We start from the raw sequence: 144,179 nt of genomic DNA, 5'->3' as shown, positions 1-144,179 counted from the left end.
TGAGCAGCTTGCAGCTCACTTTTTTCTGGGACTTCAGTCTCTGCCAAGAAGCTCGTTTCTGCACTGGGGAAGCGTGAAGGACTCGGCAAAGACCAGGCTGACATTATGGATGTCGTTGGAAAGCAGAATTGTGCCAGGGAAGAGGAGATGGATTTTCCTCATTGCCACTTGTGCTGCTGATTTAGATTTTCTACGTGGGTTTGGATTTTCGAAAGCAACAATCATTCATTATAAAGAGGAAATTTTTAGGGCATTTTGCTGATGTTTGAGAACAATTACATTCTCTTACTGAGGATGCAGCAATATGAGGCAAGAACTGATAGAAACAGCCAGCTACCTACAAATGAGAGTCCCCCTTGTTGAACACTTCTTTTCAGAGGTGGCCAGGTGAGAACACCAATGCCATGCTCGCCCAGCACAGCTCTGTGCCCACTTTGCGAGGCTGCAACCTGCTGATAACAGCACTACATCTTTTGAGATCTAAAGGAGCCACACCAGAAAGGCAACCAGCAGAAATTAGAAGAGCTTTCTTCTGGCCTGAGTTTTGGACGCCCTTGCCCCCCATGAGCGCACGGCTCCGGTGCGGACATTTCGATGCAGGGAGCCCAGCTGTGTTGGTTTAACGGGGCCGCTGCCTTCAGAGAATTATTTTGACAACTGAATATTCCTCTCGCATCTCATCAGCGTGTTTCACATTCCTCCTAAATCTCTCTGCTCACAGTGTAATATTTTTGTGCCATTCATATCTCTTCCTGTGGAAGCTCGCGATAAGCTTTTGACACAGCTTAGACACACACACTCCTCTCGGATTGCACTACCCTCTTGCAACTCTCATAGTCAAAATCTTAGCATTAAGATCACAATAAAACCATGTATTAGGAACACTTTCGACATTTGTAATCCTTAGCTTGTGCCGAACCCCAGCACTTAAATTACCCTGACCTGGTAAAGAGTTATCTCCCTCTGTGGAGATCTTCAAAAACCGCCTGGAGTTGGACCCTGCGACCTCAACCATTTGGAGATTTTGCAGTTTTGGCGAAATCTGTTTTATTACCTTTAAGCTCACAGGCTTCTGAGCATGGATGACATTGGTCAGTACCAGAGAGGTGGTATTTGCACCAGGTATCTGCACAGCCCAGCGCCCGCTCACCTCTTCGGACTTTACACCACTGTAGCAACCTGTAAATGCAATCTAACACAGCCCTGCATCCATGCACTCCATACCAGACACTCTCCTTAGCCTATATTTTGGTTCCAACCAAGACTTTCTTCCTTCTTCCAACCTCATTACAATGATATTAAGTTCTCACAGGTTGCTGGTGGAAACACATTTGGTACCAGGGGGCTGGTGAGCATGTGAACCGCAGGTGTGGGAAGGTGGCTCAGCAAACCCTGACTTTCTTTTCTTTTCTTTTGCAGGGCCCCAGACATTCCCCCAGCTGTAGCCACAGAGGGGAGCAGAGGCTCAGCCGCCCCGATGCTATTTCAATTGTTCTTCTCACAGGCCTGATGATGGGTCAAAGGTGGAGAAGTAAGGAAAAGAAGATCAAGAACACCACAGGACGGACACTGAGGGCTGCTCACCATGAGACCATCACCTCTGTAGTGCCTTATTTCCAGCTCATCTCAACAAAAAAAAGTTTTAAAGACACTGTGTAACTCAAAACCACAAAGCTAGATACTTTTAGGAGCACATAAACAGGATGAAGTTTTTCCACAATGGAGAGATTAACAAGGATCTAACTTGAAACAACAGCACCAACAGCAGCAGTTGTTATGGCCAGCTACTGGCACATGCAATTAGACCCCTGAATGCTGCTACTCAGGGTGGAAAGTGAGCTGGTTTGTGACCTGCCAGTTCTGGGGTTTCCATGCTCTGGCTTGACTACTACACTTATACTATGGTTTGAAATAGTGTATTAGTTTCAGAGCCAAGCTTACCACTCACTGCCAAAAGAGTTGCAGACACGGGATTTCACAGTGAAATATCAGCACACAAACAGTGCTCCCTGGGTAGCACTTACCAGTGCTAGGCACATGGATCATACGAAAGCCCTGGAAGTAGTAGTACAACATTGCTCCAGTGAAAACATAAAGGAGTTTTTCATGGATAGCGCTGTCATTTTTCCATTTTGTTGGAAAAGGAACTTTTGGATGGGTCTGGAGGGGTGTCTGCAGGTAGCGTGGCCATCGGGGTGCTCCTGCAAGGAGCAGCTCCCTGCTGCCCACAGCCACCCATGATCCCCCATCACATCCTCTGGGCTCCTCCCTGCCACATCCCAAGTAATTGCCATTCCTGCAGCAGTGCCCTCACCTTTTCGCTTGCCCTCCTTATCTACCACAATGTTTCTGCTCTCTGCTCCCTTTCTACCCTGGAGGCTTGCAACTGTTTCTTGTAATAATTTTTTTTTATATACCGTTTCTATCTCTCGCCTCCATCCAGCCGGTGCCATTGTAGGCAGTTTCCATGTGTCACTGCTTCTTTCAAGCATCATATTCTCACGCAAGATAGCGAAACATCCGTCTCAGCCTGGCCACTCTCCCCTTTGTGCCGGCTTTATATTGCAAGTTATTTAAACTCCCAGCTATTTTCCTGATTAAATAAAACCAGGACCTGTTACTTTAAAGGTATCAGGGCTTTATTAGAAAGCTACATTGCCACCTTGTTATTTTGATCCCCATTCACCTCTCATCTTCCCACAGACAAAGGCCCCTGAGTTTCTTTATATATGTGTGTATTCACTCTTTTATTGGGCTGGAATCCTTTTTGTGATCTCTGCTAAGAAATGATACTGCTCGGCAGGTCATATTCAATGTTTTACTTGGGTTTTGATTTTGTCTCTGCTCTGACAAACACATGGTGAGGTTAATGGTGAGTAAAGGAGGAGTACGTAAAGGACTTTGGGATTTGGTGCCAGTTTTAGTGTCAGGAGCTCACCTCCATGTCAGGCTACAGCCGCTTGCTTCTCCCCTGTAGCCATGTCCAGGCTCTGGGGGACATATTTCAGAATAGCATACACAAGGATGGGTATGAGACATGAAAATGTGGAGAGAATGGAAACCTGTGGGAGTGTAGTAGTTATACCAGAGACAGTGGAAGAAATGCAGCACCTTGCTCTGGTTAATAGACTCAAAGTGTGCAGGGTAGAGCCAGAAGTGACAGACTTGCGGTGCTTCTCCCTTGCCCTGAGTTGGAAAACTTGTTCTCCTCCTCTTCAGCAGAAACAAATCAAACAGAAGGGCCTGAACATGCATTGAAGGAAGAACACCTCATAACAGAGCCAACGAAATATATCCACAATCCCCTCTGTTCACGTTGCTGCTGAAAGCAGCCCCGTGAACGCCACGGTGCTGAAGCCCTGGGGTGCAGGCTCACTGCAGGCCGCAGCACAACAGCCTCCTCCAACATCAGTGACCTTTAGGCTAGCCAGAAAACAAGAATTTCATTTTGTGAAACATTCGGGTTTGTTCCTCTGGGATTTAATTGCCTTTTGTTTTGCTTTTGTGCAAAAATGAAAGCGCTCAGCAGAAAGAAATGCGCTGCAGATAAGTGTATAAACCAGGGACTGAGACGCTCACTGGGGAGGCGAGAACCTTGGCATCAAATATTTGATTTATTCCAGGAACTGGGCTTCTGTTAATCATCTATTTTTTGGTTCATTGGCCTACTCATATTTTGGGATGAATGTACCTCTTTGTCATGTCAGAAATGGAACGTTAATAGGAATGTGCTGTTAATTTGGAGGATGCTTGTACCCGCTGAAAAGAAATAAATGATGCTGTAATTAATGTTGAAAAATAAGTCACTCAAAAACCTTGGAACATTTGCAGAATGCAGAAATGCAATGCAAATTTTTCTTGCTTGATATAGTCCTAGACTGTCTGGTGAGTCATCACAGCTACCTGTAGGCAGAGACGGAGCAGATTTGGAGAAACCTGCAGCCCCTTCTCATGGGCCGCAGCACCAGCGGGGCTCACCCACTGAACCTCCTGGCTGCCAGCTAATCCTCAACAGGATGAAGAGCCGACCTGGTGTTAGTTTGGGCCCCCCAAAATACAAACACCAAGCCCTTCCCCAAAAGTTCTTTAAAAGCTGTATCCACAGTACACAGAGGCTTTAAAAACAGCTGAATATAAAACTTTGGAGCCACCTTTTTCCAGATGGAGGTTTTGCAACACAGGAGCAGGGAAAAAAAAATGTCCAGAAGATAATAATTTTTTTCTTTTATTTTAACTCGATGTCATTTATTGTGGGTTGCCTCAAGGATTTTCTTGCTCCAGAGCTAGGGAGAGCGATCTTTGGCAATCCTTCAAATCCAGGGGCTCACCTCTGTTTCAGGGCCCTGCAGCTGAGGTCAGTGCCATGAGGCCAGAGCAGCCCTCTGGCATGCAGAGAGATGCAGCTGTGCTCTTTGAGCGCATGCGGAGCTGCTGGCCGTAGCAGGAGCATGATAATGCCATGAAACCCCTTGATAAAATCACGCCTTTATCCTCCCTTCGACTGCCTGTATTTAAGCTGGATGCTCCAGGTTTACTGAGGGAGGTAGCTTGTCAGATGCTCGAATAGTGACTGCTTAATTTTGCTAAAGTTAATGGAGAGTGCCATAAGTGCACATGGCCTTCTGCGACTTTCCAGCTTTCGTGATGAAGTAGGAGACTGCGGCGCGACACTTAGGGGTATTGATTATTTAAACTAATGGACTGAGACCGATCAAAGCTATTACCACAGCCAGGGGATCCTGCCTTGTTTGTTCTTTTATGACCTCGATGGAAAATGTTTCACAAAGTGCAGGGAGAGGGCATGGGGGGGCAGTGAGCACAGGCCCCAGGGTGCTCCCCATCCAAACGCCTTGAGAGCAAAGCTGCTCTGCTCAGCCTCCGGCTGCTGGCTTAAAGTGGTCTGATGCAGGTGTTTCGGGGTAATTTCACATTCAGCTGCAAGTGGATAGTTAATGCAGAAGGCCAAGCTGATTGGACTTACTGTGATACCTTTTTTTTTTTTTTTTTTGGTCATTACTGGGATACACCAAGTCCAGCCTTCAAACTGCTTGCTTTCCTTAGGCATTTTTACCCTGCCATTACAATAAATAACATGAATCAGAAATATGGCAAAGAAAAATATTCAGGCAGAATTCAGCTTCTTCTGTACCTCCTGGAGGGCAATGGGAAAGGCGTGAAGCTCTGAAGTTCTGTCTCCCTCAACCCAGGCCAAAGACAGGCCAATTCCTTGGCCAGCTGTGTGCAGCCAGCAAGAGCCATAAAAGCTTTGTTGCTCACAGAGTTGACAATGCTGTCCCCACGGGCCATTCAGGCTCCCAGGAGGAGCTTTGTGCTCTTCCATCTCCCTGTTTCGAGAGGACACATTCAGTGAGTGCCAGCCAGCATGTGCTAGGAACACAGCTCCTGTCAAGAGCCTCTTGGGTTTATTGTGAAATTAGGGTTTGGGTTGATGAAGGCAACAGTGCTGAGGCAACCAACTTGACTTGTATAGCCACTGACTTGGTGATGTGTGACCTTTTGATTGTGCACGGAGAATGATGTAGCATTAGCATGGTGCAGAATACCTGGATTTAAAGCTGCCCAGCTCAAAGCATAGGTGCAAAAAAACAGAAGCTTCAAAATAAAGACCCTGTGAAAGAAAGATTAGTTTTATGGAAGGAAGGAAGGAAGGAAGGAAGGAAGGAAGGAAGGAAGGAAGGAAGGAAGGAAGGAAGGAAGGAAGGAAGGAAGGAAGGAAGGAAGGAAGGAAGGAAGGAAGGAAGGAAGGAAGGAAGGAAGGAAGGAAGGAAAGGAAGGAAGATTAGGCACTTTAAGTAGCAAACTGAACTGGCTGCCTGGTGCCAAGCTGGTGGCTCTGGAAGATGTGTTTTGTGTTCAAGTACTTCTGCAACGCTACATTGGGTTCCTGAGAGCAAGGGAGAAATCCCCTACAGGCTGGAGCTGCAGAGCAGGCAGAGGCAGGCAGCAGAAAGGGCCAGCTAGGCAGCCTGGAGTTTATACAGGCAGAACATTAGCCCTCATCTGCCAGAGAAGCCCTGTGCTAAAGGCACGGGTTACTGAAGAAAATGTGTCAGAATTTTTGAATCTGGAAAAAAAATATATAATTTAAGTAAGCAGTTGCAATTTACAGCCTGTATGGGTGTCTTGTAAATGGTATGAATCTTTGTGTTTTCTTGAACAGATACTTTTAATGACCACCAAGCATGAACACCGATTTTCTGTGTTCAAAGACCCAAATGACTCATGTGTTTCAAAGCTTGTTTAGAAATCACACATTTAAAACCAGGTATCTCCATCACTGATTGCATCACTTACCTGCCTTATGGTGGCTTGATGCACAAAGCATATTTTTAGGACCAGAGGCATGAACACATCTGGCCACTTTGTCCCCAACACCAGCAGCATCAGGAGAGGCCCAGGCAGTCCTGTCACATCCCTGGGGCCATGCAGTTTTGCTGCTACCTCTCCCCCATGCTCAGCCCACCACAAGGGCATTCCCCATGGGATACCCAGAGGGGATCCTCATTTAAATGTGGTCTGACATGAACAGGACAGGGGAAGTCACCAGCACAGCCCAGAGGGCTCCATCCCCAGCCCATGCCTGCCATCATGTGTGGTGCTGAGGGTACCAACCTCTGCTGCTGCCCTTCTAGAGGGACACAGGCATCCCATAGGGCTCATGACAGCACCCTGAGGACACTCAGCTGTCCTTAGGCACCTTAAACAGCCCATGACAGGGGTGAGGCCACCTCACAGCCTTCCTTGCCATCTCCCTGGTAGGCACAGAAGATGTGACGTGTCCCCGGAGGAGATGCTGTAGTGAAAAGCCACAGCTGAAGCTCACTTCACTTCAATAAAACGGGGACTGATCAAAAAATGATCTTTGCAATATTTTGTCCACGCTTGCAGGTGGGCAGTGCGGTTTCCCATTAGCAGGGCAATGCTGACCTCTGCTGCCTGCAAGTAAAATGACGAAAAACCACCTGCAAAAACACCAGCTTGGCCAGGTGGCTCTGTATGAGCTCAGGTGCAGGACAAATTCCCTGTCTGCTGTCCTGTGTGAGCACAGGCTGTGTCCCTAACCTCAGAGCTACAAGCCAGGCCTTTGGGAGACACTAGAAAAGCCCACAGGGTTGCAGGTCTGCGCCAAACCCTGTCCCTCTGGTGATGGCAGGGCCAGGCACCTCCATAGCTGGCCCCAGCGAGCCCCACAGCAGCTGGTGCCTGCGTGGGCCTTACAGGGGCACAGCAAGTCACCAGCTTGGTGTCTGAAAGGGCCACCAGGCCTGGAGTCATTTCTGAGGTGCTTCTTCAAGGGCTGGTCACGTTGTTTAATGCTTCCATTAGTGATCTCGGCAGGAAACGAAGTGTGTGGTGATAAAACCATGCTGATCACACCAACCCTGGGGACACCTCCAGTATAGAAGCAGATTGGGATATGAAAGAATTGGTCATTTTTTGAGAGCTGAAGACAATTTGAGACAGTGCAAGGTGACAAGCAAGGGATTGCTCGCCTGCAGGCAAGAGCTGGGTCTGTGGTGCCAAAGGAAGATAGGCAGGTAGAAAAGGCAAACGCAATCCTAAATGGCATCAGTTAGTAGGTGTATGTCCACAGAGACAGGGAAGCAATGCAGTCAGTTTGATGCCACTGGGGGCCTGCGTTTAACTGAGTTACATTATTTTCCTGCAGATGCTTGGACAGTGATGTGCTGCTCCAGTTAGGGTCAGGTTTGCTGCCCCAAGCACCATGTGGGTGTCCAGGGCCAAATCACCCCCAGAAACCATTCCCAGAACCTCTCCATAAGGTTTCTCATACAAATTATTTCTGCTGCAGCCAGGAGCAGCTCTTCAGCCTCCCAGATACTCATCTTCCTCAGAGATCCAAAAACCCATCCCACAGCCTCTCTCTGTGGACACTTTCAACAGTTAGAGAGTAAGAGAGCGAGATGGGGTAGAAGCTCCTCCTACTTCTGTCCAAATTCAGAGCCACCACTTTTGGAGGAGAAAGAGAGACGCAAATGGTTCAGTGGAGGTAAATCTGGAGCAACTGCTTTACGGACTGAAGTCCTTTCAAGCTCTTTTCTGCATCTACCACATGCCAATTACAGCTGCAATGAGGACATTTTCCTAGGAAAACTTCTTGCATTCATATGCCACACAGGAAATCTTCTACCTGCTACCAGCTGGTGTACAGGCAATACCAAAGAGGAGCAAGGTGCTTGTCGTTCCCAAGCCAGGCAGCAAGTAGAAAGCTGTTGCCACTGGATCGTGCTTGGGAGGCTTGGGCCATCAGTTGTGACTTTTGGTGTCTCCATAACGTGTATTAGTCCTGCTGCTAACCTACAGCTCAGCAAGCAGAGACACAGAGGAGTGACGTGACCAACACCTATCAGGGAAAGGGGACAGTCAGAGACACAAGTGGCTGCTGACTCCTCAGCACACACACAAACCCACAAAGCCCTCCAGCCTGAGTAAATTCTGCCTGAAGGATACGCCGTGTAACCCTCTGCCACTCCTAATGAGAGGGAGAAATATGTCTGTTTGTGGTCAAGGTGGTCTATCCTGGGATGTGTATTTCTTAGTCATTGTCACAAGGGCTAATTTATCTTTGGTAATTAGTTTCTGTGCCTTGGAGCAGTGAAGCGCAAATAAGCATTTAACATTGATCTATTGCAGCACTTCCCTGGGTAAATAGATGGCTCTGATGCTGATGCATCAGTGTCTTTTATGATCTGAGGACTCACTCAGGCATTAGCCCTGCCACAAGCCAAGAAGCATGTTTAAGCTTTTATAGCCAAGCTCATCTTCTCCATCTTACTCGTGCTCTGGAAGCAACAGCAGCGTTTCCCTCCTGTTCCAAGACAGAAGCCCAAAGCACTCCCCGAGGGGAGATCATATTGACAAGAAATATAAAAGCTGAGGGGCTAGGGCAAGCAGAAATGCCATTTGCACTTTCAGACTTCACAGTTGCTTAGGTTCAGGTTTCAGAGTTGCCACACAATCTGCATGGCCAGCTCAGGACAACAGTTTGCCCTAGTCAACCTGTTGCCAGTTTTCTAGAAAGTATGTGTGACTATATCTGTTCTCAGATGCAAAAATATGATGCTTCAGATCTATGAGGAAAGATCCGTAACAAATCTAAGTCAGGAGTATGGCTTTGGGACTGTGGACTGAAAAAGTTGAACCTGGATCCAACAGGCTAGCCTTGGAAACCCTAAATGAAGAGGTATAGCAACAAGGGATAGGGACCCCACTGAGAAAGAAATCAGCTGATTTTGAGGATTTTGGTAGCAGATTGCATTGCCAATTCATTGCAGCTGCAGCAATGGCCCCCTAATGGAGACTCTGCTCCAAACCAAGCTTGTTGATGTGACCACCAGGGACAGAAAGATGGGGTACACTGCTGTGCCCCAGCATCCACAACAGATGCAGACATACAAGGTCTGGCAAAAATGAGCAAGGAGAATATACTTCTATTAGAAACAAAGCTGTGTTAAGATATTTGTTGAAAAGAATAGATGCTAACCTATATGGAACAGAAGCAGAAATAAGAAAAAATAAAATTATTATACATTAAGTGGGGTGAGCTATAAAATACCCTTTAATATAGAAATAAGTTACAGACACTAAAATCTGTTATAGCTAGTATAGCTTTTTACTTAATTAAATATGCCATTATTATTTGGTAGGAAGGTGCTTTATTCTACAGTACCCAATTATTTCCTTGAAAAAGCTGCATGTTCGTCTTTATAACTGCGAAATTAAAAACAGGCCATAAAGTCTCACTTTGATTGAGAGGTTCTTCCAGAATACGGTAAGAAATAGGAGTTCAGTGCCTATCACCTGGACACACCGGCTCTTCTGCAACCATATTTAACGAAGTGCAATTTAGAAACTATTCTTTCCTGCCACAGGGGCTGAGAAGTATTATCTGCTTGCGGTGCTCAAAAATGATCCCAATTCACAGTTTGAGGTATGAAACCAGGCTGCACAGACACAAAGTGACTAATTTTATCGTGACTCCAGAAATGAGTAGTAGCTGGAAAGTAATTTCTCCCCAGCCATTAACTTTATTGTCCTCATTAATTATTTTTTCTTTTTCTGGTTAGATTGGAGATGGAGAAGACTGATAGTTGCCTTTCATGATTATATTACTGAATTGTTTTTAGCAGAAGACAAGTTGCAGTGGCCAACATTTAAAATTTGAGTATTTTAGCTTACATGTATAAACTTCAGTCTTAATTTTTGGGCACATTTTCTTTTCCAAGACTGCAAAATACCAACATCTGTGAAAATCTGATCACTAGTACAAGTCCATAAAATAGCAGTAGGAATTAGGTAGCTCATTTGAGAGCCCTCATCTGGAGATGTTCTCCCAGTTTTAGCTACCAGTTCTAATGGCAGTGACCAGTAGCTTGCAGTTTTATAAAGAAATTGATGCATCATAAAGATATAATTTTAAAAATCTTCTCATCAATTCTTCTGGCTTTCTTCCTCCCTCTGGATTTGTTTTAGCCTGACACTGCTGCATTTGAATTTTCACACTTTTCTTCTGTCTCTCTGGCACTTTCTTTCTTAGGATCACCAAAGCACAGCAAAAAAATAGTAAAAAAAACTTTGCTGTTGGACTTCCAAGTTTATGTGATAGCAAGACAGACAATTAAACAAACCAATTGAGAGTCTGGTAACTAATGAATAAAACATGCTTCAATAAAAGAATCTGCCTAAGTGCAAAGTATCATTAGAATACATCTTGGCTGGAAAAGGGCTTCTTTCCTGTCAAAATCTCTCAGAGCCAGAAGAGTACTTGCAGGCCGCTATTACTGAAATAACCATCAAGGTGTTCAGAAAGCAGCTATCCACCTCAAAAATACAGGTTATCAAATGAAAGTCTATTTCCAAGTGCTTCAAACATGGAATTTTCTCAGCTGTAAATTCAAAAGGAAACACATGTCTAGGAGCCTTATTATCATTTGAGGAGTTATTAGAGAACAGAAATCATCAAGAGATGGCACAATAGCATGTCTGGTTGAAAAGTACAAACTTTTTTTTTTTTTTTTTTGACAAGTAAAATATCAAAATAAATCCACTTCAGGCACATTCACATCCGTTTTCATCAGCATTCTCACAGGACTTTTATTGGCACAAATGATCACAGGAAGCAAACTTCACGCTGAAAGTGCTCTACCCACCTCTAAAGAGTAAGTTCATTAGGAAAGATTAATTGGGTGAAGGCATTATCTCCTCTGAGAGGTCTCTTTCATGTTGGCACTTAATAGTGTTCACTTTATTCAAGCTGACTCTGGAGTGCAACTTTCCACTGTCGTTCTGAATAGGTAAAATACCACACTTCTGTGTCAACTATTTTTATTTCCATTGTAAAGAAATAACCATCCCTTACTCAAAGAAAGAGACATGCCACAGCAGAGGACAGAGAATGAGGTGCCAGAGGTTCAAAGGACACATTATATCTACTGACATGACCTGCTCAGGGAACTTATCTACGAGCATCTCAACTCAGATGCACAGGCTGGGCTTCTGAGGCCACCTTCTGCCATTAACAAAGAGCCTCAGTCACTTTTTGGGCATCACAAAGGCCCTCTGCACATTCATCACTGAATAATAGCCTGTAAGAGAGATGCACGAAATCACGTTTTTTATAAGCATCTAAAAGCATTGTCTCCTGTTGACTTCATCTGACACCATCTGCACTTAGGGCTGAGAAGATTTAGAGCTTTTGCATTTCTTGTTAAAGGAAAAAGAAAAGAAACTTTGCAACTCTTTAGAAAAGGATGACTTTGATGCTGGTGCTGTGTTTCTGAGCCTGGTCTTATGAAACTCAGACTTTGCTGGGATTTTACTCGTTTCTAAATGACATTGCCAAGTGCTAATTTTATATTTGTCCAAGCACTTTAAGCAGGACAGTTCTCTACTGCGATCACAGCATCACCTAAGATTCTGTAGATATTGCAATTTCCTTCTGTTTCAGGTAATATTTAACTGACATGAGAAATGTTGCAGGAATAAAATAAAAATTTAAAGAACTCAGGATTTTCTATTGCTCCTTAGCAGGCTGCACTTTATAAGGCTTTTTTAATTTATATGATTATAACAGGAGAAATGTCCATCATTAAGGTTTTTAAACTGTTTGGATTCTAAATCTCCTTTTTCTATGTTTAAGAACTTGCCCCAAATTTTCATTGCTCGAGCTGAAATTTCTCAACCTTTCTTTCATCATGACTGTATATTTCTCTGGAATGCTTGAAAATAAAGGGCATAAACGGGATGGCTTTACGCTTATTCTTTTACCTGCAAAGAAAACACAAATACTTGGAAAAATTTTACTCTGATGGAAAAAAAAAAATCACAAGAAGCAATGGTTCTCACTGACGGAAAGGACTTTTCCTTGTTCTGCAAGAAGTTGAAGTTGAGTAACAAGGTTGTAGAAATCATTGCAGATGAAGCAAATGCAAAATTCATCTTTGTTTTGTTTTGTTTTGTTTTTACCCTGGATGAGGAAGGCAGTGACCATGGAGAGGCACTTGAAATGGGCTTATCTCTTGCCCATCTTTGCAAAATATGTGAAGACAAATTAGGCAAATTAATGGGGAAAGGCAGTACAGAAGTATGATTGCCTGGAGGCAACCTCTTGTGCAGGAGGTCCCCAGGCAGTGCATTGCATATAGGCAGGGGAGAAAGGGGGCAGATGGAGAAAGATGTCATAAAGAAAAGTCTGTTTTCTATATTCCCTATTTATTTCTTTCTATCCCTGTCCCAGACAGGATGCTGGTCAAGGTGGGATTTTTCTCTGAGCCTTAGTGAATTCCATATATTCTTAAACTTTCAGGGACCATGGCGATATATACATGTGAACATGACTTCAGTACTGGTATGAATGCTAACAATGTTCAAAAACAACTAATTGCTGGGTGATGGAGGTGGCAGGTTTATTTAAATTCCCACAAGTGTGGGGAATGTACAATTTGCTGAGGGGTAGCTGCTCCTCTACATATGCTGGGACCTGAAATACTGCTCACCCATACAGAGGAGGAAGCAAGAGGTTTGCTCTCCTATTAATACCCTGACACGGCTTTGTATTATAGGTTATATTAATGTCCTTACTTAACATTTCAGAAGCATCAGTGATATTAATAAACATTAAGCACTGGCTCAGGAATAATTTATACAAAGTGCAGTGAAGTCACGCTCTGGCAGTGCTTGTTGTTTTAAGGCATTTGTAATGGGGTGACACGTTCCTCGTAAAGTACCCAGACAAGCGCAGGTCATTTGTTTTGTGTCACCTTATGCTCCGAAGCAAAAAATCTGCATTAACTTTTGGCAGGAGCGGGTAGTGAGTCGTGCTGGGAGGCTGGCCACGACCCCGCGTCCCCTGAGCGCAGGAGGGATGGTTGCCTTCATTTGGATGCCTTGAGACAAAGCTGTGGAGGGGAGGATGCTCTGCTGAAGAAGGGATTTTGGAAGGATGAGACCTTGGAGGGAAACCTTAAGAACTGAGAAAGTTCAGGAAGGACATCTAGGCTGAAATCTATATTCGTGTCATTGTTGTTTTTTAATCATGTACAAAAACAAGTCCCATCACATAGGGGAAAGTTTGGGTGAATAAGTTTTAGACTGAAGGTTATTGGCAGTTGAGTTGTTAGATTCTGCTGTGTTAACTATTTCTGCCTTGAATCACAGGGATTTCTTTCCCTCCCAAAATTCATAACCAGTATCTAAAATCAGAGAACAACCTGTAGTTGGTACTGAATAATGAAGAAGGTTTATCTGTTAAATGTATTAAATCTGTAGAAGTTTTCTGAGTTTCCTCAAATGCCTTCCCCTTTTCCCAAGTAACAAGTGACATGATTTGCACAAGCACAACAAACCAAAGTCAACATTTATCTGTGTGAAAACATCTACAAATCAAGTTCTCTCAGATTGTTTGTTCAGCACTAAAAGTGTATTAGCCCTTTTCCCAGAAATAATGAAATCAAAACATTTACCCTCTGGATGATTTAGGTACCTTATAAAGTAAAACCACTCTGAGCTAGGAAAGCATTGCAAAGTGTTCATTAAAGCAAAGGGCTTGGTCTTGTCCAAGTGAAGTCCATGGCATAGTGCCCATCGAGTTAAAGCCTAAAGAAAACAGCCATGGGAGCAATGAGCTCTAATCTTTAGTCCATAGTATCAGCTGTTTACAGACACATACGGAGTGATTAATACAATGCTAGAAAATGTTGACAAAGCAGTGGGGAGTTAGAGATAGCTCTGAAAATTTCCTTATCATATTTCTAAATGACCAGAGTTACCGTTCTTAAAATGTATGACAAAACACGTTTTCTCTCCAAACTTGCTGGCAGGTCTAACCAAAAGTGTCATCAGAGTATTGGGAATTGACTGGTGGAAATGAAGCTCCTGTTCTGTTCTTCCTGGCTCCTTCTCAGGGATGGGAGCCCCAGTAGGGTCCGGCCATCTCACATGTTCTACAGACCCAAGATCTTCCCAGTTGTAGCTTGTGCTTTCTTGCGCTCTTCTTTTTTTTTTTTTTTTTTCTTTCTTTTTTTTTTTTCTTTTTCCTCTCCTCTCCTCTCCTCTCCTCTCCTCTCCTCTCCTCTCCTCTCCTCTCCTCTCCTCCTACCAAGAGCTCTCCCAGCTTAGTATTTTTGAGGAAGCAATAACAAATCCTGCTTGATTTCAGGACTGCTGATGGGCTAATTACTGGGCATAAGCATCCCTTAGTGTCCCTGGGGTTTCCCATGTACAACCTGGTGGAATCTGCTCTACCACATCTAGATCCTGCCTCAGCTTTCTTCTCCCAGGGGGCTCCAGATCTAGCTACCTGAGCCTGAAATTTGCAGGGCTAAGCCTGGTGTCTCACTAAGCACTGCTAACACAGACACTGTGTGGTTTGTGGCAATTGTACATCCTACCTTACAGCCATTCATTTTTGTGATGTATTTATTCATGAAGAATTCATGGAGTGCCCAAATATTTTCTTCTTTCCTGATACAAACCTCAGTGAATTTTTCTAGCCAAATATTGAAGGAAAAAGAATTTCAGCATCTGTACTTTTATATTTTGCTCCCTGGTTGAAGCTAGCTTTAATCTTTTCAATACATGCTCCAGTATTTTACTGAGCTTGTCAGTTCATTGGTGAGCTGCTATTACATTTTCCAGTTCCTACACTATTTTCATCCCCAGTAACATTCATGAGTAGAGAAGCCTTAATGTGCCTTACAAAGGCAAAAGTTTAGCCCCCAAGACTGAATACAGGCCAAGTAAAAAGCCAGTTAACCTTCATTGGTAGTATAAAATAACTGCTTTCTCTCTTATTCCTGTACCATGCAAGGCGAGTAATGCTAGTCTATTGAAATATATATTCTACTAACTTGAAATAAGGATAAAATCCGCAACTGTTCTATTTAGAAATAACGCAGTCTGGGCTTTGTAGGCATTCCTTCCACCCCAGAGCACTCACGGCAGCTTACTACGTGGTTATCCACAAGCTTGCTCCATCCACAGCTGGGCCAAGCTGTGCAGCTGAGGGAGCAGGCACTGACCTGAGGATGCACTGATCCAGCAAGGCGAGCGGAGCTAAGGCAGAGCAGTGTTATCCTGCCTGCCTGCTTGGCTCTCTTCCTCCAGCTCAGCATCTCAAACGTTTTCAGAGCCAGATCCGATCCGCCAGCTGCTGCAGCCCTCTCGTGGTCACCTCCAAGACCGACCTTCTGCCTGGGAAAACAGCATGTCTTATACAGCACAAAAAATAGTTAATAAATAACGTATTAAAGCGAGAATAAATATATAAATAAATGGAATAGGCACTTAGGATAGTATTTCCTCCAGGTGTACATGCAGGGATGCTGTTAAATGACTTGCTGTTCAAGAATCAAAAGAAAAATTACAGCTAAAGCATTAGGCAGCAGTGTTTTAATGGGGTGCCCTGTTTTATCTCCCTGGGCTGGCACTGAACAGCCTGCTTTGAAGTGCTCATTTTCTTTGAGCATTTGTGCATTGATTTACAAAGACACGAGTAAATTTTCATCTCACTGATTTTTTCTGAGCATCTGCTTACTGGAAATGCACCTATCTGCTCGGGAAACTGCATGGAGGAGTGAAAGCCTAAGTGCTGTTGGGCTGGGGAAAATCTGGGGGAACTTAGCAAGTCGGTGGTTCTTTGGAGCTTGAAAAGCCAGCCTGATGTTTGGTATATATATATTTCTTTTAATTTACTAGAGAGAGACAGAGACATTACTAACACCTGGAAATAAAGCATGGGAATTAACAGTGGAAGGAGGACACAGGAGCATCGCTGAGAGCCTGTCCACCAGGCCAGCCATCTACTCCCTGCCCAGTGCTGTAAGCAAGCAAAGGAGGCAACTGTAGAATAAGAATGTTATGGATCAAAATGGAAAGTTTGTGCATAGGTACAGGGTACTCCAGAGGAGGCTGTCCAGTTGGGATTGGTATTTCTTAAGCTGACAACAAAGAAAGAGCCAAATCAGTAGTACTTACAGATGAGGATGCCATGGTCCTTCCAGAGATTATGTTATGCTACCATTTTCATACTGCTTTCCACTTTGATCCTTTTTTCCTTTTTCCCTCCATACAGTAGTTTCAGAGGAAATGTCTCTGAAAATCATGGGCCCACACTTTCCGGCTTAAACATGAAAAATCAGCTTATGGATATGAGCTCTGCACCTGCAGCTATTTCCCATCTGAGGTGGTGCTTCCTGCCCTGACACCTATTTGCAATGGGGCTGTGAGCCCCTTCTGCACATGTGCTCAGCCCACAGTCTGCCCAGCACCATGGCCCAAAATGCAGGGTGAGGTCTCCCTTTCCATCCAGCTGCCCTGGCAGCACCTCCTTCAGCCCTCTGAAAGGCTCAGAACCGTGCAGAAGTAGTCTCAACTTACCTGTGTGACCATCTTAAGCCCATGCGTTGTATTTAAGTAATGTAGGTGCTGTGCTGCAGTCACCTATATGGGTAAGTGCAGGGCAAGAGCCAGGTGGCTGCAGCTCAGCTCGGCTCTTCCACATCCTCAGGGTCACCCTTCTCACTTACGGAAGCACTTAGTGTTTCCATAAAAAATAGAAAAATGCAAAGTACCATTTTAACTAAACAGCCTCTTTGCTCTTCATTTTCTCTAAGCCCACATATACAGAGCAAGATGTGACATTCTTTGGTTTAAAGAGGCTTTTATTTTACATGGAGAAAAACAGTAGTAAGAAAGTAACAAAATTAATACCTGCCTGAAAGGGCACAGGGCAAGTATTATCCTGTAATTCAGAAATTCTCCAAACAAAAAGGTGGAAAACTTTTTAAGACATGTCTATATGGCGAGATGCTGAGATGTTCAGGGTAGTAAATAGCTATGCTGATTTAAAAAATAACAATTTTGTAATAGCCTAGTGCAGTGCAGTGAGCAGCTCCAGTCAGGGTGCACTGAGGCACATGTTTGGGGCAAAGCAGCAGGGACATCTTGGTGGTTTTGTCCAGGTGCAGTTGGAAGAAACGGGTGCATATGCAGCTGGCATGGGGGCTGCAGCCTTCTCCTGGCACCTAGTCACATGGACATGCCTTTAGGTATGTAAACATGCTGTCTGTATGGAAAACTGGAGATCCAGTTGAGAGAGGATGCATACCATTAAAGAAAACACCTTCCATGCAGGCTTTTAGTGAGATGCAGCTCTTTACTTTCTGGAACATGTTCTCCTAAGGTTGGACTAGATTTCCAGGGGGAAATCTTGGCCCTGTTGACCTCAATGGGACAAAGAGCTCATCCTTGATGTTGCAGGCTGCTCCAGACTGGGAGCAAGAGGCTGAGCCCTGCTTTCCTGCACACCCCCCTACAACCACCTCACCCAAACACCACCCTGACTTGGCCTCTGCAGTTGGTCCAGACTCTAGGATTCAACTACGATCATACTCAGGTTGTTGCAGAAAATGACCCTCCCGTCCTTCTTGCTGCTGCATTCGGGCTGGCAGAGAGCCTCTTGCAGACGCCTCCGCAGAGCTGGCGGGGCCGTGCCCAGGAAGTTTTTCGTCCCCGTCAGGAAATCCATCATTTGGCCTCCGGCTGGGTCCCCCTCGACAAAGCACTCGGTGATATCCCAGCCCGACGGGAACTCATGGACGCGATACTGGATGCCAAGCCTCCTCAAAACAGCCGTGATGCCGTCAGAGGTGATGTAGTGGCCGCTGTCGGTTGAAGGCAAGCAGTGCCTGTACTTCTTCCACAAGCTGGCCCACCCGCTGCTGTCTGCAGAGCGGGAGGAGAGGTCAGTCCTACAACGCCAAGGCAGCTCAACACCAGCCAGTGCAAAGACTGAATGGGGCTGAAATGCTCGCTGCTGGCACGGACCTTGCCAGGAGCAGTGGAAAGGCTTTCCCCTCACTTGAGTCCACTCATAAAGATGGGTAAAAACATGACCACCTGCAGCCCTCCCTCCAAAACTCTCCTGTTTCAGAGAAATTCCCAAGAGACCATCACCAGCATTGGGTTTGTAAGGACCAAGGAGTGCACACAACTATATCAGGGCACAGAGCCTGCACATGCACATTACTCCCTAAGTGCCCCTTTGATAGCACAGGCATTTTTATGCACTGAACCTCATTTTTAAGTGCACATCCAAAAGCATATACCTGAAAAAGTCTGTCCCAGCTAGCAAGAGAAACCAGCGTTCCAGCAGTGCTGGAGGGAGGTTTAACGTTGAACATGGGGAAGTGTGTTTTGTCCACTATTCCATGAGCTGGGAACTCATGAATGGCACAGTGGAAAAAACACTTTAAAAAAAAAAAATAAGTATGATGAGTTTATGAGTGCCTCTTTTTCAAACCCCACAGTTCTGGGCAGCTCCCCTTGCTTGGCCTGCTGGGTTTTTAGCCATTGCTGTGCAAAGTGCCCCAGAGCTCAGGCTGTCTTTGCATGGTGTTCATTTCACCATAAACAAGAACTGGCTTTCCTCCAGGAGTAGCCACACTTCTCTCTAGCCAGTAATTTCACAACAGGAGGCTTCCACAAGGTACGTAGTCATTCATCTACTTTTCATGCAGGGAAGCAAGAGCACACAGGTTATGTCTATAATCTCATCAGACATTGGGGTCCAAGAGACTAAGACCATGGTTGCATGCTCCCTATATGATATGTTTGTTTTGTTTAAATGTGATGGAATTACTGCTACTGAAATCCTGAGGCAATTACTAGTAGCTCTCATACTTCACAGCCCTTCAAAATACCAGCAATGATGCCAAAAAATGAGACACCCCTCTTACCTGACAAAATTATGATCAGGAGTTTACCCTGGTGGTCGAGGCAGCTGTGGAAAAACTTGATGGTATTAGGAATGTCTTCCACACGGTACAGCATCTGGAAGGGAGAGTTGCATGCAGCCATTACTCCTCCTGTGTGGTGCAAGAGCCCTGCAAGGGTTTAGGCCCTCTCTATAGAGCTGGTGCTTTACACGACTTCCCCGTCGCTTCCCGCCCAGCGCTGCCCTTCAGGCCCAGCAGTGTTGTGGCTGCAAGATGTGTGCATCCCTTTAATCACTTTTTAGGCAAGTTCTTCACTATCTTTGCTGACTTCCCACGGCCGAGGCCCCTGTGTGAGAGTGCAGATACAGATAGAGATGTTCACTAATATTTCCATTCAATGCCATCCAAATTATTCTGATTAGGTCAAAAAACTCTCCAGCTTTTTGAAGTGGCAAAGCATAATTGTTGGTCTCTGCGTGATGTTTTAAGTGTCTGTCCAACAGTCCTGTTTTACTACCCACCATACAGTTAAACCAGAGACCAAAACCTGGGTGGATCAGGAATGAGGTTTAATATTTGTACAGCTGCTGCAGAAGCTGTTGTTTGCTGGAGAACTGTGCTCATCCCCAGTCCCCCCAACATCCAGCAGAAGGTAGTGCTGAAATGTAATACTTCTATATTAAAAAAATACTTCCTTACCTGAATCATATGTATGAAGTCAAATTTCTTGTTTATGCATTTCTCTTTCACCTGTTGTTCATACTCTGAGGAAGTGAGCTGGTGCCAAATAAAGGAGACACCCTGTAGATCTGGAGCTTGATTAACTAGCTCTGTTTAAAAAGTAGAAGAAAAAAAAAATCACAGAACAGCAGAATAAATCATCATACAAATCAACGGTTCTGGCTGTACCCCAGGCTGTGGAGGTGACCCAAAGAGCCTCACCTTTGTAAGCAGCCACGTGCTGTGGGTTGGGCTCTACGATTTCGTTGTTAATAAGGACCCCTGGATGTGCAGCCTGCAGGATCCTGAGCATTTTCAAATCCTGTTCACCTATTCAATAAACACAAATTCATTATTTAAAAACAACACCTGAATGGTGATGAAAGGATGCCAGTGCACCTACTGCTCGGAAATCCCCAAAGCAGAAGTGAGGCACTTTCTACCTTGCATGGTGGCATCTCAGACAGTAACAGCCTTATCACGATGTCTAACTGCTCGAGTTAACATACACTTAGAGATAAGACTAAGAACGAGGAAGAGATAAGCAACTGAGCAGAAACCTACTAATGGCAATACTCCGGGTTATGGGAGAAACAGGTTGAAATAATCAAAGATCAATGTTTAAAAAATAACAGGAATCATTCGTTTTCAAGAAAAACACAAAGTTAGCATGGGGACAGGGAGAGATTTGGCACTGCATATTTAGCTGTTGGTGCTCCTCTGTCAGAGTCTGAGCTCAGGAGGAGCAAGCTTCAGTCTGTCTTTCTGTCCTAGAAAATACCCAGCCCCTTTCAAGGTGATGCAGGTCACCCTTGCTCTCTATCAGAAAGGCTGTGATGCACCAAGTGTACAAAGCCCATCTGGTTTGTGTGGGACTATGGAAATAAACAACAGAGGTGACAGCCTTCAGTGGATCTCTGCGAGGATCCTCTCTGTAGCTGATGGTGGAGCCTAAAAATAGTCCTGCCCACGAAAATGTCACACACAGAGGGCTTGACACGAGATACTGCATCTTCTCTAGCCTTTTAGTGGATGGACATGTTATGAGAAAAGCTGTCATCTTTGACAGGTGTTACATTAAACAGAACTCAAGGAGGGAAATACCAGTCATGCTGGCACTGCGCTGACATCCAAGGAAGGACTTGTCTTTTGAAATTGGAGAAAGGTACCCAGCACCCCTGAGACACATGGCAGGGGCAGTGAAGGGCTGGCCAGAGGAGCAAGGAAAGAGGCTGAGGCTGCATCCATTGAAGGCAGTTTCGTTGCTGGCACTGGTGTTACGGGTGAGCTGGGGCAGAGGAGTTCCTACTCTGAAACTCTGTTTTACTGTGTGTTTTTGCTGATGTACTGCCAAGGGCATTATCACCTGCTAATTCAAAGACTGGATTACAGAACTTTACAGAGTTAAAAACAAAACAAAACAAAACAAAAACATTTTTAAAAAATCACTTTTAAAATACCCCTTTGCTGCTGAAATGCACTTCTGCCACCATCAGAGGCTCCAGGGCATGGGGCAGCAATGCTCTGTGTGGGGAGCTCACATTTGGGAACCGCTAATTGCTGATGCTCCCCAGCCCAAGGCACTACCAGCTGGCCTTTAGGACCGTAAATTGATTCAACCACTTGCTGCAAGGATCTTCCTTGAATTAATGGTTACATAAAAATCTTTTTTTTTCTTTGCATGGTCACCACCTTCCTACAGGTTGGATGTTTTTGTTGGTGGAGGCAGGTGGGAGCTGCTGGCTTGAATTTGAAGCAAAGATGCTGATACTTTGAAAGTCTGTGGTAAGACAACAATTTCACATGCTCTGTGAGGTCAAACAGGACATTCCCAAGATCTCCCCACAAAAAAAAGAAAAAAGAAAAGACAGGGCTCAGAAGGTGCAATAAAATGCAAAGATGTTCCCTGGGGATTCACCATTTGACGCTACTCAGGTTTCCCCATCCCCAGGCTCACGTGCCTCCTGCAGAAAACCAGGGAAGCTGAGAGCAACAACCCTTCAGCACAAACCACATCGGGGCACTGCTGAAATGGGGGTGCAGCCCCACAGCAGCCACGTCCCACCCGGTCACTCACCGGGAGCTGACAGCCGAGGGAAGAAGGGCTGAATGAGCAAGCGTGGCCAGGATCAAGCAGCAGCCTTTTAGGATGCAGAGCGGGTCACAATCCCCACTAATAGTTCAGTCAACTAAACTGATTTTGGCCGTGTGAAACCAGAGTCCAAGCCCGAGAAGGTCAGGGATCACACATGACCTTTCGCTCGGTGCCACGCTGGCTCACTCCCGTGCAGCACGCACGAGTTCAGCTCAGGCAGCCTCGGCACGCTGCGGGGTGCAAGCCTGTGCCCCTGCCAGCCTGCCTTAGGGCTTTTCTTTCCCATTGAAACTTCTTCTGAAGAGGAAATAAGGAAAAATGAGGGCAGTGTAAAGGGTTCCCCTTTCCCTTGTGCTTTCTTGGAGTCAAACAGAGTATCGGTTTTACATTACTTAATGAGAACGGAGTGTAATTGAGAACTGAACGATTCCTTCCTCCTCACTCTCTTATATGTTCCAGCATATTCCCAGCTGGAGAAAACAATCACTGCTATTTTCCTCTTACTCAGGAAAACAATCAAAACAAGTGAGAAAAAAATCTTTCAATAGAAAGTATTAACACTTATAATTCAGTTGAAAATACTTTAAAACAAATTCAAAGTCTGACAAATCAAACTGCTATTTCTTTTCTCTATTTTGTATTTCTTCCCAGTTTCCCTAGGAGCAAAGCTGCAGGCTTTTTTCTTCTTCTTTTTTTTTTTTTTCCCCTCCAAAAATGCATTTACAACAGCTTTAAGGTTATTTCTGCCAAAAGATTTTTCTTCTCTGGGGGAGGTGGAGGAAATACCATTTGCAGTAAAACGCCACTTGTTACCAAATAAAAACAATAATAACTTCTCAAAAGCACATCTTGAAGGAGCTGACAAAGCCCCCTGCTAACAGCTGTGGCCAGCCCACGTTCATCTCTGCTGGTTGAGCACCACCTGCAGCCAAACAAAGCCCAGCTTTCACCTCTGCAGACCCTGAAGGCAATGCACAATGTGGGGAGGTGCCTTTGGGTGGGAGACTCTAAGGCATGACCTTTGGGTGGAACAAATCCCAGGTGTCTGTAATTCCTTCCGATGAGGTGTGAAGGTGCTCTCCTACCTAACCTGGAGGACTCCTTGCTTTTAGATATATATAGTCAGGAGAAAGTCATCAAGAGGAAGGTATTTCCATGACGAATACTGTTATTAATGCTCGAGTAATTCTCCCCATTGCCCAGAACCTGGGTAGAGCTTTCTCTTGCCCCTTGGGACCCCCACCCCCCAGCATCAGCTGTGCTGTTCAGCTCCTTACCTGTGCCGCTCCCCACGCCCAGAACATTTATCATGGATTTTCCATTGCCGAGGCTGAAATTACAAGTACACGTTACTCAACCACACTGTGTCACACAACTCTGTGTTTTAATTCTAATATCCCGGATGCCACGGTGGCCCAGGAATTTTACTGACATGTGCCACATGAATTGAGATGAAAATTCGAGCATCCCTGTGGAGCCCAACTATAACTTATTTTTGGCAGGATCTGGCCCTGTGTAAGCAGGCTCATATTTTAAAAGTACAGTAGGCAGCAGGATATAGTGTTTCTGTTCCCTTGCCAGAGTTTTCTTCAAGCTGTGGCTGGCACCATGCAAAACAACCTCAAGAAAACCTGGGGCGTGGGGTTCCCTTTGCAGGGAGTGAGGCTGTGCTTGGCCAGGGCTGTAGGGACAAGGTGAGCTGGGGTAAACCTCTTCATCCTCAGGAGACAAGTCAGGTTTTCTGACTTTGGCTATAAATGCTCAGAAAAAAAAATCAAAAGTTGGGCTATCCATGTGACTGTAAATATTCTCTTTTCAATATTCACCGTGGCTTGAAACTGGGAGCAAAGGTCAGAAACTTCAATAATTTTTACCTTAGAAAAACTACTTCAGATCCAAAAATAAAAAATAAAAAAAATAAATAAAAAATAAAAAATCATGAGGTTGTTGGCAGTGTATTTCATAACAGCCTGGCTCGAGGATGAGCTTCCTGGGATCAAGGCTGCTTGCTGCTCTACATGGAAGTACTTCATGGCCTTGTTCTGCCTCAGGCCTGTGCAGAGGGACAGAGTTTCCCGTATGAAATCTCAAGAAACACCACATCAATGATTCAAAAGAGGGGACAGAGTAGGAAATCCTGGGGGCTGTGAGCAAGTCAGGGAGCCTTGGCTCTAGTGAGGGCTGGAGGCGTATTGTTCCAGGATTAAAGATGTCACAGGTGGAAGATGGAAGCTCAGACCAACCCCAAATTAGAATGCTACTAAACTACAATGTTTTGTATCGGTCCAGCAAACAGTATTGGTTAAAATTCACATAAAGAAATGCTGCATTTAAATTTTCCCCTAACAATTTCTTTCTTTATTATTGCTTCTATTACTTTAGATAGATAGATAGAGAGACAGACAGATATAGATATAAGCATCTAAAGTCACCTGCCTAAGTGATTTTCTCAAAGGAGAATACAGTTTCTACAGCATCCAAAAATTATCCAGACTTGAAAGACTTTTCTTGTGGTTTGGATCTAGCCTGTTCTGAAACTATCTGCAGTCACACAGGCTTAATATGTTACATCAGTACTTCACAAAACTGATTATCATTTGGTACTTAAGCAATGCAAATCGACTTAGGATAGAAATAAGGAGGTCTTAGGGGATTGAGAAAAGCAAGAATTAGTCACTAGAATAGAATTAGAGATGTGTTTCTGTTTGGACTGATGTGTGATGAAGTCCCAAAAGTAGGCATAGAGCACAAGAGGGAGCTTTCTTTTGAAGAAAAAAAAAAAAAGGAGGGGGAGAAAAAAAAATCCAAAAATCGTTAATCCTTTGAAAATCAGCTAATGAAAGCAGATGGACATGAAAATAGGGTCTTGATTCTTTCCCTAACATAAGCTGAGAAGCAACACAATGTATTAATTGAAATTATGTGTATACTTGAGACATTAAACTGAATATCCTAAAGACCACTATTAAGGGACTTAAAACTGAAAAGCGTTGAAAGTTCATTCACGCCCCAGAGAACCCTTAAACATGTTTGCTGACCCTTATGCACAGGTTGCCCTCCCCAGATAACAGATGGCTTTCACACCTCGGTGGATGCGCTCCTTACCCTGCCATGATGCGAGGCATTTCTTCCTTGTTGAACTCATCCATGCACTGGTGCTCCGTTGAATGATCCAAAAATGACTTAAAGGCCTCCACATACTCTTCAGCCGTGAGACTTCTCATGGAGGGGACCACATATAGCTCTTGAGAAACAAATATGAATTATATGTAAGTGACTTCAAGGCAAATAAAGGATCGAAACACTTACCTCGTGGAAGAAACCAAACCAAACCCAGCCCAACCCAACAGAAGCCAGAGATTCGGGAGGACACAGAGCCCAGGAGCCATCCAGGCAAGTGGGCTCACGTGAAAACTTTCTGTCTGTTGACACTAAAGGTGTGATAAATATTCTTTGATGCCCCTTGACACCAGTATATTTGTTAAGTCACCATCAGTACCGCAGGTTGCCCTGAGGAAAATGGCCCCATTATTTCCTGAAGATGCTTAGCTGGATACGACTCAATTTGCAGAAAGGGAAGTGGCTGAAGTACTAAAGGCAAAGAATGAGAAGGCAATTGCTCAGCAAGTCCAGACCTGGAAAGGCTGTGGCTCTTGCACATGCTGGACAGCGTAAATGAAACCGCCAGCTGCTGGCACACTTGCTATTGGGGTGATGCAACACAAAAAACGCACACCTGCAGCTGAAGCAAAAATAGTTAACGCCGTGCGCCTCATTTCCAACTCTCGTTGGCGTGGGACAGCCGTGCTCTGCCGGGTAAGTGAATTCCCTGCTGGAAGTTTCAGCTCGTGGCCATGAGGGCAGATGGCAGCATTTCAGCTGAATGGGTTCATGCTCAAGTGCAGGCCACCAAGACTAAGATTTGCAGTTCTGAACAAAGGCCCAGGGCAACTCAAGAAGATGGAGGCAATTATTGCAAAAACACAATTTCTTGCAGTCTCATCCTAACAACGGTGCTCCTGCCAGGGCACAAGCTCTGGCCAGCTGCTTGGGTCTGAGGAGCAATGCTAAGACTACGACTTGAGGCTCACCAGAATTTGCCATTCAGCTGACTACTGTCTGTGGGGACTATCGCAGACAGAAGACTGCAGTAGGGATGCAGTGCTAGTGCCAGCCTCAACATCTGAGATTGGCATTAAAAACATAGTGTTCAGAAAGAAAGAAAAAAAAAAAAAAAAAACACCAGCTTTTCCTCCTAAACAAAATGAGAATGAAGGCCAGGACAGGATTCAGCAGAGCATCTTCATCCCCATTTTTGCCTTTTGAGGAGTTGCTTGTTGAAATTATGCTTTTAGTTGCTACTGATAAAAAGACTTTGTATCTGTCATGCAGGACTGTGCAATCTTAACTGGACACCTATGCTCTTTCCAAAACCAATGTCCCTGACTGGTGTTTTTCTGCAAGGTATGAATGGTGATCCAATGTCTAACCCTATTGGAGGAAAAGGTATCAATATCTAACCTCAGCACTTTGAACTATACCCTAGTGTATATCAGACATTCCCTGAACTGTATTCAGTGTAGTATCCTGTTTTATTGTTTGCTTGTTTGTTTTTTTAACAACTTCCAACTCTGTTTCCAAAACAAGATATATTTGTAGTGATAGCAAGTGGAGTGGGTAGGTTACTTTCATCTCCTTTTCGTTTTTTGATTTTTCTCCCAAATACCTGAATTATCGTGTGGAGCTGCCAGAATCTCTGCTTCAAAGTTCATGCTGGGGAACCTATTCCTGTAAGGAAAGTATAGCACTTCAGTTATTTGAAGAACCTGTACGCTTTTATGAAGCTGCATTGAAAATGCAGAACAAAAGGAAGATACTCCAGGACAAATTGTCCTTGCTCAATAATCAATAGTGTCTGTGTTCTTTTACTACAATAAAGTCAGAACTTCTTGGTTAGCTGATCACCCAGAAGTGTCACCGATGGAGTGGCCACCTGCACCACTGCTTGTCTGAGATGTGCCGTGGAAGCTTTTTCTCCCTCTGAAGAATCATTAACCAGTCAATACGGTGGAAGGCATTAGATTAACTGATATTACACACTCTGTGAAGCCTTTAATCATGAATGGAGTAGAAGAAATAACAGTGAAATTAGGAAAAGGCTATAGTGAGCTTCAGCCTCTGAAGTGCATTGATTGGCCCAATGTTTCAGTGTTTGTTTTGCTTTTGTTTTTTAACCTCAGTTTTCCCTGGATGCAAATGTTACTTGGGTGAATATTAGAAGACATAGGATTCAAAGAGAAAAAGGCAAAGAAGTCATTGTACCATTACTATTTTCATTCAGGTATTGTTTTCATTCTTAATATAGGTTTTTGTTTATTTTTTGTGCGTGTGAAGATTTCCAGCAATGAAGTCACATCTTCATTTTCCTATGATAATGTGCCACATCTATGAAATAGGGATGAGACACCATTTCAGGAAGGTATGAAATGAAATTGAAGACCTCGTTTCTACAAAGAAAGTTTTAGCATGAAGCTACCTATGCAAAGTCATCTTCTACTTAGGAGTGATATTCCTGTATAACCTCAGTTTAGCCATATTGCTGCTCCCAAAGCTTTGTCATTACAAAATGCTTCATGACAAACAGTCTGCAAAAGTGGTAAGCAGCCCTCAACTCCCCTCTGCCAGGGAAAAGCTCTCACATGAATAGGAAACAAGCCAGGAGGTGGAAAAGAAAAACGGGAGTCTTATAGTGGAGGCTTTGAACCACAAATATACAATGACTGTGCTAGCAGGTAGCATGGAAATGGGGGCATGTGCAAATAACGCACTGCTTTGGTGAATGAAGAAGAGACTAAAGTGTCCCAGAATACTTGGAGATGCTGGGGTAGTGCCAGAGTCCTTCAAGAACAGTCCGTTACAGGAGATCATGGCCAAAATCCTGTAGAAAGAGCTCCCTTGACTCCCGAGAGGCAGATCAAGGGTCTCGGTTCTACCATCTTGATCTCAAATCTCCCAGAAAAGGCCTTGCAAAAGTTCAGCAGTAATGAGCCTGAACTCAGCCTCCCTCCATGAGCTCCAGCTTGGCTGCAGGCCAGTCCCTCAAATTTCCACTCAACCCTCTGACCTCATCCGTCTCTGCCTGTCAAAAGAGAGGACTCTTTTGCCCTCTCTGCTGGCTGAACCGAGCAAGACGGTTTTCAGAATAAATCTCCCACTAAAATGCTGAGAGGTGGCATGGTACCCCCTGCACAGAGATGGTCCGGGGACACGTACTCCATTTCTGACCGGTCAAATGTTTCCAGCCATCCCAGGAGACCTGCCAGGTGGCCTGGACAGACTGTGCAGCACAAGTATTCACCAAGAAGGATGATGCCAAGTTAATTCTTCCACTGAGGTTTTCGGTGTTTCTCCCCGGGCAGGGTTTCTAAAAATGCTTAATTCTTGTTGCTGGTAAGGTGGAACAGCCTTACTTATCACTGGGGATAAATGGACATTCTCCATTCTCTGGACATACAGATTAAAAATAGACTTGACTGTAACAATTTGGGCTGGAGCTGCCCATCCCACGGCTAGTCCAGGACTCCAAAACCTACCGGGAGCACTGAGCACGGCAGCCAAAGGCTCCCTCTGGCAGCAGCGTGGGCAGAGGCACAAGGAGCCTCCTGCTCCTGCCTCCCTGGAGGCTGACTGAAACCCCAAACCACGAGCCCAGCATCTCTCTAATTCCACCACCACTAAACACAGAGAATCTCTCTACAAAGCCCCCATCCCTCCCAGGACATGGGCACACGTGCTTTCATTCCCAAATCACACACGTCCCCATGTTGCACGGGGACGCCCTTCCCAAACCCACATACCTCTTCATCTCGGGGGCCGGCTCCATGGCTGGGGCTGGAGTTGGGGTCTCTCCTCCACCTGGCTGTGCGTGTGTGTGGTGGCAGCACCGTGTGTGGGTGCCTGGATTCGGGTACCCTAGGTGAGCATTGCCACCGGCGTCCTGCTCTGCACCAGCCGCTCGCTCAGCCTGCGGGGACGCTGGCGGTGGCCTCTTGCCGGCACCTGTCAGGACAGACAGTGTCACTCGAGTGAAAACGGGAAACCCGAGCCCCGTGCGAGCGGTGACGTCCCCGGTGCCGTCCTCCCTCACAGGGGATGACAGGGGAAACGCTTTGGCAAGGAGCGGTGCTGTTTTTAAGGGGGAAAAAAGGGACAGATTGAGGCCTTTACAACTCCGGTGGAAGTGGCTGAGGGACATCAGCCTCTACCAAGCAGACCCAGGGGCTATTTTATGCACTTTTTAATTTGCTTTGAACTCTGCCTCTCCATCGTGCTGGCTGCCCCAGCCCTGCCGTGCCTCCAACCAACATCCCCAGAGAGGGGACACAGGGCAGGAACAGGATCATGGGGACATGGGGAGGGGATGCTGGGTGGCCAGGGGGTCTTGCTAAACCACAAGACCCTTTCCCTGAGCTAGTGGTAGAAGGCACAAAAATCCTGCTCGCTTTCTCAGCGTTCACCCCAAAAGCCCTGCCTGCCCCACCCCGAGGCACTGCGCTCAGCAGGCCGGGCACCCCGCAGCCTTACCTTCCCGGAGCAACAGGGAACTGTGGAGAAACCTCCAGCGTCTGGGAGCTGCAGGGTGCTCAGAAAGCTCCGTGTGGGATCACTGGAGGCTAATCCACCCCGTGCCCGCCCCATCACCCCCCTGCCCGCCGCCAAGCCGCCGGCATTAGCGCACAGCAGCGGCCTTTGTTCCACGGCACAGGGGACAAGGGCGCCTTGTGCACAGCCCTGCTGCACCGCCAGCCCTCAGAGGAGCCACAGCTTTGGGGGCTGGACCCTTGGCACGCTGTGCTTTTGGGTGTTTTGGCAAGCTCCTGACTAAATCCGTGCTGAACTGTGTGTTTCGTGCAAGTAGAAAGGTTGGGGTTTGGGCTCTGAGGGTTGCAGGGGGGTAATGACTAAAGCTAAGGGCAGCCTGCTGGCAAAAAAAAAAAAAAAAAGGGGGCACTGTTTCCCTACAGGCTGCAGCCAGTGTGGGAGCTGCTGGCCCTGCAGGAACAGGTCAGCCACTGTTCCTTAGGATTTGGTATCACCCACAGTGTGCCATGCCCCCTCAGTGTCCCCTTCTCCATCAGCCTGTGGAGAGACAAGCCTCAGACCTGTGCCTCCAAATAAGCGCGTCTGGTTACTTGGAAATCCACGATCGGTTTGCCGTGGCATGTCACCCAGGCTGGGTTTGGGTTCACGGCATGGCTTGTTGAGCCACTGGCCTGAGGTGGGATGCACTGGGGACTCACCCCACCTCCGAGCTGCAGCTTCAGATTCAATTGGGATGCAATGGGACAGGCGGCTGGGGATGCAGGGAGCATGGTTTGGGCACATCTGCCTCGTGTGCCTGCTCCCGGTGCCCTTGCAGCTTGTGGATTCAGTTTGGGACTGACTGATGATAGAAAATAGGGTTTAGGTAATCTGTGCTTTGCTCCAATCCAGGTCAAGCACATACACCTGGATTGCACCGCTCCATAGAAAACGTGCTGGGCAACAGCTCTACCCAGAAAAAATAATAATAATAATAAAATAAAATAAAATAAAATAAAATAAAATAAAATAAAATAAAATAAAATAAAATAAAATAAAATAAAATAAAATAAAATAAAATAAAATAAAATAAAATAAAAATCCTTTTTTAAATCCCAGTTTTCTATGCCCACTTGCTTCCCAAACATTTCCACCTGGGATTTTTTGATATTCTGCTGTTGCTGTTATTGTTTAGAACTGTGAAGATTTAAAAAAGAATAAATCATAATCTGACCAATTTCACTTTGGTGAGTACCTGGAATTTCAATGAATTTGTCTTCTAACATTTGGCAGCGATCAGCTTTTAGGATGATGAATGTCAGGAAGGCTCTCAGCATTTTTACAGAGCTCCTCGTGGTATTTTTAGCCTATTTTTAAAAATCTCTTAACTCTGTTTGGAACAATTGATTAAGGTCCATGTAAATGCAGCTTTTATTTTATTATGAGCAGAGCTCTTTTCTTCGTTAGCAGTTTGTTGTTGTTGTTTGTTTGTTTTTTGTTTTGTTTTTGTTTTGTTTTTAATGGAAGTGTTTTCATCAGGTAGATATTTTCTGTTTTCTAGACACAATTTCTAAGGTAAACCCATCAGTTTTTGTACCTAAGTGAAGGTGCACACATTATTCTACATTACGCAAGACCTGGTGCAGAGTAAGATACCTAGCAATTCTGTAGTTAATAACAAGATTTCTCGTTATGGAATAAGTTTTATTTTGCACTAATCCTATTAAATATTTAGCAGATTCCAGGTAGAATCAAATCTTGGAGTTTAAAATTCAGTATATGCATGTGCAGTTTTTTTTCCTATGGGGAAAAGAGTATGACTTCTGATAAGCACTGAAAAAAGCAAAATAAGTACTGGTTGTAAGAGGCAGTTATCATAATCCACCTGGGCCCTTGGGGCAGTACAGAGCCCTGAGCTTGAGCAAGAACCCATCAGGATCTGTCTGAGTTAAAACCTGTATTTTTGGGAGCTACCCAGACTGGATTTAAACCTCGATTAGGAGCACAGTTAGATTTTAGTTTCAGTATTTTCTTCGTTCAAGGAAACACAAACACATCTCAGTGCCTCTGTTGGTTGATCTGGATATTAAAAACATGTTCTCAGTTTACAATGCTTCTCTCATTTCTTCATCTCAATTCTTCATCTCAACACCTGGATGGGGTAAATCCCCATTACATACTTTAATGCACGGCAGCAGCATGTCCTGGTCCCTGCACCGCAGTGGTGACCACCCGCGTGATGCTTACAGAAGAGGCAGGGATCATCATACTGGGAGACCAGCAGCATGTGCCCATGCTGGACGGGAAGAGGAGACACCCTTGTGCCTGCCCTGGCTTTTGCAGAGGGAGCCTCAGGCCACTCTTCCCACTTTTCCTCTTTTCTGGAGGAAAACAAACCCATCCATTCTGCAGGCAGCCCCTGGGGCTTACTTCGGGGAAGCGCCTGCCCCAGTGGCGTTTCATTTCAATCTATCTCCCCAAAAAAATGAAGCTTCTAGGTCTGGAGATCAATTTTTTTCTAACAGAGCCCTTCCTGCCTTTTCATTAAAGTCTGGCTGCTGGTGCAGTTCTTCCAGAGCTTTTAAAAAAGCTTTTTTCAGACTATTTGACTAGAGGTCATATCTCATGTAAATGTAATTATAGAGCTAAGGCAAGGGCAGAGGGGGTGTCTAATGTGACCACCTCCAGAAAGGATATTTGATTCAAGGTGAAGACCAGCTTTTGCTCTACAGACCATAAACCATTTAAAAATATATCTCTGAGAGCAGAGACAGTCATGGTGAAGTGTGCCTTTTACCCTCAGTAGCTCACAGGTCTTCAACGGGGAAAATATGCTCATAATTTCAATTTTCCACGGCTGTACTTGTGCTGCTGCCAGCCTGGAGCAGCAGGAGACTGGGGAAGGGGCTGCCCACAACACTTCATCGGCAGGATTCAACATATTTGACACACGGTGCCCCAAAGCAGGGCGTTTTCAAACACCAGTGTACAGATGTGTAAAGGTTTGCCCATGGAAGAGCTCTTGGCCCTGCTTCAAAGTCAGCTGTGCAAAAGGTAAGGCTGTGGAGACTGAGCCTTGAGAAACGCTCCTTGGGCAGGGTTTCTGGTTCAAGAGAGCCTGAAAATATGGTACATTTATGGGAAGTTGGAGCTTTTATTGCTGTATCACAGAAATACAACGCATCTCGGAGCCTTGTCTCAGCCCAGCATTTCTGATACGGGTACAGCAATGTGCTGCATCATTTGGCCGGTTGCAAGGCATTAACAAGCAGGGGAGAAAATGTCCTCCCGAAAGGTCTTATGGATTTATTTTGCCGAACAAGAGCGACCTGCAGCCACTAGATGGTGGTGCAAGGACACTTTTCTGCTCTTCTTTTTCCCCTCAGCTCTTTTTGGTAGTGCTTGAGGCGGCCTTTCCCAGTAACACGGGCTGCTGTGGGCTTTGCTTTTTTCTTCTTAGGCACTGACAGAGGTCATTTGGAAACATATCACTTGCTGACTTCCCATCCTGTGTAAAGCAGGCCTCAGGCAGCAGTTACAACATGATTACTGCTGGCAGAGTATTTTTCTCTGCGTCACGGCTCAGCACCGGGAAGGGCAGAGGACTTGGCTTTCAGTTTGCGGATTAGCCTTCTTTTATAGGCTGTGGAAAGGAAAAGTGCTTTATATTGACCACAGTGGGGGAAAAAAGGGGTTGTCAGGAAAGAGGAAATCTCTGAAAATGGCCATAGTTCGGAACATTTACCACGGAAAAAAAAGTCAGGAGATTTTCCTCAGGCTCAGCGGTCAAATCTCCAGGCAATTTTTTCCTCCTCCTGTGAGACTGGCGTTTGCCCTATGAATAAGAAAAGAAACACGGTCAGAAAGACTGGTTTGGCAGCGGCACAGGCAGGGTCAGCCCTGGTCTGTAGGGCACATTTGGGATACAGGGACACGCAGTGCACGAGGGCCCCTACATGCACCAGCCCTGGCCTTGGGCTGCTGCACCGAGCACCCGGCATCGGGATGCTGGCGCTTTCCCAGCTCCCAGAGTCAGGTGAATGGGAAAAAGCTCTCCTAGCATGTTTTTAATGGTAAATTTCCAGCCACTGGGATATGATGGGGCACCCTAAAGATGACTCGTAGTATCCTGGGACCATAGAAAAGCTCGTGTTGGAAGGGACCTCAGGAACCACCCGGATGCTTTGAAAGAAGTCCAGGCACAGGTTCATTTAAAGGCAATTTCGTGAAAGCTTTCAGCAGCTGGTGAGTAGGGGAAGGGGAGTCAGAGTGCCTCGGGATGAAAAATCAGCTCCGACAGGGAGTCTGAGAGACAAGGCTTTGGTAAGTACCCTAAAAGCAAAATAATCTTGTATCAGAATGATAAATCTAGAAGACCGGGAGAAGCATTCACATATTTAAGTGACGAACTGTCCTTCTTACCTTCTTGCCTTCTTACCTTATCCTTGTTGCCTAAAGCACACAGATAAAGCCATCAGTTCAGAGCAAGCCACGATTTCAGAACTAGGGGGCAGAAGGAGAGGAAACTGCTTTGTGTTTCAAATCGCTTCTCCATGAGCTGCTAAAAATTGATTGCTGGGTTCCATTAAAAAGAAAAAGAAGTGCTGCTGCTCTTTGGGGGCTCCCCACTGTCACCCTCACCACCCCCAGCCCGTCCCTTGGGTGCCGCAGGTGAGTCCTGTCCAGAGCTACCTGCAGCTCCAGCAGGGAGAGACTGTGTGAATTACAGAAATGTCTGAGAAACTTGTAATTGTGGGAGTAGGCTTCATGGAGGATATCCCTGCAGCACAGGAGCTGCAAGCCCCCGGCAAAATACTTTTTATTTTCCTCCCTGCCTCCTGACGGCTCCCCTTTTGCTACCTGGGATTATTGGTTTCTGGGAGCAGAGTCTGTGTTTTCTGGGGTATTTGTGCTTTGTTTCATCTCAAGATTTACTGCTCTTTGGGAAGGCAGACAGATACCCATTCCCCAGACATCACCTATGTCCCAGTCCTACCAAAACTCTTGCTTGTTTTCTACTTACAATTTGATTTTCACTGGAATCCCAAGACTGAATAGACTGGTTTAAAGAGCTTCCAAATGAGGTGGCAAGGATACAGAGGATAATAAGATAACCTAGAAAGGATCAGAAGTGGAAGAGATAACAGAATTGAAGAGGCACTCACTGCCAGTCCTAACACTAAGCATGCAACCAGAGCCAAAATGGTCTTCGGTGCTCACTCTGGTGCTCTTTGTACTCCTGGTACAGCTTAGAGACTTCAACAATGTTGTTTAAACATGTCTTTGAAGCAATGTCAAACTATTAATATCATATATACTTATTAGAGGCAAATTTGCCTTTGTGGGCACCTACACAACAACAGGCCACGATGTCCTGGCCCCCTCCATGTCCTTGCTCTCCCACCCAGCCTCAAAATCTCATTTCCTTTTCCCCAAGCAGTTTTTGAGCTAATTCCCCCAGCAGGGGCATGACCACTGAACTGGGAGGTGGGGTAGAGCCCAGGCAGGTGTGACAGATCATGGCAGGACCAGCACCAAATGTCTCAGGAAAATCAGTGCTCAGCTCTGGCACCTGCTCCTCCTTAAATAATACATTCGTGGGTGAGCTTTCCTATAGTTAGGATGTTTTCCATCTCAATTTCTAGTATCAGGTATAGTGAGAAAAATTAAAATTCAGGTTTTGTTACCAACACTTTAATTATCCAGTGTTATCAAGTTGTCACCAGGCCTTTAATTATTTTTCAGTTTATACCTATGATTGCTTTAGTGATGTTAAGGTAGATCTGCAGCTGTAATAGGAAACGTCTGAGTTCTTTATAATGCTGAGGATTGGAAATGATGAAGTTAATAAAATTCACTCATCTCCTGTGCCATGAGCTGTCATCAATACAGTGTTCATCTGCAGCTGGCATGCTATTTAATTACGCCCTTTTGGTACCAATAAACATTTAATAATATATTCAAAATGAGTAAACAGGATATAATGCTGTCCGTGATTTTGCATCTACTTAGAGATTGGGCACAATACCATAAAGCCTCACTGCCAAACCATCTCAGCAGTGGACTTTGCATTTCGGACACAGGCGTGAGGTGGGGAGGTTATTTGTGTGCAGGATGTGTGTGCTCAAAGCACCTGGAGCACTCTGGAGATGCAGCAGAGGTTTCACACCTGATTAACACCATTTCTGTATAGTTATCATTGTTTACAGATGTTGTAACTTTTACCAGGCCAGGCAATTTTGACTCAGCAGAATATGATGCAAAGAATGAAACTTTGATTACAATGATGAAGCTGGTATGGAAACTCTTACAAACCTTGCTAGAACGGCAAAATAAGGAAATCATGTCCTGTTTTACACCATGTTTGAGCATCTTTAAGATAAACCAAATAGCAAAAAGGCTCAAGCATTCAGCATCTCTTGCCTGATGGCTCCCCATCACCACCCAGCTTGCTTGTCCCGCTGGAGGTGGTGACCGTCCCCTCTGCTGCTACTCAAACACGTAATTTGGTGGTGCTCCTTCTTACCACACAATGACATTTCCTGCCCAGAATTAACGAGCAGCTGTATGAAATAACATTGCTAACCAGCACCTGCATTTCCATCCCGCAGTACTTTCTGCAAACAAATTTTACATGTTTGAGATGGAAATTCTTGTGTAATTGCCAGCACCAATCTTCCTGAGACTGTGAAGCAAGGCTTGCTAACACGCTGCCCATGTGCTGGAGACCACTGCATGCTTTACACCGCTCTCCTCTCTGCTAATTGACCTAATATTTGCATCCTCTGAAGGACCACAGCACTGAGCAGTGTGGTTTTTTGCATGCCGATGTACGGCTCTTCCTGACAGCTTGGCTCACAACTGGTTCCCCCAAAAAACAACTGTGCTGCACAGATGTGGATCATTAGTGCCTGAACCAGAACTAACTTCTCAGAAAATTGTACTTATTGCAGGACAAATTGAGTCTGCTATGGTAGAAGCCAGAATAATTGCTCAGGGGACCACGGGGCTTATCCAGCAGTTAATTCATTATTTGTACCTGCTCGGAGCCAGGATAGAAACAGCAGGCAAGGCGGCAGCTTTGGAGACAAACTCCAGTGTCTCAGGATCAATTTGTTCAGATAAAGGCTTATTGCCATCACGGCAAGGTTGCAAAACACCTCTACAAGCACGTACCGGGGGGAAAAAATAAGAGGCTGGAGCTGTTTCACCGCAGTCCTTTAGTTTTGTGATGAGATATGCGAGCTCTCTTTTCCTATAGCCATGACTTGAACGCAATGAATGCTGTGTTTGGGGCTGTGCTGTGCCTTCGTGGGCACCCCAAAGTCAGGGCCTGGAGGGGGAACACAGCTTTACTCAATTTGTACTTTTTTAATACTAAAGTAATTTTTAAATACTAAAAATATCCTATTTGGGTGAATAGTCTTATACTCATGTTGTCTTAATACTCATTTTTGCTTATCAAATCTACCATTGCTTAATAATTTTGTAGATCTTCTCTACCCAATGCAAGTATGGGAGAGTGTTTTTTTTTGGTTTGTTTTGTTTTTATTTCAGGAGGGAGAATAAGTTAGTTAACATAATCTTGGGTAGATTTATGGTATTTGTTCTGCACCTTTACACAGCCGTTTTTACCAAAGCAAGTGATAATTAATCTGATTGTCCCCTGTGTATTTATAAGCATAGTGCAGATGCAGTCATTTTTCTATCCTCTGAAAACAAATACCTCCCACGTGGAAAAGCAGTTACCATAAAGAGAGAGCGTCTGACTCCATCAGGGCACCCACACTGCACTCTATTAGCACAGCCACTTTTCCATCAGTGACAAAATGCAACAGAAACAAATGCAATACGGACCCACGAAGCTCGCTGGTCAGAGAAACACCTGCATGAGAACAAACCCAACAAACCCAACCCACAACACCACTGCCACCATTACTGGCAGCAGCCCAGGCAGGCCACCCCCACACGCGCCATGGTTGGCCATTTTGGGACTTGTGTTGTCGCTGGGCCTGTGCCTGTGCTCTACTGGGGACGAAGCTCAGCATGGGGCCAGGAGAGCAGCAGTGCTCCACCACAGAGCAGAACCACCACGAGGTTTCCCAGATTTGGGGAGGCCCCGGGCCAGCCCCGCTCCAGGTGCTGTGAGCCAGAGCTGGCTTTCAGGCGGGAAACAAAGTGCACTCCCCACGTGGGCAGGATGTGCTCCCCCTAAAGAGGTTTCCCATCTAGGTCCGTTTGTGAAATTGGCCATCTGATGAAGTAATTTAAAGGATGCTGAAGTCACAAACAAGGCATAAAATAATATGGAGTTGGAAAGCACTTTTTCCTTATTAGGTTTATCAAGGAAAAGCTAGCCTGGCAAGCTTGTTCTATCAAGCAAATGGATGTGGTAAAAAAAGGAAATGAAAATTCTGATCCATATTCATTGTCTTGGTGTCAGCAAGGGAGAAAAAAGCTCCACTTTACATTTTGCTTCGCTTTCGAAAGCCGATCTGAAGTTTCACAGACAAAGTAATCAAAGCTGATAAAGAAGCAAAAGAAAATCAAAGATAATTAATAGAAACAAAGCAAACAGCAGAAGAGGCCAGACAAAGTGTCTAATATTAACAAAATACAAAACACAGGACGTGCTTGACTGCACAGAGCCGCATCTCTGGGCATTGACAGAATTGTAATGGGGAGATTTCTCTCCCCATTATTTTGTAATGGGGCGCTTTCTTTTCAGAAGGCGCCACAGGCACTGCCTTCTGCCCTAGTTAAGCTCTTCTCTTGTGATGAACCACTGTGAAGTAGCTGCACATTGACAAGGGTCATGTAGATGCCAGGCTGGCAATAATTCTTTTTTCCCCTTCTAATTATTCAAATAAGAAGTAGCATTGAGCTAAAAATAAGACCAAGCGTTCTCCAGATCTGCAATTACTCTCTCAACTTGTACTTGTCTACAGTATTTCTTCAGCTAATCACTACAGCGCAAAACATGCCAGAATTGTTTGAAATCAGAATTCAATCCCAGACACAGTAAAAGACTAATAATGAATGTTGTTTACACACATTTAATTCAACATACCAGAAGCAATATTCTCACTCCCTTTAGCATTTTATTTGCTTATAAATACAAGTCAATACCACAAGATGGCACTTTCTTACTTGCAACACGTACTATTATAAACACATACCCTCTCCAAATGTTCCCAGATGTTTACAACATTTAACTTTTCAGTGGTTTTGAAACATTTAAAAAAGCAAGACCTTCTACAAACTTTTTGTGTTTGATGTATATTAAATGAAGTCAGGTAATTAAATTCATAAAAATAATTTATAAATACTTCAGATAAGAAAATTTAAATACAAAAGCAGAGTTTGTATTAATTAAACTGAGTAACAATTTAAACTGGTCATTATGTATCTACATGGTTTTATTTAATTTAAAATACTTTTAAATTACAATCAAATCTTCTAGCCATTCATCAAAACACCTATCTACTCAACCTTTTAAAAAATATTTTCAGTTAAGAAACCACCTAGGCTTTTTCTTAGCAATCCTTATTCTGTCCTGTAGGTGGAAATGAAGTGAAATCATATTCCAGACTAGAAAACAGGATAAGAAAGAAGAAACTTTAAAAAAACAGATAACTTCAGATACTCCAACTCATTCTTTGTGTTTCTCAAAATACATGATCCAGTTTTAAAGTCTTTGCACAAAATGTAAACACTATAAAACTCATTGTTGAAATATATGAAGAATAAAGAACCCTGCACTAATATAGTGCATAATGATGCTGTGTCAAACTTGTCATTTACAGTAAATGTCACATTTTCCTCTGGATTGTCATGCCTTTTTGTTGGTGCTTTTTTTTTTTTTTCTTTTTTTTTTAAATACTAATTCCTTTTGATGTCAGGAAGAGATGCATTTTCCAGTCTCTTCAAAAAAAGTTGCACAAGATCCAAGACTTTGATTCCTTTTTTTTTTTTTTTTTTTTTTCTTAATAACGAGGTGGCAAAATTTCAAGCTTGCGGCATTTCTGTTCTGCCCGGTATATTACACATAATGAGATTCCTCAAAAAACTGAGAAGTCTGAGAGTTACAAAAAAGAAAGCAGTTACGACAGTCAATGTCTACATTTGGATTTCTTTTTTATGTTACATGTCAATGTCTCCATCGTAGGCTAAGGTTAGAGGCTTCTGTTGCAGAGGAGCGCTTTGATGCTGCTTGCTTTTTTTTGCTATAAGAAAAATAAAAATATTTCAGGAGGCAAAACATGCAAATGGTAATAGACAGTGAAGCTCAAACACGTCAACAACAAAAACAAACTTCAACAAAAAATTATCTTCCCGCACTGGCTGTTTTCCTTGGCACCCTATTGAAACAACCTTAATTATTATTGAGAAATACACCTCCTCATTAGTCTTCAAATGATGGAGAACTCTGTGTTGAGGGATTTTTGAAACAGCGAAGATCCCATGGCTTGCTGCAGCTGAGCAAACCAAGCTACCAGGACGACTATGAGAAGATCCCATGACAGTGTTCCCACATCGCCCAATTGAGGAATTTAGAAAAATATTGTTGCCAGCAGCTGACTTAAAGGACGGGATCTACGTGACTGCTTATCACAAGGGGGTTGTTTTCTTGCAGTTGTTTGAGTGCTTTTGACCAATAATCTTGTGTGAGATGCTATCCGCCCCTGTTAAGTTCACTATAAAAGTCATGCTCTGTTTATTACCCGAATAGCCTGATCTGACCATACTGGTGTCTGTCGTTGTTTTCGGCTGTTCTTCCTGCAACATATAGCGCCCGAACAGGCCGAGACCCGCAGACGCTGAGACACACGGAGAGACTTCAGAGACACGGAGAGATCTGCCAGAAGCCGAAACACCTGAGAGACGCTGAGAAACTCCAAGCACCGACTCGGACGCAGAAATCGCGGTGAGACGCAGGACATCCAGGATCGAGTTGCTACGGGAGAGCAGAGGCGTCTGTGGACAACGGCAGACGACCTGCACTGTGCAAATTGTGACAAATTGCCAAATTTGGCACAGAGCAGAGGGGGGATCATGACCCTGCAGCCTGTCTGACGTAACCACGGAGGCGAAGGCGGCTGTGCAGCTTCTCCCTAGCATTCTCTCTACGAGAGGCGTATCTTGCTATGCAAAAAAGACTATTCGTCCCCAGATCAGTGATATAACTATGGTGTTACATCATTTGATAATTGTACAAACGCTCCTGGATAATATTCAGTGGGTTTCTGCAACGAAACAGCAGCAGCATAGCAAAAGGACTCTTTCAATTTTGTGTCTAAGCACACAAAAATAATGTGGGTGTTATGTTAGTTCTTTTCGAAATTCCCAGTAACTCATCTGATAACCATGGATACAGGGCACACGCCATCTACTGGCAATATAGTGCCACATATTTCATTAATTGAAAATTCTCATTTTCTGAAGAGCTCTTGTAAAGCTCTCAAGTTTCTGTTATGAAGCATGAGAATAGGCAGCTTGCTTTCTTAAACAAGTTATTTTGAACACTTCACAAGAATTTTCCCCGCAGTTAAATGTGTTCTGGTAAGCGTACATTTATATGTGAGAATCCCACTTTTCCCACCTGTTTCCATCCTGAAGACATTTTGAGACATTCAAATTCAGCCATTTCCCTCAATTATCTAGTGGTTTTCCTCCTCATTTTCCTTTTCCAGTTCATCTAGAGTCAGCAGAATTAGAAACTAATTACATCAGTAATCTGGGCTGCATCTGATCTCAAAGACTGATAAAACAACAGAAATACAGCTTAAGGAAAAACAAATCCATATTAGACACAAAGCAATGTTTTTGAAAAACAGAGTGAAAATACTAGTACGATCAATCCATGTTGTGGGCTGCTGTCAATGGCAATTTTTAAATCAAAAATGGATGTCTGAAAAAGTCTAGTTTTAAGAATCCAATCAGGGAAGCAATCTGTCTCTTACATGGACAAATTAACACTGTTGTCTCTCTTGTTGTTTAAGAAGCACATGTGCTATAACCATCTGAAATCTAAAATGGAGTTACGAGAAGTACTTTTAAATTGCAATAGCCTGTTTCCAGTTGTTGCAAAACAGTGCTAACATGATTCATAGAATGCAAAGAATTCCCACTGCATCATAATTCTTTTAAGCGGTTCATCAGATGCCAAGTTTTAAGTGATCCCCAGCTCTTTGATATAGTAAATGCTTCTGATATTGGTTTAAAATTCAAATATATCCCACATTCAACCTCAAAACCACAACACAGTAAAAAACTAAACTTTGGTTAGCTAACGAAAATCTTTTAAATAATCAAGACTCCAAGTAGCAAACTGTGATGACAAGGCTCTATTTGAGAAGCCAAGACACTGCCCACCGTTCACTCTAAGTTTACAGACTTTAAAAAGTGCCCCCATGGCATAGAGAAATCGGGTTGGATCCGATGATCCCGAGGTCCCTTTCAACCCCTACAATTCTGTGATTTGTGAATGTTACATGTGTGTAACAAACAGAAGGGATGAGTTACCTTGAAGCTGTAGCCTTGATCTACAAGAAACCGTTGTCGCTTGGTTGAATATGCCGTTTCCTGAGTGTCTTGGGACACAAGAGAATAAAAAAAAGGCATTGTATTCCTCTGCAACCATGCCTAGGAGACAAAGACATCAAATGATTAATTCCATCTGGAACACTGTAACCAAGAACGAAAAAGAACTAAACAGTAAAACTAGGTGTTTAAATAAGCCATCTCTCCACAAAATCAATTTGCAAAGTTTATTTTAAAGACAAAGTGCACTTTGTCTCTGTAATCCAGAAAAAGGGCAAGAAAGTCAGGTTTCCTAAATGACACAAAACCAGAGGTAAAAAACAAAACCACTACCCTGCTTACAGGAGTCATTTTCCAGATAGACAAACACAGAACTGAAGCACTATGAATAATTTCACTCTCCACCTGACAGGGAGAGCCTCCACTAAATTATGACTGCTTCCCTAGTGAATACTCACTCTTTCTAAAATACGTGCCAACAGGCTGTGACATAAACCAACTTTCAAGCTTATTACCACCCTGTACAAGAGAACTCTTGAAGCAGAACCACTTTTGCCTGGAGCTACTTTTTGACTTGTCTTGGGAAGATATAAACTGAAATACAGTAGATTAAGCATTCCTTGTTTAACAGCTAATGGAACAGCCTTAAGTCGGTGTCTGTTAGGAAACATTCAGTTCATCAAGTCAACCAGAAATTCATGTCTAAGAAACAGTTCTCCTTAGTTCCATACAAACTAAAACAGAAAAAAAAAAAAGTGACAGAAGCACCCCACTACCACCTTCCCAATAATATTCCTCAAACTAAAAATGAATGGGAGCCATCAGTCAGATTTCCAGTAACCAAAGATGCGATTCCTAAAACCCTGCCCACACAAAAGTTTAAATCCTACTGACCTTCTGCTTATCCATCACAAAAATGAAAATGCCAATACAATCAGACAGTTTTCTAGGTGATCTCTACTCACTGACTCTAGAAGTCACCATAAAGAATTAATTTCACAGACTCATTACAACAAAAACCACAGTTCAACAGAAGCGGATGATATCTGTCCCTTTTTCAGACAAGGTTTTTCCATTGTGGTGGCTTTCTGTTAATTTGTTCTCAATTAGAGCAATTGCTTGACAAGTTGCACTTAACCTAAACCACACCAAACCAGCAGGCTGGTTACAGCTGGTTTATACAAACCTGCTAGTGACTAACAACTGGGCTAAAATGCTGGACAGGAAGCCCGCCCTCACTTCTACTGAAAAAGCTGCCGACTACATCTTTTAATCGATTGTATCACTGTCAGTCAGGCTGCTTGAGCCACCCTCTGCAAGCACTGGAGCTAACGCCAGCCAGAAATCCTCCTGTCTGCCATGTCAGCAGAGCTCACTGGCACTGCAGCTACAGGGGAACAACTCCACAGATATCCCAGACAAATAGCTTTGCAGTTTGCAACTTACTTATCCCCTAGAATCCCCCAATCATGAAAGGACAGAATCAAAGAATAGAAACAATCCTTGCTTTATGGTCATACAATATATTCAAATCCACACATTTTGGAAAAAAATTTAAAATCACTGTGAGGTCTGGCTCCAGAAACATTGAATGCTTCTACTGATATTATGCATATTTCACAAAGCTAATTTTAAGTTGTTAAAAGTGAAACAAAAAGTGGGGAAAAAAAACCTCGGAGTTATTCTGGCAACAGCAAAACAACATTATAATGGAAGGGCAAAAAAGATGTGAGAAAATATTTAAGAAAATACATTTCTGGCTGAAAAAGTGGAAAAGGAAAGAAAATATGATGCAAGTGAAAGACAGGGTTGCATCTATATTTTTAGAAAAACCTCTCCCATGTGATCTCAACCTAACAGCTTATTTAAGACACAGTTTATTTTGTTTACATTTCAGTATTCAATTTAAACTTATTAATTACTGAAATGCTAAACAGAGCCTAAGAACTATCTCATTTACCTTTTTTGGCTCTCAGCACTCGCCCCAGTCTTTGAGCCTCCTGTCTTCAAGACCTACCATGGGATGAAATCTCAATCAGAACATTGGCTCCTGGTAGATTGAAGGACGTATCCCCTACTTACAACACAGAAGCAGTCTCTGAGCAGCATCCTATATTTATATGCATGTTTCATAAATAAAGACTGAGTACAAAGTACACCTTTGTTAGCTGCAATACAAAGATGGCCAACGCACAACGTGCATATATAACTCGCTCTTAAATAAAGTTCTCTCTGAAAATGGATACAATAACACACGAAGTCCTCAGTTACCTTGGAAATGAAAATAGTGTTGATTTTCGGATTGTGCTTGAAGTTTTGTAGAATTTGCATTCTTTCTCCTTGTGCAGTAGGATCATATACATAGGGTCTGAAAAAAAAACAAACCACAGAACAAATGCAAATTAAACCAAATCAAGGTTTCTCAGTCATTTCTTCACAAAGATACCACATCAGGAAGCACAGAACACATTTGAACTGATAAAAGAATGGACCACATTTTGATACAGCTTACAGTTTGCTTTTAGCTTGTTGGGATGTTTATGGCAGCTATCCAGCTTGTGGAACCCTTGACAACAACCCAGCCTGACAGAAATAAATTCTGGCAGTTACAAATGTTTTGCAATTATGTGCACCAGTGAAGCTGTAGATGAGACCGAATACATTGAGTAGGCCTACATGAAAGACTAGAGGCAGCTGTTAAAATAAAAGATGTTTTCCTCAAATCTACTGAGTTAGCACGTTAACAGCTGCAGCCTTTGCTTCCTGTTCAAACACTTGAAAATCCAGGCTTCTCTAACAATTCACTTCCTTCAAACATTTTATCACTTCGCTGGGATCCCACAGCTGTTCAAGGATGAGGTCCCAGAGCATCGGAGGTACCTGTCCATGCACCCACCTATCCACCTGTAACCGTACTCCTCAGGGCATAACCCCAAGCAATGATCTTAAACAGTTGTTTAACCTTAGGAAAAGTCAAAAACACATTCTTGAGACACACCTATAGGAATATTTTGGTTACCAAAGGATGTTTAAGATACTGAGGAGTTATTGTAACAAGGCACAAAATATCTAGCACACAGGAAAAAAAGGGGAAGGTGTCATTCTTTTGTTTTATCCACAAATTGGCTATGAGAGGAAAAAAAGGAAAAAAGCATTAATTCTTAATTGTCTCTACGAGATGGATCCTAAAGTGCAGGGACGCCAGCAATTCAGGGCCCAAATACCAGGTTAGGTTCAAGGCCAATGCTTTTGTCATACGTCTCCCAAGCAAAACAAAACTAAAGTGCTACACATCACAGCAAACTGAAAAAGCCAAGAACAGCCTTTAATGAGCTATCATATTTGGTACTCAGCAAAAAAGGAAGCATGGCATGGACTAAATAAAACAATGTTGACAACGGATAAGCAAATATTGCAACCAGAAACTGTAAAACTGGTATTGTAATTTTAAATTTCCTCCAATGCACTCTGGTTGAACCTGTTATCTCATCCGTGCCCCAAACTGGGTGCTAAAAATGAGTGTTGTGGTTTAACACCACACCACCACCCACTCACTCTCCCCACAGTGGGATGGGGGAGAGAATCAGTGGGCAGAAGTGTGAAAACTCGTAGGTTTCATACAGGTTTCGAGGAGAACAAAACAAACGAACACACAAAGAGAAACAAAACCAAGAAGAACAAGTGAAGTAAAACTCAATGGTTCACCACCAGCCAACCGATACCCAGCCAGCCCCCAAGCAACTGCAGCCCTGGCACACTTCCCCTCCAGCTTTTAGTGCTGAGCAGGACACCCATCCTGTGGTCCAGAGCACCCCTGTGGCCAGCCTGGGCCAGCTGCCGCACCCCCAGCCTCCTCGCTTGGTGGGGCTACAACTAGAACATCATCACTGTGTTATCAACGCTATCGTTATCAGAAACACAAACATAGCGCCATACAAGCTACTAGGAAGAAAATTTAAATTAAGCACAGAAAAACCTAGAGCACCAGGCTATCAGTCCTCCATGCAGCCCCACTGTCCCTGCACCCTACTTCACCATAATTAAGACGCATCTAAGTACTTCCCAGAACATAGAACATGCAGCGCTAGGTTGATTTTTTTTTTAAATGAAACCTTTCATTTCCTACAAAAAGGTGTTTGAGGGATCTATAAAGATGCCTCTCCAGTATTTTGACATACTGTCAAAACTACACAGGGACAGTCCTTCAAAAACAGCCATTTAAGTATATTAACAGCACCAGTAAAAAATAAACAGCCCAAGTTATACAACTTTCGATGAAAGACTCATGACAGTAAAAGCTGGCCAAGCAGATTTGAATTCCGTGGCCCCAGAAGTTATAGACGAACTAATTCCTGTCATGTGCATGGCCTTTCCCTGCCAGTACCAAAGGAACACGTGGGGGTCGAGGAGAAGCTGGCACAGAGGCATCACGAAAACACTCTCAATCTCATCTAGCACTGCAACTGTCCTTTCCTTTTAACATGTCTCTGTAAACTGGAACTCCATACATGATGCGTGGAAAGGAGAACTGAGTCAAGAACACAAAAAGCAAGCACCTAGTATTTCTTCAACTAATTCTGCTGCTATACTTCTACAGCATCTACCCCATTTAAAAACTGTTGTGCTATTTAGCAAGCACCCCCTCCTGTGTCCTTGTTAAAGGCTCTTTTTCTGTGGTGCACTGAATTACAATAAATGTCTAGAGGTGACTGAAATCTGTGAGATTAAGATAACTTTCTAGGAAGAAGAAAAACAACAGCGCCGTCACTGGTTGTGAACACTTACTTCCCAAGCCTAATTGCATACTCCTTCAGTGCAAACACATTGTCAGCAAAAACGTTGAATTTGTCATTCCGTCGCTCATGAAACTTAATCAGGAATTGGCAGGCTCGGAACTTATTTGGGTTGATGGTGTAGAGCAGTATCCGTTTCTTTGTTTTGATGGCTACATATTCTCAATAAAATTCAGGTGACAGTGGGCACCAAACCTAGAAATAGAAAACACATCCAGAGTAACCCCCAGTTATTTTTTGTATCCCAGAGGGAATTTAAAAGATATTGGGGGGGTGATAATACACGAAAGCTTTCTGTCCAGTGCAGATCACAAATCTTAATACAGTAACTTCTGTACTAAAAGGGTGAAAGATACAGGCTGAGGCACTGTGACCACAACAGGAACAGGCAGGGGACTGACTGGAACAGGACTGGAAAAAAGTTGTTTCACACCTGGTAGTTTCACTGAATACTATCACATATTACAAAGCAAGTATTAAGGGAACGAACTTTGTATAATCTCCTTGCCACTGCAGTCAAAGCCTTTTCCCTAAAAATTCATTTTCATCCATATTCTCAAAACATAAAGACACATTTAGTCTTCGTTACAGAACAAAACTGTATGAACAAGTTAACAATTACTTTAACAGACTGCAGCTGTTTATGGAACTGCTGCGCTCTCTTCTGGCACCGTGAAAGAGTAATACTTGCAGTGGCCATGCCTTGCCTAATCAGCCAGCAGCACTGCCCTCTCCTGCCACCTAGCAAGAACTGCACTTAAAGAGTGAACTAGACATCTTTTATGGCTATGGAGAATAGTTGGTAAGAGATCACAGAATCAAAGAATTTCTAGGTTGGAAGAGACCTCAAGATCATCGAGTCCAACCTCTGACCTAACACTAAGATGCTACTTCTCAATAGCATGCCAAGGAGATCCACACAAATAAGCAAAGCAGCTGTGCATGTATTAATATTTCTCAGCCATCGTTTTTTTTTATTTGATTCTTTGCTTTAGCAGTATCTCAGAGTATTATTTCAAAACATTGGCCTTAAGAATATCAATGTACATGTCATTCAGGAGAAAGGCAGCTCAAACTTCACTTTCCAATGTCTCAATGTCTCAATATTAGTTATACTGAATAATACCTAAACTTTGAACCTTACTAATTTAACTTAAAATCAAAATTATTAATTAATAATATTTACTAATTAATGGTTAATTAATAAAACACTAATTAAAATGATCGATTAAATGATAGAAATATTGATTTATTAATTTTAAATTAAATTTAAATTTCAGGGACTGAGAGAAATTGTGTTGCTGGCGGAATTAACCAAAGTACCGTAACACTGTCAGGTCTAAATTTGCAGACCAATTATTCTCCTTTCCACGTAGATACTTTCTAGGTACTCTTTGTTTGCATTCTATTACTTTTATAAAGTACGTAAGCTCCGCTACCCCTGGTTTGCACAAAGTCCAAAAGGAAAACAATGGACTCACATGAAAAAGCAGCAGATACTGCTGCTACAAGTCAGTTTGGTTTATTTTTCCTTTACTTTAATTGACTGATCATATTAATAACCTCGGATATTATATGTAATAAATATGAAAAAATACAACCAATTGCTTTCATAAATTATCCGTAATGTACTGTAGCCCCAGTACATTTATCACAGCTAGTAATCTTCGTAATAATCTTTGTACTTTAGTAGGCAAGAGACTGGAAATCCAATCCATGTGTGGATTTTATTTTTTTAAGAAATGCTATCTCATGTGGAAGACCCCCCCATTTAAAAATGTAATGACAGCCACTAGTAGCTCAGGAACAACTGAAATCATTAATAAATGTATTAAACTTTCAACAACTAAAAATACGACCCTGTATTAACACACGTACGCACACAGCTGGGAGCTGTAAAAATCCACGCACACTAAGACCACAGCCATTTATGCACAGCCGTGCAACTCAAAGACTTCTTCCACACTACCAATGCAAAGAGCTGCTTACCTGTTATGTTTCAGCACCAGCTTCACCTTCCCAGAGCTGACAGCGCACAGCTGCAAACAGACAAGAGCAGTCATTAGGAACACGCCAAACAGCAACTCTAGGTTTGGGACCAAATGCTGCAGAGCAGTTTAGTTCGTTGTGAGGAAGTAGGGTATCTTCGGGCAGAACAAACATGTCAAAAAATATCAGGGGAAGAGAGGCAGCAAGGAAAGGATGTCGCTGGTAGCAACAGATGTATTCCTTCTACCAGTACAACAGCCTTACCTTGATAAACTGAATTATTCCATCCGGGACACCAGTCTTGCTCAGCTTCTGTAAGTACTCGGTGCTGTCACTGGTCTGCAAGCCAACGCTGACAGCAGCATAGAGGGAGGAAGCAGTCAGCTTGTACTCGTGAACGTGGGTTGGTCTGCACACGGGCTCGGCAATGGCAACCAAGAAATCCTGAGCGTATTTGTAAACCAGAGAGAAGGCTTCCAGAAAAATATGGCCATCGGGAGCCTATGGAAACACAAGGACATTCTGAGGGTGCGCCAGCAGTACCTGAGGGAAATAAGGTCTTTCCTATAGAGTAGACATTATGATACAGAGAGACTCCACTATTCAGGTGGTAATGTATTTATGTTTCCCAAAAATGTATTTACCCTAAGAATTTACCCTTCTATAGCATGGAAAACAAACCATCCAGATTAGCAAAGCTTTCCCAGATTAACAATGTGGGTGTTTTTCCCTCATAGTAACTAGTAAAGATTTGGCTTCCTGCTCTGAGCCAAGACAAGCTTCCAGCCCCATTCCACCAGCACAGAATCAAAGAATGTATCCTGGGTTAGAAGGGACCCACAAGGATCATCGAGTCCAACTCCTGGCACCACACAGGTCTACCCAGAAATTCAGACCATGTCATTAAGTGTAAAGTCCAAACGCTTCTTAAACTCCAACAGACATAGTGCAGTGAGTACTTACCTGGGGAGCCTGTTCCAGTGTGCAACCACCCTCTCGGTGAAGAACCTCTTCCTGATGTCCAGCCTGAACCTCCCCTACCTCAGCTTGACACCATTCCTGTGGGTCATATCACTGGTGACTACAGAGAACAGATCGGTGCCTTCCTCTCCACTCCTCCTTGTGAGGAAAGTGTAGGCCACGATGATGTCTCCCTTCAGCCTCCTCTTCTCCAGGCTGAACAGGACCAGTGCCCTCAGACGCTCCTTGTACGTCTTCCCCTCCAGGTCCTTCACCATCTTTGTCACCCTCCTATGGTCACTCTCCAACAGTTCCACGTCCTTTTTGTGCTGCACACCGTACTCGAGGTGAGGCTGCACCAGCACAGAGCAGAGCGTGACAACCACCTCCCTCGACTGGCTGGCAGTGCCGTGCTTGGTGCACCCCAGGGTACGGTTGGCCCTCCTGGCTGCCAGGGCTCGCTGCTGCCTCAACATTCAGCTTGCTGTCAACCACAGCCCCCAGACCCCTCTCTGCGGGGCTGCTCTCCAGCATCTCCTCACCCAGTCTGCAGGCACAGCCAGGTGCAGGACCCGGCGCTTTTAACTTCACGCGCCTGGTCACCACCCAGCTCTCCCACCTGCCCAGGCCTCCACCACCCTCAGCGCCCCCTCACCCCGAAACAACGGCCCCGGCCCGCCCGCCGCGCACCTACCACCCAGAGCGGCACCCGCAGCCGGCACTCCTCGGCGCCCTGCTCGCCCAGCTCGCTGCCGCCGTCCTCCACAAGCTCCCCGGCGGCCGAGGGCACGGCCTAAACCGGCCTCCTGCGGCCTCCCCTCCCCGCTCCTCCCTGCCCATGGCCGCCATCGCCACAGCCGCCTCAGCCACCACAGCCGCCAGGCACTGCGTCACTTCCGGAGGGGAGAGGCGGGAACGGGCTGAGGAGAAAAGGCGGGAAGGGGCTGAGGGGGAGCGGGGGGGAGGGAGGAAAGGTTGATTTGTTTTTTCTTTTTTTTTTTTTAATATTAATACAAAACTCTTAGGCACACAGCTGTCCCTACAGTGTTTTAATATATTTCTAAGTACAATTCGTGTCTGATTCTGGAAATACAAATACATTTTGAATGGTTAAAAACGAAAAATTAAAAAAATATTCTGAACATCAGCCAGCTGAAAATATATTCATCTAGTAAATTATCTCTCAAAGCTTTTATATATTTAATTATTCTAACTAAACATAGTACCCTTAAAAAACAAGTTCATAAAAATGTAGAAATGAAATTGTGGAATAAGATTACTGGGATATATACACACACAGTCACCGCAGACACAGAGGGAACTGGCAAGCGACGCTCGGCTCCTGAGTTCCTCAACCAAGATAACCATAGGCTAGTTTTTTAATTTTTTTTTCCTTTTTTTTATACACAAGATATTCCATGTAAAGCAGCAACAGCAGTGCAGTTACTGATAGCAACATCTCAAAAGTAATAAAAAACCATACATCCAGACAGTAGTACATTGCACACACACGTGATTCTCATACACCCATCAACAATTGGTCAGAGTATTAAATCAGTGTACAAATTAAATATTTCCAAAAATGTGCAAAAAAGTCAACGTTGATAGAAAAAAACACCTTTGTGTACATACATTACAAACTGTGCCCAGCATTCAACTGAGAGTAAAAACATTTACAGTGAGAAACTGATAGATTAAATAGAGAATTTAATGGCTACATAAAAATGTACATTAGATCAAGAGAAAATTTACAAATTTGTATTCATAGCTTCATGAAAACTAAAAGTCTACGTTCCGATTTACCTAAGTCTCCTCCGCGTATATACAGTGATATTCCTTTATATGACTCCTGTGAGGTCTGAGATGACAGACGCTAGGCTTTGATAAACCGTTAAAGATTTGGGGGTGACACCACCTTTACACTGCTATTAACGAGAAACAAACACTAGGGAACTGGCAAGACGATGCCGGTTCAGAAAAGAAAACACAACTTTTGTTTTTAAACCCACATTAAATAACCATTGGGGAAAAGGATCAGCTATTATTGGGGTAAGCGACGTGAACAACTGAAATATTTCCTGGGAATATCCACTTAAAGTGTCCTTTTCCTTGTATCTCTTGACAGAAGACCCTGCCCTCCAATCCTCATCAGTGGACTCAAAATAAGGACTGAACCCCGAGGTACAAATTTAATGTATTTTTATCCAGTTCCTCTCCCTTGAAAGTAAGTTTATGAAAACCTAAGACCTAACCAAAGCGAGACTACTCGCATTGTTTCTTTGAAGGATGAGAAATTTTACTTTCTCCATCCATCCTACCCCTCAAGTACAAGTACAGATATCTATTGCTAGAAAAGCCAGGCAGCTGCTGTGCGTGGTGCAGACGGGGCCGTGCCCCCTACACGGGGCAGGGGGTCCCACAGAACCGCCCCAGCTGCTGCACCCCGCTGCATGGCACAGGGCCGGGTGCTAAAGCTGCACCGCATCAGTTCCAGCCCTAATGGGGAGCTCTCGGTGGCCGCCACCTAACCAGCATTTAGGTTATGCCAATTAGAAAAATAAACTGAGGGGTTGGAAATGAAAAGAGTTCCTTTGTATTCTGATAGAGTACCGATTTAGCAACCAGGCTGGTAGCAGTTCTGCCCCCTGTGGTGTGGGTTTGTGGCTCCTCCTGAAGGCAGCGTACACCCAGGTAGCTGTGGGTGACATCTGGCTCTGGTGTAAAGCAGACTCCTTCCCAGCAGCTTTGAAAAGTTCTTACTATGGTGCACAGAGCAATTCAGGTCACAAATCTACTTATCTTGATGGCATTCCTCAAATGTCCCAAAGCTCAAGCCTGGCTACAAAAAGTCACCAGGTTTAGTCACCAAGCTTATGCCTTATTTTTAGAAAAACAAAAATAAGATTAAGTTAAAAAGAGTTATTAAAAAAAAAAAAAAAAAAAAACACTTTTCCTTTTAATGCTGTCATGAATTTTGTGCATCGAAACGGCAAATATAAACACCCAAATGTTTTAAACATGGGAGGTGTCTATTTACTAGTACCTGCTTTATTCAGTTAGCAATAAGCTTACTGGTGGATATATAAGTATGCGTATCTATAAGTAACAGTACTAATCCATGAAACATCTCTTTTGGCTATATGTATATGGGAATAGAAAAGCTTTGGTAATTTTATGTGGTTTTACACTGCAGGCTTGTCATTAACACAAGACAGCAAGTTACCAGCAAGAAATGATACCAGCAGTAATACTTTCGCTTTTCCAGAAACACCATACAGACTTACATTCAAGCACACAAATTCTGCTTTTCTATATGCGTGACAGATTTTCAAGATTAAAAAGAAATTAACTATAAATAACTGTAGATCTGACCAATTTGCTCAAGTCTCTGAAGCTGCAGTTACAGTTTGCTCTATGTCATTGAAAGAATGGCTTGCTATACTGCGCTGTACCTACAGGTGCTGCAAGAAGGCTTTCAGTCAAGACAACGGCAGGATTAGGATTTTCCAAAAAAGAAAACAGGAAAGAATTTAATGGAAACAATATCAGCTTCACTGAGAAGTCTGTTGATTTGCTTAGACAATATTCCTGTGTACTGAAAGTAAACAACTTTTATTACAGTACCGCGTTTACTAATGTACCAACTAGAATTTCACATCTGCTAAGTACTCTACAGGAAACCCAGAGTCTCGTACCCAGAGCTAGGAAGCTAAATCTCAGCTGTAATTGTGATTCTGTGAATGGAAACACGTCTTTTCTGTGGTATGCATAACAGCATACAGTCTCCAAAATGCAAATATGAAACCTGTGCAAGCATAGGAAGCACTCAGGAAGTGCTCCAAAAATCACTTTTTCAAATTCTCAACGTAAAAAGACTGCAGCAGATTATAACTAAAGTACACTTTTTAATGCAGTTATGTGAATTCTGGTTTGGGCACTTCAAAATACACTCTAATCCCAGTTTGGTGACACGGAGTTGTATGACAGCCATAGCATTTCAATATGCTGCTCAAGAGGAACAAAATTAAGGCATACAGATAAAAAGGCACTACCTAAGGGGAAAAAAAAAAAAAAAAAAAAAAAAAAACACAAATGAATAACTTTTCATTTTGTTATAAAGGACTGTTAGGCTGCAATTGGAATTGCAAATTCGGTTAAAAATTTTAGACTAAATTTAAACTGTCAAGAAGTCAAAGTAAGTTGAATGAAGTTAATAGATCCATACTTTCAGTTCTTGCATGGATATTTCTATCACCTAAATTAAAAATAAAACTTGCTCTAACATAATTGTTAGTTTAACAGGACAGAGTCCCACCATTAAAAGCACATTACAGAAACAGCTTAACTTTTGTTACTTAATATGTAAAACAGACGACATAAAATTAATTAGTAGATAAATAAATCCTTTGTAAATTCACAATCACGGTGAACCTTGATTCTTACTTTTGGGGAGCATAGCTCCATCGTGGCATTTACAGAAAAACAAATCATATCCTTGCAACAGTGCTATTTGCATGAGCATTTTCTGGTAATTGGACTCAACAATGAAGAACAACTGATGATTCTAAAATGCTGGTGTCTTTGCTAATAAGATACCGTAAATAGTGAGCTGAGAAGGGGCCTCATCTCAGCAAACCTCCTCCAGTGGAGTTTCAAGCATGCAATTCCATGCACCCTCTGGAATTTTAGAGCAAGGGTTTGTCCATTATCATGCCAGTGGTCAACAAAGTGTTGTACAGGCACTGTACACAGAGGCATTACATTATTTAATACAAATTGCTTTACCCAACACAACAACACTGAAGTGCATCATGCAAGGGGATAAGTATCAACTAACCTTCTGGTAAAAGGTCTGATTTAGCTTCATCATTACTTCTAGCTCAAAGCATTTATAGTGATAATCATCTATATTTACTGTAAGTTGCTTAGTTCAGTGGACAAATTCTCCACACAGTAAAAAAAACAAAACAAAACAAACACAGCTAAGGCCTAATCCTGGTCAAGTTAATAACATTTTACTAGCATTGCTGGAGCTGACAAAAAGTTGTCTGTATTTAAGAAGTGCTGTCTTTACTTCAGCGGCTTTCTGATATGTGCTCTTCAAGTTCTTTTTTTTGGTTCCAAAATGCTTACCCTTGTCATGACTGAATGCCGTTTTTAGAAAAGGCACAAAAGCAGCAAACTCAATTATTCAGTAATTAAATTCACAATGAGAAAGTGGTATTGCAATATACATCAGCCAGCACTGTCTCACAAAAAGGACACAGTATTAGAAAACTAGATTCTGAAAATTTTCAAGCTTCAGAGAGTGCAGTTTCTTTTTAGAATAGTATCTTTAAATGTTATGAATGCTACAGATAAACCTGGTTACATTTTCCCTTTAATGTCCTTTTTTGGTAATACAAAATTTCCTTTTCAGGTATCACTGTCCACTACTGATTTTTATATACATTTTCACCTTGGTTTTGGTACCTTCTTAATCTGCTTGAAATCAATCATTTCGGTTATATGATCTTTAAATTAGCTACATAAACTATTAGGCTCTACATTAACCCTCCCACCCCTGCTGTCACTACATTTTGCTTATAAAGCAAAGGTCCTTTACAGCAGAGCACACGCACATTCTCCTTATCTCCTTAAAGTCTGCTTTCATAGCTTTTATCTAGTGACAGAGAGCCCCCCCACCCCCCAACCCTCCCAAAAAGTCAGTACAAGCAGACTTTCCTTTCAGCCTTTTAAGTTTTCCCTGGTCAGGATTGTCCCCTCCCATGCTCAGGAAACCTTGCACAGATGTGCACCCTGACTGAGAAAATTATAAACAGGGTACAATGCTCACAAACTGGAGGCCACCACTCTCAGTGTCAGGAGAGGTGGCACAAAATTCATTCTTACTCCACTACAGGTAAAGTGATTAGGATAGATCCATACTCCTGATTATGCCCTTGTAAAAAAAATTTGGAAGTTAACAGGATAAATTCAGAAATCTCATGAGTTAATTAGCATGAGAATAGGTAAATTTATTACTCTGTCTCCATGTATTTCATAATTCTGGTAGTCCTCTAAAGATACAAAACAGAGTGGAGCCTGGGGACAATAATGTAGAGTCTTGTCAGAGTAGACAAGGTTCACAGCATCTGCCTGCTCTGTTTTTATAAAACAAAAGCAAGCAATGAATCATCCAAACAGTATACATTAATTCAGTTCTGTAGTCCAATAATTTATTTCCAAATTCCTTTTTTAAATTATTTATGTTGTATTCTACAAAAATACGAGAGCTTGACTTCTCTAGTGTGAAATTTGGTTGTTAACTGTACCTGATCAGTACCTGAACTTCTCTATTGAGAAGGACTATTTCAGAGTTTTGCCTTTGTTCTTTTATTATTCTCTTTGAGAAAGAGGATTAATATCCATTTTATGAGAGTTGGAAATCTGAAAAAACACCGATCAACTGGATTATTGGGCTGCAGTAATCCCGCTCATGTTATTCAGTTGCTGGCGCTCTGCGCTTTTGGCCTATCCTTCATACAATCTCTTGTGCTGTGCCTCCTTGTTCATTGTTGCCTCATGAGAAGTATAACTGGAGTCTTATCTTTCTCAGTGACTTACTCCTAGTGTTCAAAGAAGTTTAATTTTATTTTAGGAATTGTCAATACATCCTAGATGACTGAACTGTGTTACTAAAGCAATGCTTATAGTGCATAATGGGAAGAACTTTATATTATTCAGGCACTTGATGTTGACATACATTCCATCCTAGCGCCCCTCGACAGCTTTGAAGATATTATTTCCTATAGGTCATTTTGAATCATGTAACACACATACTGCAGAAGGATTTGTCACTCCTCTCTCCCCCAAACGTTCATGGGATTGTGGAGGAGAACTCTCTCAACACCACTTATTTCTTATCTAAGATAATTGTCTCCCTCCAAGCTTATGCAACAGAGGATTCTCTTTGGCAGATACAGCAGGAGACATTCTCCCAATTATTTACATCCAACAGCTACCTCTTTTCTATTGCAGAAATTTTCCCCTTACAGCATGCTAAGTTCCTAGGAGTCTGGGTCCATAATCTGTTTACCTGTAATTCTTTTCCTATAAAGACAGGATAGTTCTACACCAACATCTCTAGTACATCAGTATTGAATTCTTTTTTATTATTTTCTTTTGGTCACATAGAAGTACCAGTTAGACATGCTTTTGTACAAAGAGTTCCAAGTTCTTCCAGCCTTATAATTAACTCTCAGAACCACATGATCCAGCTTAAATTACAAAATGCTAGAACTGATTAAAACGTTAAAATATAAGAACTTCGAACTCTCTGTTGCAAGTACCTATAATATAAAGAACAATCACAGAGAAGTAACCTTTTTGTCCTCTAGCTGCATGTCTATTTTTCCCTGCACCCTGAGTCTGTCAGCAGTGTCAGAAAAAGTCACACAGTTCCTGACTATCCAAATCATTTCTTTTTTTTTTCCCCCTTTAAATAAGGAACAAATATGTACTAAAGTGCTTTATCTACACGAACCACATCAGTACATTATAGAAACAAGAAGTTCTAGTCCTGGTGGGAGCAGGGAAGGGAAGATTCTCATTTTAGATACAAAATTCAGATTGTTTACAATCTAAGTGAAACAAAGATTCAAGAGAACGCGTTCTCTCTCTTGTCTTTTTTTCTCCTTTTTTTTTTGTAAAAGATAAAAAATAAAAGTGCAGTCAAATAGAAAATAAATGCAGTAGACGCAAGCTGACTTGAGGCAGGCTGTTAGTGATAGTGTGCAAACGTGTGTCTTAGCAGTTCATCTGCAAATGGTCGCAACTTGGCCTCGATAAAAATCCTTTTCAAGAAATCCCGAGCATGGTCTGAGACATGAGGTGGTAACTGGGGATTGGTTGGCTGAGTGGCAATCTTAAAGATGGCAGCCATAGCTTCAAATTCTGCCCACGGGGGCTTCTCAGTGAGCATTTCTACCACTGTACAACCTACGCTCCTGAAACAGAGGCAAAATGAGACAGCAGGTTACAACAGAATCGTGCTCTCTGGGAATGCAAGAAACATCAGGTCGCTACTAAACACCATGGGCCCAGAGCTGCTACCTCATAGAAGAGATACCCAGGTATTTCTCTGGACAACACTGCCTGGGCTGCGACCAGACACCAGAACCCTGCAGGTTCACGTCTCGGCGCTCAGCAGGCTGACAGAGGCCAAGAGCACCACGCAAGCCCGGTGCTCCAGCTCTTCAGACACCTGCAGGATTTGAATGCACTTGAAAGCTTTCTTGCTCATTAGGTCCTTAATGGAAATAAAAAGCAACAGGAATGCTTGAAAGGCAGAGTACACTGTGTATTTTGTTAGCTCGTTAGAAACGCACTTGTCCCCAGTTAGTGGGATAAAAACCTAACATGGAAGAAAAAAAAGTTTAAAACCACCCTTCAGTAGCATCTTCCTCTTTTAGTTAAAGATACTAAAATGGATTGTGAAACAAAATTTTAAGTTCTTAAACTATCTTTGTACACAAAGCTGATGTTTAAATGATTTATGAAGGCAGAAGGGCATGCAAATGTCCAGGAAAAGTCTGTTCCATAAGCCCTGCAATAGCAGCCTCTTCCAGTAACACATGAACGATACTGCCAAATGGAGAGGTTGGACAAATTTCTCAATTTCCAAGAAGTTACTTGGTTAGACAGAGGCTCATTTCTTTACACAATAACAATTTACTGAATGACAGAAGTCTCACTTCAGTATTTCTTCTTAGTTTTAACCATAATTTTCCCCATCAAAAAACAAGCATTGACCTTGGTACAAATACTTCAGCAATGAACAGGTCAAATGCCAATTGTTCTATCATTCTAGTAGAGCAGAATAATTACGAAGTGATCTGAAGCAGGCTAAGTGAATTTTCCTGACACTGAAAATATTGCTGTTGGTTGGACAGAAATTGGTTTCTTTTAAAACAAAATGTTACTGCCTCTGCACACCTACTGCTGCCTACCCAGTCCGCTGTGTTCAGAGCACACACAGTGTAAGGAGTGTAATGGCCAAAAGGATCTGTCCATTGGGCCTGCGCTAAGTTACCCTATGCGATGCGTTACACTCTCTCATGTTCGTTCTGGAAATCTTTCCCTTTTTAATTCTTAAAAATGTAATACCTTACAAAAACCTCCCCTCTCCCCCCATACCCAATCTCCCATTTAAATCTAGCTAATTCATTCCTATGTGCTCATGTTTTAAGGGAGCATTTTAACGCTTTGCATTGGAGGTATTTCAGTGATAAAATTCAATTAAGCAAAGTATTAATTTACGGGACACTGATTTTACTGATGCTTCAGAGCTTTACATGTTGCTTTCACCCAGTAACTCTGCAGGATTTGCAAGCAGTCTGTTAATCCTAACTTCATGCAAGGTTAGTTCACAGGATTTTCGTATGACCCCTGAATTAACAGGCTCAGGAACTGCCAAACCAACAATTCCCAGATGTCAGCGTTACGTGCTCCAAACACGACTGCCAGTGCTCACACTTGTCCCCTTCTTCAGCTTAAACCCCAGAATAAAACACTCCAACTCTGGATGATAAAGAGCCCCTTCTGAAATCATGCACTTTGGTAAAGAAGTTTTGTAACATACCAGATGTCTGCTTTTCTGCCGTACCCTTCTCCACTGATAACTTCTGGACTCATCCAGTACGGAGTTCCTGTGACAGACTTCATTCCTGTACCAGACAGACAGATAGTCTGGAGTCGTTTGCTGGCACCAAAGTCACCCAGCTTCACATTGCCTGCCGAATCTCGCAGAATATTTGCTCCTGGAAGGAAAAAAACACTTTGGTGTTGTTTTGTTTTCCTTCTCCAGGAAACTTCAGTCACTCTGTAAAGCCTTCTTGAGAAAATGAAATGGGAAATTTTCACACTGCTACAAATGTCTTGACACCACATTAAAGTAAAATCTTAAACTATGTCACAGAGTAGCTCAAAACACTTATTTGCATAAGCATGCAAAAAATGTCATTGACATTCAAATATTTTTTGGAAAATACTATTGATACAATGCAACAGAAAAATCGTAAGTGTTTTAGGGAAGACAACGGTGTTGTTCCACACGCATATTTTGCACTTCACCATCTTCCCACATATTCATAATGTGCTTTTGCAGCGCTTATAAGTTACCTATCTCTATCTGAAAAAGTAAAGATATCAGTTTCCTGGCAGGAACGTGGAAGAAGTTTGAGTCATTTGGGTCAGGCAAGTCACCTCTGCCAGTCATTTCTTGTAACAGTGAAGTGCTGGGTAATTTCTGTGTAATTAATAGAAACAAAACTCTGTAAAAATAAATATTTTCAAATCATGTTGCTTTCCTCTGCATACTCCATCTATTTGTAGTTACACGATCTTTTGATATATTCAAATTACTTACACTAAAATAAAATCAGAACAAAATTTATTATGAATGCTTTGCAGATGGAGACTAGGGAAACATTTTCAGAGATCTGCTAGAACAGACTCATTTTACAACAGTGACAAGAATAACACTGGAAAGCAATCACACTGATAACAAGTCAGTATTTTGGCATCTCAAATTTAATTAAATTTTAGTGAAAAGGCAAGAACATAGTTCATAGTGAAGAGCACTGAGCTGTACACAGAACTATCCTCCTTCTTACCTTTAATATCTCGATGGACAATCATATTACTGTGCAAATAGTGAACTCCTTCCAAAATTTGTCGTGTATATTTACGAGTCACATTCTCTGTGAGTGCTCCGTATGATTTCAATTGGTCTTTGATGGAACCCTATGGCAAAGAAGTACGAAACACTGTAACATTTGTAGGATCACAAGTGGCCCAATACTACTGCTGTTAAACTTCAATGAAGATTATGCCTGAAATGCAGACGTTTCAGGACTTTCTAGATCATCTTAAAGCACAGTTTTGTCTCCACTGAGAAAATACTTTTACTCAGATGAGGCTGAAGAGAGAAGTCATGTATTGAAATATTAAGCTATTAACTTTACGACTATCAAGTAGCCGAATAGTGCCAGCATGTTGTACAGAAAAAGAGAACAGCACTATTTGCAGTCAAACACTACTCCCAGTTCTTTTGATGGTTAAATGATGATACTCAAGTCGGATGAAACAGATGGTGTTTATACGGGCTAGTTTCTACTTGGGGAAAAAAAAAGTTGTCAAGAAAAACATCACAAACTGGAAGACAGTGCTTAAAGTGTTGGTTTAAAATAACGTTAAATTAAAACCTCATGGTTTTGAAGCTATCTTTGTATAACCTGGCTCTGTTAATCACAGATTACTTCTGTGGTACTGCCTTTCAAATCTCAGAAGAACTGAAGAATCCCCCCAAAACAAAGCCCAGAACTCACCTGAAAAAAAAAACACTTTTCTTCTGTGGAGTCTTACAGTGAAGTACAATGCTGTTACTATTCAGAAATGTAGATCCTATATTTTTATAAGAGCACATTTTATTTAGCTCTCTGTCTCCACTTGGTGAGAAAATTAGTATCTACAGTTTTCTAACCTGAATGTATTATTTATTTATTTATTTTTACCAAACCAGTGAAAGTAGAACAGTTCAGCATGTTCATGCATTCAAGTGCTATGCAAAACAAAACAAAACAAAAAACCACAAGAACCAAGGTTTTCCATCTGCACCTATTCCCACACCTATCTTAGCTACCTTTCCTTTTTTAAGAATAACTGAGAATAGTTGAGATGATGACTACTCAAACAGCACAAAGTGAAGCACAGTAAAAAGAAATATTAACATTCAAGGAAATCCAAGAGTTTAAGAATAATGCTGTTTTCTCAAAGACAGTGCTAGGCACTTCTCATACCAAAATCAAATGCATGGTACAAACCACAGCAATTCTGAAAACACAGAGAAGACAGAGTGAGACTGTTGGAAGCATCTTTTGGTACCCATCTTTGGCTATTGTTTTAACTTGAACGCATCTTTACTATCTATGTGCACTTCTGCAAAAGCCATGCTTATTACATCATGTAGAAACGATGGTTGAACTGGACTGGTTCTCTTGCTTACCCCAGGCATATATTCCATGAATATAGAGAGTGTCCTTTCTGGTGGGTCTCTCAAGAAGCCGTAATACTGAACAATTCTTTCATGCAGCAGATTTTTCAGCAGCTGAATCTCACATTCAAGTGCATTTACTTCCTACAAGGAAAAAAGCAAACAAGATTTACCATGGTCGTTCAGCAATATTAAAATAATGTTCTGGATTTTGGATTTCATTTTTCTTAAGCAGAATAGTATGTACTGCTGTTCTGAAAGGATATGTAAACTAAGTAACAAAACACTCTTGGAGGTTATGTAAAGTTTACAAATTTTGTAATCAGAAAATAACACCATTAGTTTGAGCAAAATGAAGAAAAAAAGATGTCTTCTATAAATTGCTTGCCCTTCTCATTGTATTTCTTTGAAGTTATACCTGTTCCAGAGCACAGATATTAAGATGTGTATTAACTCACCAATCCTTATGTAACATATCACAAAACTCCCATTTAATTAATTTATTTTTTAAGTTCAGTCTTTCTACTTGAACAATTAGCCTTATTTCTCAACTTTTCCGGAATGTCAACTGACAGACCATACTTTAAAAATGCCTCTGAGGACTGCTTGATATTGTAGTCATGAATAACAATATGCAAATACATTAACACATATGGTGCTTTCTCCAGAACTAACCTAACTACCAAAAATTTTGTCAACAGAAGATATTTTGAAATATTTTTGAAATACTTTTTGAAAGACTCTACAGTAAGATGCTAAAAACTCTACTAACCCACTTTATTCTATTCTGGATTTCACCCGGAAGCCTTTCATTAAAACTGACTTATCCATCACAGACTATTGCTGATATCCTCATACTTCTGAATTTAGAAGGAAAACATTTTTGACATTGAAAGGTACACATTACAAAATAATATGACAAGTGAGGTCACAAAACTGTTGCCACTGGAGTGACTACAATATTTTATCTGTAACACTTCTGAAGCTCAGTCAGTTGTGCTGTGTATTTCTAGAGTAGTTGGTGTTGCTACTTGATTAAAAACGTAACACCACAAATGATTCTTGGCTCTTCTCCTTGATCTTACATCACAAATAGCAGCAAGCATCACTGGTAGCCACTCAATTCTGCAGCAATGCTTACACCCTCTGCTCACCGGCCTTGCTCACCATGGTATAAAACACAGTCTTAATGCAGGAAAAATTGCAATAATTTTTCCGTCCTGCGAAAAGCAGCAAACATGACTTGGAAAAAAAGAAATGGAAGACTGGTGTTATTTTAAAATAGTTACTCTTCTTAAGTGCCCAATACTTTTAGGAGGACAAGTTCAATTTTAGAGAGAATAAACTGCCAATGAAAGATTAGCTCTTCAGAGAGAAACACAGTCAATAGCAGTAGACAATCGCGATGTGCGAAGCTTAGCAGACCCACCCCCAACTCAAGCCAAAGATTTAATAGTTTAAATTAAAAACTGGAAAGATTTTTAAAAAGAAAGAAAAATCTCATATCATCGTCAGAGCCAAACAAAAAAATCCCTTAGAATTTATTTCAGGAACACTTAAATTAGTGCAGGATTTCTGTTTGTATGTGGAATGTGTTTTAATTCCTATACTAGTACAAATATACATGTACAGTGCTCTGAAGTAGGTAATTATTTATAATGAATTGTTTAATTTTAGAGATCAAGACTGCACCAAATTAAATTGTGTGTTCACTGCATGAGGATATATATGTCTGAAAATTTTCAAGTGTGATGTAACATTAAAATTGGGTAGCCAAATTCTTTGATGTATTAACAAAACAGGATTCCTAACAAAGACATGAAAACATATCTTGTTTTAAAACATCTCATTCAAGGAATGGACCAGTTCAGCACAGAACACAGCACTTGAGTAGAAGCAAACTCTTTTCTGTATCACTTACCTTGCTGGTTTCTGGACTATCTGGATCAAACTGGACTTGCTTAACAGCCAGTTCTCTTCCGGTATCAGCATCGTAACACAGATACACTCTGCCAAATGCACCTTGACCCAGCAGTTTTCCAAGTCTCCAGTTTGTTGGAGCTCGTGGTGCTGAAAAAAGTAAGTATAGAATAAGTATAGTTCTGGTTTTCAAGTGGGTTTCTTATTCAGCTGATTGAAAAAAAAAAAAAAAAAACAACAAACCACCAACAACAAAAAACACAACTCAAATACATAGTCTTTAAAGAAAGTTTTCAGTATTTTTCAACAAGTGTGTCCTGAACTTCCCCATATAAGTTACAAAGACAATAAAGCTCTCTCTGAGATGGAAAATGAGGTACTCTAAATTTATTCAAAAAGTAATGTCTTCTAGAAATACATACTTAAAGCAGTTAGTAACATGAAATCTGAAAAACAGACAAAGCATATTATACAAACTTAGTAACTTTTTTTTTAATTGAGGCATAATTAAAAGCCATCAGCTACTGAAGTCATCACAAAGTGTATTTGTTCCACCACAAATATAAAACAGTACCAATTAAGACCAACGATGTATCAGAAAAGTTGACCAATATCAGCAAAAATAAATAGTAATTGTCATCTATGTGACCCTTCTCAGGTCCTCAAAAATCTAACGCATCAAAAATAGGTTTACAGTGATTTGTTATCACAGCTGTACGTTCCATGAGAAAAATCTACGTGAAGGTTGGCACAGTAAGCAATGAAAAATACTGCAGAGCCTACAGACTTCATTTTTTCCTATTAGAGTGAAAAACATTACTTATCACATTTATTTTGATGACATGCTTAGTTTTGACATGGTATATTTGAAAGATAAGAGTTTATAGTAGAGTTCACAAAATTCCTTAACTTACAGCGACTTGGTGGGCTGATGTCCATCACCGACAAGGTAGGATTGTCTATGTCACTTCCCCTTCTCCTCATTCTGTTATCTTCATATTCTGGCGTAAAGACGCTGCTTCCGCTACTGGTGCTCAGCGAGTGATCGGTGGGACTGAAACTAACCGGTGATCGGAAGCTGTTCCCCTGAGTCCTTCTGGCTCTTGGAAAAGTTTTACGACCTTCAGTGTTAAACAGGAGAAAAAAAATTATGCTACACTGCAAAAACATACTCCTGTGTAATTTACGTATGCAAATACTTCGTGAATTCCACATAACATAGTTCAAGTTTTCTACGCCATATGATATATGCAATGATTATAGAATTCACTGGTCTAACTTTCAGACTAGAAGAAAACAAACATTCATCAAAGGTGTATGTAGGGATTAGGCAGAACAGTTAAAGTGTCTGAAACTGGGAGCAGCTTACAAATAACAGTTTTTAGAACTGTTCTGAAGTTTAACTGGCATGCTTCAGAAACCTGGGGGGCTGTGAGGGCAGGAAGGAAAATGCCCTGCCTCCATTTGTATTGCTCTGTTAAGATGCAAAGAATAAACTTCTAATAAGAAGAAGAGAAAGAGAGAGAGAGACGTTTATGTTCCAATGACGGCCAGGCTAACATATTTACCCTTTTACGAAAACAAGAATCAAAAGTAGAGAAAGATCTACATTTGGAATCAGAGGGAAGACCACAAAATAAACATCCCAAACATCCCATGATTCATAAATAGTAACAGCATTAAAATAAAAAAAGGACACTGATATTCAACAAGGTCAATTACAACCAGATGCTTAATACAATGTCAATATATTTAGGTAACCAACATTTTTAGCTCTGCATGGTTTGATGAAGCTTCTTCCTAGGGAACTCAGATAAATAATGAATCAGACATTCCTTCAACTAAGTCTTATGCTGGAGAGGGAGTTTCCAAGGGACTGAAGGCAGATGAAACATCTTTGAAAAAGCAGACTCAGATTTATACGAGTCAGATCAATTTCAATTCTAAGATAAATATGGGAATAAACTATTAAGCAGTTTTATAAACTACTGAGAAGATAATAAGGTGAGAGAACAGCCCAAATTGATTTTTCACATTTATCTTATCCAATTCACCCATTTCATAAGGACATTCTCATAAGCCAATTAATGAATTGTTGCATAGACTACAATAGTGAAGTGGATGCCCAAGACAGACAGAACAGTTACCAGTTATGTCTCACCCAAAAGAGACTAATTCAAGTGGACACATACAGCAGTTTACCTTCAGTTCACCTCCTTACACTATTTTTAACTGCTGAGATATAATGATGGAACAGAGTACACTGAAATACCACAAGCGACATCAAGAAGGGCTTGAAGTACTTTCAAAGATCAAATTCACAGTGATGTTGGTAAATTGGAGATGGTTCACAAATCAACAAGAAGAAATTCAGTAAGGACGCGAACATATATACTTAAAGAGAAATCAATGTCAAAAAACACAAAGTGAAAAATAATTGGCTGACTAACAGTAACATAAGAAAAGGGCATGGGAATTGTATCAGACCACAGATCAAGCAGTAGTCAGTATGGTGACTCTGAAGGAAAAATAAAGTGCCATTCTGGAATGCATTAACAGGACTGTTGCATACAAAGTCATGGTTACACCCTGTTATACATAAAGCAGCCACAAGAAAAGCCTCAGCTAGAGTACTCTATTCAGTTTTGGCCACCACACGACTATAGAGAAGAGACCAGAAAAAAAATTAAGGGCCTTTCAAAAATGCTTGAGGAAAGGTTTGAAAGAAAAAAGCTAAGAAGAAACAAAACAAAACAGTTGTGTGATATAACTTTATATATGGGAAGTGATAGTTTTTTCCACTGTGTTAAAATGGACTAACTAGTTTCTTGTTTCACGGTCAGGAAAAATGATTTAGGAGACAGAGAAAGGTAAGTGACTAGCAGATTATATAGAGAGAGCTATCTAAAGCAATGGTGTATCTCTTCCCTTAGAATCACTTTAGAGTTTACTTAAGATTCAGTGTGACAGAAATCAGTCAATTTAATCCTGCCTCAGAACAAGGGACTGCCTTGTTTCAGTTTGGTATTTCTGTGATTTCCACAGCAGAATTCAGTTTATTGCTGTCGTCATTTCAGACTACAAACGAAAGCATCAGGTCTCTAGAGAAGTTTCTTCTTAGCACACTGAACTAGGGAGATATTCTGAAGTCAAAGAATCCTTCAGCCGCTCTTCTCTCCTCCCTTTTGAAATTCAGGATGTGTTGAATTTAATTGAATGTCATTACTACCCAAACATGGGTTTTGGCCACGTCAATAAACAATAGAATAAATTGCTGCAATGCAAGACTAACAGTTGATTTTTAATTCTGTCAAATTGTTTGCTCTTCACTTTTATTTTCTCTTAATTGGAGAACCCATTAACAGTAACTCCATTCAGAATGCGGTGTTTGTGGGTGGTTTTTTTTGAGCAAAACAAGAAATGACAAGCTAACTTTGGATAGGAAAGGGTCACAAAGGCATACACTGGGTGATTTGTGAAAGATATAAAAAAAGTTCTATCTTTGGTCTGTTCATATGAGTCATGAATTCTGTAATCCATAACTTTACCAGAGGTTAGACTACTCAGCAGCTCTAGAAATCATTAGAGGTTTATCAAGCAAGTCTGGGGAAAGAAGTTACGTTCTCCATTTCTTCAATACTTTGTTTTATAAAGATTTTACTATCTGAATTTTCTTCTTCAGCTTTTAAGAAGAGAAAAATAGGTTAATTAAGTTGAACGCTTGCAGTATTTACACTTACCATCATTGTAATCCTGTTGGTGATATGAAATATGATATCTTCGGGGATAAGTCCCCCCCTTTCCAAACTTCTCGAATATTGGAATATCATATTCTACTAGAAAATAAAATAATTTTCAAAATTAAAAATACAAAGGCATATTAGTCAGTTTGGTATTATAATTTTAAACTTAGAGGAACACATCAGAGGATATGTTTCAAGTTGAAGCCTCAAAGAAAAAAAGACTATAGAAAAAAATCCCCAAACCACTAACAAATAACTAGAACTAAAAGGACATCCAGCCTGAAATTCCACAGGATTTCAAGAATGTAACTCAGATTGTTTGTAATCTCTTGCTTAAAACAGTATCGGTGGACTGCAGCATGCCTAGTTATTCGGTTTATTTTTTATTTTTTTTAGAGAAATTCTGGGAAACTATTGTTCAGCAGGAAAAGGAGCAGAAACTACTATAAATAATAAAATTTAAAAATGCATAAATACAAAAGTCTGGTAAATGAGTCAACACAGCTTGAATTACTCCAACACAGTGAATAAATCCTTTACGATCTATGAAGTATTTATAGTATAAAGGCAAAGTTCCTTCACAAATAAATAATTGGTTAAAGATAAACACGTAAGATGGGAGTAAGTGGTCAACAGTACCACAAAAATCTGGGCTACAACTCATACAGTTTAATTACGCATGAATTCTCTGGGCAGAACAATGTGAGGTGACAAAATTATCTGAAGAAACAAAGCCAACAGAGTAACTGGTTGAGTGTTAAAATGACAGATGGAATTCAGTGTAGACCAAAGGACTGTGAGAGAGATTTGCAGGAAAGCAGCAGCTAAACGCTGTTGGCTGAAAAGCAGACTAAATGCTGTAAGTCATTAAGACATACTGAACGAAGTTTTGGTCTACTCCTACTACACAGAAAAAAGATTTAAAAGTCCAAAAATGATCAAAGATATAAAATAGTTTCTCCATAAGGAGTGCATGTCTCTATGGCCTAGAAAAGCAACAGCTTAAAGGGAGCCATGAGAGGCCCATAAAAATCACAAGGGGCATGCTTCTTCATAAAACACAATGAACATCTGCATCAACAGAATTTTAAGACAAGAAGTTGTGGGGAAGTGTACACAAATTGAAAGAGGGAATGTAGAAATTTGTAGAAGAAAAAATCCAGAGTACAAAAGAGCATTTGCAGAATCTTTAAGACATACCTGACTGGGAACATATTCTGAGGCAGGAATACTATACACTCATCTATAGAAGCCTGATACTGCTTGTGGTAGGAGAACGGACTGGGCCAGGTGAACATTTTTTCTAACTCTAAAAACTTAGTTTTTCTTTGTCATACATCAAATAATAAGAATAGATACTAAATAACAAGTTGCAGGATTAGTACATATCTCTAGAATCTTTAAAAAACACTGTTTTTTAAATAACTGTTTATTCACAGTTATGTGAATAAACCTTTATAACTAACATGAAGTGTGCTAAAATATATAACAGACCAGAAACAACAACAACCAGAACACAAAAACCCACCACCCAGCCCATATAGAAAACATCCCGGATTCACTGGAAGCTAGTTATTGTTCGATAGCAACATTTTATGTTGAGGCATGTCCATAAAAGTTAACTCAAAATACTTTCAAGGTTACCCATTGCACTTGGTATCCTGAACCACACACAACAATTTGGATTCAAGCCAGAGCATGGTATGAAAGCAACATTAGTGGTGATGATTGATTAATTTATAGGCACAGCATATGGTTCTCCTTCAATCTTGCACTTTGTAAAGCTTCCAATTACAGCAGTTAAGAACACTTAAGTGTGCTCCTCTTTTCACAAAGTAGAAAATGAATGCTCCAACATTAAATAAATTAACAAAGGTTATGCACCAATATAGAGATGGACATTACAGTATAGTTTAACCAACTGTTGTGTGCCCCAACCCACCACATCCTTTTTCTTTTCAGAGGCAGATATGTCACAAACCTGTTGTTTCACACAATAATTGAAAGAAAATGTTAAGAAGATCTTAAATTTCATTGTATCTTTTCCTGTGAATATTTACATTGTATTTTGTTGCTGTTTTCCACTACCATAACAAGTTTGTGTAATATAATATCTCTTCACGTGAACATCCCTTTTGAGTCTTATTACTTGCAAGAATATTTTGGAAAGCTATTAATATCCAGCAATTTTGCCTACCTGAGAATTCTTGATGATTATCTGGATAGCTCTGTGCTCTTGGCATCCGTGATTTGGGATAGTTGTCTCTAAAAGTGTAAAAACGTACAGGAGTTAAAAATTACTGGTTTAGCACTTAATCTTACTGCATCACAATTCTTTATGACTGATGAAAGCTTATTGCTACACAAGTCACTGTATCTGCTTACAAAAGTGGAACACAGTTAAAAGAAATTAAATCAATTAGGTATCAATAATAATCCAGTAACAATGGAAAAGCTTCCTTATTAAGCTTAATGTAGTAAGGGAACAACAGACTGTGTCAATGAGTAATGATATTAGTAAAAATCTGAATTAGCACTAATAAAGCTACAAAGGAGCACTGCTGTTTTAACATTTTTAAGGCTAAACACAATGGTTTATAGACTAGCAAAGTCTCTTATGCAGCTTACAAAAATCCTTAATGAAATTTAACCAAAGAAATGCAGAAGCTTTTAATGCCTCTAAAATATTTCCTCTTCTCTCCATGAAAGCCATAGAATTGCTATATTAATTTTACTGAGTTACAGAATGATGAATGATTTTTTTTTGGTTCTTATACAATCGCATTGTTTCTTGCCTACAGTTGGTACGCATCTCCTAGTGACTAAAAGGAATGGATGGGATTGCAGATCAGAGCAACCAAATACAGCATATTTCTAAAAACATACCAAACCAATCTCCTCCTTTTTTCTGGTAAGAATTTCTCTAATAGGTAACAGAAGCTGAATGGTGACACAAAACGTACACCTCTGCAGGAAACATTTGAAAGTGGGGTGAAAAAATAAATAAAAAAGGAAAACAGACTAAGGAGAGATGACAAAACTAGTAAATAAAAAGCAATTAAAAAGTTTGGAAGCAGAAACAGTCAAATTAAGATTGCCTTGTTTCCCCTTCTTCCACTTGTCCCTACCCCATAAAAAAAAAACTAAAAATTTTTTGAATTTCTATTCTATTTAGCTACTTTAAGCTTTGTATGTATTTAGCCACATTTCGTGTCTATTGTTTTGTTTGTGGCATGAAGAAATATTATTTAATTCAAAAAGTTATTTGTAAGACCAAATGCATTTCTGTCCTCAAATCATTCTCAAATGAAAAGGTACCACGGAATACTATAGCTCTAATTGATTGCCATAAACAATGATACCCAACTTCTTACCTCTCTATTAATGAAAGCATTTAATTAGCAGCATTCCTAATGTAGTAGTTCCAAGTAAAGGAGGAGGCAATCTGCACAATTTAAGACCCCACTTTATTCATCTGACCAACCAGAAGCCAAGTAGAAGTGCGTACAGTTTGGAGCTCCTGGCAGCTGAGAAACTGTGGGCAGTGAGCCTCTCGAAATACATGCATCTCCTGACAGGTCAATAAAAAGAGAGCTCCAGGCTCACCACTGTACATGCTGCTTCTTGCTAACTGACAGGTTTAAACAAAGGAAAATAAGCGGGAAGTCTGCAATGGGAAAAAGGGACAGACTGGACAGTAACTGCAAGGAAAAGGAGGGGACTGACTGCTTAAGTCTTAAATCAGTTCCACCTCCTTTCTGGTATTGGGTACCCTCAACCTTGGAAAAAGGGAAATTCATATAGCAGTACTTAAGAAGCGTAAATTTGATGGGGATGCTCAATGCCAAGGAACACACTTCATATATGCATGAGTGGCAAGATGTAGTTTAAATGTAGTTTAGTGTATTTTTGTAGGATCCAAAATCTAAATTTAGGTTTCAAATGCAAATTTAAAAAGGAAAAGAAACCTACTTTTTTTTTTTGCTGTGCATTAGTAAGCAATTGTATTTTGATAAGCTTTTGTAAGCAATGCAGTCTATTGCTGTAAATTAAGCAGTTGTCCCTCCAATTTTCATGGCCTGTTCTGAATCTTAAAGGTCTTGGATAGAGAAAAATTCCTAGAAGTTCAGTAGTAGCTGTTGCTGGAGAGTTTTTATATGTTACAACTGATACATTAAGCAATCTAACAAAGATAAATAATGAATGCAAGTAATTCTTACCCATCTAAAGGGCTGTCAAGTGATGGACAGCTTCCTGAGCCAGAATTTTCAGGACTGCTCAAAGACAGTGGATCCAGCATCTATTAACAATACAAACAGGTATCAAAGCAACAACTTAAAAGCTTTGCTTTTTAAAAAATACTTGAAGGTTTTGGCTTTTCAACTCCTAATAAATAAATTTAGGGGTGTGTGTGTGTATATATATTATATATATATATAAATAAAATTAATTACCAGAGAAAAAGTTGGCTGCCGTAGTTGAACCTGCATTACATATTTTTTCCCTGAAAGGATTCCATCATTTTCCTCTCACGAGTACAATAAAGTTAAAGCATTTAATCCTCAACAATGGTCCACACACACCTAGTTGTACTGCTACACTCTTCCTGTATGCACCATTGACTATTAATATTATAGCAATACCTGCATGAAATTGTCTCAACAGAATAAGGTCTCCAAAGAGAAAAAGGTTAGAGAACTAAAAAAAAAAAAAGTGAATTTTGTTGTCATCAAGGAAAAAAATCATGACTGATACTGATTGTGATGAATGCAATTTGTACAATCTCTGAAGTGATTTAAGTTTCACCAACTAGAATTCTCAGAAAATTGTAGAAATAAAATACTGTAAAAAGCTCTAAACATCTATCTCTGGTTAGGACTCCAAGCAAGTTATTCAGAATTATAAATAGAACTGAACAGTAAATGGAAGGAGAAAGATGGAGGAACACAATTTATAAACATTCTTTCTTTTCACCCCAACTAAAATACTGTTTCATATAAAATACACTTTGATCTGAAAGTGGAGTTTACAAAAAAAAACAAAAAACACTAAACAATGAAACACCAAACATCAGAAACTGATTTCTTCCTAAAGCACTTCTGACATCCTAGTAATCAGTACTCACAAGTTACATGATATCTTCCATGCATCAGTGTGAAGAAATCATAAAACTGACTATCTAGGCCAGATCCATCACATAATGAAAACGGATATCAACACTTGCTCAAATTCTAATCTAGAGAAAAATAAAACATATGCTCTTGACAGGCAGCTATTTCTACCAGCTGATGTTCGTTTTTGTTTCTCTCACTACCTCCCTTAAATCTTCAGTGTAACAACTGGCAAGTATGCTTTACTGCAAAAGAGTAGGAAGGAAATCTGAAATTATTTACACATTTATTTTTTGAAAGATGTGGAAACAATCTAAATCTTGAATATAATACTAATGTCCATTTTACTAGCCTGCCTCTCAAAAATAATGAGCGGCTCACCTGTTGTCTCAAAATGAGCTCCTTCCTGAAATGCAACTTCTTTGATATGTTACACATCTGCTATTTCTTACGATTTGGATGATAGTCCACTGCTGTAAATTAAGCAGTTGCCCCTCTGATTTTTATGGTCTGTGCTGCATCTTAAAGGTCTTGGGTACATGACTTTGTAAGCACCCATCAAGGACTTACTAAAGAAATAGTGCCGAGAAACTGAGTTTGTAGTCTACAAACTCACTTAAAATGAACTCTATATTGGGAAGGATTAAATTCACCATAGGCTCAACGTTATATTCCTCTTCTATCATGCTGAGCACTGAGTCCTGAAAGGGAAATAAAACCCTATCTGCAGCCAGACCTATTACCCCTATAATTTAACACAGTGTATTTCAACTGGCAGACCATGGTCCGCTTCTCTCCAACCCACCGTCTTTTTCCTAGGGGAAGTGTGGGGTCTGAGCATGAATAGCAGTGCTGAAATAGCTCAGCAGAAGAGCAGGGTAGAGCCCTCCACTCCCAATTTTCCATCCTGTTGCCGAGGCAGGCTGTGACAGAGAGGCAGCACAGTCAGCACTTGGAAAGGTGATATGGCAACTTAGGGGTAAGGGAACCAAGAGAGGATGTGAGGTCCCAACACCTAAATCCGGACCTGGAGGCTGCTCAGATTGAACTAACTGGCTTCCCATGACAGTAAAATGCTTTTACTTAAATTCTGTTGACAGCTCACACGGCTACTCTTACATGGCAGGTTACATGTTTCTTAACTACTCTGGAGTGAAAGGACATCCTGGACCTCTGAGCTCATCTGCTTGGACAGTCAGTGGCCAAAACCGACTTTGTCCAGGCCAAAAGCAATCTTTCCACTGAATAAACTCAGGCCCAGGCTGGATGTGACCACGCGGCTGTGAAAATGAATAGTACCCCAGGCTGGAAGTTGGGAGATTCAGTCTCTACTCCCGACTCAACCATGAAAATTGTGCAATTCATTGCACAATCTCTTTGCCTCTATTTTTATTCCATCATCTGTCTCTCATTTACTCAGCTCATAAACCACTGCCTCTTGCCATTTGTGAATACCATGCCAACGTCAACAGGAACTTGAAATGATTTGGGTATGAAGCATTATTTTTTCCTCTCCTTAAAAATAACTTTCTCCACTGCCAGTTCTGTGAACCATTACATTCCTCCATCTTTCCCTGATGTTTTTAAGAGGAATTTAGATATTCAGAGAGCAAGACTTTTATAAATACTAAGTGTGCTGGTAAGCCCACACAAACAACACAGGTAAGGAGAACAAAATATCACATGTTTGCGATCACCACACAAAAATATAACATCAGAAAGTATTTCAGAGCTTATTTATAGCAGGCCCATCATCATCCTCCTTCTACCCCAAAACACTATCAGCTGAGTCCAAATAATTCAGACAAAGCCAAACTCATCTCTAGAACCTCCTCTGATTAGTTTTGCAACTTGCAGAGGTAATCTTTCTTACCCTTCTTACTAAAAAAGAAAAATAGTTTTTGTGCTTTCCAACATGGACATCTCTTTCCTGTAATTTGCATCTTTCACTACTTCATTCATCTATCATGAAAACGAAGAACACTATCTTTCTGTGTAGCAACAGATTTAAATAATTGAACAGACTTACAGAGAAAAAAATAGGCTCTACAAGACTAAATAACCATAATTATTTTAACCTTCACTTAGAGATCATGTTTTCTAGGGCTTTTTTTTTTTCTGTTCTAAAATTCCATATCCTTCTTGAAATAGCAGTACTTTGTAAATCAATCTCACTTGCAAAGTCTTTAATTTCAATCAATCACACACATACCTGATCCATGCTTTCTGGAATGAATTCACCCTCACTGTTGATACTGGTAAACGACCCATTTCGGGCCACCTGGTGCAGCTCATCTGGAATGTATCCTGGGGGTGGTGAACTCCTATCACGAGTATTCGAACCTTTTGAAAGAACAGGGCTAGTTAAGAGTCTCTTCATTAACCCCAAATCCAGGGTCTTTATTCACATGCTTCATAGAGACTGAGCCTGCCCGGATCTCTTAACTGTATTCTTAATAAATGCGCAACAAATTAACTCATCTGAAAAAGCATTAACTCTAGTTTCATAATTAAATTTGGAAGCTAACATCACACCAACATAAAAACATGAATAGGCAAAAAGGTTTTGTCAACGCCAAAAAGAAAGAAAAAAGTATCTTGAACAAATGTTCACACATTAAGATTAAAAATATAGGAGTCAAACTGAGCAAGAAAACATGTTCCCATATAAACAAAGATTTGTTCAGTAACTTGTTCCTGTAGCTGAAAATTAAGGCAAATATTAAAATCTTTTCTGGATACCCACCAGTTAACATCAATAATTCTACATAGGTGTATATGCTTGTGGATGATTTTTTACTTTTTTTTTTTTTTGGGGGGGGGGGGGGGGGGTGAAGGGGGAGCTTGTGAGGGACAATTTTCTATGCTGCGTGGTTACCTTTGACTTAAAATTCAAAGTTTTAAAGAAGACATACTCTATAGTACAGTCATCCATAAGTAAGAGAAACATAAAACAGTCTGTACTGAGAGCAAGATTTTCATGAAGAGAATATTACAAAAAGTTTTTACAATTAAAGCTATTAAAATCCATAGCTTACCTACTACAGGAAGCTGCCTTTTTCTCTCTGTGACACCAAACACCGTATTATCTAAAGCTTCCAAAGACGGTAATGGTTCCACATTATTTACACTAGGTGACTGAAAAAAGAGTATATATTACAGACTATAATTATTAATTTATTCTCCTGACAATCAAAAACCTTCACAAACTTTTAAAGACTGTACAAAGTATTCCTTTTTTCAAGGAGACAAAATGAAATTTGCAAAATTATATCAAAAATAATCTATTTCAGTAGCTCAGTCTTAATATTTAAAATAATTTTCCATATGCACTAGTATACAGGATCCTATCAATACCGTGGCTGTGACCTGTCAGATAATAGCAAAAATAACTCAGTATTTAGCCTACAGCAACTGTTTCCTAAAACACTGCTACTGTTAGCTAAAAGAAGCATTCAGTGTATCACAAAAGTGCATCACTGGCACATCACTTAAATAATAGTTTCAAGTAACTACACTAGCTTAAAATTCTATGCACTTTTCAAATTTGTATTACATCCTCATCCTTCTAAAGAACACTTTTCAAACACCGTAAGGAAGGCATCCAAAAAAAGGGGAACAGTATCTAGGAAAAAGTTAAAACTGACTCAATACAAAATGCTAATACACGCTTCTTACTTGAACTGAAGTAGTCCTTAACATTTTCAACTGGGAAAATGTCATCATTAAGAAAAAAACACAAATTATACTTCCATCTGAAAACCGAGGAAAAAGACATTTAGGATGTCAGTTCATACCTGTGTATTTCCGTGTATTACAAGCAATATTTTGAGACTCTTCATATGAACACTACGGTCAAGCAGTTCAACTGCTTTGTCCAGGTCATCTTGTGTGGTTAATGGAATTACAAGCTACAAAAAGGAAAAAATAATAAATAGCTGTCTTAAACAGGACATGGGAAAGAAATTAGTTAGTCGAATACAGGAGAACAGATAAATTGATGTTATCTTTCCTTTCATTCCAAACAACTTGAAAATAAGATTCACTAACAGTATCTTAAGTTACCACCGAAATGCACCAGCAGAAGTCTGAGGCCCAACTTTAACTCTTCCTTTAGAGGCCTTCAGTAGCTACAGCATGCTGGAACAAGTCTTCACAATGTGGAAACAACTATTTCACATATGCACAACTTGATTTCCTACAGTTTCAGAGACATACGTGCAGTGTCAATATATTTTCCATTTCCTAAACTAATGCAAGTATGTAGGAAGTATGAGGACATCTTATTTTCTAGACTACAAGGCAGATATTCCTCTCTCATAATATTACAGCTGTATTTGTTTGAAGTTGCTTCACTTACGTAATGCCTCCAATGAACAACAGAATTTATGACGGAATTGTATCTGGCTACACAGAACTGTGGTTTTCACTAGAATCTACCTGGCATCCATGTTTCTTCAGAAAATAATATGCCATTAAAACCCACATCAAATGAGAGTTACATAGTACTAAAATAGGGCATATGTTTCACGAGTATAAATTATGACTGTAACAAAGGAGCAGCAAAGTGTGTTTTGTTTTGGTTTTTTTTTTTTAAAGCTATTCTACTTGTCAACAGTTTTGATCAGTGATGCTCCAATACAACAGATAAAGTCTTTTAATACCCTAAGAAATGGGAATGAGAAAGGAAGGTCTTGATAAAAAATGAAAAGTATGCTCATTTGAAGTTGCAGTTTTAATGCTAATGGCAGGTTATTACCATCACACTTCTAGAAAGGTGATGTGATGGTTTGCCAACTAACACAAAAGATGAAAACCTGTTCAAATATCCAAACACCTACCATAGAAAGTAGCTAAAGCGTTACAAACACCTATTTTCTCTGAACTTTTGAATCTCCAGATGGAATTTCTCTTGTAGAAATTGTTTATTTTGAGGATCACTTTCAAAAAAGTGTCCGGTTAGCAACCAACAAACAGCAGCTACAAGTATAGACTTCGGCAAAGATTCAGCAATTATGCTGTGCATAACCAAGCACACAAAATAATCCTCCAAGCATTTGCTGACTCAATGCCAAAAACAGAAGTGAGTCCTAAGAACAGATCCTGTAACCATAAACGTATCTTCCATTAATAATCCCATCTCTAATTCCATAGGAAACCTGGAAGTAATCCTGATCAGGTGTCACTTAAACCTGTGGCCTGAGAGCATTAGCACCCAGCTACTATTCGGGAAATCTCCACCAACCAGACACTTTAAGAGGAACAACAGTTAAGCTTAGGCCTCCAAACTACACATTATTAAATGCAGCATTGGTGTAATTACCTAATGAGATTAATTCTCAAAACAAAGAAAAAAAACAAAACATCACAGAAAACAATAACAACAAAAAATACAGCACTGTACGATAAAGTATAGATGTTACTGTAGAAGTTTACAAATGCAACGAAGCTCAAAGAGGTAAAGATTTTCCTGAATTCGTGCAACTGGTCTGTGGCAGAGCAGAAAGAGGACTTGCCCATTCCCAATCAAGTCTGAGTTACAGCTCTCCCCATTAAACATCTCATGAATCCCTTGCCTATTTTAAGTTAGGCAAGCCTTATATATCTGAGAATGCAAACATTAGAAATCTGAGGTTTTGTCACAGGAGTGGTTCTCATTGCTATTGAAAGCAAATTTCAGCCTTAAAATACTTTATGTACAAATCACTGAAAATTTAGAAAACACAGAGTATTACCTCATTATTGCTGTAATGTAAATCCATAGTCTGTCCAAAAGCAACTTTAGCTTTAGCTGCAAGATCTTCAAGTTTGACAGGCCTTGGTAACTGGAGGATCCTGAAACACAATAAGTTAGAGATTTTTTTTTTTTAATCAATTATTCATGAAAATCTGTTACTTCGCTACTTAAAAATACTCTTCAAATCAAAGTTATTACTAAAAAGACCAAAAGAGGCTCTGCTGTATTTCCTGTTCCCTATATTTAGGGATAATTAAAAGAAGAGAAGCGGTAAAAAAAAATAAAAGGGATAATCAAGCATAAAATCAGACTCCTTTATGAGTGTTTAACTTTCTTATATACAGCTTCTTTCTTAACTTAATCCTTTGCTTCCAATTCAAAGGGAAATTCTTAGAAGCATCTACCATTGCATTTTCTTCTTTAGAAAACGTAGAGTAAAACAATGGACTACCACAGGCTGATAAGCATAAGCATCAGAAAGAAATTAGCTCTGCAGACCCCATTTTTTGGAAAGCCAAAAGTTTCTCATCTGAGGAAGGTTACTAAACACAACCATCCTCAGAATAACAAATAACACATTAAAACTGATGAGTCCATCATTAACAGGACAGAACACTATTAAACAAAAGGAATTTTTTTAGAAGTGACTAAGCTAGTCAGGTACAATTTAAATTTAAAAAGAAACCACACAAATTTTGTTTAGCAGAAAATTTGGCAAAGGATAACTGTCTCTTATCCATGTTCTAAGCAGTATTCTGGGTAGGGAACAATATTACATACTGAAATGAGGCTACAAGCAAGATCACTTCCAATTTAAAATTAATATAAAAAAAACAACTACCAACAATAAAATCAAATAAACATATCAACTCTCACTCTAGTTCACAATTTGTTTAGAAGGTCTGGAACTCTGCCTACCACAGCGCATGCTCCTTGGTACAGAGCACCACATTCACTGCTGAAAGGACTCCGGAATCACTTCTCTTTCCCACTTCCCTTTTTAAAAACTAGCAAGAAAGCCATTGCACAACTTATTTTTCTTGCATCATTTCATTATTTTTTCCTTTAGATCTTCATGTTCAGGCAACAAAAGTATTAGAACTCCTGCTGAGCAATAAGCTTGGCCTACCCAGTACCCTTGGACAAGCAGATTCAAGTTGCTTTGGACAATCCAAAAGAGAGCTAGGCTTATCAGCATAAAAGGTTGGGAAGGTATCTGTCCATGCACTTACTTCTTTCTTGTTTTCATAGTGAACTGTTTAACTTGGTCCACTGCAAAATGAATTAAGATAAACTACAAAATGCACGGCCACACAGGCTGGCAGTGAGTAAGCAGCTCTTTGTTTTAAATACGCACTTCCCTTTATTTCACAAGAAATCCCAAGGTGGAAGAGTCCCCAGTTTTAAAAGTCTTTTAAAAACTTATTTCCTCCAAAGTACTTTTAGCACATTACCAAGCCACTGTTATCTGTGATGTTTGGAAAAATGAACAGAAAAAGATATTGAAGAATGTTAACACCTAGCAAATTTACCGTTCTTTCCCCTAACTTGTATAAAGGGAGATCACAAATTGTCATCGGCATGGATACACACTCATCTGTTGCACATCACTAAGGACTGCCAAGTAGCAGCAGAGATTTTGTTCTGATGAAATCTTTGCTTAAGAAGTTTACCAATTCTATTGACAAATAGTATAACAAGGATTTTATTTCCCTTTTCATTACATATTTTCAAAAATATTAATTTCTAACTATTTCTCTGTAGGTACAACCCTTTCAGAAAGAGACAAGACAAAATACAGTTGCCTGCAAACCACTTCTGCACAGAATTGGAGGTAGACTTCTGTGAAATCTTTTGAGCAGCCATCAGAGCAGTGTTATATAGAGATGTTTCTATGCTTTAAGCATGCACATCATTCACCTACCTCTCATACAAAGAATTAAACTCATTTTAACTGATTGTTCAAAAAATACCAGTGAAGACAATCTAATTATAAATTCTAGTAAATTTTCCTATTACAGTTCTCAAGACTGGTTCCTCCAAAGCACAAGCCACTATTAAGATTAAAGACCTAGGCTTCTTACTCCGGGTTTCAGAATATTACCATGCATTTATGAATTATTTTTAATCATATTAAAAATATTTGCTGGTCTACTCATATTTAAGGTCTAAGCTAAGAAATTGCTTTAGGCTACAAACATCTACCTGAAGGGTAAAACCACGAAGGATATTACGTGGGACTTAGCTACAGTAAGACACTTCTGCATTTGTGTATAACCTAATATTTAGAGATTAATTCTGCATAAAATGTGCTTACATAAAAATTGAATTTAAGATCAGGCCAAACATAGTCAGATATCTGAAACACTCTGAACAGTTATTTGAAACTTTGTGACAGGAGTGCAACAAAATCTACGAATAATTAAAAGACTGCTTCCTGTGTTCCCAGCTTACCTTTTTTCACCTCGATGTTCAAATTTGACTCTAACATCATTCTGTAACAAAAGGAATACAAAAACATTACAATATATGCAGCCAAATCCTACAGCCAAATCCTGCATGATTGAGTTCAAAGCTTGCTGCTCATCTGCTCAGAAGAAAAAGAGAAGGAAAGTGTAAACGACTGTTAAACTTGAATACAAGAACTATTAGTTTGTTGCTACTGCCTCTAACAAAGGCCGTGAAATTTCACTCAATAATCCTAGACCTTAAGTAAATTTTTTAGAAAGTTCATATTGTTTTTCTGTCCTTTCTGATTTACCAAGCATTTTAACAAGCTACTTCTGCTGAGGTATCAGTAGAAGATTAAAATGTGTAAGAAACACACATACAAAAAAAGATCCTCAAGTACAATGAATGATTCTGTAAGTAAACACATCATTTTAAATCAATATATTTTAATATTATAACACTTTTGTAATTTGAAGTTCAGCATGAAACTGATTACCAAACAGTTCTCTATTGTGAGCAGGCACTGGCTCGATTGCTATAAGAAATAAAAAAAATAATTAAATCTAATGTTTTTAAAATGACCTGGTTACTGACAATCTTCTATGCCCTGCAATGCATGGGAATAATAAAAAACACCTTGCTGCACTGGGACAGAATACAACTGTTCTTTCAAACTTTGATTGTGAAATTGGTGAACATACAAGGAAGCTTTTTTCCCTCTCTGTTTAAGGGACACCTTGTTTCATCAGCATTACCATTTAAAATCACATTAAGTTAGGATTCCTATAGTTTTCTAATACCTGCAGTCAAAGAAGTAAAATTCTTTTGCAAATTAAAAAATTTAAAAGTCAAATTATATTAGCAACTATTACAGCAAAAGATGACATTCAACTAGAGATTATGTCCAAAAAAACAAAACGTTACATGTTCCAGAAGATTGATATACGCAGAAGACTCACAGATTTAAACAGAACTAAGATACATTTCTGCCTTACCACTAACATGCTTAAACTCAGAAATGGCTCAATTATTTTTTTTATTTCTAAAGATTATATTCAAATCATTCAGGATCATATCTGTACATTACTTCAATGCCTAAAATCACAATTCAGAAGTGCCTCACACGATACTAGCAAAAAAAACTGTGTAATATACTAAACTTACAGAATGAGAAGGATATAACATAGCAAATTTTTGGATAGTTTAAGAGTCAAATATACTTAAATACTTGGATCTTTAACGGGTTAAAACACGACTGTACAAGCTAATGGTCCTTCTGATATTGGATTGCCAATTAAGGGTCCAATCACATACAGTTAATCCAATAGGACTATTACAACAATTTGGGTAAATATCCATATCCTCTCTTCTCCTAATCTCTCCATACAGTGATTCTACTCCAGCTGTGTTGGGCATCTGCAGAAAAAATTAAAGCTGTAAATAACTCACATCTTCAGCATATGAACAAACTAACAAAAAAAATCAGGCCAAAGATGGAGTAAAGGAGATTAAGTATGGTTTGTGCTGCTGTGCTGATATCTACGTAGTTGACACACAAGCAATCCAATATAGGTATAAAATTCATTCTAAAGAAGCATTTTAAATAGAAGATGCACAGCTTGACATCTTAAAATACTCTAAATAAATGTTATGTCAATCTTTATACAGTGTCAAAACATCTCTGTGATCTTCAGTTTACCAGGATCAGAGTCACGTAAGCATACACTACGATCTGGTCTGAAATCCTACTGCTTCATTTTGCTGCTAATTTAAGAACATGAACAAAGGAAATGGCAGCACATGTGAGAAACTAATAGCTCATTCTGGTATGTTCACTGGCCTGGCAAGAAGAATAATTACAGAAGTCGCAGCAGGCCCTCCAGTTTTCATTACGTTAGTAAGGATATTAAAAATTACCTGTTTTTTAGGTGAAGATGACTTTGGTTTTCCTGTTTCTTGCTGAGGCAATACAGGACGACTGGCCTTATGAAGCACAGCCAAATCCTGCATGATTGAGTTCAAAGCTTGCTGCTCATCTGCTCAGAAGAAAAAGAAAAGGAAAGTGTAAATGACTGTTAAACTTGAAGTACGTTACTGTCTTATTTCCCAGTTAGGCAAGCATCATTCTAAAACCTAAAAGTCATCTGCAACACGTAATTGCCAAATTTAAAAACATTGCTGCCACGCTGCAATCAAATATTTTTATCTTATTATTAGCAGTGCTTAAGGAAATAAACAGCTTAATCATTAGCTATACTTAAGTGGCAGGTTTAAGAAGTAGGGTCATGCACTCAGGAAGCATCATATCACCAATGCCTCAACACCTCCATTGTTTGAACACCTGCTGATGGCCCATAGGGTAATTTTTTTCCACTTTTTGCAGGTCTGCAAGGATAGTGTTTTGGGGGCTTACAGAAGCACAGCAAAGACCAAGATCTTACCACAAAAACCTACAGTTATGCATGAAGAAATCTGCCTAGCAACATGGTAACAAAGTTTAAAAATTGAACACAAGTCACACTTCATTAGTCTTGCAGTGATATTTTGAAGGGCAAATATGAGAAACAATAGAAGGTGAGAAACATCTTCAAAAAAAAATTAATACCTGCAGTTATTCTTTTGCAAGCCAGTCTTTTTTCTCTTTTCACCTCTGACTGAACACTGACATACCAGAGCTTCTCTCTATTTTTTTTTCAGTTCCTTCTTAAGAAACCTGAATTCATAGGTAGCAGAGGACTACCACTGCAGTCCAGGGTACTCTAGAGTCCAGGGTACTCTAGAGTACACAACTTCTGTCTTGCTTTCTCCCCTCTTTTCCCCACATACGTATACGCCCCCATGTTTCTGGGCATTTTTTTCACCACTTTCAAAATTAATTTAGCCACGTGACCTGTAAATGTTAAAATTTCATCGCTCTTGGAATTTCACACTTTAAAGGCATGAGGAAGACTCTTTTTAGGCTGTTCAGTCCAAATGATCACATCAACTGCTTAATAACAGTAGTATCAGAGTCCCTCTGCAATGGACAGCATTGATCAAGTTATCAGTCCTATGTCAGGCCCATGACAAATTATCAAAGTTCATATTTAAATGGTTCCAGTGGTTCTGTGTAAGCACGTAAAGCTTCAAGTAAGACAACGTTACCCTTGACAATGTGTCTTATGAAAAACAATTTACTAGAACTTCAAAGTTGAAGAAATTTCAAGACTAATAAATGGTAATTCGGTTCTAGAATTTGAGAATGCCACTCTTTATTTATAGGAGTGCTATTTGCATACCTACCTAATTTACAAAGGGTTAAAAAAAATCAAAAGCATATGAACATGTTCTCTTAAAACAAAGGAGAAAGGAAAACACCGCTTTTCACCTCATTTCACACTTAAGGAATGCCTGGTTCACTATTATTTTGGTCTAAGGACAAATTAATTGAGGCTGAACAAACTTAAGTTCCACCTAAAAACATTGAATAAAAGAGGTCTATATCTTAATTTACCAACTGTAAACTTACTCTTAATACTGCTAATTTACACTGATTTTCAAATCTCCAGTCCCATGTACTCCTGGCTGCGTGTAGAGTGGGTCCAATCTAAAGCAAGACAGTCACAACAAGAAACAGAAGCACTGAACCACGGGACAATTTAGGGGCGAGAACGCTACGCAGTTTAGATTACTAAATCCTGAGCATCTTCTGCTAGAACCGTGATGGCCTCAGGCCACAGAGTAGGATCTATTCTAGAGAAAATTTGCACTGGACTTCTTAAGACAGGAAAGCACTTAGGAACTAAAAGCTTGTCCATGCATCACTATGGGAAATTTATTTGATGCTATTATTTTGTATTAATTCCTTGGCACAACAACAATACTACACTCAGCATGTATCTAGAATACTCGATACCAGAATTCACCTACAAAAGTGCTACCCATATGCACTCATGCTACTTCACAATTAAAAAGGTTTGCTGAAGAATTACTAGCTAGATGCTGCTATTTGTAAAGAAGGGAATTTTCTCAAACATGGACCTGAGAAGAACTCAGCACTAAAACCAGCCAGCATGCATTCCAGGTATCCAGCAGCGATGAGATAATTTATTCACACTCCATTCAAATATAACCAAATTACTTGTCAAATCAGTAAATAAACTTGTCAAATCAAGAAACTGAGGGATTTTGGAGTTCTAACTTAATAGACGCCTAAGAAATGAGAAAACTGGTCTGAAAATTAGTAACTTTGATCACCAGTCATGCTGCCATTATTCATTAACTCTACTAGGATATGCAAATCTATAAAAAAAAAAAAAAGCAGGTTTTACTAGAAATATTTCATAGCAGAACCGATGGCATTCTTGCAGCTGACAGTTATTCCTTTCTTAAACTAACACACATTTCATAACTTGCCACAATTCAATTATTTCACTGTGTTATAGCCAATTCTAATCCTCGATAAGAAAGTATGTTTTTAGCAGTGGGTTGGAGGAGGTAAAATTCCCAGTGTTCATAAGGCAGCACATTTCATACAAGGGAAATTAAAGTAGCGTGGCAAAGCATCTAAAGCTCACTGAATATGCAGTGTGATTCAATAGTCACCTCACAAAAAAATGTCTAAGAATATCATAAATCTAAATACTACTTTATTCCTAAGCATGAGGTTAGCTCAAGCAGCATTAGAATAAAAGACAGACAAAAGCTTCTGACCCCAATTTTTATTTCTTTTATTTTGAGAACAAGCACCAGTAAGTGATGCCCTCCCCTAGCCATTACCATTCAGAGCACAGTAGGTATCACTCAGTACCCTAATGCCATGAATCCCAATTTCCCATTGCTGGATGTTTAAGTTAGCACATAGTGAGAGAAAAATGCTATACTCCAATGGGGAGGAAAAACAAACAAAAAAAAACAACCACAGAAGTATTTTGAACACTAGCAAAGCAGCTGAGCTTTGCCTTTCATGCAGACATTCCGTTAGGTTACACAGCTAAAGTGCACATTTCCTAAGAATGTATAAAAAAGCCATTATGTGAATGTATTTGCTCTTAAAAAGAAATGAAAAGTCAATTTTTATATATGCTTCATGCAAAACTTACCCATAATGGCAGAGAGCCTGAAAACCTGAACTTCAGGGAAATGGCTGTCTTGTTAGCATTATTTTTTTTTCCTAAAATGAAAACCACAAAATAAAAAATTACTGAAGTTGTGAAAGCAATATAAAGCTGTAAAATCTTCACTTTCCATATTTTTTCATAATATTCTACATATGAAACATGCATATAGACGATACATAAACTAAATGTGTATATACAGTACAGAAAAAATGTATTTCTGGATCTCAGGGTAATTTGGGTTAGCTAGACAGGTTATTTCATTTTGAGTTTTTGGCGTTGTGTCTCTTACATACTCATCTCACAAAAACAGCCTTTTAAAGCATCATTCATTTTACCAGAAAATATAGAAAACTTCACGTACGTATGGCAGGACCTGCAAAGGTTGTATTTTTCAGAAAGAAATTTGCACTTGGGAGCCATGTAAAGTTCTCCCCTGCATACTGCCTTTTACCTACATAACAGATGACTCATGCACTACTGCCTGTTGAAATAGCTCTGTAATAACCAAGAAGAGACCAGGCTCTCAAGTACTCCCAGGTCTACAGCCAGCCTCAAAGCAGTAGCTGAAAGAGCTTGCAAGTGCTATGGAAAGGAACTCCCCCCGATGCTTTGGAAAGCACTAAAGCCTGAAAGAGGAGAAGTCCATCTGACCTGGCCTGCCCTCAGTCTCAAGGCAGAAAGCCCAATTTTTACTGATAGCATTGACTATTGCCTCCCGATGCCACCACCAGCAGGAAACAGAAAAATTTTAAAAGCAAACAAAAGACTTCTGTTGCTCCACAACAGAGCTGAAAAATTGCAAAGATGCAGAAGAAACAGACTTGTACTTATCTTCAGAGAGCAAAGCAGGATGGATTTGCATTTATTAGCTATGATGACTTAGTATAAGGACAGAATCTTTGGGCCTTGCTCTCACAAGGTACCAGGAGATCTGCTTTGCTTAGTGAATGGGTTGTATTTACACAGCCTGAAACAATACAACTAACTTTTCCCCCATGTCTGATTTTCATGTCTTTTACATCCCTACGAGTAAAAACAGCAAAAGAGAATGTGTATTCTACATGTATGATTTCCTTCACTATGGTTTTTGTACCAGTAGTCATCTTTGGGGATCTGCCAAATATTTATTCACTAGTTATGAGAGCGTTCATAAAACAATTTTTAATTCTGTATTTGATCCAATTATCTTAAAATAAGAACTAGTGTCATTTTCATGAACACCTGATTTTTATTACTCATCTAATATTTTAAGCATAAAACTGTGGTTCATGACTTTGGTTGAAGTATTTTTGCTTATGAAATTCTCACTTTATTGCTCTTAACCAGAATCCTGTTCCAACATAATGTATAATTAATCACCAACTGAATGTATTAACATTTTTGTTAGCAACTGTCACTTCAAAAATAAGCTAATAATATTAAAATCTGAATTAAACAGGTGGCCCAGATCTCAGTCAGGAAAAAGACACCAAATCCTAATCCATGGGTACAGAGCAGCATTAGACAGATGGAGAGAAACACACGTGGAGCAGATGAGAGACCAGAACAAAAAGGAAGCAGGAACAGGGAAAACTGGAACTTAGAAAGATCCCAGAGAAGCAAAAACAGCAAAACAAGAGAGCAGATGCAAAGGCAGAATAAGATTTTGTCAAGGTCTTGTAGAAAAACAGCAGCAGCTTGAATTTGAATGTAATTAACGAAAGGATGGCAGAGAGTGAATTTCAAGAAGGTGATGATGTGATAAGAGAGGCAAACAAAGAAGAATATCCTAGCAACAGCATTTTGGATCTGAGGGTGGAGAGATGCCGATTCATATTCATGATTCACTTCCCATCAGCCACCTTCCACAGAGCCAGGAAGTCTTTCAGGCTCTGGGAAAGCTGCTGAAGGAGGAATATAGCCAGGTGATTCTCAGAAATTGTTTGTAGCTTCCTCGTGATAAATGACACAAAGCCTGAGGGCAAGTACCTCGTGTGGATGATAATCCAGCTGCCAAAATACTCTGTGCCAACTGTCCACGTGCACACACTTTTCCTACAATAACTGAACCAGGTTAAGCCACCTCTCCTGTACAGAGAGATGAAAGCACACAAACAGTGGCAGATATACTATAGGATCTTTCACTATTTATTGTTCACATTCGAAAACTTGTAGTCTAACAAAAAAGTTTAACCTCACACAGTGGTGGAAGAAAGAAGATGCTCTAAGAGATGACTATTCGGTGAGCTAGGAAGGGTGGTTGAGTTCTGGGGGATATGGAGACATAAAATGTGCAGAAATGAAATGGTTTGTGCAGCATCCAACTGCAGAACAGCAGGATGATTTTTGAAGAGGGAAATTTGCTATAGCTACTATGAGAGCCATAACCCAATCCTGTGAGAACAGGAAAGGTAGTACATAAGTAGTCAAGAAAAGTCACTATATGTGAATTCAGCTTTACAAAAACTCAGTCCTTTAACATATTGTCATAATCTATATGAAAAGGTGTCCACCAGGAAAGTAGAAAGGGGAGAACCCCCCCCCAAAAAAAAATAATAAAAAAGTCAATGACACATTAGTAAATTAAAGTTACAAACAAAGGCAAACAAAAAAAAAGCATTGAACTCAACAGATCGAGTTTGGATCATCAGAAACAAGCCTAAATAACAGTAACAAATATTCTACTACAGGATCTTTTAAATCTAAAAGATCTTAGAGGCAAATGCACAGATAAAAGACTGACCAAAAAAAAGCTACATAGCTGTTGACTTAAGAGACAATCTAGACCATCCTGACAATCTAAGCCAGCAACCCCACAACCAACTCCAAGGCCAAGACAGCATTTAGGACTGACTTAGCTGTCCTCAACTCAGAGAACAGAAAACAGATTAGACTTCTGGTTTATTTCCTGCAAATCTACTTGATTTTGTCTTTCACAATATTTTAAGACTTGTTCTGATTCTATGTAGCTTAGTCAGTGCACTTCTAAACTTTGCCCTGAATTTCCCACTCTCTTGTAGTTAAACAAGCTTATTCAGAACCCCAAGTTATTTTAACCTATTGTACAGAAACAGACCAATATTAAACATATATAATACCCTGAGCCAACTACCAGTATAGCACAACCAGCTTCCTGAAACAGCAATACTTAACTCAAGCAAAGTTGACGTCTTCCTCACAATAAAATCATACAAGATGGAAAATAAAAAAATAAATAAAATAAAAAAACACAAGATACATGTGTTTTACTGAATTTAGGTGGTGAGATTGCAAGTAGTGATACAAAATAGGAAGAAATAGGCAGCGTCCATTTTTGTTCTGTTTTTTAAAAAAAAGCAAGAGGATGTATCCAAACCACAGCACAGTGTTACTGGAATAGAAATTTCACCATCTACAGCAGCTAAGGGACATGATGAACTATTTGTAGTATATTTCAGATAAAACACTTTAAATTAAAGATTCAGGCACTTACAAGAGTCTAAGCAAGACCCTTTACAAGATTACTGGATCAGCATTCTGGAGCACCCCTGCAAATATTTGGAAATATCTGGAAAATTGTAAATGTCATATAAATAACCGACAATAGTCAAGGAAAAGGCCAAAGAGTTGTAGATACTTAGCTCCACATCAATTCAGAGTAAAATAATGTAATAATTAGCTCAGCATCTACGCTGAATAAAAAGTAATAATGCAGTAAACGCTTTGATTTCAAGGATTGTTATTACTGCCAACCAAAATACAGCTTCTTGAAATGATCGGGTCCAACCCCCAATGGGGGTTGATCTTTTGAGGTCCCTTCCAACCCCTTCAATTCTGTGATTCTGTGATTCTGTGTGATTATAGATTAGTTAACAGAACTAACTACAGCAATTAGCCCACTTAGGTTTTTCCAAAAACATTTGGCTAAACATCACATGATGTTTGAATTATTTGCTTAGAAGTCCAAATTAACTAGCAGGAAACTCAGCTGATGGATTACAATAAAATATTTTGAGATACATTTTTCCACATAGCAGAAAATATCATTAAGCGTTGATTCCCAGTGCAACCCCCTGCAGCCTGGCAATGCTCAGGTGGCCACAAACATTGGGATACGCAAGTTGTGGCCTAGGAAAATGATCTGAATCAAATGTTTAAAAACAGTCAGCCCAACAAAATGTATTTAAATACAGTTAAATGTTATATTTATATATACATTATATATATATATATATATATAAAATAATCTGCTGGTTTTTAATTCAGTATTAGTATTTATTGTGTTTAAAATAACATTATTCAATAATGTTTTTGCATCAAATACACTCTGACAAAGACGATCATTGAGAAAATCAGAAACAAAGCTGCAGCTGCAAGAAAGGCCAGTCCACAAGAGAATTCGGAAGAATTATTAAATTATGCTGCATAATCATCTAACACAAGAGTAACACGAAGTTAAAGAGGGATAATAAAAATCCCTGCTTGTATAAAAATGCAATGCATGCAGAAGCCATCTTGCTTCTGTATGCAACCTACAGATTCAGCATTCAGTGTGGAGTATCAGGAAAACTGCAGCCAGCAAGCGTGGGATGGCTGAAGCATCAGTACCTTTGTAGCCATTACAGATGTATCAGGTATCTCTGCAGCATGCAGACTTGCAATTTCTCTGACAGAAGACTTTGGCAAGCCAAAGGAAAAGTTAATTTATGTCAAATTTAACACACATGACAACACAGACTAAGTTCATCTGTATAGCTATAAGCAGGATTTGGTATTTATTTCCTGAAGAGAATGGTTAGCAGCTCTACTCTTCTGGAGTTCAATTTTCAAAAAGAGGGAAAACCAGACTGGCATAAAATACTGCTTCTAATTACAGATGGTGCCCTCCCAGTTGCAGTGCTGTCAGTTTTACCACCCTAAATGCAGCTCATCTCTCAAAGCGCTTGGAGAAGCGGACTTCAGAAGGAGCTGAAAGATCCAACAAGCCCAGTGACAGAAGTACAACCACCACCTCCTCGCCCGATTAAATGCCTGGTGCCTGCGGCTCTATAGGCTGCAATTTGACACATTCTTATAACATTTATCAGCTTCATGAACAATGACGCTGACTTAAAAAAGTTTTAAAAGCTCAAGAAGGCTTTGAGAATGCAAGGGCACAGTTCTTAATGACTGTTCTCATAAAAATGCAAAGTAGTAGATAATTTAGCTGAAGATGAGTTTATAGAAAAATTATGCTTTTGAGATCAATATCTCAACAGTTACAGCAAGATTCACAAAGAGTAACTGTAGCCTAGGAAAGCTAATCTCCCCGCAGTTCCTTTACAGTTGATAGGGGGAGATAAGAATATTTAGAGAATTTCAAGGCACTCAGATGCAAGTTTCCCTGCTTTGAATGAACCTCTTCTTTCCAATCAAGAGCCTCTATTGGATACCCCTTCATAAACCCACTCCACTTCAAGTACACAAAAAAGATAAGGCTGTAATTGGCCTCGAACAGAAAAGCACCTACTTTCCTCAACAAGATCTCTTTCTTCGCCTAATTCAAGATTTACGGAACTTCTCCAGTTCCTGTGTCTGCTCCTGCAGGTACTCAGTAGCAGCCCAAGCACTCTCTTTGACAGCTAATTTCTCACTCTATCTGCAGAATGACTGTGCTGATACATCAAGCAAACCTGCTTCGAATGTCATGATGCTTTCGTAACAGCTGTTTGCTATTTCAAGAAAAAACTATTAAAATGCATACGTTTGTTTTCTAATATAAAGGGTCACAACAGCTGAAACTTGTGGACAGGTACCACAGTGACACCACGCAAAATATTTCAGTGTTGCCAGTTTTGCAGCAGAACACACCAGCTGGAATTAATTGACTCTGCTCACGCTCCTATTCATCGCTTGGCTCTACTTTATCTGAGACTAGATTTTCTCACAGAAGTATGATAAAGGAGGAATAGCCCCGTGAACTGCATCACTGCCACCAAATCACTCCAGCACCTGAAAATCTATCACCACCGCGGTGATAAAGAGTCTCAGAGCATCACAACGTGAAGAATACATTTCTCACCACTAATGAAGCTGGATGTCACACATACCGATTAATGCTATTCATGCCATAAAAAGGTTTAAGTCCTAACCAGTATATTAAGATAACACAAAGACCACAAAGTTGCAGAGTAAAATACTTCTGAGATGTAACTTTTTCATAATTAACTGTGTAAAATTAATGGAATTGCCCCATAGAAAGCTTCTCAAATAAAATAGTTTTAACCCTTACAATCCCATGTGGTAAGTATTACAATGAGTGTTATAATTGGATTTAGGCACTTTTGTTCCCTCTCTGAAAACTGTCAGTGGTGCTCTTGGCACCAATGGCACCAACGTTAGGCTTAGTTCATTCTCTGAACTGGCAAGTCAAAATATTTGCCAACAAGGGCTAAGGATATTACAATCAGAAACGTTACCAGCTGCAATCGTAACTGCATGGCCCCTACCCAGGATCTGCCAGCAGGCTAAACTTTTTTTTTTTTTTTTTTTTAACATCACAGAGAAATCACAGCAAATACCCTAAAAGAGCACACGGCATCTCTCTTCCTTATGACAGAATTCAAGACTGCCAGATAAGCCAAAGGACACAGTAACACTGACACTGTAAGCCTGCACCCCAGGTACACTTACCAGCACTACTGGTACTAGCTGTTCCTGCAGTCTCCACATCTCTAAGATCAGAAGACTGTGCTACAACCAGTATTAAATAAATGAAGTTGAAGAGTACTCATTAAGTAGAGAAGTAAGCCTATCAAACAGCAGTTTGAATCTATGAACATTATTCTTCAAGCAAAAATAAAGCACCCAAGAATAAAAAGCTGGCTTCCAGCAGAAACAGTATTGTAAACAACTGAAGCATGTCAATTAACATGACAGCAGCTACCTACAGCTCATCAGTCAGACTTCACTTATGAGAGCAAACAGAAAAACACATCCTGAAACTCCAGTAACCAGTTCCATCCTCGTCAGATCACCTGCTAATTCTGTAACCCTGATGGGCTGAAAGACAACTACCTGGGGAAATAAACTCGCTCTCAATTTCTAAAGCTAGTTGTAGTTTCTATTTTTAGGTGCCAAAAAGGAGAAGCTTTAGTTTTCTACAATATAATCATCGCTTTGACAGCACCTTCCATTCAAGCAGCACTCCCTGATTCCAGCTGTGAGATTTAACCATGATGCAAATCACACCACTATCACTGCAAACCCAGTACCAAGAAAACCAACCGCAGGCTCAGCTGGCCCTTCCTTCCCTTATTGCTATCCCTAATAACGGGAACACAAAAATGCAAGAGAATCCCTTAACACACTGACACGGAATATTTGAGTGAGGTGAAACATTCCTGAGCCATACACATTTCCACCACAGCACAGAAAGAACACTGATGAACCCATCTCGTATTCGAGATTAAAAAATTCAACAAAAACAACAAACAGAAGGAGTAAAGTTATCAAGGGAGCCACAGGTCCAGGTAGACTCAGACCTCTCAAGCTTGGAGCTGTACCAACATGGGGCCCAATAACACCACTGGAAAGATGGACAAGTCTATACTTAACATACATCCATTAATGGAAATGGAGAGAGGCATTTCTAACACGTGTATACATACACAAAATTCACAGACTTTTTTTAAAACACACGCATAATAGGACTGTGCATCATTTTTGTAGTCTGCCTTGTCTAACTGAGCAGCTCTAAGCAGACAAACTTTGAAGTTTTATCCATATGCAGTAGGCACTGCTTTTAAACTGGATGCCAGCCGAAAAGATTTATTTCACATTCTTTAACTTACTGCCAGCTCACCTGACTGATCTCACACATCAACAGCAGTAACACCAGCACAAAGACACGAGCAACAATTCCTGCTCGAAGCACCCCTTTTGGCAGCCATTGCACAGCTCTGGGTTTTAAAAGATCTTTTAGAGGATGGCACGTGTGATGCAGGGATTCCAGGAAATGACTAACACCTCAGCCTCCCTGGCACACAACGAACTCGGATGAATGGGCATATGGAGAAGTAGGGTGGGGATGAGCAGGTGTGACAAGAGGATTTCCTCACTTTCTAATCTGTTGGTGCACCCTGAATGGGCAGAAAAAAAAAAAATCTCAAAAGGCATTTTGCAGTCAGTGTAAGAAAAGAGGGAAGACCACAGCATGAATAAATCAGTTAAAGTACAGAAAATCTAGGACAGGCAAAATTTGTGCTTCACAATGGAACGAGGGTACCAGCAGGGTCCCCCAAGAGGCTGAGCTGCTGAAGGCATCCTGAATTAGCTGAAAAATGAAAGCAAGGTGAAAAGCCTGCCAGCAGCACTGTGCCTGCTGTCAGTGCCCCGTGAAGTACCAGAGGTGGTCCTTGTCACATCAAGCAGCTCATGGCCAGTGCAGGTGAATGGAAATGTGTGTGTGTAAGCGCGTGTGGTGGGGGAGAACCAGTTGAATTTACACAGAACAAAACAACCAACGGGCTCGGCAGCAAACTCTACCTGCACTCAGAAATAAAAATTGTTAGGAATGAAAATGAAAGAAATGAGTACAAAGCAAATCAGTGTCTGTCCATCCTGAATGGACACTAGCAGCTCTGGGGCATTCAGCTTCTCAAAAGGACAAAGCAAAATAGAGCAGGTTCAGAGAAGAGCAAAAAGCACAACCAAAGGCACAGAATGGGTTCTGCAGCGGGATACAGAGAGGCAAGTTAGGACTCAGGTGAGAGTAGAAAGTGATAAATATCTCCAAAATCACCCGAGGAACAGAAACTGATCATTATATTAGAGATCACAGAATCACAGAACTGTAAGGGTTGGAAGGGAACTCAGAAGATCATCGGGTCCAACCCCCCTGCCAAAGCAGGTTCCTCAGAGCAGATGGCTTGATGCTCTTCCACAACAAATGCAGCAGCAAAGGAGAATAGCACAAACCGAACTGAAAACAAAAAGAAGGTGGATTTTAACATAACGAGTAGCGGAGTACCCACAGAACTTCTTACCCATGGGTATTTGGGTGCTAGAAATTTGGATGCATGCAGAAAAAGGAAATGCATGAAAAAACAAAGCCTAGATTTAGAACAGCCCTTCACTGAAAATACTAGGGATTGAACGGATCCTCAAGGTAAATCTGATATATGCTTGCCATGTTCTTACTCTTCCCTAAGCATCCGTTCATGCTTACTGCTGGAGGAAGAACGCTGAAGGATCTTTTTTCCGATTTAATTACGGATTAAGATTTTACCACAGGCTTGTCAGTCACTATGCCAGTGACATATAAATTCTCCTTTGAAAATCTCATTTGGTATTCATGATAGTGTTAACATCACAGAGACTTCAATAGATATTCAATAAAGAAACTTACTGCAGCAGCTTCAAAAGTCACTCGCTACACTACCTGCCCCAACGTACTGCACTTACTGCACCAGCAGCAGAAGCTGTTTTCAAACTACTACTTTATGCCCGTTCTGTTACCATTTAAACCATCCTGGAAAAAACAGAGTAGTGCTTCGGGGTTTTGCCGTTCCAATTATTTGGGCTTTGTTTGTTTTGTTGTTTTAAATCAAAAGCTTCAGGCTGGAGTTACAATAATCATGGCACTTCTAAAAGCGCATGTAGTCAGCACGGCAAACCAGCAGCTAAACACAGGCGGAGCTTTACCGAGCATTTTTCAGCAGTTAGATGGTATTTGCCAAAAATATTCATGGTGACAGTCCTCACGTTCTGCAATAGAACACCTTCTGTTCTAAAGATTTTCTTTAGGGGCTTAATTACTGCTTATCAGCTTTCTACCTCTCACTCTTTTTTTTAAAAAAAAATCCAAACAAGGGACTTGCACAGATGTTTCAATTTGCAAATCTTTGTTTAAAGGTGACACTACAGTTCCCACTGTGACAGTTTTGGCAATGTGGCATTCAAAGTTGTTGGCATGTACAGGACTCTCTTGTGTGAACTACTTTAAAATCCTTTTAAGATCAGGTAAGAGTCAATCACCACTGACTACTGGAACATGCCTTCCTGCAATAAACCAAAGGCCTTCTCTAATGATGACAATCGGTGGCTATTTCATTCTTTTTTCAAAAGCAGCACTGCTAGAAGAATCCTGCAGTTTGTCCCGCCTATGATCTACCCTGAAAAGTTATGGATAAAATTATTTCCATAACAAGTGGGATAAACTGGAGTAAAGCCAGGAAGCATGTTGAACACAGCTGTTTGGTAGCTGACTCTGCAAGTCTTCCAGAAAAGCCCACCTACATTTCTTCTGCTTTCTCACTGGACTGTGAGAGGGCAACAACATCTCCAAGAGGAAGGAGGCTTGCTCAGGTATGGCTGCACTGACACAAGTCATCTCACCAACAGGACCACTTCAAAACATATGAAAATAGACTGGTTAAGACACATTTTTGCCAATGGAAGCTACTTCAAACCCCAGAAGAACATCCTCAGTCAGGCTTCCCATTGCAGACAAGACGTACACTCAAAAAGCACAAGGACTGTGTGTGCTGGGAAATAGAGGAGGAAGAGCAGAAACTGCCCGCTTTCCTGCAGAACTGATCCCTGCTCTGGGGAGTCTGGTAATAGTTCGTAACAGAAAACTAACCTGAAATACAGATTAAATTAAACACACCAAAAGGTTCTATTCTTTTTGTTCAAGGTACCTGATTCAACAAATACTAACACAAGCTCCTGTGTTAACAAATGCTAGAGCCAAGAACCTGATGTTGTTGAGAAAAAAAATACAAGAAAAAACAACAAAATTATATGGGCGCACACACACAGGAATTACATTTTAATAGGGCTGTCATATGTTACTCCGTAAATTACAGCAGAAGTAAGTTAATTATTCTGTTGTGGTCAGACTTTGGCTGGGGAACTTTGAAAAATCTGCAGACAAATCAGACGGAGTCCAGCAGGAGTTGATGACAAGAAAAACACAACAAAACCTGAGAAAACATGGCCTGTGAAGCGAAGGCCTCTTTGCATAGTTTAGTAAAGAGAAGTCAGAAGTAAGAGACAGAGGAACAGTCTTCACATCTACAAATGGCTGGGACAAACACTACAGAAATCATTATCCGGCATGAGTAATAATAGTGAGACAAGAACTAACTGGCTTAACAAGCGTCAAGACAGAGACCCAAGTTAAATATTAAGAAAACCCTCCGAACTATAACGACAGCTATGCACTAGCTATAAATAGACGAGCAAAGGTGTGGTGTTCCCCTTGTTGCAGCTTTTTAAGAACAGATTAGACAAGCATATGTCAGATACCACTTCAATGTATTTGCTTCTGCCTCAGAGCAGGGAGCAACCCCATGAAATCCTTTCCTTTCTTACACATCTGTCCTGTTATTATTGAAATGCAAACCATTTATCAGCGTTATTGTACCTGAGCTTCAGAATTACAGTCTCTGCAACTTCAGCATCTGAAGCATTTGAATTCTGTAACTGCAAGCACTGCTGTTTTGAACCGTTACTATGCTTAGCAGAAAATATTTCAGGAACACAGAAGCAGCATCTTTTACTACGGCAGGTGAGCCACATAGGCAGACAAATAAATGACTGAATGGACATACAGAAAGAGAAGTGAGTGAGGAAAGACCAGGAAGTGAGGGAGGTGAGGAAACGGGCTGAAAACAAAGCTACAGCAAAGAAAAAGCTTCAGCCTAAAGAAATGATTTTGCTCTCAAATGAAAGATTAAGTTACAGATGGCCAGGATAACTTCAAGAATACATAATCATATGAGACATGGAAGTAAATACAAGTGAGAGACTTTGCCAACGGACAGGAAAAAGACAGAGCTCAACCAGCCTGCCTCCATTAGCAATTCCTGACTGGCAGTTCTTAAAGCACACTGCAGACAACCCTGCTTGGGCCTTGCTCAAGGAAGACCAACTTCAAATGACCTCATTAAGCTGGGCTCCAAGCTATGCCGTACGTGCATTTGTGGGTCAAGTGTCTCTGGAGCTGTGGCTCCCACTGATGGGAAGCCGGTGCGCTATTCTAACACAGAACTCCACCTCTCCTGTCCTCACTGGTACCAGAACTGCTGCAGCTGCTCCAAAAATACAGGTAAGGTGAATATAATTCTAACATCCCAGAAAAAAAAATGCAAACATATACATCCAGAGTAAGAAATGAGGCTAACACACATCCACACGCTACATCTGTCTGTATTCATGAATTACTACATCAAAATCTCACGCTGAGATCCAGAAGTAAGAATCACAGCTAACACATACTGCAGGCTGAATGCTGTTCCCAGAACCCAATTACATGTTTACAATGTTATTTTGCAACACAAGTGCAACTATAACATGCGTGACCTATTTTGACCTATTCCTAAACACTACAAAATACCAGAACATTGAAATACCAAATGGAGTATTTGCAGTTGTGGAAAAAAAATAAAATGCATTTTTCTTCTTTCCCAAGGAGAAATCAGTGGGGTTAACAGAACGTCATTGAGATATTTTTAATGCAATACTGTGTCAGCTCTACTTCTGAATCTCAAAAGCTTAACTTTCAGGACAGCAAACTTAATTGTTTACATGTTAAATAATAAAAATATTGTTATTAACTTGCTACCCTACCGAGGTTCATCACATGTATGAAACAAAGTTATTCAAAAGTAACAAAATGTAATTAATTACATTGGTCACATTTTTATTCTTCATTCATTTTTCTCCAAACCCTCATCTGTACCTAGGATAATGATAAGAGCAAAAATCTAAGAAGAAATTATTAAAAACAGAACAAAAAAAAACGTTCTTAAGTCCACACCAAACACGTATCTTCATAGATCAGAACACCTTTGAGCGTGTGTTTGGAGACAGTGGGGGAAATCACCCTGTGATCCTTCTGATGTAGCAGTTTATAAGGAAACATTATTGTCAGTCCAGAGACTGCTCAGAAGCCAATAAAAAACGTGTAGCGAAAATTATTGATATTTGTTGAACATGAACATGATAAACATGATATTTGCTACTTTTGACTTAGTTTGCTAATATAAAAATTGTGCCTGCAGTAAAGATAATACAGATGAAAGACAAAGGCTGAAATCCAGGTTGCTAATATACAAAGCTTTTTTTTTTTTTTTTTATTAAGTGCTCCATGAATACTTATTAGTGACTTTTTTTTTAAACCCAATTTGTAGCTAAATGTTAACACTGGACTTTAGGAAAATGCAAGAAAAAAAAAAAAAACAACACAAAGTCAAAACAACATCTGTGAATTAAATCTAGAGCATGACTAATTTTCTTGCTTTCTCCAGAATAAAACTGTATCTTTATGGTTGTAATAAACCCAAAGCCTTCCCCATCTAGCCTCAGGCAGCTGTAATTTCTACGAGTCTGTGCACTGACCAGCTTTCCCAGTAACCACAGCACAGAACCACCGATGGATCTGTGACCACAGTTGAAAGGTGGTTTTTGCTATGAAGTATCTAGAGTTTAATCAGCACAAAGCAAATAAATAAATATTATGTAAGATCTTCCCTACCACGATACTAAACATTATACAACAAAACGGCGCTCTTGTTACACTACGCTAAAAAATAATTAAAAAATCTACCTGTCACAGATATCTGCCTATTCACACACCCTAGGACAGCTCTCAGGATTCCCAGACGCCAAGGCTACCTTAGAAAAAGTTTCCTCTGACAGCTTACAAATCCCAGCAAGCCAAGACAAGCAGTTTGGAAACATCTGTTTTCTTCACCATAGCCTTCCCTTAACGTCAGGTAAACCACTGACAGTTCATCAAGGCTGCCTGCCTGCTCATCAAGATGAGCCGTGCACAGATTTTTCTCCAGCAATGAGTCAGTTTGACAAATAAGACTTTGCTATTCTCGTTTATCAAATGCAGCGAAACCTTGAAAAACGTCAAGCTAATTACATACAGCCTCGTTATCCGAATCAATAACCACGCTCGGTGGCAATCGCGAATGAACACGAAGTGTGAAGAGAACTAGAATTATAATAAGTTTTCACCTTTGAATATTTTTGGAGGAAAGGAGATATTAAGAAAGCCACTGTAGGCGTGAAAGGAAGAATCCTCGTGCAGTATTGCTGCTATTATAAAACGACAAGGAAAGGTTTAGCCATAAGATAAGAGAAAAATAAACACAAGGGGATTCTTCTAAGGTAGAACACCACGTAAACACCACTGCCCGCTCCCTTAAAGCCACCCGTGGGGGGATGCCAGCTGGAAGCACGCTTCCTCGGGCATTCTGCTAATAAGCGCTACGCCACGGGCCAGCCTGGCGATGCCCTCTCCTCGCCACAGCCCCGGCAGCACGTTTCCAGGGCCTCCTGGCCCCACCGCAGCGCGCTGCATTGTTTAACGGAGGCCAAACCCGTCACAACCCAGCCCCGTTTACCGCGGGGAGCCAAGCAGGTGCTGCTGCTGCTGCTGCCACCCCCATCCCCATCCCCATCCCCATCCCATCCCCACCCCCTCACAGGGCCCTGAGCCACCTCACAGCCCCGAGCCCAACCCCACACCCTCAGCAGAACCCCCCCAAGGCGACCTCAGCGAGCCCCAAAAACCCAAAAAGGAGAAAAAAAAACAAACAAAAAACCACCCCCACATCCACCTCACACCCCCCACACACACATTTAACCCCCCCAACCCCCGCCTCAGCGCCACCGGGGCCGCCTCAGCGCTTTCCCAACCCCCCCCCCCCCCCCCTCCTTCTTCTTCTTTCCCCGACCGGGCCCAACCTGTGTGACGGCGGAGGCCCCAACGAGGTCAGGGCGGCCCTGAGGGGAGCCCTGACGGGAGCCCGCCCCCCCCCGGGGCCGCGGCGGAGAGGGGGGGGGGGGAGAGAAGCGGCCCCGGGGCCTGCCCGAGCGAGGGCACGGCGAGGAGCGGGGCGGGAGGCGGCGACGAGCGATGAGGGGAGGGGAGGGGGGGGATAATAACGGCTGGGGGGGGGGCGCTGAGGCAGGGAGGGAGGCAGGGAGGGAGGGGGGGGGGGGTCCCGGCGGGCGTCAGGCGCCGGCGGCCGCCGCCGCTGCCAAGCCAAGGCCCCGCCTCCCGCCGCCGGGCCCGTGACGCCGCCGGTGGAAGGCGGGGGGGGAGCGTGAGGCGTCACCGCGGCGGCGGCGGCGTCACGGCGCAGGGGGAGGAGGAGGAGGAGGCGCCAAGGGGGAAGCCCGCGGAGGGCGGCGCATGCGTGGTGGGGGGGGGGGGGGGGGGGTGGCTCCCTCAGCGTCGTGAGGGGAGCTGGGGGGGGGCAGCAAACCACTCTCTGAGGGGATATGTTCCATAGAAATACACATCAGGATGATAAAAGCGACTGTCAACTTTTAAATATATATATATGTGTGTTAAAATTTTAAGAGGGCTGTGGTAAAGACCGACTGATGAAGCACTGCCTCTGACCGGCACTGGTGAATAACTCCCAAGCCAACCTGAGGCAGGCTCGCTTGTCCCTCAAAACTCAGTCGCTTGTAGCCGCAGCTGGCAAAATTTGTCAGCCATGTTTATGGGATGTCAGCCGTGACCCAAAGTCTTCAGCCAGAAAGTTAAAAAGGTGACCTCTTGTGCTAAGTGAGAGGGGAAGAGCCAAGAGAAACGCTGACGGTGTGTGGTGCTCCTGCACCATCAAGCAAGAGCAATGATCCACAGCTGCTTACACAGCTCTGAAAACACCCGGTGTTCCCCCACCTTAATGTCCCAGTGCACGGCCATTTGTCACTTCCAGCATGTTGCAAAGGAAGGGGTAGTGGAAAATAAGTTTTGAAGACTGGGTTCCTTCACTATACAACAAGCTAGCCAGGGCTGTGGACAATCATCCTTGTTTGCCCTTTTCCTCTGCCCATGTCCTCAGTATTTCTGCACAAAACCCTCTTAGCATCGGGCACTCTCGCTGCACTATCAGTGCCATCCAAGAGCTCTTTGCTGAGGTTACGTACATCTTCACTGGCATCACCGTTACTGTGGCATAATTCCTGAAATAGAGCATCTTCACTATCAGGAGCAAGATAAACAGCCAAATACCGACTTTGAGATTAAAAATATGTATGTCTGTCTATCCACACTAGGGACCAGCACTTAAAACACTGACTCACACTGAGCTCAGCCCAAACCCAGGGGCACGGTTCTGAGATAATGCGTTACGCTACTGGAGCGAAACGGTGCTTATCAGAACAGTGTAACTGCTGATATGGAAAAGAGGGCATAAAAATAGATGTCAGAAGTTGCAATAAAGCATTTTAGTTATGGATGCATTCAGTGCAAGCCCTACACAGGCAATGGAAGCTGGGAAGAGCGGGGGGTGAAAATTACAGGGTAAGCACATTTTAGGATAGTCTACTCAAGTAATTGACTGCAATCAGGCAGTATGGCTGTGCCTTGATTCCAGAATCAATACCTCATTGCAGTAAGAGGTTCTCACCTTCTAGACATACTGCTTGAGTCTACACGTGCCTGTAGTAGTTAACACTAAAGCCACAGCTTTCAAACACTTCAAATGGGAATAAACTAGCTCCTTCTAGCAGCTAGGCCATTGTCCTCTGTTCCCCCTCCCCACCAGTCTCTCTGTCTCCCCACTACTCCTTCATATAGCTGGCACTGAAACGTTGTTAGCATGTTTTGAACTACATCCAGAAAATGATCTAGTTAAAGCCATATTAAATTAATCGCTTATTTAATCTAAAGGTGGAATAACTGGCAAACCAACAAGCTGTTGGAAACAGAATAGATAAGGGAAGTCAAGATGGCTTCTTCTAGGAATGGCAGTAATGTGAAGTTTGTGATGCCAGAATGTTACAACATGATCAAGAGTCCTTCCTCACAGGGAGAAGAGCTGACATTCTGTTCATTAACTTACATCCAGCTCACATGGACTGAGCAAACAACTAGTCCAAGCCCATGTTGGTCCTACATTCCTGCTCTGCTGCTCTGCCTTTCCATGACAGAAGAAGCGTGTGCCTGCATCTCTGTAACTCCAGTTCCTCCAAATACAAATAGGCCATCATTGTCAGGCTGATGCCAAAAGACAAAGAACAAGTACGTTAGGGGAGGACAGTCCTAAACCACTGCTGCAAGATTTATTACACTTTTCCAGCTAGAAGTCTAGACCTATAGATTTGAAGTGAAAAGCAGATTCTTCAGATTTCATAACTGCTAACCATAGCTTTACAGCAACTTCTTTTCACTGCAACACAGGAGAAAAAGTTATTCTGCATGAGTATAGCAAAGAGGCCAAACTGACTTTGTGTTAAGAGGTAATACCTTGGGAAGCTTTTATTCCCAAGCACTTTAATAGACTTAAGCTAAAATAAAAAGGAACGATACAGAAAACAGCCTTGTTTGTAATTCTGATTGTTTCAGTCTCAACTCTCTGACAAGAGACTTCTTCCTCCCAACTAGCACTGCATTTCTTACCACAACTGGAATCTCCCGTCACACTTCGTATTTTTCATTTCAGGATGCATTCATGTAAGCTTATCTCCAGAACAAAACAAATAAAAAGCAGTCAGCTATTGACCTGTCCCTAATACTTGGAACAGAACAAACTATGAGAAAAATACAGTGGTCATTCAGTTATGGAGTTGCTTTTCTAGAAAAATCACACAATAAATGAGACTGGGCAGCAGTACGGATAGGCTTGTCTGCTCTAACCCCATCATGGAAGTTCATGAAGCAGCTCATATGCCTTCAGGACTCAGCTTATATTCAGTAATTCAGAACACAGACACTGTTGACTTTACTAATAAGATTATTCCCTGTATGTCTACATTACTTGGCCATTTAGCACAAGTCAACTATTCAAGATGTCAAGAGATGTCGGAGATGCTGATTAGAAGTATATGAAATTACACGGTCTGGCAAATAGCGTGCTTTCTTAGACATTGTACAGGATATTCTATACAACTGTTCAGAAGACTAAGATGACAGCCATAAAACCTTGTAACAGGCAACTCTTGCCTTGTTATTTGTTCATCTACATTTTTAAGGCAGACAAGTGCATGTTACTGCAGAGTGATACTGCACAGACTATATTCTGTTTAGCAAACAACAGTGAGTTATTAACCTTTAGAGAATGAGGATTTTTTTTTCCTCTTTTACAACACAGACTTCATTTTACAGTAAATAAATGCCGTTAATATCAATATTCTGCTTAAAGGTATCTGAAAACATAAGACATGTACAGTATTGTCGTGGTTCCGTGGTACATAAAAATTCCCCTTTGTGTAACTACACTGGTTTCATAAATGTAAAGTTCTACAATGGATATTCAGGTGTAATACCAGACGGTGCAGCAAGGTAGAAGTTGAAAAGCACCAATTAATCAGTCTAATGAATATATGAGAAAAGGGAGGCAGCACAGGTGAAGGTTTAGCCAGAGGTAAATGTTAAAGCAACTTAGGAGATTTTAACAGAATGGTAAAACTAACCGTCATTCTGACATTCTTCTCCCTGTCATTTGCACTGTGCCATATACGTCTAAGTGTCAGCGTTTGGTCCCTCAGTCTCCTTAATTCCTCCTGAGGTTCCTCACAGCCCTTTTGCCATATTCACTTCCCACGTAAAATCAGAAGTCTTTTCTGAACTTCAGACACCTGAATCCTATACAGGTCAACGATGTTTTTATTATCACACGCTTTCTTCCTCCCTTTAAAAAAAAAGGAAAGAAAAAAATCCACCGCAACTGTGAATGCCCTTTGATCAGGAGCTGTTATCACAACGGCATAGGAAGAGCTTTGCTTCAGCTGATATTATCTGTATGAACAGCAGAAACATGAAACATTCATGCTGGCAGCTGACACAACACCAGCTTTCTGTAAGGTGCTGTAAAACTTTTTAAATGGCTTTAATTGGCATAAAAAGGGACGAAGGAGCCAAGGACCAAACTAAATCCTCCCTTCTGAGAATTAAGCATTTACACTTCTCTCTGGTGCAAGAAGTAGGGGGAAAAAAGCTGTGACCACTGCAAAACTATTACAGCACGGCAGTTACTATTATAATATCCAATATAATGTCACATATATTAATAATGTTCACAGTAAACCTCAACACACAGAGAGCAGTAATATTATTACTTAAAAAAATAATAATTAAAAAACAAAACAAAACAAAAACAGAAAACAAACCACACAGCAGAGAGCATTTGAGCATTCTCTTTTCCCTTCACCTTTCAAGGATGTATCTTCTGTATTCCTACACTGTACTAACCCTTAGATTACTGTGAGTATCCTCTCCTACTGCAGTACGCCTCAGTGCATTATGGCTCCACATGTTGGCTGTTTCAGCTTCTTGTCAGGGAAGGAAAGCACGTGCAGGAATAAGTCTCTTCTAAAGACCTAGCTTAGATCTCCTAAAAACGTCCATGGCTTTGCCTGGAGGTTGAAGAAGGCAAGATCAAATAAAGTTCCTTGTACTCAGCACAACCAAAAAGGTTTGTTGTAGTTCTTACTTGCGGAGGAGTTTATTGCAGGCTGCATGACTCACACCAGAGAACCCTGTCCTTTCTAATACTCCATTGCAGAGGTAAATGATGCGTTTCACCACGATTACGTGTAAACTTCCCCTCCTCATGGACATTCATACTCCAAAGTAAAAGAACAAATTTGCAAGTTTAAAGTAATTATTTCCAGTTTTGAGCTCAAGTCCTGTAGAGAGTGTTTCTGGAATATAATAAAAGTAATTGTTTTATCAAATTACTTCTATTTTGTGTCAAATCTACAGTTCACATGTCACAGGAGCTTGCAGTCAAACATTAAATTTAGTTTCTCAAAGTCTCTAGCCTGTTTAACTACAATTAATATTCTTTTACAAAAAAAAATACATTATTCAGTTCATTGAGAAATTATTTCTGTACTCTTAATTTCATTTAAAATAAGTAGTTAGGCTACTAGAGTTAGCTATCTAAAAGTTGCATTTTATCCAGGAATTCTCTTGCTGTGTGCCCTGAATCAATATCTGCAATCATCAAAATATAACTTCCACGTAAGGTTTGAAAAAAGTTGATTCTATCTCTATTAGATTCTCACAGACACAAATAATTACTCAGCTACTAAGAAAAGAGAATAAACCGGATGGAAATGAAGAATGTATTTTGATTTTCTGCTCAAGCCCCATGTACCTCCCCTGCCTCCCCCTCCAAAAAAAAAGATGGTTGTCCCGCTCTGCTCTGTGCTGGTGCAGCCTCACCTCGAGTGCTGTGTGCAGTGCTGGGCACCACAGCACAAAAAGGATGTAAAATTGTTGGAGGGTGTCCAGAGGAGGGTGATGGTGAAGGTGGTGAAGGGTCTAGAGGGGAAGACGTACGAGGAGTGGCTGAGGGCACTGGGCCCATTCAGCCTGGAGAAGAGGAGGGTGAGGGGGGACCTTATCACGGTCTACAGCTTCCTCATGAGGGGGAGCGGAGGGGCAGGCACTGTTCTACTCTCTTTAGTCACCACTGATAGGACCCGCAGGAATGGTGTCAAGCTGAGGTAGGGGAGGTTCAGGCTGGACATCAGGAAGAGGTTCTTCGCCGAGAGGGTGGTCGCACACTGGAACAGGCTCCCCAGGGACGTAGTCACTGAGCCAGTCAAGCTGAGATGACAGCTTGAGATCCCAGCTGTGGCTTGGATATGTTGTGCACCACGGACCTTCCTCCCCAGAAGATGTCTTGTTTAGGAATTACAAACTCTTTTTAACCATAAATAGTCAAACTAAAGTTCTGGGACAGAATTCTGGGACTGTAGTGAGTTTATGTGGCAAGGTTTTGGTAGCAGGGGGCCATAGGGGTGGCTTCTGGGAGAAGAATCTAGAAGCTGCCCCATGTTAGGTAAGGGCCCCACTGCTGACCTGAGCTGGGCCAGTAAGTGATAGTGCTTGCACCTCTGTGACAGCATATTTAAGACAGGGAAAACAAACAAAACCGCTGTGCTTCACAGCAGCTGGGAGAGTGAGGAGTGAGGAACAGCCTTGCAGGCGCCATGGTCAGTGCAGAAGGAGGGGGAGAGGTGCTCCAGGCACCGGAGCAGAAGTCCCCTGGGGCCTGTGGTGAGGACCATGGTGAAGCAGGATGTCCCCCTGCAGCCCATGGAGTACCACGGTGGAGCAGGGTTCCACGCTGCAGCCCGTGGAGGAGACCACGGTGGAGCAGGTGGCCCTGCACCGACGGAGGCTGCCACCTGTGGAAGACCCCTGCCAGAGCAAATTCCAGGCCAGACCTATAGCCCGTGGAGAGGAGCCCACGCAGCAGCAGGTGACCTGGCAGGAGCTGCTGCCCATGGGGGAGCCAGGTTGGAGCAGTTTCCTCCTGAGGGATGGACCCCGTGGTACAGACCCATATCTGGAGCAGTTCTGGAAGAGCTGCTGCCTGTGGGAAGCCCATGCCAGATCAGTTCAAAAAGGACTGCATCCTGTGGAAGGGACCCCACAGCACAGGGGATGAGAGAGAGTGACCAAGAAGGAGCAGTGGAGAAGCACTCTAGACTGACCATAACCCCCATTCCCCCATTCCCCTTCACCATGTGGGGGCGAGAGGTAGAAGTGGGCAGATGGGAGGAAGGTGCTTTTGGTTTCTTTCCTTTGTTTCTCACTTCTCTCGCTTGTTAGTAATAGGCAATAAATTTTACTATCTCCCTGTGCTGAGTCTGTTTTGCCCATCACGGTAATTGCTGAGTGATCTCCCCGTCCTTATCTCAACCCTTGAGCCCTTTGCATTGTATTTTTCTCCCCTTTTCCCTTTGAGGAGGGGGAGTGAGAGAGTGGTTGTGGTAGAGCTCAGCCGCCCAGCCGAGTAAAACCAACCCTTGGGACAGAAGTTGTCCTGACAAATTCTAGTTTTTACCACACTCATCACTTATTTGCCATATTAAAAAAAAAAAAAAAAAAAAAAAAAAAAAAAAGTTAAACTTACCAGACATGGGAACATAGTGAATAATTAGGACAAACACAGAAGTCTTACAATGTATCACTTGAAGAGGCTGGGTTTCTGTTGTTGTTTTCATTTGTTTTTTAAATGGAAGCATCTAAAATGCTCCATTGAGCACAAAAATCATGCCTGCTTTAGAGACACTCATGTGTTGTCATAAGAACACAGCATATCAGTAGAGAACACAGTATAGACAGAAGGTGTTTAAACTGATAAATGAAGGATTCCAAGTTTTTCTTTCAACAGCGTACCCATATTGAAAAAACCACTGCAATATACACCACAGCTTGTGCTTCAAGACTTTGCTGTTAAATTATTGAATCAATATTGTTTTCCATCACTGTATTTTAAAGTTTAAGTTTATTACTTGATTATTCTATTATCAAACTTAAGTGGCAGCCAGCTCATCTCTTTATGTCATTATATCTGCAAACAACTGGAAACATTTCTGAAATGCCTTATTAGTTTGAAGCTGTAAAAGCAGTGTTCTGCTGCTTTACCAACCACCATTTTATTTTAATTCCCCCCACATCAGAGAAATACCTAGCCTAATCAATCTTTAAAATCATTGTTGATCACTCAGTGCATGGTTGAACAAAAAGAGTAAATACCTAACAGCTACCTCAAGGGTTAGTGATGCAGGTAGCAATAACAAAGATTTAAATCTTCTCCTCCCCATATTTAGAGTAGAATGATTCTACAACATTCCCTCTCTACCCCTTCACTTGGAACTAAGTATTTTTTTTAATCGCTTCTGAGATCCTTCATAACTTAATGCCAGTGCAAATGAAGAATTTGTCTTTTACATCTTTCCTTCCCAGGAGGCAGTGAGTGTTGTCAGAGAAGAAGATGTGCTACGTACAGTTTTTCAAGTTTTAAACACAATGGAAGTCAAGGCACTTGATGTAGTTACATAGGTGCAAAAACTTCAGATTACTGACAGTTGTAAGCCCAAGTCACAAAGCAGGATTACCAGGAACTGTGCAACTGGGAATAAGGTGAAATCTCATTTTACTACAGCTTTGGCTTGAAGTCGCCAGAAAGAAGCTTCTTAAGCATTTCAGAATTTCTTCCTTCTGGTGGGGAAGGCCATCTGTCATGATCTGAGGAAAACAAAACAATGGACTTAGTTGATGGAGGAAGCAGGCATTTTATTTTTGTGTGCTGCCATTGCCCAACTTCAGTCACTTGAAGGGCATTATTTTTAGCCCATTTCTTACCTGGTATTTCTATGGTATTGCGATATAAACTTTGGCCACCATCTACAACCACGGTTATCCCAGTTATGTAAGAAGCAGCTGGAGACAGCAGAAAACACACTACAGGAGAGATCTAATAAAAAGAATGACAATTTTAATCTTTCTTAAACTTCTGCCAATTGCTTGTGTCCAAGATGCTTCTGAAAACTGACACAGGCAAGACACAGCTATGTTTTCTTCCCAGTAACGAAAACCACCACAATATTAAAACCACATTTCCAGCTACAAACATCAGGAACATAACAGTTCAACAACTGTAAGCTTTCTAGTACTTTTAAGATACACTTTTTTCCCATATTCATCTTCATTCTTTTGGTCCTCTCTGCTAGAAGTCAACCTTTCCAGGAACCAATGCCAAATATGAAATATTTTAGCTGTAGGAGGCATCTAAATTAAATTTTGGTGTAACAGTGACTACTGAGTTAGTCTCTTGGATGACACTACCACATGCTATTACAAGCTTTTTCCTTTCTTCATACTCTACCACAGTTCAAAATCAAGTCTTTACTGTTCTCCATATAACAAAGTGGTGTAAAAATAGAGACACAGAAATAGGCACATCACAAATACTCTGAAATACATTACCTCCTCAGGAACAGCTGATCTCTTGGCAGGAACCTTTGGTATGCTCCTTAACCACATCGCTGCACCTTGTTCTCCATAGTTGGCAACAGCAGTTTCTGAAAATACTATTCCCTATATTAAAACAAAACAAAGTTAAATTCTCTTTCATATGTTCAAGTTGTGATTGTTGGAAAATTTTTAAGTTATTGGGATTTTCTGTGGGACTAACCATCTAAACAGCACTTGAATGCAAGTTTTTAAATTGGATGAAATAGTATAGTTTATAAATTAAAAACATAATTTAACGGATAGCCATATGTCTATTCAAGCAGAATAATTCAGATTATTCCAAATCTTCACTGTCACTCCAATAACAATGAAGAGTATAAACACTGAAAGACTGTTTTGAAATAACAAGCATTTCAAATCAACTTGCAACAGAAAACTGTAAAACCCCAAGAACAAGTTCTTAACTTTTATTTATTTATTGGTAATCTGCAAGAGTACTGGAATGACTTTACTGTGAATTATGGAAGCAGCCATATTTTGCAGTCACATTTCAGACTCTCTCTACTTAGCTGCTACAGAAGAAGCGAGAGGAGACCTTCCTGATGATTACACAGTCCAGCTTAGACTCAAGAGGGAAGATGAAGGCTACAGCAATAGGAACATAAGGCTATGTAGATGAGTTCTGACAGAACATTTTGGACTCAAATTTATATAAAATAACAACATTGTAATTCATTCATGAAGAATATTTGTCTTCTAAGATGTGAGCAACTGTCGTTTGGCAAAGGTAACAGAAAGATATAAAGTATCACCCTAACTGGACCATGTATTTTTGTCACCAGCACAGTAACACAGATGGAGAAAAGAAAAAATAAATCCAAACCACTGAAGTGTTTGCCTGTCAAAAGTCTCATTTGACACATGCTATAATTATTATGATTCATTAAGTAATTAGCATGCCTTAAAAATATACACACATAATAATGGTGTCCTAATTACTTATTTCCTAAACACTTGATAAATCACAAAACAGACAGGAAAAACAAGCCAGTAGACCTTAATATCTAACAAGTCTCCAGATGAATTGGGCCTCACAGAGGCTACGTAAGAGCCGTTACCTGAGAGAACATTACTCATTTTCCATTAAGCATTCTATGGTATGCCAAAAGAAACCAAACCAGGTGTTTTAGCACAGGATTTCTGTGTATCATGTTACTTTTATTCCACAGACGGCAGGAAGATCTTCCTAGAAGGATCTGACATTTATTGTACTGTGAAATAAACTCTGAATGTAGAAGTAGAGGTTGGACTCGATGATCTTGAGGTCTCTTCCAACCTAGAAATTCTGTGAAGTAGTTGGACGGAGTTTACCTTCTTCCTTTTGTTTTCAAGAAAGTAAATGTGCAAAGTAATTTTTTATTAAGAGTGAAGGTTACACAAATCACAACAGATGTCATCTCAGACTTCAAAGCTAGGGCCTCTATATAACCTCTGTATCTGCAGCACTGTGCACTACAAAAATATATCTGGTCTTTCTATTAGATTATTTAAAACAATTGCTACATGCTACCTACTTCCTTTTACACGTCAGGCATATTTTAGATGACCTGTGTAGTGGTTTCCTGTCTGCATATACTTGATAAGAAAAAAGAAATACATGTAAATATCAGAACGCACATCTGGAGAAGGTCCACTCCAAGCACAGTCTTTTTATGACTAAAACTAACCTAACTTGGCATGCAGAAGCCAAAGTAAAAGAAGTTCTGAGACTCTCTGAACGTATGGGGTAATAACTTTGTAAATACAGGAGGAAGCCACAATCATACACGAACCTCATACAGAAAAATAATTGTGAACTCAGATGTGATTGTGTTACTACTGAAAGACAAAACATTCAGTAATTTTATGTGAGGATTTTGTAAAACAGGTCCCCAACTCCTCACAGGTATCTTCTTTTCATTAAGCTAGAGCGGCAGAGTGCCAGTTCAAAGCAGAAGCAATTTTACCCCACGTCTCTGATTTGTCATCCAAACAATATAAAATGCCCTCAAAGGACACAAGGAACGTAGATGAGAGAATAAAAAACACATAAATAAAAGTCCACAAACAGTTGGCGGCTCTAGCTTTTAAAATCCCTTTCAGTCTGAAAGGTTTAACCATAAATACGTGTGGTGGCTAAGTGTAATCATAGCATTTGCGATTACTTACAGGAGCAACACTGTTGATTCTTACTCCGCTGTGGGCCCATTCCAAAGCTAACGTCTTGGTTAGGTTATTCACTGCAGCTCTTGCAGCTCCTGAGTGCCTATTGAGAAAAGAAAGCAAAAGAAGCATCTCCTCCTTCAGCTAACAGTGCCCAATGTTAATCCCACTAAAGCCTCACTCAGTCAGAGCACTGTCCTATGGCTGGACCAGCCACCCAAGATGCAGAAGGATTTTCTAGTTCTTGAACTGTGAAACTGTGATCAAGTTTAAATGAGTTACGCTATAATTTCCTTAAACACGTGTCAATTCAGCAGGAATTTAATTTGAAAGTAGCCTTGCCTATCCACCCACATTTATATTCAATTTTATTTTGGAAATTTTGTTCAACTGTTATTCAGAATTAGTTATTTCTTGGTTCAACTCACAAATATTCTAACAATTTATTCTAACAATCACAGCGACAGTTCATCCAGATTTCTGAAGAGCAGAGAAACTTTAACAATTGTAGCTTCAGCACCACCCTGTGGATCTCCACATTTATTCTGTATAAGCTAAACAAGAACGAGGTAATGAAAAAATATCACCCCATTCCTTGAAAATTTAAGATTTTGAAAAATTTCAACCCTGAATCAGGACAAAGAAAAATAATGTAACATGTGTTCAAATTATGTATATATTTTTATATTTTCTTCAATAGAAACTCAATATTTAAAAACATAGCTTCAGAAAAGCAGCTCAGATTTTTTCCACTTAGGAACCTGTCAAAGTACAGCATTTTCACATCTTCAAACTTTACTTTGAAACAACTCATTTTCTGAAAAATTTTTTTTTTCAACAGATCGGAACTTTTTGGCATAAAATTTCATCCAGAAGGCTCTGGCTCACATTCATTTAGAAGGTTAAAAGAAAAAAATAGAACAAATACGGTAAACATATGCCTATGGAGTGGATGCTGTATTTTAATGCAGACAGCTGTGATAATTTTTTGTCAGTATAAAAGAACTGCAAACATTACATTTTTTAATACCTTCTCCCAGTCAAGAAAGTAACAGAGGAAACAGAACTGCATCACAGACTTTCTCCAAGAAGGATAGCTACAAAGTGGCAGTAAAGAGGAAAACAGGAAAGGTAGGCACTATGTGGCCTGAAGGACAAAACCAAAACTTGGTAACACGCTAGGTATGTTCCTCTTACTCCCCATCCAACTCCTGTAACTAATTACACCATCAAAACTTGTAAACTGACAGTAGAAGAAGAAAAGAGGTGCAAAGTTCTTGCAAACCCACTAGCAATTTGGAGAGGGAAGAAGCAAAGGTTGTATTTCAGTGCAACTAGTCCCACCAGCATCCCACACCCAGTGAAAGCTTTGCTGGCAACTCTTGCTTCATAGTTTCTTACAAAGTAGCTGACAGAGACCAGAGATGTCCTTCACTCTTGAGGTCTCTACTGGATTAGTAAAAAGACCCTTGCACGTACAGCCAAGTATCACTACTGCTCTCTCTTGACATTAACTAGTGTATTTCTATACTCAGCTGCTGCCCATTGCACACCTTTCCAATATGAAGTATTTAGGAGTAATTAATAGTTCTAGGGGAAGAATATAGGAAAATGCAAAAAAAAATAATTATGTATATTACGACATTCCAGGAAACCCAATTGTCACGGCAGCAGTAATGTTGACAATGACTCCTCCATGCTTCTGCATCCAGGCATTGTACACTGTATGAAGGAGGAAGATAACCTATAAATATCAGAGGAAATGCACACGAATGAACTTGCCAACTGGAAGCCAAGTAAGTCCAACTCCAATTACCCTACAGGCTTCCAGTGCGGGTTTAGATAACAACCTGCTCTCTTTACCACAGCCTCTCCACCTGATCAGTGAGACAGCATGCGCAGCCTTGCCCAGCATTTGGCGAGAGCCTTTTGTGGACATCAAGATCTTGTACCTTCCATGTAAATTACTTTCATTTCCACTTTCATTTCCACTTTCCTAATGTTATCTGAGAATCACAGATCACACTTAAAATTTAACTTGAAATTTACACTCCTGATGGGAGCGAAGTCTCCTCCTGTGTTACTAACTATAGTGGCTATAGGGAAACTATATTTTTTTGTCTTCTGTTATTGCTGTAAAAAACAAAACAAACAAACATTCATAATCTTCAGTCCTCACCTGCTTTGCAGCAATAGAAAGTCCCTGTCAGATTTGTTTCTATGACAGCATTCCAGCCTTTTGCACTGATGGCTTCAGAAGGACTCACGAACTGGCCCCCTCCATTATTCACCAGGAAATCAATCTTCCCATGCAGATTCAGTGTAGTCTTCACCAGAGCTTCTACCTAAAACAGTATGTTTTTGAAGTATGGCAAAGTGCAGCTTAAGCTATATACCCAGTCTCCTTTTCACACGTTTTCTCTCTCATATCCTTTTCCACACATAAGGAGGAGGTACCAGACTTCAGAAAAGCTCAAACACTTGGTATGACAGGTTTAGTGAGGATTTAGGATTGGTCTGTATCTGTGTTTACTTAGGAAATCTTCCTGGTATACTGCACTGAAAGAAGAAGGGATCTTTGCTGCTGAAGGTTTGTAAAAACAAACATAAGAGCCTGCTACTTAAGACCTACTGACATTTTCTACAAGCGCAGGGGCATTCACATCAGATGCTGGAAGAACTCCATATAAGATAGCTATGGATTTTCTTTCATCTGACCCATATACCTGAGTGTTTTTGAATAGAAAATGCAAGTAAACATGTGAAACTAACTTTCTAATGCAGAAGTTTTAAGTATTCACTAAAGCTCTGACATAGGAGTAAGCAACAGCTAATGACCTTCGACAGAGCAAGAGACTTAGGTCATTACCAAACAGAACACGAACTCTAGGAAGTGCTGGAAGCGATGTAACTTGTCTTCTTCAGCAAAAGAAAGGTGAGTATGTGACTAAGCAGATACTTTATAAGCAGGATGAATACTTACGATTAAGAGCACTGTCTGGTACTATTTACCTTTGGGTACTCTGACAAGGTATTAATAGCAAATATCAATAGACATTTTATTCACTTACTCAAGGAGCTGTCAGTGCAGAAGAGGGGTGTCTTAATTTCGTATGGGAGAAAGATATTTGAGATGCTAAACCTAGCTCTAATAGTGACCTAATCTAAGCTACAGGCTTTAAGCTCAACCTTCTGCATTGTTTTCTGTTTTGGAAGTACAGCAGCATCCTCACACGCTCACGCTAAACATAGGAGAACTTCCAATGGGGGATGTATTCTAAAGCATTCAAGGTTTTTGCAGATACCGAAGTGGATGTGTTTTTCCTATTACAAAATAGCGATCAGACATCTATAACAGCCACTTAATAATTTAATATTTACCTCAAGAAACTGGACAAGGGTTTCCTGTGTTTGCAATAGCTATCACAGCCAGAAACCATGGATCAGTTACTCTACCCAAGCATATGTAAGGATTTAATCTAGTATTTGTGGCCACAGAAAACAAAGAAAAAAAAAACAACCAAACAAACAAAAAACAGCAGCAAAAACAACAACAATAATAATAAACAATTCTGTTTTCTGAAAGACAGCAAAGGCTGGCAGGCTCTCCAGTCACTCCTCAGATGCTTCCATCTGAAGCAATCTTCACAATGTCGAAGAAGAAGTATTGCTTGCAGTGCTTCTCCCAATTACAGTAAACATGGTGACAGCAGCCACCAGCAGAGTGAGAAAAAGGATCTGGTGGAACACATTTAAATCACAGTGAGAACTAAAGATGATAGCTTTCATTACAAAGTAATCAAAACCCACACAGGAAGAACTTCATAAAAAAGATACTAGACTCTCCTTGGAAGCAGAGAGGGACTCCAGAAGGTTTAGCTAACAGTTTAGGACATACTTTTGGAAAAAAAAAAGGAAAAAAAGAAAAAAAAAGAACAAATTCAGGCACTTCAGACATAACCAGAAAACTGGAGCTCTTCAATATGGGCCTTTTTTTTTTTTGCGTGACTGCAGCTCCAAAATACTATGTAATAGCACACTGTCCCAGATTACTGGGATGACAGTGCTCGCTGACACCAAGAGAAAAAGGGCAAATGCCCACATAAGTTCAAGGGACCTCTGAGTGGTATTAGAACTCAAGAGGTAAATTACCTGCTACTTCTAGTCCTCAACTAGCTCTTCAGTAGGTATCCTTGCACAGGGAAAACAGGCATTTTTGTGTTATTGCTGTGTAATTTTGAAGTAAGACAACAGGAATCTCTTATCCGCAACTCCCCGCCAAGCTGCACTCTTCCACCACAGGCTTCACACAGGCATTAAGTATTTATATACCAGCTGAGACTGTGCTAAGCTATAATGTTTACTGGAAAAGAAAAGCTACTAGTGAACTCAGACAGAAGGTAAAGTGCTAAGTAGTACTGTATTGAGTCCTTCCCAAGGATTCTTATTTGTCAGGTGTCCAAATGATAGGTTTTAGCCTCAGGGTCTGCTCCAGCAGCAGCTGCTGATGGAGCTCAACGTGGAAAGGGGAAACGGCAGAGAATTTTGAACTGCTGTTTTCACTAAATAAGCTCCAGACCTCAGGATAAGGGGTGGATGCACCACCACTGCTTCAGGATAAAGCCACTTGAAGACAGAACACGGAAACCTCAGGTGCACCCAAAACTGGCATCCCAAAACTCTTTACTTCTCCATATTTAAAAACAAAACAGTTTTGTTATCCTTCACAAAGCAGTCAATGGAAAACTAGCCAAAAGAAGCAGCAGACTCTTTTGACTGAAATAAGTCTGGCAGGTTATACCAGTGGTTGAAAATCCTCTATCAAGCAAGATTATTTTTTGCATATTAACTGAAAAGTAAGCTTTGCTAGAAAGATGGAGGGTCTCTGAGGATGAAGATTAAGAGACTTTAAAATGTACATTCATTAAGCTATCCCCAGGATATCTGCCAGCAAGCTTCTGCAGCAATTAATTCAGTGCACCTTCTTTAGGGTCTTCCCAAGCCAGAAAGAGCTCTAACAGCCGTATTGCACTCCTTGATGAGAGATGAACCTTCTCATGTTTGAATTTCACAGATCCAAACTAGTGCACACAAGAGGAATGAGCTCTGCTGTCTTCAAAGTTACTTTGAGGAGGCAAAAACAAACAAACAAAAAAACCCCATACATCCAGCTCAAAGTCAAAGGGGGGGGAGGGAGAAAGTATGATGGGACAGAAAAAGGCTGATGGGTTGAGATAAGGGTAATTTAATTAAAGGGAAAAGAAAGAGAAAATAATAATAATAATAATAAAAAAAGCAAAGGTCACATGGAAGCAGAGAGAGAGAAAAAACAATTATTCTCTACTTCCCATCAAGAAGCAATGTTTGGCCCTGTACTGGGAAGCAGGTCTGCAATACGCAGAGCAGCTGTTTGGGAGGACAGACATCTTCACAACAGGAGCCTCCCCCTTTCTCACCTTTTATTGCTGCACGTGACACCATCCGGTATGGGATATCCCTTTGGTTGGTTTTGGTCAGCTGCCCTGATGATGTTCCCTACTCACCTCTTGCCCACCCCCAGCCTGCTGGCTTTTGGGGAGGTGTGGAAAGAGAGAGCAATGCTGTGCCAGCACTGCTCAGCAACACACAAAACAGCGGTGCGATAGCGGTGCTGTTCTAGCTGTAAGTGCAGAGCACAGCCCTATAGGGGCTACTGTGGATGCGGTTTATGAGAACTTTCTCTAGCAGAAGGTACCTGACAGAGGGTGCTGCGATACAGCATGAAGAAGCCCTAAGAAAGTTCTGGTGTATCTGGAAATGATTAGAGCTTAAAACTAAATGGAAGACAACAACTCCGTGATGGAACTTCCAGATAACAGAAGAGACACCAAGTTTCTCCACATGCCATTGTGGCTAGCTGTACTATAAGATAATGCCTAAGCACTTCACACAGCACTACATACAAGGCTTTAACAGCTTCAAAACTGGCTTTGAAAACTTTTAAAGTTGCTAAGGCTGTTCTGACAAACCTGTATTTTTTAAATATGAAACAAAGAAGGAATGGCAGTTTCTTTGGTAGAGATTGCCTCATTTTACCATCCCAGTCCTCTACCACTTTACACAACGCTGCAGTCACCACTACCTCACTTTTAAGTTGATGCAAAAATAAGATTCACCTGCAGAAAATTATTAAGCATGCCGGACTACTCTCTGCAAGCACAGTGACATGGAAGAACACTTTCATGGAAGAACCTCTTTGCTTTCGTGTAGCTTTAATCATGTAAGTTGCCCTCTGACATCTGTCATAAACTATTATATCATACTGCTGATGCTGGTAAATACAAACCTAAAATCCACTAGTAGGTGAAGTGACATATTGCACAGCCTCAGGGTTCTTCTCCTTTAGGAAAAAAAAAACCTTTAAGTATGTCAGTATAAATATTTTATGTCCTGAGTTGTCCCATGGAGGAAGAATTTTTATTTTTATTTGGCTTGTGCTTGTATATTTGGATACTTCCAGAATTCACATAGCTACTGAAGGTCATTAATGTTTCTTTAAGTTTTGCTGGATTTTAACAGAGACTTTGAAAGATTAAGAAAAAAAAATACTGGAATGTTTTATAGCAGTCTTGAGATAAAAGTCCAGTGTCAGGTTGGACTTTAAAATTTTTACACAGAAAAAAAATAGAAGATGAATGCAGGCTTATGAAGGACATGGATGGAGTACTTCTGCTCCTGATCTTTCAATTTTTGTGACAAAAATCTCAACTGTGATAGCAATAAGGATTGAGAGCAATGGTTTTGCATGGCTCAAATTGTAACCAAAATTTGAAACATGGCTAGGATTTTTTTCTTCTTAATATGAGCAAAATTGACAACGCGGGGATTGTCTCAATAACTTAACTTGTGTCACCTCACAAGCACTGAGATTCCATGCTCTGACTTCCTGTTTGAAGACGCAAGTCTGAAGGTCTCCATCTTCACAAGTAACCACCCCCCACACCGGTGTCACAAAAATGTGACACAGAACCACATTACGTAGGCTCCAGCTCAGCCCTAGAACATAAAAGCTCCAAAGCCTGCTTCTCTTAAAAATATTTCAAATAAGTAGGTGCTGTCAGAAAAATATTCGCATTTACAAATGCTTTCTTGCTTAGGTTGCTAACAAACGGTCTTTCCTTGGAAATACACAGCTTTATCTAGATCAATTTAATAGATTTTTACTGCACCTAGAGTACTCCTGAGAGGGCCAGAGATGAATTTGGAGGTCTGAGAATTTATATACATGATATACTTATGACATGTTAAACCCCAAAACAAGATCACTAGTCGTTACCTCCTCTTCTTTGCGGATATTGCACTGCAAGGGAGTCACTTTGGCAGGACTCACGGAAGAAAATGCATTATTCAGTTCTTCTGCAGTGGCTTTTAATCGGTCAAATTTACGAGAGGCAATAACAACACTGCAACCTGTAGAGACAGAATGAAAAATCCTTCAGCTAGCAGTCAAAGCTGCAGTTACCCTAGTTCATAACATCACGGAGACATTTTGTAGGATGTGCATTTCTTAGTCACTGGCTGGAAAATACAACAAAGAAGTTCTAGAAAGAGAGAGAGAAATGACTGATGTCAGGTGCTTCTTAGCAACAAGATCCCACTGTGCCAGGAAAAGAGCAATCAAGAAAAACAACGAAAAGGTTCACTCTCCTTCCTGCAGAAAGGGAGACAGCCAGTGAGTTGCAGAGTCAGCAAAGTAGCTTTCAGACATGACTTTTGCGGCTTCTGCTGAAGGCTGCCTCATTCATCGATTACATGATTTAAAGATGTTTTAGCTAGTCTTGATTACAAAAAAACCATTTGCTCCTAAAACCACAAAAATAATCTTACTGTAGCTCTGGCTGTAATTTTGACTAGTAGTGAGCAAATCTAATATTCTGCTTTTTAACCCTACAGAGCCTGAAAGAAGGGATGATACCGCTGCAAGATTAACTCTTATCTGCAGACAGCAGGAACAGAGGCTTTCCCACAGCACTTGCACATGCTTTATAATCCTAGCTCAGAAAGCAGAGAAAAATACTAGTCAGGAGCTCAAGCCTTCTGCTTGTGTCAGCATTTGGAGGCTGAAGGACTCATTCTACAGAGCCAGCAATGCAGGCACCAAATTAACAGTAAGCACTTGCACTGCAGTCTCGTCTCCTTTGTCACCAGAGGGCTCAGGACAGCTTTAAGTCTTCGGTGATTGCTACTACACAGACTGAAAGAGATCATACTAGATTAATCCCTCGTACAAATCCACTAGACACGCAATTTCATACTATGCATGAGCAAATTACTAGCTTGCCACTGCCAAGTGGGCAGAGAGGGAGGTCTTGCTCTCACTTCCCCATCATCATAATCCTCGTATCCCAACAGAAGCCATTCTTTCCTCACACCAGCTCTGGTGCTCATCTGCTTAAGCATAAATTAATTCAACAAAGTAAACCAGCCAAAAAAACGTTAACATTTTGCCAGGTGCCTTTTTTTCTTTTGTTGCTATTTTACTGAGTGGAATTTGGCCTCTCATGTGATCAAACAAACATGAGAATCAACCCAAAATAACTAGTGGGAGTAAAGAGCAGCAAGCTGTTCATTTGGCTCAGGCTCTCTTGTGAAACTATACATCAAATTAAATTAAAAAAGAAAAAAAATAAAAAAGGAAAGAAGGAGCCAAACTTATAGAAGGAAACGCTGCAACTACATATCCCTAGGAATGAGGTTTCCACCTTTGGTAGTTGGCCATCTTAAAATAACACAGGTAAAGATGTTAGTCTCTAAAGTCTCCTAATTTTTTAGATTAAGGACTCGGTCATTTGCACAATAACCTGACTAACCCTACAGTAGAGTTCATAAAATGACACGCAATCACCAATTAACACAAAACACTGATTTTCTGTAGCATGGTGTCATTTATCAACTTAAGTGCTTATTAATATACCGAAGAATAAAGTCCAGTAGGAGACTATCTTTGCTAGATATGCTAATGTGCTAGATATGCTAATGTGCCAGATATGCTAAATATGAGCAGGGAGATTCTAATTAGCGGGGAAGACCTGGCACCTACAGCACAAACTGGTACTGCTTCCCTGAAGTCCTTATTTTCTTCACAAAGAATGACCAGACCTTTTTGTGATAGGGTTGAGGGGAGAAGAGACAGATGCAGTTCCAGACAAATGGTTTAAATCTCTCCAGAAGGCTTTGAAGAAGATTGGTTATAAAAACAAACAATGTACATTGTGACCAGCATTATCTGTCACTGCTCCTACAAGCATTCTCTGTCCAACCAGCCTCCTTTCCAAAAAAATACAGCCTGAAGTACAAGGTATAAATGGATATAGTTCCCGGTCATCATCTTGTAGGAATAGCCAGCATGTCTGCAGATGGAAGTTACACTTGACAGATTTAAGCCACAGATCCTTCTCCATTTTCTCAACATACTTACTAGAGATTCGCAGCCTTGTTTTCCATTTAGGATGTCACGGAGAGACATTTTTGTTATTTGCATTTTGCTTGAGATAAATAATGCTGATCAAGTTAAGAACAGTTTTAAGGTAACTGGGTAATACTGACGAACATTGTGACAATGATGCTTAAAAAAGCACCTTCTTAAGGCACTAGCTAAAAACACCTTAAAAAAAATAATGTTTTGTTCCTTGGTAACCCAAAGGCAGCAGAACGAGCCCTTATTTCAGCTCCACAGAACAAGTGGAAAGCTGGACAACAAGGGCCAGGAGAAGAGATGCCTCCCAGTACAGAGTCTTAACAAAGTTCTTCCCTATGCACAGTGTACATTTAAACAACACAACGCACCCAACATGGTGGGGCATAACACTTGGTGTTATTTATCCTAATCATGTTTATCTAACATTACCTGAAACCAGTCAGACGCCAATGAACCCTGACATTTATGTTGGAAGCTGCAGAAAAGGTGGTGCAAGGTAGATTACCGAGATGTTTCCACAGAGTGTGCCTTTTCCTCCAGATTTCATCACTTACCTTTAACCAGCATTGAAAGAAAGCCTACAAAGCACATGCTGAAGTACAATACTTGAACTTCAAGACTTCGTTGTCACAAGCACTGACAGAGAATTTCTCCAAGCTTAACACGGGGACAAGAGTTCAAAAGCCCGCTCAGCTTCAGCACCACCGAGGCGTTCAGTTCAACTCAGCCCAGCAGCATTACGAAGAAAACTAACTTCAGAGGGGGGCACGAGTCCCCATTTCCATCCCTTAAAGCCCATCCCTTAAAACACCACCCCCAGAACCCCACAAACCCACGCACCGCCCGCCACGACCCCAAACGCCCCCCAGCCCCACACGAGCACCCCTGCCCGGCTCCCGCTATCCCTCCGGGTCCTCTCTTCCCTTCCCCAACACCACCCCGACCCTCTGCCCGTCCACCTCACGCCCTGCCCGCCCACCTAAGGCCAGCAGGTCGGCGGCGATAGCCTTGCCGATGCCGGTGCCGCCGCCGGTGACGATGGCCACCCGCCCGCTGAAGAGCCCCGCCGCCAGCAGTCCCCGCGCCGCCGCCATTTTCCCCCCCCCCTTTCTCCCGAGCCGCCGCTCCGCCCCATGCCGCGCCCCGGGACCGGGGCTGTGTCAGCGGGGAAAGGCGGAGGGCAGCGGCTCTCCCGGGGCCCCGAGGAGCTCCCCCTGGCCGCACGGAGCGGCAGCGGGGCCCCGCGGGTGGAGCCGGCAGGTAAGGCGGCCGCGGGGAGCCGGGGGGTGGCGGAGGGGGCACCATTTTCCAGAGGCGCGTCCCTCACAGAGCCATCTTGAGGCGCGCATCAGCCAGGTGGGGGAGAATCCCCGTGTCCCTTTTGGCTTTCTCCTTTGTTAGCTGGAGTCGTTTGCCTCACCCAGAGCATGTTTCAAGTTTGAACTCATGAAATCAAAGCGAATTGTAAAGGAGCATCCTCGCCCCGAAGCTCAGTGTGTGCCAAAGGAAGCCGTGTGCCCTCCCCGTCGTGTGGGAGTTCACTTGTGTCCAGGCTCATTCAGCAAAGGGGGACAAGGCAGAAACAGACTTCAGTGTGGGGGCTTAGACCCATGAGGCAACCGCTGGACAAAGTCGCCTTCCAGATGGGTTAATGTTGGCAGAGCGCTTTGATTTTTTTTTAAAGCACCGTGTTACTTCCAGGAGGCAAGACGTGAAGTGCTGCGGCTGACGCTGCAAGAAATACTTTCCCCACTTTTAATCATCGTGAGCCTCCACAGCTCCCCGTGAGTTATCTCTGGCTGCCCTACATATTTTAGGCAGGCTGCATCAGAGAGATCTTTAATTAATCCCAGGGAGAAGCACTCGTCTGTGCTAGTGAACTAGATTTTCCTACTCTAACCTGCCCACCATCCCGGCTGAGCCACAGGCCGCCCAGGAAAATCCATCTGGCCTCTCTGTTCATTACTTACTTGTTAGATTTCCTGGAGAGCCCCCTCAAATGATTTTTTTTTTCTTCCCTATTGAGATAAGATTCTTGTTTTCTGCAAGCTTTTGGAATTTCTCAATAGCCATAAATAAGAGGCTTAACGCATTCGGTTAAGGTTGTGTGAGTGATGGGTGGGAGGATAAAGGGGAAAGGCATAAAGATCAGAGAGTAAAGAGGCAAGGGAAGGAGACATCCATTCCTTGGCCTGAATGGAGGGTAGCCCCTTCTGCTACAAAACCCATCCACAAAGAACTGAGCCGAGATAACCAATTTTCACAGATATTTTCAGCAAGCCAGTGTCTTCTAGTCAGTGTTGTGGGGGTTGTCTTTGAAACAAGGCTTGAGTGTATTGTTGTGTGAATTGATTTTACTCCCGTGTTTTAGATTCAGAATGATTTAAGCTGAAAAGAAGAAAATCTTATTAACTGAAATCAATTTTAATCTTCTCTTACACTTGTACTTTCTTAGTCACAAAGGAATGTTCATTTTCTTTTGTTGGTAGCATTAAAACATGTTGGTCTGTCACTACATGTAGCCACAGCAGTAAAGTCAGTAAGCAGAAGGCTATTCCTTTATGTTATTCTATAAATTTAATGTTTGGATATGTATTAGGAAGCAGTGTCTGATTAGACAGAAAATTCTTAATTTTATTATGTTTTAACTTGCAGTATGTGTCAGCTTGCATTTGGATGAAAATAAATCGACATTTAAATCCTCAGTCTTCACTTTTATTTTTTTTTGATGCTAAAACCTGCTTAATTTTGTTTCCTTGATGTATCTATCACCTAAAAACATTAACATTCCAAATTCAAAATGACACATTTAGAAAAAAGAATGCATCAGTAGTTGCTTTTTTCCGCTTGTCAGCCCTTCAGAGTTGTGCAATTAGCACTTCATTCTTTAGCATCTACTTTTGTATTTATAGATTGACTAGGAAAGAACTAGCTCTCTGTTGTGTTTTTTTTTTTTTTCAGCTCCCAGATTGTGTCTCAGCTTTGAATGAACTAGTTCGATTTGTTGAGATGAATGGGAAACTCTGCATTTTCAGAAAAGGCTACTTTTGTCAAAGACAGATTTTGTGCTTTGCCAGCCTATGGCTTAGCTATTCGGCTGATGACATCTGCCAGTCCAGCTCTCTGCCATGCTTTAGAAGTTCTGGCAGCAATATTTACTGCTTTAATATTCCTTACAGCCTGCTGTCCTTTGGGGGGGTTGTGCATTCACCCTGTTTGTGCCCCCCCATATCTTGTAATCCATGTTGGCAAGGGGGAAGGTCTCCGAGTTGTTAAATACCAAACTGAGGAGAGAGACAGATGGCTCCAAACAGGAGAGAAACCTCTGTGGCATCCAAATCCCAGGAGAGGTGTCCCTGGGACCAGCAGTCTCTCAGGGAGGTGAAAGCAGAGGAGATTTAATGAAAAGCATCCTAGCGCTACATATAAAACCTTAAGGTCAAAGATGATTTATGACGGAGGGTTTCTGCTAGTTAGCCTGGAGGAAGATCAACCTGCAGCTCTGGCTGCTGCTGCTTTCCCAGGCCCCACTCCCATGGATGCTCCAGGTTTATGGCTTTCTTCTCCTGGAATACCAAATTGCACAAAGTAGAACAGCAATCCTTTTTACTCCCTATACAATCCCTATGATTATTACCAGAAATATGAGGGTGGAGCCATAACGTAACGAAAAAGGGTATGAGTTTCTGTTCCCATACCTCTCTGGACTCTCCCATGGGATTACACCAAAGGCCTCCTCTGAAGTCCCTGCCACTTTCGCCTCCTGTCTGTGCATTCTCTGCTGTGGCTGGTTTTCCTTTTCATCTCCTCTCACTGGTACATGAGAGCCTTTCTGTTTCATGACTTCTGCCTTCCTGGTCAGCTCTATCTGATGGTTAGATTCCCTGGCCAATTCATCTCCTCAGGGACTTCCCCATCGGACAGATACTTTGCTCGCAGGGATATCTGGAGGTACGTCAGTCTAAGTAGGAGATAATCAGGATTTCAAGAGCTTTCATCATTGTCTGTAGGAATTTCATTCCAGTGACTTAATTAAAAAAAAAAAAAGGAGATACTGAAGACAGGCACCATACTCAAAGTAGAGTTTGTAGTCAGGGCAGATGTAGGGTATCAGTTTGGCACCGGTACACGGGTACATGTTCTAAATAATCACGCACCCCACTGACACTGTATTAATGATGCTGGAGCATTTCCTTGTCTGCAATTGAAAGTGCTGCGTCCTTAATACCCTGGCATCGTGGATCTGTATCTGCACTTTTATCCGATTGCGAGTCCCCTGAGCCAACTAATTCCTGCTGCAAGAGATACTGTCTAAGTATCTTAGATTATATTTACTGTGCAATGCATTAAGCAATCCTGAATCACTCCCGGGGGACCTTCCAGTTCTTGCTCTGTACAGTTTGGCTTTTCAGCAACTCCTGGGCTGCAGCCAGGTGTTAGAGGAAGCTTTGATCTGCAGCCCCTGAGCATCTGACCCAAATAAGAACTCCAAGGTGCGGTTTTGTGTCAGGATTTTTCAGATACCTTCTTCCCGTACTGGATTTAGAATTGACTGTGTTTTCCATTGCACTGCGTGGCTCCAGCTCCTTGCTCTCGAATTGCAGGTTTTGCTCTTTGGGGTCTCCTCATTTTCTCTGAGTAAGGCACTGGCGTGCTTGATTTTCTTGCAGCAGAGAGCAGGGCCAGGAGGGAGAGGGAACCAAGACACAGTCAGGCATCTTCTGAGTAGGAAGGGATGGAAAAAGAGCCTGAGGTGCTAATGCAGGATCCTCGTTTTTAGTTACTGTAAAGGTCAGGCGGGAGTCCAATACACATTAAAACATCCTGGCAAGAGTGCTGCATGAGTTCCTAAGGAAGGGAAACGGAAATCTTGTGATTCTTTTACTGAAATAACATTTACTCTTTTACTGAAATAAAAACAGATGCGCTGCCAGGTCCCGGACTGAGGGCTTTGCTGTGGAGGCGGGACGCTGCGCTCACGTTGGCGTGACCGACTGCGTTCTGCAGCTCCTACGGATGGCACCGTGTAATACAGCAGGGTCCTGGTGGATGGGAAGGAATTGCAATAGGCACCTGCTGGTTCAAGGTGCAGGATGACCCACTTTGGGCAAATGCAGAAGTGAGGGGTAGAATAGCGGAAAAGAGAGAGAACACAGCTTTGCTTTATCATCAGGATCTTTTTCCTAAAAATGTAAGCATTTCTGTTAAGTTTATTCAAGCCTGCTTTGGAATCCACTTGAATTGCTTTGAGGATTTCAAGCCATCCTTCAAGGCGTGCTCCTTTTAAAATCTTGGTTGTCTTTAAAGACTCTTATGTACATGCCACTCACAGAAGTTTTCCACAGAGTATAATAAATGTAAGGAAACAGATCTCATCCCTGGAAGCAGTGGGAAACTTTGAGTGATTTGTCTTCATTTCTCATTTAGCAGTCTGGACAAAGAATGTGGAGACAAGGCAGAGACAGTGCTTCAGACTTTAGCTCTAAAAAAAAAGATAGACCAGCAGTGTTTGGGAATTCTGAATAAGTTAGCATGCAAAAAAATTGACTAATTTGTTTAGTATAAAATTAAAATGCACAGCTGTTCTTGTATGCCATTTCTCAGACTTCAGTAATACTGATCTAGACAGCATTTATCATTCCCTGACATTTGGAAAAGTTACGGAACAGCAGAGGGAAAAAAAAAGATCTGATTCATAAAACAGATATTCTGTAAAATGCCCTTGACTTTTAAAAAAAAAAGTCATTGAAAATGTCATCCAGAAACAATTTAGTGATGCTTTGGAAAGCTCCTCTTCACTACTTTTATTTTTATTTTGCCTGTATCTTTGGAGTACCACCAGCAGGCGTTTGGGTGCCTCACACGGAGGACGAAGGACTGCAGGGAGAGCAGCGCCCCTGAGCCACGCAGCTTGGCAGCGGAGCTGGTGAGCCCTCGATGCCATCCCAAGGCATTCTGTCCGTGCTGAACTGCAGCTTCAGCGCAGGCCGTCCCGTGCTGGCCAGGCTCTTGTCACCACCTGTGCTGGTCCAGGAGCTTCTCGGCAGCCTCAGCGTGGGGCAGCACCAGCACCGAGTGCTGACAGCGAGAAATGAATGACTGCGTTTGCCGGTTATAACTCGGGACTGGGCAAAATTGGGTCTGGCTGTGCCTGACTGCAGATTGTGTGGCTTGCCCGCTCTTCCCGTTGCTTTTAGCATCCCCACATCCTGATGGTCAGCTCCATTACCAAACCCATGAAGGTTTTGGTGGAAGGGCTCACCTTACTGTGTCGGACTCGGTGCTTTTGGCAGTCCAGCTTGGGGTCTGCTCCTGCTTGGATGCACACTCAAACCGTGGCCTTTTTTTCTTGCCTCTCTCTCTTTCCTTAAAAAATAAAAGTGCCTTGAAGCTTGTGGATTAAACAGGGAGGGAAAGATGGGTGTGATCTATGAGCTTTGTTGCTTCCTTTCTCCTATTTTGCTGGCAGGCCACAGGCAGGTGTTTTTCTTTGTGCTTCTGCTATCATTGCACAGACACTTAAAGCAGCTTGCTATGGGCTGCTGCTGTAAGGGTTTTTTTCCCCTCCCCTTCCTTGAACATTTCTTCCTCTAGTGGTGGCTGCATGGTGAACTTGATGAGGGAATTAATCTGGCTGAAAATAACATTTTATTTTCTTTTAAAATGCAAAAGGCTTGTTTTCAGTGAGATAAATCCCCCTGTCAAGTTCACCGCAGGCTGCACAGACACTAGCACTGGTAGGGAGGAGCTGTTCCCACCTTGCCTTCTAACGGATCATTCATCACAGCCTGTGTATTTGCTGGATTCAAGGAACTGTAATCTAATTTGAGCTATTTCACTGTGAAATGGAGACAGGCATTGTTCCCTGCTTCAGCAGGGTACGGTGAGGATGCATATGTGAAAGATCACGTCAAATCACTGAGGTAAGTCCTACTGTTCGTCCCGCTCCCAGCACAAGGTCTGAATTAAATGTGCTTTCTTATATAGGTCTTGCCACCTATTTTTGTAGGGTCCGGGGCTGTATATCCTGCATTGGACCAGTGCATTTTGTCATAAGATTGATTGGTGACAGACAGATCTGTCCCAACAGCTGGATGCCTCTGATACCATCCATTTTTCATATGTACAATCTGACAGCAAGCAGATAAGCCCTTTAAAAATACTAGGGATTGGAACTAAGCCTTTGGCTAACGTGCACCTAAGCAACACAGATGCAGGCACAAAATCAGAGGAAAGGTTGGGGATGGGGACTGGGGAGGCTTTGGAGTGAATGAGGCAGGAGGAGGGGGACCTGTGGCTGGGGAGCTCTCTCTCAAGCTAGATGTCTAGCGTAAATTTTCCCTGATCTCTTCCCCATCCTGTGGGTAACTCATGGTGCTTCTAAAGTACCAGTTGTTTTTTGTTCCTGCAGCTAACCCCCGCGTGATGGGAGTGAAGACACAGTGCCAGTTCTTGTTACGTGTTGTACATGTTATGTGACTATAAAAATAAAAGTTGATGCTCCTCACTGCTTACAGTCTGCATTTTTTCCTCTCATGTCTCCTCTGAGCAGTCGTAAAAAGGTTATTTGTGCAGTAGCAGGGATTTGAGATCAAGGATTTTATTAGCTTGGGGGGAGGCACTTCCTTCCTGTCTGCGTTCAAACCGGATAATTTCTCCTCTGTTAGCAGCAGCAGCAGCAGCAGTCCCTGAAAGCCAATGGAAAAACTTCCTTTGACCTACATGGTGCAAGACCAAGCTCTTAGGCTCCTGTTTTGTGTTGCAAAGATTAATGCTTGGGAAGCGTAAGCACCAGTAGCTTTCCTGCATAGTAACAGAAGACTTGGCTTCTAAAAATTCTTCTTCAGCGTGTTTTTGCAGAGCTGCCTCCCCAGGGTTTTCCATCTGTTTTCACACAGAGATTAATATCAAATTGTTTGGCTAATAAAACGCTCCCTGCTATCTCTCGAATGTCACCATTTCTTTTCCTTTTCTCACACGGACAGTTAGGAGATTCTGCTCTCCCTCTGCGCTCCCACCTGGAGACGGTCATCACTCACATGTCCTGCTTCAGCCCCACAGCAAGGCTTTTAAGGGGTCGAGATCTCAGCGTATGGCTGAAAGAGTTGGTGCCATGGGTGGCTGTGGTGTGCTGCGGGCTGGCCTCATTCTTACTGCAAATAAAGACCAGAGGAAGAACACGCTTTGTGTCCGCTACTGGGATTTCTGCAAGAGACCAGTTTTTGTTCGAAACCACAGAAAATGTTCTCAACAAAATGGGCCGGGGGTGTGAACCTGTTTGACTCAGCAGCAGCCCTGAGGGGTGTGGGGCTGATGGTGGTGTTTCAAGGTGCTGTCTTCAGAGGGTCAGGACCAGGAGAAAAGAGGAAACATCTGCTGTGAAAGCTTAAATCAGGAAGAATCTTTGTGATCTTTTAATACAAGTCAGACTTCCCTACATTAACACCTCTTCTGGTCAACTACCAGTAACCAAGATACCCGGTCCAGATTTGGAAGTTGCCAGTGACAGTACAATTCTCCACAGCCCCCAGAGATGTACGTCGAGGGACACCTACGCTTTGTTAAAACACCTACCTAACGTCTGCTCTGTATTTGTATGGCGGCTTTTTATCTTGCTCCATCCTCCTCTGCTGGATTCGAGGGATCTTCTTCACCACGTTTTTGTTCCTGATGTAAAGCACACAGATCTGATGAGTATTCGGCATCTTGCCTGACTGGTGAGCGCAAGAACTGGACGCAGATTTCCAGTAGCAATCCCACCTGTGCCAAATTGACAAATAACATCGCGTTGCTCCTCGCTGCCTGGCCAAAACTGACGTAGCCCTTTAGGCTTTGACATTACACCAAGCACTGACATTAGGTTTTCATCTACTGTGAGTTAATGAAGGTCACAGCTAGATAAACTTCGTAAAAACAAACAAACAAACACAAATCTTTGCTTTTAGTTTTGGGTTGTTTTTAAATATTACTGGCAAGTTGTCCCCTTTTCAAGGCGATATGGGCTGAGCCTGAAACTACAGCCAGGAATTTTGGAAATCTAATCCCAAATTAACTTCCACGTCTCCAGACTTTTAGTAGGTCATCCCAACAGTGATGCTTTCAGCTTCTCAGTGACTCCGAGTCTTCTTTTTTTTTTAACCCCATTTGCAGCAGGGGAAGTTTGCTGCTGTCTCAGGGGCTTGCTAGGCTTAATCAGGTGATTTTAGGATTTCATAGAGGCCAGACATGACGTTTTATGGCTGATGTAGTGAAGGGACAATATTTGCAGTAAATTTAGTATTTTACAGAGCTGTTTTCCAGCATGTCTGCAAATCTAGGCATACGTTTTTTGCATGGCAGGTGTGAACTCGGATGGCAATCCAAAGAGTCTGTTTCCAGCCATGTTGCAGAGCTGGCCAAAATATCCCTGTGCCCAGTGATTTAGGATCTGACTTCTGGGATGTGCCGAATGATTTTGGAATTCCGTTTTATGTCTCCTCTGCTCACCAGGGAAGATTTATTTTCTGTAATGCAAAAAATAATCTGAATTGTTGATTTTTTTGAAAACCACACAAAGCCAACTGGCCGTAGCCTTCAGATGAAAGCGATACAGGTAACAGTTGTGTGCATCTGTGTGTGTGAGCGTGCGAGGCATAAGCAGTTGACCTAAAGTTCTGCAAAAAAAAAATTCAAAACAAAGCAGTAAAACCTTATAACTGGGAAGATGGGGACCATAATACCAGATCTAAACATGCTCAACATTTTTCTCTGTTCAAGTAAAACAATTTCCCCGGCATTTATTGGGCTATACGTTATGATAACTGTGTTTCTTGGTTTCCTCTTAAAGACATGACTCAGATAATAGGCAGAAATTTTATTATTGGAATATATATATATACAAAATATATATATATATGGATATATACATGGATATATTGATATATATAAATTTCTACCTATTATCTGAGCCATTCAACAGAGCTCTTCAGGGTTGTTAAAACATTATTTCTTGTACTTAGACGTGTACATAAATACTTTATGAATATTTGGCAGTTGTGTTTGTAAATGTTACGGAATCTGAGAAGCATTAATCCCGTGTTTTGTAGGTTCAAGGAGCAGGACTTGTCTGCCTTGATGCGTGTTTAATCACGTGGTGTGTTCTTAGGCAGCATTCCCATAGATAACTCTGTCACTTGGTATTAGCGGTAGTTTTGCTTGAATGAGCAGAAACCGAGTCCTTATATCTGTTATAAATATTTATGAAAATCTGTTGTTGTTTTTCCCCTGCACAGTAAGGAGGCTGTGCTGTGGTTTCAAAATCCCTCCCCAGTGAAGTCATCTTAATAGCAATTTTCCTTTAAATCTACTGTATACGTTGTATTTTAAGGTTTGACAGAAGTGCACAATGCTAAACTGGTAGGGTTTGAAATCTCATTCATTTTGACATCATTTGATTGCTCTTGGTAACATCCTTGCAAGGGGCAGTAAATCAGAAGACACTCAGAGCTCGAGAGGCTGGCACCACCAGAGCTATCAGAAAAGGCCAGTCCTTTAAATTATTCAGCTTGATTTTTGTCTGTGATTTCAGTATTTCTTTTTCACGTCAGCCAAAACCATTGTCTTCTGCTTGCTTCCAGCATTGCAGAGGAATGTTAAAGTCACACAATAAGCTGTGCTTGTTTAATCTCTTCTTACAAGTGTTTTAAACTCTTTCCTCTTCAAATAGCTTTTTTTATTTTTTAATATTTAAAATTGGAACCGAAGAATCAGGATTAGGTGATATGAGAAAACAGGCACCCATGGAATAAAATTGATGTGCAGGACAGTAATGAGGATCAGATCTTCAGATGACATTTAAACCGGTTGGAAAGTAACCCTTTAAAGAAAAGTTATGTCATTTTTTTTCTGCTCGGTGTGAAGCAGACACTTTTTCTGCCTTCTCTCTCATTTTAGGCTGGGGATGGAGCGCACAGTTTGGATGTCAGCAGTGGGACATTTTACCAGAACAAAGCATCCCTGGGACCGTTGTCTAATCAGTGGCTTCTAAGTGCAGGAGCTGTTAGCCTGGAAACAAGCCCTACAAGATGCCAAGTGAGGTGCTTGAGAGCAGCAGTGGGATGGAGGAGACGGTGCAGAAAGAGAACAAGTCCGGGACCCACAGCCCTCGCCACAGCTCCGCGAGGAAGGCGGTGGCAACCACGGTCACCTTTGATGGGGAAGCCACTATGGACCGGAGGAAAAAGAAGAAGAAAGAGTCCCATCCCGAGTCAGTAATAGTGTATCGGTCGGAGAACGAGAATAAGGTGGAAGAGGAGCAGGCAGATGAAGAAGGAGGGGAGAGGAACTCTGAGGAAGGCTCAAAGTTTCTGGGTCAGTCCTCGGCAGATGGTACGTATCCCTGGGAACACCCACTTCCCATAAACATTGGTGTCACTGACAGCCACGACAGATTCAGGAAAGAGGTTGGGGTGCTTGCTGCCATTTAGAAACGCAGGTTAGGAATACCTGCATTCTGGGAAATCCATGCTTTTTACACCTCTGCTTGGATTCACGAGATTTATTGAGGTAGGTTACAGAGGCTGACGGTGGGAGCTACAGGCACAGAAACACAGGGTCCCCTTCCTCGCTCTGTGGGTCCTGTGCGGACCCCAAACAGGAATGCAGGGCCAGGAAGAGGGGAGGCAGTGGCAGAGCCACCCTTCTTGATGCCAGCGTGAGCTGAGCTCAGCTGGAGGCGACTGTGGGACCGCCAAGACCGCAGGCAAGGAGAGTCTGAGTTCATAAATGAAAACAAAAAGCACTACAGCCTGATTTGGGGTGGCTCCTGCAGTTCTTTGCAGATGTAAGTCATCGCCCTGTGCTTCGTTTTAAATGCATGCCCTGGTTAGGGATGATCCATAGTTCTGAGCATACTTTATGCCTGTGGTGCTGTGGTCAAGCCCCAGTCTGTGCCTGAAACAACTGCCTGTTAAGTGAAAGGATGGCAGCAGATGGATTGAGGGGCTCTACCTGTGCTAGGGAGCTTTACTCATTATCTAGGATTTGCTGTTTGCCTTCTGCTTGCATAATCTCAGCACAGCTTCCTCTTTAAGACTGATTATTTGGCAAGGTCATCGTAGGCCATCTCAGAGCCACTTTCACTTCTGATGTTTGTCCTGGCTGCCCTCGGAGGGAAGAAGCGTGTGAGGCCGGTCCCGTGGCTAACCCATGAGTGAGCTCTGTGGGCTCTGAAGGGTTTAATGCGAATGCCCACTCCTGGTCCTTCAGCCACCCTGGCTTCCCCGTGATCCTAACCCCAACCCTCACGCTTCCCTGCTGCCTTCCTGTTTGTGTGGGCCACTTGAAACCTCTTGCTTTAAGAGCATGACAAATTCCTCGGAGTTCCTTCACAAGTTGGAATTAAGTCCAGAAGGAAGCGTATCTTTGCCCCACAGAGGAGTTTACGCCCTGTGCCACTGCAGGGACCATCCTAAACCAAAAAGTGTGATCTGAATACACATCCCAACACTTTCCAGTTGGGTGCTGTTCTTGATCCCTTAAAATGCAAGTGTAATTGTATGAGACTTAGCGAATATGAGACGTTGTGATATTCTAAAGATTTTTAAAATAATTTGGATTGAGATACAGTGCAAATATGAAGTAGAATAACAGCTATTCAAGTACACCTCCATGGGTGCATGTGCTTATTCCAGTCCTAGAGCCTTATTCATATTTAGCACATTTACACCAAGTATCCCTGCTGTTCAGGAATAAATCTCTGAGGGTAGCAGGGAAAAGAGGCTTACTGGTTTTTAGTCAGTTGCTCTGTCTTGTCTCTTTCCCATATGCTCCCGCAGCACTTTTCTTTCATATATTGTCCCCAGTACAGATGTTGGTGTCTTCTTGTGATTTCTGTCATCTCATTGGCTTCTCTTCCAATTTCTTCTGCAATAATTGTATCTATACTGCACTGGTTCTTGCATTCCATCTTCTTTTTATTTAACTATTACTCCATCTGCACTGATTCATTTCAGAGTCTTTGGGGATTTACATAAAAATACTCCACAAAGAAAAGAAATCTAATGTGGATGAGTTTATCTGTGTTCGTAGGTGTCTGGAACATGCCTTTAGACAGCCGATACGTCACCTTGACTGGAACAATCACCAGAGGAAAGAAGAAGGGTCAGATGGTGGACATCCATGTCACACTAACAGACAAAGAGCTGCAGGAACTGACTAAGTCAAAGGAACCTCCTAAAGAAGACGTACTTGAGAAGAAAAAGAAATGTGATATTGGGCTGGACAGGGGGCCCCACATGATCCTCTGGACCATCATCTGCCTCCCCGTTATTTTCGTGGTGTCCTTCGTGGTTTCATTCTACTATGGAACCATTACATGGTACAACATTTTCTTGGTATACAATGAAGAGAGGACCTTCTGGCACAAAATCACCTTCTGCCCCTTTTTGATCATCTTCTACCCAATTATAATCATGGTTGTGTCTTTTTCCCTAGGCCTGTACTCGGCTGTGACCCAGGTATCATGGTCCTTTGCGGACTGGTGGCATGCTGTCAGGGATATGGAGAAGGGCTTCTGTGGCTGGCTCTGCAGCAAGCTGGGTTTGGAAGATTGTTCTCCGTACAGCATTGTTGAGCTGCTAGATTCTGATAATATCTCAGGTAGTCTCTCTGGCAAGAGCTCTGCTCAGGGTGTTGAGACTTCAGCAGTCTGAGCCTTTGTCCTGACTATTTTGGTCATATGTGAGTGGTTTTCCCTTAGGAAATAACACAGTGATTTTATATATATATATATACATATATTTAAACACAAATGAAATATCAGGCTGGGAGTGCTCTTTAAATGTCACAGAATGCAAGTGTGCTAGCTTCACGTTGTGTTTGTGGGGAGGTGCATGGCTCTCCAGTGATTTGTCATCTGTTTTAGCTAATTACAACTTTGGGGAACAGTGAGAAAACCCAGGGCTGTGGGGCTCAGGCTGTTTTGCAGGTGACAGAGGTATATGCCGAAAAGACCTCTTCTGTAAAGTTAGACTTCACTTTTAGAGAATAGGACGTAATAGAGACCTGCCAACCCAGCGAAAAGAAGTCTATATGCAGGGGATGAACTTCAGGAGATCGGAAACTCATTCAGAAGGGAAGGATAAATTGCAACATTTGTGATGTTCCTGCAGTTTTCCTAGAAAGGATCCTTTTTCAGTTCTTCCAAAAAAAAAAAAAAAAGCAAAAACCTTTCAGGTCTGCTAACTGCTGAGAAAGTGGCACCTCAGTTTAGGAAGGTGGTGTTGAAGATGCTTGAGATGGGAAAGTCTCACTGAAATGGTCGTTCCATTTTTCAAGTTGCTGTTACGGAGGAGACGCTGAACCATCCCGTGCAGAATGGGGCCTCTTTGAGCCTGAACCTCTTAGCACCAGTGCAAGCTGCATCAGTGCCACCGCTCCAGAAATCTGCTCCTCCACCCCCTGCCTCCTGCTTAATTACATGGAAGAGCAACAGATTGTACATCCTCCTCCCATCATGTCTCATTTTCGTAATTGACTTCCCTCCTTTTGGGACTTTGCGTGGCATCTTAGCGGGCTCCCAGGCTGGGCTGAGGTGGCCACCATAGGCCAGAGAAATTTTAATTGTCTTTTTAAAAAAAAATCACAAGCAGAAAAGTTTTTGTCTGAATGGAGCATGGTTGTTGAGGTCTCAGCCTAAGGAGGGCATGAGGAAAGGGAAGGAGAGGTTTAATGGACTGTAACGGGGACTGAGTTAGAAATGTCTGCAACATCACTAATTTCCTGAGCGCTCTAGTTCAGCTGGTACTGCTAGAAAGTCTGCCTCAGCCCCAGCCCAGAGGGGCCCACCATTTGCATGCGTGTAGGTAGCTAGTTCATAGTGTGCCACTCATGTCTGGATTGGGGTTTCACTCCCCTGCTAGAAGGGGAGCTGCTCGAGTTTTAGGGTGTCAAAGAGAAGCATTGGGAAACTGGATTTCACAGGAGCTAATGCTTCATATCGCGTTTCAAGGATGATCTCAAGGCTACACTAAGGGAGCCTGCGATGGATGAAGAAGTCCATTGGATGCTCTGGGCCTGACACTGAGAAATAAGCGAAGTTCCTGCTGCATCCTTGGTCCGTCCCCTTCTGAGATGTCCAGCCAAAGAAGTCTCTTAGCACTGGTTTGAGAATTACCAGTGTGAGCAGTGTGAGCAATGTCCAAATAGAAAGAGCTGGCTTGGCCCTACAGCTTACCGACAAAGCAGAGGTGTCCCTGTGCCCAGGTACAGCCAGGCTGCATTTGCTACTTCCTTATGCAGAACTTTTACTGACGGGGTCTCTAAAGGCAATGGCCAACTTCCAGCAAAAAGAAAGAAAAAAAAAGTCCCCAGCCTGCAAGGCAATGGGAAGTAATTCTGTGGGGTTCAAAGATGACCTGTGCCACTGGGACCAGTTCACTGGGAGAAAGTTCAGAGGGTGAGAGTTCAGCTGTCACTGCCAAACAGCAGCTGTTCAAGGCTAAGCGAAAGGCTGGGGTCAGTAGCACAACGAGCCTTCAGCTTGCAGAGGGTTTGAGTGGTAAGTACAGAGCGCAGCTATGTGAAACGTCTGCTGAGCTGCAGGATTGCTTTCAGGCTTGCAACCAGCCTGCCAGAACCGAGACAAAACCAAATCTGTGCCTCTTGCTGCTATGTGAACGCAAAGGAGCATCCGAAGAGGTGTATTCCCCCCTCTGTGCCACGGCAGCTGTGCTTCTGGGTATAGAGAAACCACTTGGAGTCCACCTTTTGGGGTACAAGCTGGAACAATCCATCGTGTGTTTTCTACTTCATTACATATTCAACCAAGCTTGCCTCCTCCTGATGAGATCAGGGTGTTCTGCCCCTGATTTTGATGGGGGCTACTTTAAGCTTGGGGTTAGTTCTGGTGCTATTTTTAAAAGTTTTATTCAGACTTTTCTCAAAACAACTCTGGATAGCTTTTTCTCTTGCCTGTTATCCATTGGAGCTCTTTGCCTGCTGCAAAATATATAATCATAATCACTTGTTGTAATAGAAGAAAGCACAAGTTTCTGTCTTGTTCTACCTTTGCTTTCAGAAACTCACAAATAATTTCTGCTCACATGCCACTGCCAAACTGCAGGGAATACCAGTTACTTGATTGTTGAGTGTGTTTCTGGCTGCTGTAGTCTGATTTTCTTTTAAATACAGATAGTGTGTGTTTACTGATTGTTATTTTTAGTTGCATTTTTCCCCATCCTTGCTGGCCTGGGTGGAGAATAAAGATGTATGTGGCTTAGAAGAGTACACTCATGCTTCTGCTTGACTTTGTGAGAAAAACTGTGCTATGGGGTAAGCACTGTTGTTCTATGCTGATAATTGATTTCAAGTCATTATCTTCAGAGACACAGCTTAAAGTGTGTCTGAAATGGTTCTGTTTTACCTCTTAACCTGTGCTTATCCAGAACAGTCTTATCTCTGGGCTCTGTTTTGTTTTTACTTCATAGCACACAAAAATGATTAGATTTTGATTTAATTTCACTTACTGGGTATCTGACTTTAGCCCCAAGGACCTGTAGGCAAAGACGTGCTTCCACACCAAAATAGGGAGTACATTTAACTCTACGTTAAATATCTTTTAATATCTGGATAGCTTTTTGAAGCTGCAACCGGTAGTTTAAAAAAAGCCACCCCAAACTGCTCTTGCACACCAAAGCACACAACTAGAGTAGCACTAAAGGGAGGAAATGAGGATGCACAGTGCCCTATGACGAACATAATTTCACTCAAAATTTATGTAAACCTTTTCTGTCCCAGGCAATGAATTGCCTGTAGGACCAGTGCCCTTCCCACTTCTTTCTAAAGATGTGTCAATGTACAGAAGGTTACTTTAATGCAGGTTCATCTCTGAAGTTGATTAGTCCATCCAAATTTATTCCCTGTATTGAAATTTGAAATGAAAACTGAAAAAAAAGTGAGAGGTTGAAGCAAATTCAGACCTTTCCCAAATAAATGTCTTTACCCCCAAAAAAGGACACAATTCACTTGATAAGTTAACCTTTCAATTACTTTGATGAACTAGAAGGGGCATCACGTAGATAAAGGCTTACTTGTCTTTAGCAATAAAACATGCTCACTCTTCCAATAGGCAGCCACTTAATGATGAGGGAGGACTTGTGGCTGTGTGTTTGGTAACAAAATAATTTGCCATAGGGTTCAAAAAGCCCCCAAACCACCCTTTCATGCAAATGGGTGAAGTGTAAGTGTATTTACACAGGCAGCCCAGAGAAACAAGGCTTGAGGGTCTCTCATGGATCCCCCTTGGTCATTAAGCCCCCAATTCCATTAACTTTTAGTCCCCCTAATTTCTTGTCATCACCTGGTAGCTGAAGTCTGTGAGAAGGCATTAAAATAAAGAGAACATCTTAGTTAGGCCAACAATGTGTTTGTCCTTGTGTTAAAAAAAATGCCCTTGCTTTTAGTGAGCTAAGACATAAAACCTTCCCCCCACAACAGAGCACCTGCTCTGGTTTGCATCTATTGAAATTAGGTATGCCAGGGATTAATTTGACCTGAAGCCTTGTAAGATAAAGAAGTTTCTGCCCTAAATTGATCTCCTTGTTTTAGGGATCCTTCTTCCAACCACCTCTTTCAGCCAGAAATTTACCTTTCAAGATTAAAAAAAGACAAATACTGGATTTGATAACATTTTCTTCAGCAAATAGGAAAAAAATGCACCTCCTAGGCAACACGTTCCCTCAGGGCTTGGTTTATTAGAAGTTCCTCCATCAGTAAGGTATATTAAAACCAATATATTTAAGGGTGCCTTTGACTGTCTTCGTATATACGCCAAAATCTTTCTGCTACTACAGCGGTAAGGTGAGTGAGTCATTTATTTCGACTATAAAATAACAGCAAATCGGCTCCTTGTGACAGAACACAAATATAGCTTAATTTATTCTAGCCTGGTTATTTGAATCACCTGCAGTTGTGTTCCTAACAACCCCAAATACCGTAAGTAAACTGAATGGCTTTTATAGTGTCATTGCTGGGCACGAATCCAACAGCTCCCGGGTCAGTTGGCCAAAGGAGAACATGGCATTTGTTCAGTCTTTCTGAAATGCAAGACTTGTCCTGAACCACGGAAGCGTCAGCTTCTACTGTCTGTCGCTATGATGCATTTAACTGTGTTTGTAGTGACCTGCCCTTGTAATTACAGGCAATTACTGGAATATCCTTCCGTCATAATGCAGATTTTCCTTGATGTTTTAACCATACAAGAGTTGCACACAGAATTAATAAACACAAGTCATTTTAACCTTCATTAATTTAGTCATATGAGCTCCCCTGTGACTTAAGAAATGAGCAGAAAAGAAAGTGAAATAGAGTATGCAGCAGCATCCCAGGGCACGTGTAGGGCCATTACTAAATGCCAGCTCTGCTCTCACCAAGAATGTGTCAGCAGAGCTAAAGTTAGAGACTGAAAGCAATTAATAAGGCTGACTTCTCTACAATGCAATTATTGAACGTGAATATTGAAACAGTCTCCAAGACAAGAGTTCATTTGGTGGTTGCGACTTTACCCAGCCTTGTGATCACAGCAGGATTGTTCCGAGGCTCCATTTCCACTCTAAAATCAAGCCTCTTCTGATGGTTGAATTTGCCACTTATTTCAATAGGAAATTATTTAAAAAAAATGAACATCTGTTTTGTCTAGTACAAAACAAACAAACAAAAAAAACCAGCAACCAAACAACAAATTCAACAGTTGCCATCAACTTATCTCCCTCCAAGGAATTCCTGCCAAAAACAACTGGCAGGGAAAATGTAAAATTACTCTTTCCCTGCCTCACCATCTGACACTGTCACATATCTGCTAGTGTCCTGGGCTAGCATCAATTCATGTAAAAAAATAAAAAAAAAAATAAAAAAAAGTCTTTCTTCCATCCTATCAGACAGCAGCTCCCTTCTTCACACTGCTACTCTACCCCTTCAGAAAAGCACAAACCTGAAACTCAAAAGAATTCAAAGCTTTAAAACGTGACATCGTGTCCTCCATGACCACAATGCTCCATTTTTACAAGTTATTATTTCTTTAAAGCTCCAGGCCTCCATCCTTTCAGTGTGACTTCAATCTGCTTCCAGGTGCAGATAAACAAATGGGGATTTAAAAAAGAATCCTCTCCCTCCGAGCTTGGAAAGAGCCTTGTGTAGCAGCTGAATGCTCCCTGTCCCCTCACACAAGCCGGCTGAATGGATAGGGAACAAATCCCTGTGCTACGAGGATTAAATTGGACCATTAGCTAGAGCATGTGTGGGCATACACGCGTGTTGCTGGTGGGGGGGCTTCTGGGGAACAGGGAGGGTCCTAAAGGCTTATGCTGCTGCATCCACGGAGCAAATCTGTCACACAGTGTTATCTTAGCTATTTTGTCCAGAACAATGTCCCTGCAGGAAAGTGCTTTCCAAAAACACCACTGCATTGGTAACGGCAAGAAACAAAAATTTACAGCACAAGAGAGGCGAGGAAGACTGTGAAACCAAGAGCATGGGGAGAACAAGATGAGATTTGGCTCCTGAGATTACCCAGTAGTAACCAATACAAGATTCCTGGGCAAAACATTGTTTTGCTACACCCTATACAGCAGCCAGTGTTTTCTCTTGCTTTTTAAGGTGCCATTTCTTTTTATTGGCATCCACTCTGTACTTTTGTACCTTTTCCTAAAAGGCTGACTTTATTATTATTATTTTTTTTTTCCAAACAGTCTCTCTTATATATTTTATATATATATATATATAATTTTTTATTTTTTTCACTAGGTTTTTGCTTTTCCCAACACAAGAGTATCTGACATGAATTTTCACGTCCTCTCCAGGAACCCAGGTGCTTTGGGCTCCAAACTGTTTCTCTTCTGTATTTTTAGCCAAACTATTTATATTTATTTTAAAGAAAATCAGACTTACACTGCTGATAGTCTTCTAAAACACAGCAAAGAAATCATATGCTGCAACAACTAATCCAGAAAAATCTGCTAGAGTTATTTCAAGAGTAGAAACATGTCTCAGGTTTTCAGTTACCTAGTTACTTAGTGTGAAATATTTCACCTCTTGTGATACCAGGCTGAGTGGGCCTTGCATGATGTCCTTTAGAAACCCTTTGGCTAATCCAGCAATTTAGAACTCATGAAAACATCCTGAATTTAAGATTAATAGATTTAGATGTAGGAAGAAATTTTTACATTGACTTTCAAAATAAATAAATAAATAAATAAATAAATAAAGTATAAAGATACAAACTTTTTATTTATTTATTTATTTTAATATATTTATCGTCTGATTTTTGTCATACCTTTATGCAGAAATTCCTTTTCTGACTTTGGTTGTTCCTGCTGTGTGCATGCTGCTGAGTTCTCCAGGCTGTGGTGCTTCATCTGCCCAGGTGACTGAGCTCATGTTGCCCTCCAGTGGCTGAACTGAAAAACAGAGGGGAAAAAAAATACAATTTTTTTCTCCTGCCGTATAAATACAACCAAAAGAAATTTGTACATCGTGAAAGTACAATGGCACATACTGAGAAGCTACATCTTGACAATTTTAACGATATCCATACAAAATTAATTCCTCCCCCCCCCCCATGTTCCTTACAGGTATGTGTTCCAAAGCAATCTTCGCTCACGAGAGTTCACGCTATACCTTTTCTGACTCATATTTTGCCAGATTTGTATTGTGGGGCATGCAAAAGCAATTCACTAGAATCCAATCCAGCATCTTGCTTAGCCCTCATATTTCAAAGTGTGGTCAAACCCCTTTTATCACAGCTCACGCAAAGCAATCTCCCAATACTACATGCCACTGAAACACCCCAATGCTTCACATAAATACCAATTGATTGTTTGTTTCTGGCAATAGGATGTGACATAAATCCCAATAAAGTCACATGTAGCAACAAAGGAACATGGATTTTAAAAGGTATAAATGTCTTTGGAGTCTCAGTGCCCCTTTGAGCTAATTTTTCAGAATGCAGCTTTTTTTTTTTTTTTTTTTTTTTTTTCCAGAATTTAGCATAATTTAGCATTTTCTGTGTTGAAAATAAAGCTCTGTTTGTGAACACCTGTGATTGCTCAGCGTGTTTACAGATCTGACTGATAGCTCAGACTAAGCACTAAGAAAATACGACTCACATAACCAGTGCCTACTGGCAAGAAACAGGGGTGCCAGTGATTCAGAACATAGCAACCTGTTGAAGGAAATCAGAGAATTTCTTTCTTCAAGCATCCTTCAGCTACCACAATCATAAGAATTTCCTCTTTCCTACTACACCTTCTAATTTCTCTAAAAAATGAGGCAAGTCCCAGGACTTTTTAGTGCACAGCACAGAACATGAACACGTATTGAACAAGGCTATGGCATTATAGGACAATAAACTACCTGCTCCCATAGTCAAATCAGTATCACAATATATAAACACAAAGCGTTAGATTAAAGTTACAAGCGAAGTTTTAACGTTAGAATTTCTCATTTCTTGGAGCTAGGCCTCATAATATTAAAATTCTCCTTACTCATTAAAGAAAAAGGCACTAAAGCAATCAAAGTTAAGCAGCTGAAATTCCTTTATATTATCTTTTCCTGACATGGGTCATTAGTTAGGCTGAAGCCTTGGGATCCACAGCATAGGCTTCTGCCACTTGAGCTAATTCAATACATCCCAAAAAGGGATTCAACAGGAAAAGATTGAGTGGTACTTAAACAGCAGAGGTGTTCTCAGATCAGCTGAGCCAAGTGAGTTTCATTCAAGGCAAATATAAAACAGCCTAAAGCAATCTCACTGTTAATAATGATTTTCCTTAAAAAGAGAGGGTAGGTGAGATCACAAGTTTAACATCTACCTTTAAAAAGGATGGGGAGAGAATATGTGATATTGGTTAATGATGCTGAACTGAGGGGGATAGCGAGCATGGTGGCAGAGATTAGAACTAAAAATAAATCTTCACAGGTTTCATAAGTGCTCTAAAAGAAAAATAGAACACAACTTGTTAGGAAAATGTGCTATTCTTTGGGAATTACTAACATCAGGTGGAAGAACTGCTGGATGGGCAGCAATTCCTCAGAATAGTGCATGCATTTTACAGAAGATTGTTGTTCTCAATGTGAGTCCATGGTAGTGTGAAAAGCAAATGTTGTGTGGGGAAAAATGGGTTGTAAACAGAGCTAGCTTGTGATTTCACACTTTCCTTCTCTGTGGCGCTTAATAAGGCCTCTGCTGGCATACTCCATCCAGTGGAAGCTTTTGCTTTGCTAAAAAACTGTGCATTAACTGAGAAATCCAGAAAAGAGAAAGGGACTGGTTAAAGGGGAAGAGGAGGCTATAAATTCAGCAGCTTTTTCAGGGGGCAGTGAGGAGGAAGAGGCACAGTGATGTCCTCTTTTGGAAGAGGACATCACTTTTTTCTTAAGAGTAAAACCAGTGTTTGAGATCTTTTCCGCGCAGGTGCTTCCCACAGAAGCAACTAAGCAAACTCTGGGCCTGAGGTTTGCACCTCTGAGGAAGACCATCAGCAATCACTGATCAGCCATCATAAATACTGGTGCTGGTCTGCAGCACAGATCCAGCTTGTGCCTGCAGGCGTTTGGAAAGACCTCTTGAGGGGAAGGCAACAGTGCATACCTCGTACCATTTGTGAAGCTCCAATGCAGGAAGATGCTGACAGGTGTCTTGATGCTCTGTTTTGCTTTGTGTGTCAATTTCCTGCATAATTCATGTTTCAGATTGTTTCCCGAAACTGATCGGTATCACTGTCCTTGCACTCCTTCCTTTCTGCCCTTAGGAAATTCAGTTC

General features: G+C 41.4%; 4 protein-coding genes and 1 long non-coding RNA gene across 10 annotated transcripts; 1 reads left to right on the top strand and 4 right to left on the bottom strand.

Moving 5' to 3' along the window:
* Positions 1-17,180: 17,180 nt before the first annotated feature.
* On the bottom strand, positions 17,181-29,134 carry LOC311211110 (carnosine N-methyltransferase 2; the record flags this gene model as incomplete). 3 transcript variants are annotated; one of them, XM_084289639.1, is made up of 8 exons in its annotated part: positions 17,181-18,264; positions 19,278-19,371; positions 19,956-20,086; positions 20,199-20,306; positions 23,349-23,401; positions 25,177-25,315; positions 26,798-26,859; positions 28,929-29,134. In XM_084289639.1, the coding sequence occupies 8 exons, from the start codon at positions 28,952-28,954 to the stop codon at positions 17,909-17,911; spliced, it is 969 nt and encodes a 322-aa protein (XP_084145765.1). In that variant the 3' UTR covers positions 17,181-17,908. The 3 variants fall into 3 exon arrangements, with proteins under 3 accessions (XP_084145765.1, XP_084145766.1, XP_084145764.1); XM_084289640.1 differs by lacking the exon at positions 26,798-26,859; XM_084289638.1 differs by lacking the exon at positions 28,929-29,134 and having other exon boundaries at positions 26,798-26,921.
* A 9,573-nt stretch (positions 29,135-38,707) lies between these two features.
* On the bottom strand, positions 38,708-50,560 carry LOC311210787. Of its 3 annotated transcripts, none has more exons than XR_014618553.1 (6): positions 49,242-50,560; positions 48,978-49,027; positions 46,981-47,183; positions 44,467-44,563; positions 41,255-42,297; positions 38,708-40,609 (listed from the first exon to the last, which is right to left on the bottom strand). It is a non-coding gene; the product is annotated as an uncharacterized lncRNA (long non-coding RNA). The 3 variants fall into 3 exon arrangements; XR_014618554.1 differs by having other exon boundaries at positions 38,708-41,350; positions 42,178-42,297; XR_014618552.1 differs by having other exon boundaries at positions 38,708-42,297.
* Positions 50,561-50,980: 420 nt separating this feature from the next.
* MAP3K2 (mitogen-activated protein kinase kinase kinase 2) lies at positions 50,981-100,870 on the bottom strand. Of its 2 annotated transcripts, none has more exons than XM_084288739.1 (17): positions 100,736-100,870; positions 86,015-86,085; positions 82,851-82,969; positions 80,937-80,977; positions 78,481-78,580; positions 76,543-76,656; positions 75,784-75,883; positions 74,958-75,088; positions 71,855-71,934; positions 69,832-69,899; positions 67,632-67,727; positions 64,806-65,012; positions 63,893-64,041; positions 61,984-62,115; positions 60,593-60,722; positions 59,560-59,737; positions 50,981-57,925 (listed from the first exon to the last, which is right to left on the bottom strand). In XM_084288739.1, exons 2-17 carry the CDS (start codon positions 86,016-86,018, stop codon positions 57,700-57,702), a joined length of 1,875 nt encoding a protein of 624 aa, XP_084144865.1. In that variant the 5' UTR covers positions 86,019-86,085; positions 100,736-100,870; the 3' UTR covers positions 50,981-57,699. The 2 variants fall into 2 exon arrangements, with proteins under 2 accessions (XP_084144865.1, XP_084144866.1); XM_084288740.1 differs by having other exon boundaries at positions 67,632-67,724.
* Positions 100,871-108,233: 7,363 nt separating this feature from the next.
* Positions 108,234-122,486, bottom strand: PECR (peroxisomal trans-2-enoyl-CoA reductase). The gene is made up of 8 exons (XM_084289345.1): positions 122,363-122,486; positions 119,242-119,375; positions 114,106-114,271; positions 113,567-113,648; positions 111,933-112,029; positions 109,737-109,847; positions 109,113-109,224; positions 108,234-108,995 (listed from the first exon to the last, which is right to left on the bottom strand). The coding sequence occupies exons 1-8, from the start codon at positions 122,475-122,477 to the stop codon at positions 108,907-108,909; spliced, it is 906 nt and encodes a 301-aa protein (XP_084145471.1). The 5' UTR covers positions 122,478-122,486; the 3' UTR covers positions 108,234-108,906.
* A 70-nt stretch (positions 122,487-122,556) lies between these two features.
* Positions 122,557-135,161, top strand: TMEM169 (transmembrane protein 169). Its single transcript, XM_084288665.1, has 3 exons — positions 122,557-122,643; positions 132,316-132,750; positions 134,452-135,161. The coding sequence occupies exons 2-3, from the start codon at positions 132,447-132,449 to the stop codon at positions 135,072-135,074; spliced, it is 927 nt and encodes a 308-aa protein (XP_084144791.1). The 5' UTR covers positions 122,557-122,643; positions 132,316-132,446; the 3' UTR covers positions 135,075-135,161.
* Positions 135,162-144,179: the final 9,018 nt, after the last annotated feature.

This window comes from Netta rufina (assembly GCF_964035555.1).
Source record: "Netta rufina genome assembly, chromosome: 6".
NCBI classification, from domain to species: Eukaryota; Metazoa; Chordata; class Aves; order Anseriformes; family Anatidae; genus Netta; species Netta rufina.
Note: the sequence above shows the minus strand (reverse complement) of the source record. Positions and strands in the feature narration are given on the sequence as shown.

What these genes read in the sequence shown, in the direction of transcription:
- MAP3K2 (XM_084288739.1), bottom strand. An exon ending in CATCTTCACCTAAAAAACAG is followed by an intron (nt 80,978 to 82,850) that starts GTAATTTTTAAT and finishes CTTTTGTTACAG; the next exon opens with AATGATGTTAGAGTCAAATT. An exon ending in GGCAGAAAAGCAGACATCTG is followed by an intron (nt 57,926 to 59,559) that starts GTATGTTACAAA and finishes CCTCTGTTTCAG; the next exon opens with GAGCGTAGGTTGTACAGTGG.
- PECR (XM_084289345.1), bottom strand. Translation starts at nt 122,477, where the DNA reads ATGGCGGCGGCGCGGGGACTGCTGGCGGCGGGGCTCTTCAGCGGGCGG. An exon ending in TTTCTATTGCTGCAAAGCAG is followed by an intron (nt 113,649 to 114,105) that starts GTGAGGACTGAA and finishes TCCTTCATACAG; the next exon opens with TGTACAATGCCTGGATGCAG. An exon ending in ATTGGGTTTCCTGGAATGTC is followed by an intron (nt 112,030 to 113,566) that starts GTAATATACATA and finishes TTTTCTCAATAG; the next exon opens with GCACTCAGGAGCTGCAAGAG.
- TMEM169 (XM_084288665.1), top strand. Translation starts at nt 132,447, where the DNA reads ATGCCAAGTGAGGTGCTTGAGAGCAGCAGTGGGATGGAGGAGACGGTG. An exon ending in GGGTCAGTCCTCGGCAGATG is followed by an intron (nt 132,751 to 134,451) that starts GTACGTATCCCT and finishes CTGTGTTCGTAG; the next exon opens with GTGTCTGGAACATGCCTTTA.